Below are 144,179 nucleotides of genomic sequence, written 5' to 3' on the forward strand. Positions count from 1 at the left end.
TGACATTTACAGAACAATCTATCCAACAGCTATAGAATACACATTCTTCTCAACTAACATAGTACATTATCTAGGATAGATTATATACTAAGCCAAAAAAATGTCTTTTCAGAGTCAAGGAGACAAAGATTATATCAAGTATTTTCTGACCTCAATGGCATAAAATTAGAAATAAATAACAGAAGAAACTTCAGAAATTTTACAATATATAGAAATTAAACAACATTCTACTGAAAACCCATAGTTCAATAAAGAAATTAAAAGAGAAATTCAAAAGTTTCTTGAGACAAACACAGATGAAAATACAATATACCAACCAAACTTATAGAGTACAGCAAAAAAAAAATTGTAAGAGGAAAGATATAGCAATAAACACCTATATCAAAAAAGTAGAAAGATCACAAATAAAATGTTTAGCATCATTACTCAAGGAACCACAAAAATAAAAGCAGATTAAATACAAAATTAATAAAAGAAAAGAAATTGTAAAGATCAGAGAACAAAGACTAAAAAGCAGTACAAATATTAATAAGAGTTAGTTTAAAAAAAAAACAAAATTGAAAAAACCTTTAGTTAGAAGACCAAAAAAACAGAAATGACTCAAATGGAATCAAGGAAGAAAAAGGTAACATTAAAATTCTTACCACAGAAATACAAAAAATCATAATAGAATATTATGAACAATTACTGTCCAAAAAATTGGAAAACCTAGAAGAAATGGATAAATTCCTGGACACATACAACCTACCATGATGGACTTATGAAAAAATAGAAAATGCAAATCTGAAGAAACCACCAAGTCCAACATTACGCTGCTATAAAAATTAGACAAGGATACAAGAAGAAAACATAAATGCAAAAATTCTCAAAATAAATATGAGTAAAATGAATTCAACAACACATTAAAAAGATCATTCGCTTATTATCAAGTGAGATTTATTCCAGAAATGTAAGGTCAGCTTAACATATGCAAATTAACAAATGTGATACATCACATTAACAGAATGAAGGATAAAAACTTACAATCATGTCAACAGAAGCGGAGAAAGCACTTTTCAAAATTCAACATTCTTTCATAACAAACATCTCAACAAATTAGGTATAGAAACTATATACCTCAACACAACAAAGATCATATATGAGAAAACCTCAGGTAATATTATATGAAATGGTAAAAAGTTATAAACCTTTCCTCTAAGTTCTGAAACAAGACAAGGATGCCTACTTTCATCAGCTCTATTCAACACAAATACCAGAAATCATAGACAGAAAAATTAGGCCAGAGGAAGAAATAAAGGGCATCCAAGCTGGAAAGGAATAAATCAAATTATTCTCTCTCTCTCTATTTTTTTTTGCAGATGATATAATCTTATATTTAGAAGCGCCCAAAGATTCCACAAAAATTTCTTAGCTAATAAACTTATTCAGTGAAATTGCAGGATACAAATCAACACACAACATCAGTAGAATTTTTATAAATGAACAGTGATCAATCTAGAAAAAAAATGAAAAAAAATCCAATAATTACAAAAGAAAAAAGATACCTAGAAATAAATTTAACCAAGGAAGTGAAAGATCTCTACATGAAAACTGTAGAACATTGATGAAAGAAACTGAAGAGGAAACACATAGTAAAAAAAATCCCCTGTTTATGAATTAGAAGTATTAATATTGTTAAAATGTCCATACCAGCCAAAGTGATTTATATGTTCAATACCATGTCTGTCAACTACTAATGACATTCCTCACAGAAATATATTTTTTAAACTCTTAAAATGCATATGGAACTAAAAAAGACCCTGAATAATCAAAATAATCTTGTATTGCTGTTTCTTTAAAAAAAGACAAACATACAAAAACAAAGCTTGAAGCATTGCACTACCTGATTTCAAAATATACTACAAAACTATGGTAACCAAACAGCATGGTGTCAATGTAGAAACAGACTCACAGATCAACAGAACAAAATAGCCCAGAAATAAATCCACATATCTACTACCAACTGACTTTTATTTTTCAAATTGTAAATGTATTTTATTTTGTAAGCAACAATCAAAATATATTGTACTACTGTTTTTTTTCAAATATTAAATGGGATATTAACAAAATGTGTCCACTTTTATGAATTATTGTATAACTTTAGAATCTGCAAAGACCCTAACTAAAGAAACAAAAGTAATTGCATAGGTGAGACTGAAGGTTACAGTGCTACAAATGATGCAAAATGTCTTACATTTAACCAAATACATCTTCAGAGATCCCTTAATTTTGAGCATTAGGAACAACAGAGAAAGGTATACTGAAAGCATCACTAATAAATTTTTTGTTGCTTCACTTAAACACAACAGTATTCAACATATCTGCTAAACAATATTTGAAGTCCACTTGTTCCTCCAAGTGACTAAATCCACTTGTTCCTCCAAGTGACATTAGTGTTCTGCTAGCCAACACTCTATTGCCAGCTGTTTAGGTGTCATTTCATCTTCTTCATCTACAGCCTTTTTGTAATTCTTGGCCAATTCCAGCACCTATTTTAATACTAAATCATTGTATTTACAATGTTCATTGTAATCCCGAAGTGTCAAACCTTCCATTCAACTCTTCTTATGCAAATTTAGCAACATCTTCTATTCCAGTTTACTTTTCTGATAGTTAACAGTAATAGAGTAATAATATCTGTTTCATCCATCAATTAATGCCTGGATAGATGGCTTGTTTAAGTGACTCATATTTGAAGTTGTTAGTCTCGGTTCATGTACCAAGACCATCATATTAGCATTGATCAACCTGAAGGCATCACTGACAACCTTCCCTTTTACATTCTGAATGGAATCCACAACCACCGTCAAAGCTCCCTCTGACAAGCCTTCAAAACTCGGTTGAGTACTGATATCCACCCCAGAAACCCCAGCAACCAAGCCAAGTGACTGTGATGCCAACCAGTAACCATCTCAAGCTTTCCTGTCTGATTCAATATATACACCGTTTTAGCTTGGAACATTAGGTCAAATGCCTCCACACTGACACCTGTGGCATAGCCAACATGTCAATCACTCTGATTGTATAATAATCAACAAATTCTCCAAGCTTCAGACCCGTAACTTCCATTGGAACTCCAGCATCTCCGTGCTTTAACATTTTTAACAGTGCCAGGGAAGAAATATGGACTTTTTCTGCTGTTTCCACTGCAGGAGCATCTATAGGTGGCCACAACCCAGTCCAGGCATATGTTCTCTGAGTCTAAGAAGTCTGCCTATACTTCTGGTCAGTAACTACAATTATTAAGGCATTCAGCTTCAATTTCTTGTTTGACAAATTTCTTTCTTTCTTTTTTTTTTTTTTTTTTCTGAGACGGAGTCTTGCTCTGTCGCCCAGGCTGGAGTGCAGTTGCGTGATCTCGGCTCACTGCAAGCTCCGCCTCCCGGGTTCACGCCATTCTCCTGCCTCAGCCTCCCGAGTAGCTGGGACTACAGGCGCCCGCCACCACGCCCACCTAATTTTTTGTATTTTTAGTAGAGACAGGGTTTCACCGTTTTAGCGAGGATGGTCTCGATCTCTTGACCTCGTGATCCGCCCACCTTGGCCTCCGAAAGTGCTGGGATTACAGGCGTGAGCCACCACTCCTGGCCGACAAATTTCTTCTTAACGAAAGCTCTTGCTAATTCTGGCAGGTGTAATTTTCCCGTGTGATGTGACTCTCCGGAAGGCCAACAGGTGAGCAATGCCGCAATCCGGACCTTTGTCTTGCCTCTGCGGTGTAGCGAAGACAGAGGCAGCAGCTGCAGTGGCTCAGACTTAACCTGGTTCTTGTTCCACAAACCAGAGATGAATCAGCCCAATTCCATTCAAAAGAGTTGCCTAGGTCTCCTTGATTTTTTATATATCATATCAATAAATATCATATAAGCAAATCAACATGTCTTCTCAGAATACTCTGTCTACATTCTAGCTTTTCATTGGACTCTGGGCAGATTATTTAGATTATCTTTAATGGTTTAATATTTTAAGTAAAAAATTTTTAAATATATTTTTATTCAGAATTTTTATTGTTTTTTACTAGAAGGTTTTATGCAAATAACCTGACATGACTTACAACTAGAAATTGCTTTAAAAGTAATACTATGACAGAATTTATTATATTTGCATCTTAATATCACAAAGGTAATTTCAAATGGAAACTTTCAGATCTTACTTATTCTTTCTTATATGATCATAATAATGTATTATTTGGATTATTAGTGTATATTTAATTGGTGGAGTATTAATGGAGAAACTCCAAACTATTTGGAAAGGTTTAGCAATCTAAGTAATTTAAGTAAACAGAAAATAAAAAAAACAAACTTGTAGAATATATAGAACATTAATTAGAAAATTACGTATTAGCATTATGATAAAGGTGTACCACAATGGCCAGCCCCCCACCCCCGCCAAAAAAAATCACTGTTAATTGTAAACGTAACAGAAATGTTTAAAGGGGAACTTTTATATAACCAGTAAATATTCTCATTACGTAGTCAGAAATTTCGAACAACATTTTACAATTTCTCTAGAGATAACTTTTCTATAATCGTTTGATATCCTTTTTACATACTCAAAATAATTTCCCTGAACATATCAGGAATCACAAGTTAAACACTTTTAGTCAGTAAAAAATCCTTCTCACATTAGGCTAAAGGCACAAAGGAACTGTAATGTAAGGGTGAAGATAAACCAGATCTGAAATTCCATCTACCACATCACAAAGAACAGGAAGAATAAATATTGTGGCTCAGAATTGCACGGCTGTCCTGAGGTGCTATAACTAAAACCTGATCATATGCCTAAAACTAAAGGAAATAAAACAAATAAGCAACAACAAAAATTACAAAAAAATCCACAGGATGTAAATTTAGTTTAAAAAATTAGCTTGAATATTTCTGCAAGGACCAAGAAACTATACAATGTTACCAAATAGATTTGAAAAAAGAATCAAATATGTGCTCTAAAAAATGCAATAGCCAATATTAAAAACATAATGTATGGATTGACTAGTAGATAAAGAACACTTAAGAAAGAATCCGTGATGATAAATCAAAACAATCTTCCGGAATTCAGAAAAGACAATAGAAAGATGGGAGAAAAAACATGGAGGAAGAGGTGATTAAATGATTGGAGGAGACCAAGACAGGGTCAGAAGCAATACTGAAAATGCTTGATGAAAATGAGGTGCATCTAACTGGGGAGACAGCAGAACAATAATGACAAAGAAAACCTTAATAAGAGCCAGAGATAAAAAGACATGTTCACTTTCATGTAATGATAGAATAGCAATATTAATAGAAGCTGGAAAATAATAGAAAAATATTTTTATTATCTTACGAGGACTTCCAGTGTAGAATTTTATACCCAGGGAAAAGAGTCTTTTGAGAAATAACAAGTTAAAGACAATTTCTAGCCAACATAATTAAAGAATTTGATAACAGAATAACTTTATTAAAAGAAGATTTCAAGAAAGCACTTTAAGAAGAAGGAATGCCCTACAAAGGACATGAATGCATCATTTTTTATGGCTACATAGTATTCCATGGTGTGTATGTGCCACATTTTCTTAATCCAGTCTATTGTTGTTGGACATTTGGGTTGGTTCCAAGTCTTTGCTATTGTGAATAGTGCCACAATAAACATATATGTACATGTGTCTTTATAGCAGCATAATTTATAATCCTTTGGGTATATACCCAGTAATGGGATGGCTGGGTCAAATAACAATTAAAAAAAAAGAAGAAGAAGAAGGAATGCAATCCCAAATAGAAGATATACTAAACATACAGAAAGAAATATTCAAGAAAAGGCTAAATCTATGATTAAAACTTAACATTCATCAGGGGTATTGCCCAAAGTTTTGTTTTTTGTTATGCTCTTTCTTTGTTTTGGTATCAGGATGATACTGACTTCATAGAATGAGTTAGGGAGAATTCTCTCCTTCTCAATCCTTTAGAATAGTTTCAGTAGGATTGATACCAATTATTTTTTCAATGTCTGGTAGAATTTGGTTGTAAATCTACCTCGCCCTGGGCTTTTTGTGTTGGCGGTTTTTTTAAAAAAAATTACTGATTCAATGTTCATGCTTGTTATTGGTGTGTTTAGGATTTCTGTTTCTTCCTGATTCAAGCAAGGAAGGTTGTATGAAATTTGTCCATTTCCTGGCCGGGCGTGGTGGCTCACGCCTGTAATCCCAGCACTTTGGGAGCCCGAGGCAGGCAGATCACGAGGTCAGGAGATCGAGACCATCTTAGCTAACACGGTGAAACCCTGTCGCTACTAAAAACACGAACAATTAGCTGGGCGCGATGGCGGGCGCGATGGCGGGCGCCTGTGGTCTCAGCTACTCGGGAGGCTGAGGCAGGAGAATCACTTGAACCCAGGATGCAGAGCTTGCAGTGAGCTGAGATCGCGCCACTGCACTCCAGCCTGGGCGACAGAGCGAGACTCCATCTAAAATAAATTTGTCCATTTCCTTTAGATTTTCTAGTTTGTGTGTGTAGAGGTATTCATAGTAGTCTCGAATGATCTTTTGTATTTCTGTGGTGTTAGTTGTAATGTTTCCGTTTTCATTTCTAATTGAGCTTATCAAACAAATTTTTAAAAGAAGATGTCATGTACAATAGCATCTGAAATATCATGTACCTAAATTCACTCTAAGATATGCAATGCATTGCCTTGTATTGAAAATATGAATGTAATTAAAATAAAATGAATGAAACTCTACTGAGGCATTATAGGTTATCTAAAATATAATAAATAAAAAGATTTACAAATTCGGCTAGGCATGGTGGTTCATGCCTGTAATCCCAGCACTTTGGGAGGCCCAGGTGGGCGGATTGCCTGAGGTCAGGAGTTCGTAACCAGTCTGGCCAACATGGTGAAACCCTGTCTCTATTAAAATACAAAAAAAAAAAAAAAAAAATAGCAGAACGCGGTGGCATGAACCTGTAATCCCAGCTACTCTGGAGGCTGAGGCAGGAGAATTGCTTGAATCAGGGAGGTGGAGCTTGCAGTGAGCCGAGATTGCGCCACTGCACTCCAGCCTGGAATACAGAGTGAGGCTCCATCTCCAAAAACAAACAAACAAAACAAAAACAAAAACAAACAAACAAAAAAGATTTATGAATCATAGATTACAGGACTCAATATGGTGAGTGTTAGCTCTTCTAAAATTTATTTATAGATTCAGTGTAATTACAATAACTTGTCAAGTCAGGTTTATGTCAAAGTGCAAAGGGACACAACCCAGACACATTTGAAGATGTAGAATAAACAGGTTATGTGCCATCCTATATTACAAGAATTGTGTTAAAACTATAGTATTTGAGATGATTTGCCATTGGTTCGGATATTTAAAAAGATACTAATGGCACAAGAAAGGAGCTAACATGGAACCACATAATTAATGAGAACTTTGCTAATGAGATGTATGGCACTGGCAGTTACTAAGAAAAGGACAGAGAAGCTTTTCTATTAATATTGATGAGGTATTTGTCTATGCTTATTTGTCTGTTAAATAAGATCTGATGTTCATACCAAAACACAAAACTCAAGTCCAGGCAGACTGTAGAGGTAAGGTGAAAGAAAAGCTATAAAATAAAAAGAGAATATAGGAGAATATCTTCATCACTATTCCATAGGAAATAATTTCTTTAAGGAAAACAAGAGCAGAAGTTATCACAAGTGATAATAAATTCAGCCACATCAAAACTAAAAAGTTAATTTTATCAAAGAACATCCTAGAGTAAAAAGTAGTCAATTCACAATATTCTACATACGTATATAAATATATACGTATGTGTGCATATTGATGTAATGACAGACTAGAATTCATTATATAAAGAATATAAAGAAATCAATAAGAATAAGACAGATACTTTAATAGAGAAAGTGGGCAAAGGACATGTACAGCATTTCAAAAGCAAGAGGTAAAAATGGCCAAAGGCTGTACTGAAAGGAGGCCAAACACAGTAAATGAGGCATTATGTAGAAAGGAAAATGGTTAGAATTTTAGGAGACTGAATTTTATTTTAGAGAATCTGTAGAAAATAAACTTCTGCATAAGAAATTAGGCACAATTTCAAAAAGATGATAAATGTCATAAATTATATCCACATCCAGAAAAAAATACATACATGATACGCTTAAGATTTTTGTCCCCACTCAAATCTCATTTTGAATTTTAATCTCTAGGTGTTGAAGGAGCGACCTGGTCGGGGGTGACTGGATCATGGGAGCGGTTTCCCCCATGCTGTTCTCATGACAGTGAGTGAGTTCTCGAGATCTGATGGTTTTATAAGACAATTTTCCCTGCCCTTTCTCACTCTTTCACCTGCCACCATGTAAGAAGTACCTTTCCCTTCTGCCATGATTGTCAGTTTCCTGAGGCCTACCCATCCATGTGGAACTGTGAGTCATTTAAACCTCTTTCCTTTATAAATTACCCAGTCTTGTACCAATACAGTGTTTGTGTGTGTGTGTTTGTATGAACTAACTACGTGACACACAAATTGTATACTATTTTTTCCTACATGTTTTGGCTACATGCTTTTGATAGACTCTTCATATGACATGGATTATGAAATATTTTTCTGTAGGTTATAAAGATGATTCTATGTTTTCTGTGGCATTATTGATAAGCATTTTAGTTGATAGTTTGAAACCGTTTCTTTCAGTTTCATAATTGTCATTGATAATATTACATCCTAATTGAGAGATCTCTATTAAGTTTGTTTGATACATCAGCTATAAGTCTAGACGAGATCTTAAATGCACTTGTTGAGGAACATTTTCTTCTACCAGTTGCTCGTTGATGTCCTCAGGGTAGCGTACTATAAAATATTTTCTAATGTCAATATTCCAAGTCAAATTAGCAAGATAGTTATTTTTTCTCAATGTTTATATGATTCAATATTTTTATTAATTATTTAATCAAGTAACCAAAAGACTTATTACTTCTACTGAGAATTCAACTCTTTTATTTATTTGAATGTACTTGTTAAATTAAAGATGGTCTCAAAGCTATCTCTTAATGAATCATCACTTTTGGTATAATCTGTACAAAAATTGGTGTTACAATGTGCTTTTTGATATCAGAAAAATATATACATATTGATTTAAACACCCATATTCATTATTTTATTGTTTCGTTTATATTCAACATTCTATTATTTCTGTTTTTAATCTTCAGTTAACTTATTTTTCTGAAATTATTCTTTATGCACTTTAAAACACATGTAACACCTACTGTCAGCTGTTTAGTACATGCACATGGTAAAACCTTTGACCCAGTGTCCTCATGATGACCCAGCATCTACATGATGTGGTATGGGGTAAATCAGTACAAAATATTCTTGGAAGTCATTTCTTACACATAGACTGCTAGCAATCACCTAATCCATACATAACAGTGATGGTCATCAACATGAAGCATTTCCATTGAGCATGGAAACTCAAACTTCATTGGCTTCAAAAAATATCTGCCCCAAAGGAAGTAAAATAAAACCACAATAAGATACACCAAATTTGCAATAATTAAATTTTCGTAGCAAAGGAAATTCTCATACACTATTGGGAGTGCAAGCTAGTAAAAAAAAAAAAAAAAGTAGAGAATGAAATTTCATTGCTTAGTGATCCTGAAGATAATCTCTTGACTTAATGAGACAGTCAGGTGGGAAGGGCTCCCTGGCAGAGCCTCCAAATGACCTGTGCATTGAGAGGAGTGCACACTGGGGTGGAGCCACAGAAGTTCACTCTGTTCTCAGCCGGGAGGAGCCTGGCCCTTTCTCTCCCTGGGTGGAACCTGCAATTCAATCTGTGAGGCCAGAAGCCCATGTGCAGGAAGCACACTTTCTTGCTTCGCTAAGAGTGTCTGTTTCCCCTTTTCTTCTTTTTCACCCAGTAAAACCCTGCCCTAGATCACCCTTCAAATCATCTGCGAGCTTACATTTTGGTGGCCCTGTGACAAGGACCCTGTCTTTAGCTGAACTAAGGAAAAGTCCCGCAACATTGTGACTCAGTAATTCCAAATTTTAAGCCTCATGATAACTAAATATATGGTCAGCAAAATACTCATAAAATAATGTTTTTGGAAACATTGCTTGTAAAATCAACACAAAAAGTCATATATATAATCTGCCAAATGCCTGTCCACACTGAATAAATAAATTGTGAAATAGTACATAGAGGAAAATAATGAACTAAATCTACATACAACAGCATGGATAAGGCCCACAAACTAATGTCGAGCAAAAGGAGCAAGTTGAAATTGCCTACACATAGTGATTCCATTTAAGCACATCTCGAAAGCAAGCAAAGCGAACTTGTATTGGTTAGGAATGCATTTACAGATATAAACATGAAGAAAACAAAAAATTTAGTACCACATTTTATTTCAGGATTGTAATTTCCTTGATTGGATTTGAGGGAGGGGTTTATGATTAGATAAAGGCATATTGGGTGAGGAGATTCCAGGGTTCTGGCAATGTTCTATTTCTTTATCTAGATGGAAATTGGTGTTTGCTTTACGGATATCAGTTTAAATTTACATACATATTTAATGTACTTTTTGGTAAGTATATTTCACATTAAAAGTAACGTAAAAATACACTCTGGGTATATGTTGATCCTATCAACTGCTTTCTTGACCTTGTCCAGATATTTTTCATCTCACCAGCCCTTTGTTTAATAGGAACCCAAAAATTAATATACTCAAATTTCAACTGCTATTTCTCTCGATATACTGTCCTTCCCCCAGCCTGCCCTATCTCAGTTAAAGACAATAATAATTCAGATCTCTGGCTCAAGTATACAGAGTCATCTGTGATTATTCTCTTTTATTCATAGGGCACTTTCAATGTGCGAGAAAATCCTTTTGGCTTTGCCTTAAAAATCTATCCTGAATCTGACCACCACCTGTCATCTCACTGTTAACTTCCCTAAGTCACTCTCACTTACCCTTTTGTGGTAGCATTCTTTCCAGAGAGTAGAAACAGTGTATTTGTATTTCTTCATTCACTTCTTTAAATATTCCTTCATCTTCTCACTCTCCTTCATACTTCTTCTCTTGAAGACACCACATCTCTTTAGCCCTCGCAAAACTTCACTGTTCTCTCTCTCTTACTTTTTCTACTGCTGGCTTAGTGAAAGAACAGGTGCCCTTCTTAATATTTACACTGAATCTAAATCACTCTACTCCCTTTTCTTCTAAAAAACAAAACAAAACAAAACAAAACACTCAGTTTTGAATTGACAGGAGACTCTGCCAGTCAGTACTCCACATTTATTTAAATATCGAGGTTCATTAAAATTCTGACTCCTGGATGTCTGGGACTTTCTCCAACTAACACTGTGCAGATTCTTGGTGGTTTCACCGTTCTTCACAACCCAGCCCTACTTCATTTCCCCCACTTCCCTTCTTAATGGTTTAAATCTTATGGTCAGGTATTACAGTCTCTTTCCTACAATGTTAGCTCCTGTCTAGTCTTCATCCATTCACAGAATTTCAATTCTGGTTAAATCTAGTTCAAATCTTAGTGTTCCACATGATCATCTGAATGGATCTGAAGAAAAACTCACGGTGATTGTAAATGATTTTATCTTAAGCTCACACTAACTACCATCAAGTGGTCTCTTCATTCTGACTCCATTGTCCTGATCTACTATAGTTTCCAGCCTTTCAGATGATTATTTAATTATTGCTTTCTTTTCAGTCCCCCAGAACCTCCTCTCAGTATCTTCACTATTAGTCATTGACCTTATTCCTTACTTCAGTGAGAAAATAGAAGCAATAAGAAGGTAACCATGATACCTCTTCCATACATATAGCCACCAATATGAATCTGGATCTATAAAATCTATATTCTTTCTGTTCCTATGGATGAATTGTTCTTGCTCCTAATTAAGTACTTTTTTCATATATTACTTGTAAACTTCAATATCCACTTTTGTAAAGTGTCTTTTTAAGTATATTGACCATATTTATTATATTTTTTTCTTGATGTATAGACATGCTTTATACATTTTGTATATAAACTTTGTCTTTTTAGTCTTTCTGACGTATCTATTGAACTTCACGGTCTTTTTGAATAGACAGGGTTTCTTAAATTTGATGTAAAAGTAATATCTAGAGTCTCATAAGTTATGATCCATACTTTATGTATCCTATTTTAGAAATTGTTGTTGTTTTGCCTTTTATAGGTAGTTCTACAATCCACCTCAAATTAAATTTGGGGAATGTGTGAGGTCAGTCTAAGTTTTATATTTCCCCCATACAATATCTGGTTGCCTCAGTATCTTTTTTCTTTTCTTTTCTTTTCTCTCTCTTTCTCTCCTTTGATTGCTATTTTTACTGTTCTGCAAAGGCATCTACATCGTTATATGTCTACTTAGGTACAGGTCTGTTTCTAGTCTCTTTATTCTGTTTCATTGGCCTAGTTGTCTAACTTGTGCCAATGCCATTTTGTCTTAATTAGTGTAGCCTTATGAGAAATCTTTATATTTGATAGAACAAATTCTTCCTCCTCAATCTTCTTCATGAATGTCTTGGCTGTTCTTGTCACTTTACACTCCCATATTGTTCTAGATCCACTCTCTATCTTTGATCATGCTGCTCTTTGTCTTGAGAAACTGATTTCTACGGAATACAACAAAAGCTCCGGTGCTGTTTAACTTCTGGTTGGGTTTAACCAGTTGGAGGGGCAGCAGAGTAGAATGTAGCAGAGCAGAACATAGGTAGTAAGTGAGATTTGGGTCCTTTTTTCCCATGTTTAGTGATTTGGCTGCCTCCGCCTGCTTATGGCCTCACTTCCAATATACAACTGTCTTATATAATTGCCCTCTCAGGCATTCGGTAAGTTTCTTCCCTTTGCCCTTTCAGGAAAGCTTATTGGCGATGTAACCACAGCAACAACATCTAACACAAAAGTCACAGCCTCAGCTTTATATCTGGTACTAGAAACACATAACTAAATTGATTAACATTTAAATGTTATCATGTTTTGCCCTTCAGGATAGTCAATCCTTTCAAAATTGACTATCTTCATCCATTCATTCATTGAAGGCTGTCTGCTTTTTCCTTATGATTCATGCTTTTTGTGCTCTTGTTTAAAAGAATTTTATTGTTTTGCTTTTTAAATTTAGACATACAGTCTACCTAAAATTGATTTGGGGAATGATATGGGGTAGGAATCAGTTTTTATTTGTTTTATATTATACCTAATGGTTCCAACACCATTTACTGAAACGATTGTCCTTTTTTTCTGCTTTTAATTCCATATGTCTCATACCTTGTTTACACATGCCTATATTTATTACCCTAGGTGAAACAGAAAATCATAGAGGAATTTTGGCTATTTATAAATAGGTGATGTGAAGTTTCAGGACAAGCCGAAAGATATAGAAGCAGGACCTATATGAGCAAACAGGCAAAAAAAAAATTAAATTAAGGACTTGTAAGTATGTCCATAACATAGGTGTCTGGTGCCAATTATTTCAAAATGAGGTTGAAGTAGAAAAGATTGTTTGGGATTTCATTTGCAGGGTCCTAATCAAACCAATCTATACTTTACTATAGACCAGTATAACCCACTGGGTTTCTTTTTTGATCTCATAAACCCACGTGTATGTATGCAAATATGTATATTTATTGTCTTTACCCTCTTTAATACCATTTTATTTTTATTTGCATTGATATGTTTAGGTCTTACTTGAAATTTTATTGTAAAGTCCATTGTTGGACAAATGGTATAGGTCAATCAATAATGTAAAAATAATTTTTTAAAGTATTCAGATTTTATTCCAAAGTTTCTAGATCCTTGATAATTATTCTACAGTGGAAAAAAATGCAGTTTGTAGGAAATAAATCAACATTTCAACCACTGAGATTTAGTTTCAAGGTAAAACAGCTTAGCAGTGTAATCATCTGTCTACCCAATGTCTACAGTGTAACGGGCTGGCTGTTTTGTTTACATGGTTATTCCTGAAATGTTAAATTTGATTAAAATGAATTCTCCCTCTGGGTGCCCTTGCCTGCCGTAAAACAGGTACACTGACAATGATTAGAAAGTCAAATTCTATAAATAAATTTAGAGTTACTAAAAAAATACTGGACACAGTGAACATTTTATTTTTCAATATGTATTTTGCTGGTGGCATATCTACTTATTTGAAAAGATCCATGTTTCTCTAAACCAGGCAAACATTTCATATCTAATCCTTTAAGATTCCCTTTAAATAAATGTTCTTAGGCACTTAACAAATAAAGAATATAGATCTTTGCAGAAACCAAAAGAACATTAAGATGTTGAAAAGTAATACTTCCAAGCTCAGCAAGAAACTAGAGCTCAAGAATATCAGAGTGGAACCATTCTATTTCTTTCTTATTCTGTGTGTGTGTGTGTGTGTGTGTGTGTGTGTGTGTCATAGTGGCTCCCTTAGAAATGTATTCAACATTATAAAACAGAAACATTAACAAAAAATTCTGATTAATTAAAAAGTAATCTGCCACTTAATTTCACTGAAACATTGTTGAAAATGAATTGTCTTTTCTGCAGGGTAAAACTTAATAATACTTAAAATTATTGTAGCTGTTGAGCCTGTTGAGGCTATAAACACATTGCCAATGCCTGACTACAAAAGGGTTATAAAGTTTACTTTCCAAAATTAGGTATGTGTGTATTGTATTTTTCCAATAATCTTGTTTAGACTTTCCAAATTCTGTGCTTTCATTAACAAGGTGAGGATCAGGTGGGAAGATCTGTCAATCTCTAGATGTTTTAGTTGCTTCAGTTTAACATTAACTTTTCAAAGCTTCCAGCACCCCAATCGAAGACTTCCTTTTTCCTAAAGAAAACAAAGTGACCTTGTGAAAAGAGCATAAACTTTAAATGAGATAAATACAATTTCTGCATATTATAACTTTACACATGACCTTAGCAAGTCACTTAATATTTCTGAGTCACAGTATGATCATGTGTGAAATGGAGATTATAATACTGAGTTTATAATATTTAACATATGTATAATACTAATATTTGAGCATTCTACCCAGTATATAATATTAATATTTTTGTTTTACTGATGAGTGTCAACTGTAGTACATTATGCCCAAGAAACCAAGAAATAGGTTTGTACTGGCACAGGATGCATTGATAAGAAGAGAATAAAAACTTGTTTAGTAGATTGTCAGAAAAGTGAACCACATGTAATGCCTGACTCTTAAGCAGCTGCCTGTCCAAGGTCTATCTGCAAGAAAGGGAAAGAATTTGCCACTAAAACCATTCCAAACTTTCATTTGTTCATTGTTTACACATTCAACAAATGTATGAATGTTTCTTAAGATTCAGGTCTTGGCAACAGTGAATAAGGCAGAATTCAGATAGTCCTCATCATGGAGGTGACGCAGAGAAATACTCTATCCATTTATTATCCATAAAATTATATGTAATGCACAATGGTGGCTATGCCTCTGTTCATTAATTAAACTTGTTAATATAATTTTGAGAAGATAATTATTTTAGATTAAAGTATTTTTGTTTTTGTTTTTTTTATCATCACAAAGTCAATAATAACTACATACGTTACTAGAAAACGTCCAGAAAACTCATCCTCAATGCAAATCTGGGCATGCTATTGAGCACAGGAGCATATATGCCTTGTGAAAACCAAATATTAACAAGCATAGGTGTGCTTTTCTTTTAACTATAAAGAAATAATGAGAAATGCAGTCATTTTATAAACCCATTATAAGCTTTGGAAACTTGAAGGAAACTGGGGACTAAGATGAATTTTTTGCTAATCTGTGAAAAACAAGGGGATCTCCCCAACTCACACATGCACTCTTCTCAGATGCTGATGTCAGAAAATACACCTCCGTATGTTTAAAATACATTGCAGGCTTCATTTGTACAATGTGAGACAAGAGCTTGCCCATTTGTTTCTGAGCAGGTGACACAAACATTGTTCTTGTATTGTGATAGTTGGCTGTATTTTCAGATATTTTAGCTGGGAAGTTTCACAAATACCATAATAATGATCTTAACTACTAGTTAATAACTCATTAATGTCTCTTTTTCTCATTTTCCATTCAAATTAGATATTATTGGACTTAAATTAAAGTTGAGGTAATTCATCTATTTCTAAGGCTGCCACTTCAATTTTATTATAATTATCCTGTAAATAGGATCATTATATGTCCTAGCTTCCTTGGGACAGTTCAGTTTTGCTCTTGTCCAGGTATTTTAACTGGTTTAGTATTTGTTTCATCATCTTTCACTTTTAAAAGCTCCATGTCTTAAACCATATGGGCCATATTTGGATCATATGATCACGTTATGACAATGAAGCATAATTCAAACTACAAATTCTTGGACCTAAGGTATTAATTAAATCATGTAACAGAATGTGTTATCTAACTGACTTCTTAAAATAAGGGTTCTGTAGGTGAGACTATGCATAGACTTGAATTTGCAGGGCAAAAGAGATTGACTTTCCCTTGAGGAAAGGCTGCAGGGTTACATGAATTGAACAGCAAGGCATAATCTTGTAAAGATTAGAAATTAAGTCTCCTGACTTTGCAATAACAAGTTGCATGACCTTTACTTCTCTGAGCTTTGTTCTTTCATTTGTAAAATGTAAAATCCCAATTACTGAATGGCAGATGTGCTGGCCACTTTAAAACATCATTTGTTTTAATTCTCAAAACAGCCTGTTATACCAAATGCTAGTATCCCCATTTTACATATTAAGAAACAGGCTTACACAACTCTCCCTACAGTGACACATCAATACGTGGCAGGGCCGGTTTTCAAACTCAGTTCTTCCTGATTACTAAGTCCATGTTCTTTCCACAATGTATCAGTTGCCATTCAAAAATGAAAATGCATTATACCAAAGCTTATCTCTATTATGTATGTGATGCCAGTTACTGATCTATGTTCTTTGCAGGATACACTGATGACTGTGTCAGTGATGTTGCTTGTCCCCTCACTAGTTAGGGAAGTAAGGTGTTAGCAAATAAACGGAAATAAGGTAGCTACAGAAGAGCTTTACAAACACAAAAGGTGAGATGCCAAAAAAAAAAAAAAAGAAGAAGCCTTGCATTCAGAAGTCCAATATGCAATTCACATGTAAGAAAGATCTTTATGTGGTTTTTGATTGTTTTTGTTTTTTGTAAAATTTACTTTGCTAAGTCCTGTCAAACAGTTTCTGTGTGGAAATTGTTTTCAAATGTATATCCTTTGATGCAAGGAAGAGCTGCACATACTTTCATAATGTCAAGTCTGTGAAATGGTAGGTTATAGTAGACTATGATTATTATATTTCTTATTCAATGTATACAGATTTTATAAATAAATATATTTTTTATAAAGGACATCTAAAATAAGACTTTTTTTCTAATAAATGTAAATATATTTTTCTCTCCAAGAAAGAGACAACAAATAATTTTTGTTTCATTTTCTTGGTTTTGTTTGTTTTCTGGATAGAGGGTCATGACTATACTATTGATTGTAAAATTCAATTTTGTAAATCTGTGGATTCAAATTAATTATAAATGTTGTACAGAAGTACTATTTTAGGAGGTAACAGAAGATAAAACCAAACTTAGTACTACTTAAATTTCCAATTCTGAGTATTCCAATATTTTTCACAAGTACTCACAAGTCCAGAAAGCAGAATTTTGTGGGATGAGTAGAAGCTTTGAATTCAGACAGAAATGGTTGTAGATCCCAACTAAGGATTATGGATTTTAGTAACTGCCAAACTACTATAATCTATAATAATACAGTATGTTACATGCGAAATATAGATAAAATATCTATTTAATTTTAAGAAATAGACGATCTGTGACCATAGGACACGTATACTTAGTAAACCTTGTGATTGCCATGTTAAGGAAGCTGGGTTATGCTGCAGAAACAAACAGCCGTGGCATTTTAGTTTTTTGAAGCAACAAAGGGTTATTTCGTATTCATGTACCACACCCTCTGAAAATAACCAGGGTTCTCTGTTCTATGCTGTCTTTATTCTACAACCTAGGATCCTGGGGCAGTCCCTCTCTGGAACATTGCCTGTCTCCATGGAAAAAAGAGAGCGAAATGGTGATCCTTGTCAACAATTAGTGTTGAAATACTGTGGTCCTTCTGCTGACATTACATGGGCAAAACTTGGAAAGAATGTGGAAGTGCATCCACCTTTGTTCTTTTGGCTTAGGATTGACTTGGCTAGCCATATGTAGAAAGCTGAAACTGGATCCCTTCCTTACACCATATGCAAAAATCAATTCAAGATGGATTAAAGACTTAAATGTTAGACCTAAAACCATAAAAACCCTAGAAGAAAACCTAGGCATTACCATTCAGGACATAGGCATGGGCAAGGACTTCATGTCTAAAACACCAAAAGCAATGGCAACAAAAACCAAAATTGACAAATGGGATCTAATTAAACTCAAGAGCTTCTGCACAGCAAAAGAAACTACCATCAGAGTGAACAGGCAACCTACAAAATGGGAGAAAATTTTCGCAACCTACTCATCTGACAAAGGGCTAATATCAAGAATCTACAAAGAACTCCAACAAATTTACAAGAAAAAAACAAACAACCCCATCAAAAAGTGGGCAAAGGACATGAACAGACACTTCTCAAAAGAAGACATTTATGCAGCCAAAAAACACATGAAAAAATGCTCACCATCACTGGCCATCAGAGAAATGCAAATCAAAACCACAATGAGATACCATCTCACACCAGTTAGAATGGCAATCATTCAAAAGTCAGGAAACAACAGGTGCTGGAGAGGATGTGGAGAAATAGGAACACTTTTACACTGTTGGTGGGACTGTAAACTAGTTCAACCCTTGTGGAAGTCAGTGTGGCGATTCCTCAGGGATCTAGAACTAGAAATTCCATTCGACCCAGCCATCCCATTACTGGGTATATACCCAAAGGACTATAAATCATGCTGCTATAAAGACACATGCACACGTATGTTTATTGCCGCATTATTCACAATAGCAAAGACTTGGAACCAACCCAAATGTCCAACAATGATAGACTGGATTAAGAAAATGTGGCACATATACACCATGGAATACTATGCAGCCATAAAAAATGATGAGTTCACGTCCTTTGTAGGGACATGGATGAAATTGGAAATCATCATTCTCAGTAAACTATCGCAAGAACAAAAAACCAAACACCGCATATTCTCACTCATAGGTGGGAATTGAACAATGAGAACACATGGACACAGGAAGGGGAACATCACACTTCGGGGACTGTTGTGGGGTGGGGGGAGGGGGGAGGGATAGCATTGGGAGATACACCTAATGCTAGATGACGAGTTGGTGGGTGCAGCGCTCCAGCATGGCACATGTATACTTATGTAACTTACCTGCACATTGCGCACATGTACCATAAAACCTAAAGTATAATAATAATAATAATAAAAGAAAAAAAAAAAAAAAGAATGTGGAAGTGCAGTCTTATCACGTGCCTCAGAAAGGCAGAACTGGAGTCCTTGAAGAGTTGTCAATATTTTTACATCTTTCCTAGCCATCTCCTGATTTCAGGAATCACAGTAAGATAATCTCAGAGCCTTATAAGCACAAACTACAACTACCAGAAAGGAAGAATAAGATGTTATCACTACCATTTCCTTATCAGCAGCAAGCCAACATTGTGTGAAGTTGCACTACTTTAAGTCAGTGTATAATTCATGTTAAAGAGAGACATTTGTTTTTGTGATTCAACATAATATGAACTAGCAATAAATGCTATTATTTACATGGCCCTGGTAGAGTACATTTTCTGCACGCATCTGAAGTTGTTTTTTGATTATCAAAATTAAAAAGTTCTGTGTTCTTGGGAGCACAGCATTGAGGAAGTCAAAACTCAATTCACAGACCGAGAGAAAATATATAAAATTCATTTATGTGATAGGCAATTTAAATCCAGAGTATATAAAGAACACTTACACTCCCAAAATATAAAAATGTATCACCTAATTTTAAAATGGGCATAGGATTGCCATACATAAACAACCAATAAGCACATGAAATGATTTTCAACAGGATCAGTCACTAACAAAGTGCAAATCAAAACCACAGTGAGATACTACTTCAGACCCAGTAAATGGCTACACTAATAAATAGAAAATAATGTGTTGACAAGATATGGAAAAATTGTAAGTCTTATCATTTTCTAGTGGATAAGTAAAATGATATATTCACATTGGGAAATAGTTTGACATTCTTCTAAACTGTTCAACAGAGTTGCAATGAGACTCAGAAATTTCACTCCTAGGTATCTACCCAAGAGAGTGAAAACATAAGTTCACACAAAGATGTGTAAGTGAATTTCATAGCATTATTCAAAACTGACAAAATGTGGCTGGGTGTGGTGGCTCACGCCTGTAATCCCAGCACTTTGGGAGGCTGAGGCGGGCGGATCACAAGGTCAGGAGTTTGACCAGCCTGGCCAACATGGTGAAACTCTGTCTCTACTAAAAATACAAAAATTAGCCAGACGTGGTGGCAGGCACCTGTAATCCCAGCTACTTGACAGGCTGAGGCAGGGAAATCACTTAAACCTGGGAGGCAGAGGTTGCATTGGGCTGAGATCGTGCCACTGCACTCCAGCCTGGGTGACAGAGCGAGACTCCATCTCCAAAAATACAAATAAAAAAATTTAAAAAAAAATAGAAAAAATGTGAAGACAACCGAAATGTCCATTAACCAATAAATGTATAAACAAAATGTCATACGTTCAGACCTAGAATATCGTTAAGCCATAAACAAGAACTGATACATTTTATAACATGTATACACTTCAAAAACATGACAATAAGTGAAATAACTAGTCATAATAGGTCAAGTATTGTGTGATTCAATTTTTATGAAATGTACACAATAGACCAATCTATAGAGATGGAAAGTTATTTAATGATTGCATAAAGGTGGGGTTCAGAGTGGAGAATGGAGAGTAACTGCAAATGGGTGTGATATTACTTTTGTAGTGATGAAAATGTTCTAAAATTAGATTGTACTGATGTTGGCATAAATCTATAAATATGCTATAATCCATTGAATTTTATACTTAAAATTTTAATAGGAAAATTATATATATACATATATATACACACACACACACATATATATAAAATATTTCAATAAAGCTGTTAAATCCAAAGAGATTTGAGGGGGGATGTTGAGGGAGAATTTTTCTTCATTTGTTGTTGCTGTTGTTGTTGAGACAGGGTCTCACTCTGTCACCCAGGCTACAGTGGAGTGGTACAATCATGGCTCACTGCAACCTCTGCCTCCCAGGCTCAAGTGATCCTCTCACCTCACCCTCCTGAGCAGCTGGGACTACAGGTGTGCACCATCACATCCGGCTGATTTTATATATATATATATATATATATATATATATATATATATATATATATATATATAAGAAATGGGGCCTTGCTATGTTGCCCAACATAGCTATGTTGCTATGTTGAACTCCTGGGCTCAAGCAATCTGCCCGCCCAGGTGTGAGCCACCACACCCAACCACAGGTCTTTTTTTCTATCATTTATTAGAAAAACTATTCATTCAATATCTATGTTACTGAGTTCCCAATACTATTATGCAGATCTTCTTTACTCTAATTATTTCTGTTTAAAAACTATAATTTAAAAGCCATAAATAAAACAACTTCTATCTGAATTTGATGATCCAAAATAATCTGATAGAAAAGAAACAGCTTAAATGAAATCTGAATTTATCTACAGAATATTATCAGCTTGCTTTCTGAATGTTAACATATTACTATTGAATTAGTTCACTCTTCATTAGCATGTTAATCAGAAGCAATATAAAAGTGTGAATTGAAATCCCTGAGGAATTCAAGAATCTGCCTTCAATATTTATGGGCAACTGCTGTGAATTTCAGAATCCTAGAAATAAGAACAGAACTTAATTCCTCTTTAATCAGTCCGTAGTCTTATTTTGAACCATCTTTGAGAAAATTAGTTTTAGTTTTTCCCCTACCAATCAATGACAATATAAAATTCCCTGAAAACTGGTCAATTCTGATAAAAAAGTAGAGGCAGTCCCTTTAAATGTAGACTATTTTGAGGATATAACACCTATTTTGACAGCCATCTAAACAGAAAACTCACACTTGGGGTCACATAAGATAAGGAACATGGCTGTGCTTAAAAACAATACTCTGGACGTTTCATTGTATTATCTTCATTTACCATTTTTTAAATCTCAAATTTAACCAAAAATCATTAATGTTTTTCTTTGTCTTATAGATGCTATTTACTCTGTCAAAGAGTACTGGAAAATCACTTAAATTTACTTTGACCTATACCTTCTATATGTAGCTTTTATTTTTTTAATATTTATTTTTAAATTTTAGTTTTTAAATTGCCTCCCAGTAAAGCTTTTTTGTAAATCAAAAAAGTAAGACTTTGATGAATTTCAACACACTCATAGATTCATGTAGCCCCATGACAATCAGAAACCAAAACAGTACCATCAGTCTAAAAAACTCCTTCTTATAATCCCTTAATAGTTATGTCTTCCACTCTTAACTTTCAAAAACATACTGATCTTTTTTCCATCACTCTAGTATTGTCTTTTTGAGAAAATCATATGATGGAAAGGATACAGCATGTAACTTTTGAAAGTAACTCTCATTCATCATAATGTCCCTGAAGTTCAACTAAGTTGCTGTATATCTCAATACTGTAGTTCATTCTTATTCTTATTCTATTCCTCAGTATTCCATTGTATAGATGCAATCCAGTTTACCATTGAGAGCCATGTCGGTTATTTCTAGTTTGGTACGAGTATGAATAGAGTTACTGTAAGCATTCATGTACAGGTTTTTGTGTGAATGTAAGCCACCATTTCTCTTGGGTAAATACCCAAGAGTGGGTTTGTTGAGTTATATGGTAAATGTATGTCAAATATTATAAAAAACTTCACCTGTTTCTAGACTGGCTGTAACATTTTTCATTCTCACCAGGAAATGACGGTTCCAATTAATTTTCATCATTTCTTCATCCTTTCCAGTGTTGGCACTATCAGTACTTTTCTTTTTCTCCTCCTCACTCTCTTCTACCTCCTTCACCATTATTATTATTATTATTATTATTATTATTATTATTATTATTATTTGAGATGGAGTCTTACTCTGTCACCCAGGCTGGAGTGCAATAGTACGATCTCAGCTCACTGCAACCTCCGCCTCCGGTGTTCAAGTGGTCTTCCTCGCTCGGCCTCCCGAGTAGCTGGGATTACAAGTGCCTGCCAGCACACCCAGCTAACTTTTGTATTTATAGTAGAGACAGGGTTTCATCATGTTTGGCAGGCTGGTCTTGAACTCCTGACCTCAGGTGATTCACCTGCCTTGGCCGTCCAAAGTGCTGGGATTACAGGTGTGAGCCACGGTGACTGGCCCTCCTTCACCATTTTAATAGATTGTATATAAGCTAATTGCCATACATTGAACTATATATCAGGATGCATTTTATTAGATTTACCACAAGCCTGGCTCCTTTTCGTAGCCTCAATTTCTGTATGTATCAAATGGAAATTGAGATGCTTTTTCTATTTCCTATAGAGTTGTTTTGTGGAGACAAATTTGTTACAAAATTTGTGGAAAAGGATAAAGTATACATATAAAATATTTGTTGACAATTTATAATCATTTTTTGATAACTGCTAATTGTTATTTCAAGGTAGGTAGAGTATTAATGATAAACCATTAAGTGCATCCAATGAGGTTATGTGCCCTCGTGGGGATGGATAGAGAAAGTTTTAACAAGATTTATCATATTTTACCACATTTTTATTTAATCCAGAATGAATAAATATTCTTAACATGTTACAGACTCTAAATGTGGAAGTGTCAGATATAGCTGTGAAGGGTCTGCAAGTTTTAGAAACTGCAAATGAAACTAACAAATCTATTTAAACAGTAAACAGACAAGGAAGAATTGCATCTTAAGAGATCAGAGCTGTCTCATGTATGCATATTGCCAGCATTGTTTCATAAGCTTTAAAATAAATATGTACACATTTTTGTAAAAATATAACTGTGATTATTCTTTTTCTTTCCACAAGGAAAATTTTTAAGTAAAGGGCTGATAGATATAATAATCATGAACTCCACAGTTTATTATCTTTTGAGGTGGTAATAAAGAAAAACTCAAGCACACAATGTTGCCGTTTTGGCCTGTATAGCAAGTTCCAAATTGTAATAGATGAAATAAAAGCATTAAAAATATTATACTCTACAAATAAGCCTTTAAGAGTCAACTAGTAAAACTTGTTCTGCATATAAATATTTCATGGAGGGCAATGGACTATGTCTACTAAATATTTTACTTTGTTTTACTTAGATACTGCCTTTCTTTTATGTTTCTGTAGCTTTGTCATTCACAGAAAAAAAAAGTTGTTACAATAAGTTTTTCACTTTCCAAAGTAGCTTACAAAATCTACTGCCACTTCAAACTGGATACCACATTGTTATCTATCTTGCCATTTATCTCATTAAAAAGCTCATTTTCATATTCTGTCAGAAATAATGGCCATCTTAATTATAAAATTTCTAAATTTTGATTAAAATATTAAAGTTTATTTCTTTATCTTAGTCATCCCACTGTCCTTTAATATTCATGTATTTATTATTTTCTTATGGTCAAAATCTTTTATACTCAAAACCCAGTAAATGATAACAGGGGAATAGAATGGCATTTCTAATAGAAGTTATTAATTATTGCAGATGCAGTTACTGCCAGTATTCTGTGAGCAAGATTTCCATCTCAGATTGTCTATCTAATATCATCTATCAGGTACCTATGCTGCTTTTTTCTTTAAAAATATGGACTTAGAGTTAGAAGATATGGTTTGAGCACTGGCTCTGAAACTTATGAACTGCTAAACACTGGTCCAACACAGGAATTCACTAAACTTAACCATGCATAATAATTATAATTAAAAACATTAGCAGCATATAGTACACAGAGGTGTTATGGGGATGAAAATTATGTAATGCACATCAAAATCTGTTATGAAATATAAATTTTTTGAAAATGTGGATGTTAAGTATTAATATAACATTATTGAAGAAAAGTCTATTATAATTTTCAGTTTCCCACTAATTCCTACCTATCTTTACTTAAGTTCAAAATTAATATTTGTGAAACACATATTAGGAGTCTAGTATTTTGTCATGTCTTCAGTAAGTGATATGAGACTCTTTTGTTGGATTTGTTCAAAGTCTAGGTTTTTAGGATTTGATGGTGGTGGTAGAAAAAGACAAGCTGCTGAAGGAGAGGGAAAGCCAATAAGAGACACATGAAACAAATAAGAATAAGTCATCAAACACTTATGCTATTTAGATAATTATAAGAATCGTACCGTGAGAACATTTATTTCTAATCAGACATATGCTCTATGTCCCCATCTCTGAAACCCTTGGTGTGTACAAGCTGTGGGTCTGACTACCGCTAACATGTTAAAAGCATTCATTTCTTTGTTATTCCTTTTTTCCAAATTTGTCTGATCCAGGAAATTTTTTAAATTGTTAATAATTTCAAACTCCTCAGGTCTCCAAAACATCCTCTTTGTTTATACAACTGGCAGGGAATACAAACACTATGGAAAGTTAATATAAAATTGAATGAGCAATATCTCAATGAATGAAGAGGTTGGGATTGCAAGATTTAAAATCTCCTAACTCAGGATGTCAGAAAAAGTGATAGAATTGGGAGGTCAGTAAACTAGGCAGCAAATCTAGCCCAGTGCTACTGAGCAATATGATTTATCAACCTCGGCAATAGCCTATGCTGCTTGCCTAAAAATAATCCATGCATTTGTAATGAATGGAGAGGAGAAAACAATAAACATGCAAATGCACTAACACTTTTTAGAAATACATTTTACATTTTTCAGTAGAAGAATGGGGGAAGTTAGAACAGGGAGACAAAACCAAAGTTTAACATTCTCTAGGATGGAAAAAAGAAAACTTGAAAATTTATATAAGGTAGTCTGGAAGTATTTCCTAAAATTATTAGTCTCAGGATAACAAATATATCCTACATTATAATCAGCCATTGATTTTTTTTTATTTTTTATATTATAAATTTCAGACAATATCAGTTCCCTCACTCGTAAATGTTTTCTAAATATCTAAGAAAATATGATAAGAATGGCTAATATATTTACCCTATAAAACTTATCCAAATTCAAAAACTTCAATATCTAAAGTGGCACATTCAAGAAACAAAATGCTTACAAAATAAAAAATATATCTCCTTGGTAAAGTTATGGAACATGTGGAGTGTTACTGACAATTAAAAAACAATAATTTTGATATGTTATCATCCACTAATCCAAACAAGCCTTTTAGAAAAATGTTTTAAAAATAGATGTAAGGGAAGTGATACCAGCAAAATGGCAGACTAGAAGCACGAAGCTCCCCAAGACTTGGAGCACTAAGCTGCCCTTCCTTCCCTGAATAAACTACCAGAAACTAACTGAACCATCTTTGTAAGAGGTCTGGAAAATAGCCAAAGGTTTATATCATCCAAGTAAATTTTCAATCAAGACAAAGCTGTTTACAAAACAGTCATAAAGTGTTGTGGTATTTTTACTCACCCTTGCTGTACATCCTGCTCAGTGTGGCAGCAATTTTAGTCATGAGCAGTAGCAGCTGGCTACTATTTCCCCCTTGAATCAGAGGAAACAGAACAGGTCTTATTTGCAAATGATTGTGTAAATGTGTTCTAATCAGGCTGGAGGATATCTAAAGTACTGAAGCAAAATGATGATCTCTGTTTGCCTAACTCAACCAGGAAAAACAGCAGGCACTGTTCACAAAAGCTACAAGGTGATACAGATGCTGGGGACAAATGATTCCAGGTGGAGATGTATGCCATAGGACATCTTAGGCATAGAGGAGAAACTAGAATCAAACTCTTTTGGAAATTTAGACATTAAAAAGCAGCCACATAAACTACTGAGAACTTAAACTTTCACCTTTTGTTGAATCCTAGGCCCAGATAAAACCTATCTAAGTGTTGTTGGAGTGCCCCAGCACAGAATGAGAATGGTTGCTGTTCTTTATTTTTCTAGGTTTATTTTTTGTTTTGTTTTAACTCTTAGGATTCCTGAAAACCTCTGATCGAACACTAGCTGAACATGAGCTACAAGAAGAGAGGCTTCAGATACCACATTCAACAAGTCATAGTCTTTGCAAAAGGAAGTTTGGAAAAGTCTCAGAACAAAAGAAATACTACAGTCTTTTATAAAAAAAAAATATATATATACAGACATGCATGCATGCATACATACATAAAACCTTTACAAAAGAGGAGAATATGATTTCCAGAATTACTACATTGTAATGCTTAAATGCTCAAGTTTCAAGAGAGTTTGTAAGTCGTACAAAGAGGAGAAAAGCATAGCTAACACAATGGAACAAAATAAGTAAATACAAACCACTCTTAACAATGCCCAGATATTAAAGTTAATAGACAAATATTTTAAGTTATTTGTCTTGAATATTGTAAAAGAGTTATGGGAAAAATATATGCAAAGAACTAAGAAAATCAGAAAAATAATATATGAACAACATGAGAATAGAACAAAGAGGTAGAAATTAGGAAAAGAAATCATAAGGAAAATCTGAACCAGAAAAATATAACAATTGAAGTGAAATATTCACTAGAGGGTTTAATGAAAAATTTAAACAGGCAGAAGAAAAGAATAGTGAACCTGAAGAAAGAAAAAATTAAGTAATGAGTATGAGTTTAAAAAAAAGAGAAATGACTGAAGAAACAAGAACAAAGCCTACAAGACTTGTGGGATGCCATTAAGCAGGCTAGCTACACACTTAAGAAATCTTGAAAAGAGAAGGTATTGAAAGACTATTTTAGGAAATAATAGCTAAAACTTCTGAAATTTGAAGAAAGACATGAATCTGCAAATATGAGAAACTCATCAAACTTCAAGGAGGATAAAGAGAGAGTCAACACTGGGATGTATTTAATCAACCTATTATAAAAAGCCAAAGGCAAAGAGAATCCTGAAAGTAACAAGAGAGGAGCAACTCACTCATAAGAGGAATCATTAGATTATCAGCAAATTTCTCAACAACCTTAGAAGCCAGAAGGCAGTGCAATTATATATTTAAAGTGCTAGAGAAAATAAAAAAATTGTATCTGGCAAAGATGTCCTTCAAAAATGAGGAAAACATTAAGACATCTCTAGAAAATAAAAGCTGAGAGAGTTTGCCACTGCTAGATTTAACCTACAGGAATGACTAAAGGAATTCCTCTAAGTTGAAATGTGGGAATTGCAGACAGTAATTTGAATTCATCCACAAAGTTATTTGGTAAATGTAAATACATGGCAAATATTAAACCAAATATCGTAATTTTTCTTTTTAATTCAACTTAAAACTTTCTATGTAATTTAACATATAAACATATAAAAACAATTATAAATCTATGCTATTGGGCATAAATGTATAAAGATATAATTTTTGACATAAAGATATAAAAAGAGATATAAATATATAGGAGTAGAATTTTTGTATATAATTGGAGTTAAGTTGTGATTGATTAAAAATACATTCTTATAACTTATTTAATCTCTATGTTAATCAGAAAAATTCTATAGAATATACAAAACAAAAAAGGTAAACAAAATGTGTCACTCTAAAATCTCAACTAAATACAAAAGCAGATATAATGAAGGAAATTAGGAGCAAAAAAACCTAAAGAATATACAGAAAACAAATAACAAATGGCAGAACTAAATTCTTCTTTATTGGTAAGTACATTAAATGGAAATGGATTAAACTCTTCAGTTATAAGACAGAGGTGTGCAGTATTAATAAAAACACAAAGTCCAGCTGTATACTACCTTCTATGAGTGTCTCGCTTTAGTATTAAACAGACAAATAGATTGAAAGTGAAAATATGAGAAAACATATTTCATGCAAATAGTAATCAAAATGTATTTCATGCAAATCAGGGACGGCTATACTATAATAATTTCAGACAAAATGGACTTTAACTAAAAACTGTTACAAAACAGTTTTAAAAAGCACATTATATATTAATAGGAGAGTCAATTAACCAGGAAGACATAACAATTATAAACATATACTTACCACATATAAGAGTCCCAAAGTATACGAAATAAATGTTACTATAATTGAAAGGAGAAATAGAAGTAACAATAGCTGGAAACTTCAAATCTTCAATTTCAATAATGAATGGAACATCTAGAAAGATTTACAATAGAAGACTTAGACAACACTTTAAAGTAACTGGGCCTAACACAGATATATAGAAAACTGGACCCAGTACCAGCAGAACACATATTTTTCTCAAGTAAATATAAAACATTCCTCAGAATAGACTATGTTTAAGCCACAGGACAAGTCTTCATAAATTTATAAATATTAAAAACATGTAAAGTATTGTTTCAATCACAGTGGGATGGAACTAAAAATAAATAATAGAAAAAAACTGAAAAATACACAAATAAATGGAAATTAAAAAACACAAACAACCAACGAGTCAAAAAAGAAATCACAAGTACAATTAGGAAGTACCATAGGGAAAATAAAAATAAAAACATGACATACCAAAACTTATGGAATGCAGGGAAAGCAGTGCTAAGAGGAAAAGATATAGCTGTAAAAATGTACATTAAAAAAAATGTCAAATCAAGAATCTAACTGCACCTTAAAGAACTAGATAAAGAACAAATTAAAACTAAACTAGCATAAGGAAGGAAATAATAAATATTCGTACAGAGATAAATAGACTAGAAAGACAATACATTCAATCAGATAAAGCCAAAATTTGTTTACTGGAAAAGATCACTAACAAATCATTAGTTAGATTGTTTAGAGTAAAAAAGGGAGATTCAAATTAATAAATCAAACATAAAATTTGGGATATTACTTCAGACTTTACATAAATAAATTAATACTATGAACAACTGTATGCTAACAATTTGGATAACCTAGATGAAATGAACAGCTTTATAGAAACACACTCCCTCCCAAGACTGAATTATGATTAGTAGAAAACCTGAATAGACCTTTAATTAGTAAGTAGATTGAAACAATCATTGAAAATCTCCCAAAAAAGAAAGCCCTCCACCAGATGCTTCAATGGTAAATGTTACCAAACACATAAAAGAACTAACGACAATGCTTCTTAAGCACTCAAAAAATTGAAGAAGAGGAAATTCTTCCTAACTTATTTGCTGAGACCAACATTACCCTATACCACAATCAGAAAGAATTGCTAAAAGTAGAAAAAACTACAGATCACTATCCTCTGTGAGTACTGGTACAAAAATCTTCAAGAAAATACTGGCAAATTTGACAACATACTAAAAGGATTGTATACCATGAGCAAGTGGAATTTATTCTCGGATTGTAAGAAAGTTTTAAGATATGAAAATTAATTGATATAATAAACCACATTATTAGAACAAAGGGAAAATGATTATCTCTGTAGAGGCAAAAAATGTGTTCTGAAAAATTCAACACCCTTTCATGATATAAATATCGATACACTAAAAGCAAGTTAACTACTCACTATGATAAAGTCAATACATGAAAAACCCACAGCTAATATCATAGTAAATGCTGAGAGATGAAAGATCTCCCCCATTATGATCAGGAGCAAGACAAGGGTGCACACATTTCCCACTTCTACTCAGCATAGCACTGAAAAGTCTTAGAAATAGCAGTGAGGCAAGAAAAAGAGATAAAATATATCCATATTGGAAAAGAAGATGTCAAAATATTCCTGTTCACAGATGACATAATCTTATATATAAAAAACTCTAAAAAATATGTACACACACATTTATTAGAATTAATAAATAAATTCCCCAAAGTTATGAGACACAGAATCAATACACAAAAATCAGTTGTGTTTCTACACACTAACAAGAAGCTATCAAAAAGAAAATAAAGAAAAAAGTACTTACAATAAAATCAAAAAGAATGATAGGCATAAGAAAAGTGGCAAAAGAATTGCACACTGAAAACTACAAAAGTTTACTGAAAGAATTCTCAGAAGACATAAATAAATGGAGACAAATTTCATGTTTATGGATTGGAAGACTTTATACTGACAATATAACAATCCCATCCAAAGCTTTCTACAGTTCAATGCAATCTCTATCAAAACCACAATGGTGCTTTAGCAGAAATAGAAAAATAATCCTAAAATGTATTTGGAATCTCAAGCAAACCCTTATAGCAAAAACAATTTTGAAAAGGAAGGATCAAGATGGAGGACCCATGCTTCTCAACTTTAAAACCTATTTAAAAGCTATAGTAATCAAAACAATATAGTACTATCATAACAGCAGACATTTTGACCAATTAAACAGAAAAGAAAGCCACAAAATAAACGTTTGCATAAATGGTCAAAAGATTTTGAACAATGGTTCGAAGACTATTGAAAGAAGAAAGGGTAGTCATTCTAACAGATAGAGCTAGGAAAACTAGATATCCATATGAAAAAGAATGAAGGTTAACTCATTTTATACCATATAAAAAATTAACACATACAAACAAAGACATGAAAGTACAACTAAAACGACAAAAGTCTTATTCCAAAATTGACCACATAGTTGGAAATAAAGCTCTCCTCAGCAAATGTAAAAGAACAGAAATTATAACAAACTGTATCTTAGACCACAGTGCAATCAAACTAGAACTCAGGATTAAGAAACTCACTCAAAACTGCTCAACTACATGGAAACTGAACAACCTGCTCCTGAATGACTACTGGGTACATAACGAAATGAAGGCAGAAATAAAGATGTTCTTTGAAACCAACGAGAACCAAGACACAACATACCAGAATCTCTGGGACATATTCAAAGCAGTGTGTGGAGGGAAATTTATAGCGCTAAATGCCCACAAGAGAAAGCTAGAAAGATCCAAAATTGACACCCTAACATCACAATTAAAAGAACTAGAAAAGCAAGAGCAAACACATTCAAAAACTAGCAGAAGGCAAGAAATAACTAAAATCAGAGCAGAACTGAAGGAAATAGAGGCACAAAAAAACCTTCAAAAAATTAATGAATCCTTTTTTTTTATTTTATTTTATTTTATTTTATTTTTTTCTTTTTTTTTCTTTTATTATTATTATTATTATTATTATACTTTAGGTTTTATGGTACATGTGCACAATGTGCAGGTAAGTTACATATGTATACATGTGCCATGCTGGTGCGCTGCACCCACCACCTCGTCATCTAGCATTAGGTATATCTCCCAATGCTATCCCTCCCCCCTCCCCCCACCCCACAACAGTCCCCGAAGTGTGATGTTCCCCTTCCTGTGTCCGTGTGTTCTCATTGTTCAATTCCCACCTATGAGTGAGAATATCCGATGTTTGGTTTTTTGTTCTTGCGATAGTTTACCGAGAATGATGATTTCCAATTTCATCCATGTCCCTACAAAGGACATGAACTCATCATTTTTTATGGCTGCATAGTATTCCATGGTGTATATGTGCCACATTTTCTTAATCCAGTCTATCATTGTTGGACATTTGGGTTGGTTCCAAGTCTTTGCTATTGTGAATAGTGCTGCAATAAACATACATGTACATGTGTCTTTATAGCAGCATGATTTATAATCCTTTGGGTATATACCCAGTAATGGGATGGCTGGGTCGAATGGAATTTCTAGTTCTAGATCCCTGAGGAATCGCCACACTGACTTCCACAAGGGTTGAACTAGTTTACAGTCCCACCAACAGTGTAAAAGTGTTCCTATTTCTCCACATCCTCTCCAGCACCTGTTGTTTCCTGACTTTTCAATGATTGCCATTCTAACTGGTGTGAGATGGTATCTCATTGTGGTTTTGATTTGCATTTCTCTGATGGCCAGTGATGGTGAGCATTTTTTCATGTGTTTTTTGGCTGCATAAATGTCTTCTTTTGAGAAGTGTCTGTTCACGTCCTTCGCCCACTTTTTGATGGGGTTGTTTGTTTTTTTCTTGTAAATTTGTTTGAGTTCATTGTAGATTCTGGATATTAGCCCTTTGTCAGATGAGTAGGTTGCGAAAATGTTCTCCCATTTTGTAGGTTGCCTGTTCACTCTGATGGTAGTTTCCTTTGCTGTGCAGAAGCTCTTTAGTTTAATTAGATCCCATTTGTCAATTTTGGCTTTTGTTGCCATTGCTTTTGGTGTTTTAGACATGAAGTCCTTGCCCATGCCTATGTCCTGAATGGTAATGCCTAGGTTTTCTTCTAGGGTTTTTATGGTTTTAGGTCTAACATTTAATTCTTTAATCCATCTTGAATTGATTTTTGTATAAGGTGTAAGGAAGGGATCCAGTTTCAGCTTTCTACATATGGCTAGCCAGTTTTCCCAAAAAAAAAAAAAAAAAATTAATGAATCCAGGAGCTGGTTTTTTGAAAGGATCAACAAAATTGATAGACTGCTAGCAAGACTAATAAAGAAAAAAGAGAGAAGAATCAAATGGACACAATAAAAAATGATGAAGGGGATATCACCACCGATCCCACAGAAATACAAACTACCATCAGAGAATACTACAAACACCACTATGCAAATAAACTAGAAAATCTAGAAGAAATGGATAAATTTCTCCACACATACACCCTCCCAAGACTAAACCAGGAAGAAGTTGAATCTCTGAATAGACCAATAACAGGCTCCGAAACTGTGGCAATAATCAATAGCTTACCAATCAAAAAGAGTCCAGGACCAGATGGATTCACAGCCGAATTCTACCAGAGGTACAAGGAGGAACTGGTACCTTTACTTCTGAAACTATTCCAATCAATAGAAAAAGAGGGAATCCTCCCTAACTCATTTTATGAGGCCAGCATCACCCTGATACCAAAGCCGGGCAGAGACACAACAAAAAAAGAGAATTTTAGACCAATATCCTTGATGAACATTGATGCAAAAATCCTCAATAAAATACTGGCAAACCGAATCCAGCAGCACATCAAAAAGCTTATCCACCATGATCAAGTGGGCTTCATCCCTGGGATGCAAGGCTGGTTCAATATACACAAATCAATAAATGTAATCCAGCATATAAACAGAACCAAAGACAAAAACCACATGATTGTCTCAATAGATGCAGAAAAGACCTTTGACAAAATTCAACAACACTTCATGCTAAAAACTCTCAATAAATTAGGTATTGATGGGACGTATCTCAAAATAATAAGAGCTATCTATGACAAACCCACAGCCAGTATCATACTGAATGGGCAAAAACTGGAAGCATTCCCTTTGAAAACTGGCACAAGACAGGGATGCCCTCTCTCACCACTCCTATTCAACATAGTGTTGGAAGTTCTGGCGAGGGCAATTAGGCAGGAGAAGGAAATAAACAGGATTCAGTTAGGAAAAGAGGAAGTCAAATTGTCCCTGTTTGCAGATGACATGATTGTATATCTAGAAAACCCCATTGTCTCAGCCCAAAATCTCCTTAAGCTGATAAGCAACTTCAGCAAAGTCTCAGGATACAAAATCAATGTGCAAAAATCACAAGCATTCTTATACACCAATAACAGACAAACAGAGAGCCAAATCATTAGTGGACTCCCATTCACAATTGCTTCAAAGAGAATAAAATACTTAGGAATCCAACTTACAAGGGATGTGAAGGACCTCTTCAAGGGGAACTACAAACCACTGCTCAAGGAAATAAAAGAGGATACAAACAAATGGAAGAACATTACATGCTCATGGGTAGGTAGAATCAATATCGTGAAAATGGCCATACTGCCCAAGATAATTTATAGATTCAATGCCATCCCCACCAAGCTACCAATGACTTTCTTCACAGAATTGGAAAAAAACTACTTTAAAGTTCATATGGAACCAAAAAAGAGCCCACATCGCCAAGTCAATCCTAAGCCAAAAGAACAAAGCTGGAGGCATCACGCTACCTGACTTCAAACTATACTACAAGGCTGCAGTAACCAAAACAGGATGGTACTTGTACCAAAACACAGATATAGACCAATGGAACAGAACAGAGCCCTCAGAAATAACGCCACATATCTACAACTATCTGATCTTTGACAAACCTGAGAAAAACAAGCAATGGGGAAAGGATTCCCTATTTAATAAATGGTGCTGGGAAAACTGGCTAGCCATATGGAGAAAGTTGAAACTGGATCCCTTCCTTACACCTTATACAAAAATTAATTCAAGATGGATTAAAGACTTAAACGTTAGACTTAAAACCATAAAAACCCTAGAAGAAAACCTAGGCATTACCATTCAGGACATAGGCATGGGCAAGGACTTCATGTCTAAAACACCAAAAGCAATGGCAACAAAAGCCAAAATTGACAAATGGGATCTAATTAAACTAAAGAGCTTCTGCAGAGCAAAATAAACTACCATCAGAGTGAACAGGCAACCTACAAAATGGGAGAAAATTTTTGCAACCCATTCATCTGACATAGGGCTAATATCCAGAATCTACAATGAACGCAAACAAATTTACAAGAAAAAAAGAAAGAACCCCATCAAAAAGTGGGCAAAGGATACGAACAGACACTTCTCAAAAGAAGACATTTATGCAGCCAAAAGACACATGAAAAAATGCTCATCCTCACTGGCCATCAGAGAAATGCAAATTAAAACCACAGTGAGATACCATCTCACACCAGTTAGAATGGCAATCATTCAAAAGTCAGGAAACAACGGGTGCTGGAGAGGATGTGGAGAAATAGGAACACTTTTACACTGTTGGTGGGACTGTAAAGTAGTTCAACCATTGTGGAAGTCAGTGTGGCGATTCCTCAGGGATCTAGAACTAGAAATACCATTAGACCCAGCCATCCCATTACTGGGTATATACCCAAAGGACTATAAATCATGCTGCTATAAGGACACATGTACATGTATGTTTATTGCAGCACTATTCACAATAGCAAAGACTTTGAACCAACCCAAATGTCCAACAATGATAGACTGGATTAAGAAAACGTGGCATATATACACCATGGAATACTATGCAGCCATAAAAAATGATGAGTTCATGTCCTTTGTAGGGACATGGATGAAATTGGAAATCATCATTCTCAGTAAAGTATCGCAAGGACAAAAAACCAAACACCGCATGTTCTTACTCATAGATGGGAATTGAACAATGAGAACACATGGACACAGGAAGGGGAACATCACACTCTGGGGACTGTTGTGGGGTGGGGGGAGGGGAGAGGGATAGCATTCGGAGATATACCTAATGCTAAATGACGAGTTAATGGGTGCAGCACACCAGCATGGCACACGTATACATATGTAACTAACCTGCATGTTGTGCACATGTACCCTAAAACTTAAACTATAATAATAATAATAATAATAATAATAATAAAAAGAAAACTTGGTAAAAGCTAGGTGTCATTGGAATAACGGATGATTTATTGGGTAAACACCAAACTCACAGGCAACAAAAAGAAAAGTAGATAAACTGGACTTCATTAAAATTATTATTTTTTTTTGCCAAAAGACACTATCAGAAGAATTAAAAAATCCACAAAATGAGAAAATATTTTCACATTATAGATTTAGTAAGGGATAATATACAAAATATATAAAGGGTCTCTACAACACAACAACCACAAACAGAACCAGCAAATCAAAAATGAGCAGTGGGTTTGAATAGATATTTCTCCAAGTAAAATGTATATGGCTAATAAGCACATGAAAAGACGTCCAATACCTTGAATCATTAAAAAAATGCAAATCAAAACCAAATTGAGGTACCATTTTAAAAACATTAGGATAACTACTATTTAAAAAAAAAAGTGTTAGCAAAAATTGTGGAAAAACTGACCTTCTTGTTTTCTTTATTGTGGGAATTTAAACTGGTGCAACTGCTTTGAAAAACAGCTTCGTGATTCCTCAAAGATTTTAACATAAGATTATCACATGATCCAGCAATTTCATTTCTCAGTGTATACACAAAAATTGAAAACAAATACTCAAACAGATACTTGTACACCAATGTTCACATCAGTATTATTCACAATAGCCCACAGGTAGAAACAACCTAAATATCTATCAACAGTTAAATAGATAAGCAAAGTGGTATCTTAGATACAATAGAATATTATTTAGCCTTAAAAAGGAATGAAATTCTAGTACATTCTACAACATGGATAAACTTGGATAGATGTATTCATAGACTTATTTGTTTGAATTTCTATGAGGCATGAACATCAGGTATTGTATGCTGGCTTGATTCATATCCTAGGGACAAAGAAATTCTATTTTCAAAGAAACAGAGTAACATTTCAAATAAGTAAATGTTAATGGTGATCCTTAAATAGTTACTAAATGGAAGAGTCAGGAATGCTTAGGTCCTCCATTAGTGCCTATCATTATCCTGGAGTTTATGTGTTATGCACCCATGTTCTTATCTAGGAACAAACAAATTGTTTAGCTAGTGAGTCATGGAGTCTGTCTCCTTAGCCACAATGAAACTAAATACCTTTTCACATTACCTTTCTAGCACTGGCTTCCAGGAAGTTTAGAACAAAATATCTTTAAAAGCTCTGTGACTCTTTATGACTTGCATGCCAACATTTTACTTTCATCATGTTGTGTTCAAATTGGTGTTTTAAATTTATGTATTTGTTCTAGAATATATTTTTAGTATTTATATATTTTATTGATTGTGTCTTTTAAAAATCAGGCTCAAATCTTGTATAAAAGATAAATAAAAAGATGAATAGCCATACATAATTCTAAAATCCCCAATACAAAATTGCTTAATGATTTAATCCTATGATGCTTTGAGTGGTATTAAAATTTTCCTCTCTTGTCTACTTGATTAACAATTCTGTGAATAAGCAATATTTCTCTAGAACAGAAACAATAGGATCATTTTGAAGATCTTTATTTATTTTGAAGATTCTCTAAAACAAAAACAATAGAATCATAATTTGCTTTTGATTTCACAGAAGTATTTATTTTCTTTTGGAAGCAGTCACTTGCAAACAAGCAAACTTTAGTTTCACTAGAGGTTTCTATCCAAACAACAGAATGAAGAATAGGTTATTTATTCCAGTAGTCTCTTGGGAAGCTTGACACAGTGATCTTGTTGTATTTGGGGTTGTGATGGTTGGTTTTATGTGTCAAATCAGCTGGACCACAGTGGCCAGAACATTATTCTGAATGTTTCCATGAGCATGTTCTGGATGAGATTAACATTTAAATTGATAGACTGAGTAAAGCAGATCACCCTCTATGATGTGGATGGGCCTCATCCCATCAGTAGAAGGCCTTAACAGAATGAAGACTGATTTCATCAGGGGAAGAAGACATTCTGCCAAAAGAAGGCCTTTGGACCTGAACTGCAACATTGATTTTTCCCTGGGTTTGCAGCCTGCTTCCGTATCCTGCAGAATTTGAAGGCTCATAATTGCATGAATCAATTCCCTAAAATAAATCTCCCTCATATCTTACACACTATTGGTTCTCTTTCTTTGGAAGACTCTAATAAATAAAATAGTTACATCTAATTCTATTACTTTAGCCTTATCCTTGATTTTTTTCCATTGTGTATATCTTCCTCTACAAAAAAAAAAAAAAAAAAAATACATTTTGCTGTTACTCTAATCTTAGATTACTGGCCTTCAAAATGTGCCTTAGTCTTATTTCCTTCTGCCCTGCCCCTACATTTATTTTCCATGTGCTATTCTCTGTAGCACTACAAACACTACCTCTTTCTCCTGTCTTATCAACCAGCCACTGCTTTCAATCAAGCAGTGTTGAGTTGTATTGAGTTGAGTGTTGAGTTGTCACTGGAATTCATGGACTGATTATACAGCAGTCATCTTGGGCTGAATCTAAACCATAGATGTGTTTTGTTTTCCTTAACCATTTTAGTCTGCAAAATAATTTTATACTTGGATTAATTACTAACTTAAAATCAGGAAAATTTACATTAAATAAAGATTTCTAACTTCCCTTGAAAAATGAGAGTCTGGTAATAGAGGGCCCTCATGGCATCACTTAGCCTGGGCTGAGTGGAGGTGTCTTCTATATGTGGAGTACTCACTTTCCAGATTATCTGACCCCATCATGTTTTCCTTATTTTAGACAATCTGCGAAGATTAGTTAGGTTACCTGCCCCCACTCCCCCGACCCCGTGAACATTTTATTTTAGGGCATGCCTCAGCAACTGCCTCTGAGGGGTCCTTAAGTTAAATTACTCATAATTACTAAACTAAGACATGTATGATATCACTGCAATATACCTGTTTTTTTTTTTCCAAAGGAAAAGGAACAGCACTCAAAGTTCTAATTCCTGCTACATTTTTGTACAAGCATACACTTGAACATACACACATATACACCTCAACAGTCTCATTACTTTATAGTTCCACTGCATTTAATTTTATGCTGTTCAGGCAGTTGCACGTGTCAGATTATTGCATGTTCTCCTGCTTTCTGAGAATTATAGTATTAGCCTTGGTCTGTGGTGATAAGTTGTACAATGCATTCAATTAGAATGCATTTCTTTAATTCATTTCTCTATGCATTTATTGTCCTGGCTCTAGCAATTTCAGTCTATCTGCCTTTTGGTAAGAACATTTGTTTATTGTGCTGCTACTAGCAATTACTGCACAGTTGGAAACTTCTCACCTCGAACACTGCATGGCTTCCGCCTCATGTTCTGTGAATAAATCAGTAGACTGGGCCCCTTGAATCAACCGGCTAGATAGCCATGCTTTATTTGGGTTAAAGTTCTATTTCTCAGTACTTACTTCAACTTATAATTTCAGTTAACAATAAAAAATCCGATAGGATTGTTAAAGTACATATTTCTTTAAAGTGTATTGTATTAGAGAAGTTTCACTGACACCTTCAGCTTTCCTTTGTGTTGCCTGACTATTTTCTGTTGTTTCTCTTGTTATTTTTATGTCTTTACAGAGATGCTGAGTTGATGGCCCTTGAATCTCATTAATTAAAGATACTGAATATTATCCCCTGAACATTTTGAGAGGGAAAACTAGATACTGCCACTGCTTGTAGGTGAGGACAATAACAATAAATGCCATTAAATCATTCCAGGAAAAATTGAATTAGCCCTGCAATGTTGTCATTAAAAGATATGGCTGGATGCAGTGGCTCATGCCTATAATTCCAGGACTTTGGGAGGCTGAGGTGGGAGTATCGCTTGACCTCAGGGTTCATGACCAGCCTTGGCAACATAGTAAGACCTCACCTCTGCAAATTAAAAAAAAAAAAAAAATAGCTGGGCATAGTGGCAGGCAGGTGTGATTTCAGCTACTCGGGGGCTGAGGCAGGAGGATCTCTTTAGTCCAGGTAGTTGAGGCTGCAGTGAGCCATGACTGCACCACTGCACTCCAGCCTGGGCAACAGAGTGAGACCTTATCTCAAAAAATAAAATAAAATAAAAATAAGGAAAATATGTTATGAGTATGCATTGAATTTTGTAGAAGATTGTTTTCTGTATTGTAAAAAAAAAAAGTGTTATCTTCTTGATTTTCAGGATTTCTTTTTCTAGTATAACTACAATTTAATAAGCTTCTCTTACACCTAATGCTTGTGAGATTTGAGAGTTATTTTGTATCCAGGCTTCATTTTAATTTCTAAGGGTATTCAACTCATTTTAGCACCTGAGAACGTGTCTTATTTTGGAAATATGTACCTAAATTGGACAGTATATTGGACTGTCCAAATCATAAAAAAGTAATGAGATTGCTAAGGTGTATGTATCTGTGTGTTTGTGTACGTGTACCCATAAAAAAACACAATAAAGTTTAAACTCCCATAGCACGATGTGCTAGGGTTCTATTGCTATGATTGCTAAAATGAAGTGGTTTGAAACAGCATTCATTATCTCACATTTTCTGTATACCTATAATCTTGATGTAGCTGAGCTGTGACCCTCTGCTTCAGGGTCCAACAGACTGTGAGCAAGATGTCAGCAGGAGCTGTGGTTTCATCTCAAGGCCTGATTTGAGAATGACTTTATTCAGGCTTACTCATGTGGCCTGATGATGTTTCTTGTGAGCCATTGGGCTGAGGACCTTATTTTTTTCACCGTTAACCAAAGGCTGCCTTCAGATCCTTGCCAGTGGGCCTCTCTGTAGAGCAGTTAGCATCATAAGAACTAGCAAACTAGATGACCAGAGAAAGTGTTCCAGACAGAAATCAGTCTTTTATAAAACAATCTTAAAAGCAACATTCCATCACTTTTGTCTTATTCTATTTTCTTCATTTTGAACATTTTATTTTATTTTAATTGACAAAAATTGCATATATTTGTGAGGTACAAGGTGATATTTTGATACATGTATACATTGTGAAATGATCAAATTAGATAATTAGTATATCCATTTTCTTAATTGCTTATTATTTCCTTGTGGTGAGAACATTTCAGTCTTCTCTTTTAGCTATTGATTTATGTACAAAACACTTCAAAAATGCTAATTTGTGCTATAGTCTATAATGATTACATTTTCTCTTTTTTTCCTTTATCTTAAAATAAATATAAAAGCCAAAACTATCTCATACCTGCCTTTTACTTCAATAAAATGTCTTTTCCTCCCCCTTTCCCCAATACATCTTTGAGTTTGCCATTTCCCCAACCAGGTCTCTGTTCTTCCTTGAAGAGGCAGCATCTTGTGAAGAATAAAGGACTGTGAGTCCAGGATGCCTGCTCTGCTTCACAGCAGCTGTGTGAGCTTGGTCTTAGTTTTTTCATCTCTACAATGATGACAAGTACTATCCACATTCTGGTGCTGTGAAAATTGGTGAGATAAGTCATACAAAATATCTATATTCATCCTTAGTGCCTGGCAAACAGTAGTAATCTCCCTTATTCATCTTTTAAGTTCCATATTCCAAAGGCTTTCCTGATTTCCTTAGCCTGCAATTCTCCCTCTTCTGAGCACACAGAATGTTTTCCAACTGCATCTCAGATTTGGCCTGCACTTTATATTTTTTTGAATGTTTCTAAGCCTTTTTTGTGTATAATTCTTACATATAAATCCCTAAAGGGCTTATTTTATTTGTCTTTATATATCTCTCTGTATCCCATCCTTGAAGGATCACTTACACCAACTTATATAAAATGGATTTACTTTTTTGTCCCTCTTCACAGATAAATGGATATATAAATACATAGAAAATAGGCTAATGGATAGATTATAGGTACATACTTAGGTAGTTTATTATATGTATGGGTAATGTTGGCTATGTGCAAGGCACTGTTAAAATACTTAAATTTATATAGTGTGTCTGTTATTTGTTTCTCATTGTCTGAGGGGTTAGACAGAAATTAACTAATTCATCCTAAAAGATAATGGCAGCCAATTTTTAAGATGAAATGAAATTTCCCCTCTGAAAATGATACGACTAAACTCAAAGAATGCATATAGAGCACTGAGAGAGGTGTTTTCTATGTAATTTTCACAGCATTGCAAAGAAGTTATTACTTATCATCTTTTGCAGATGGATGGAATCATGGATTGAAGAGGGATAAACGTCAGCTCTTCTCCCACGATTTCATACCTCTACTCTCCCATCAGAATGATCAGGCCTGAGCCAGGTGAGTGATTGCAAAGAGGAAGCTGACGTCTTGCAGGGTTAGGCAGGAGCGAGAAGGAACGCATGGGTGAAGGACTCTGAGCCGCTCACAGTTGGCTTGTAGCACCTGTGGAGATCACAGGTGAGACAGGTTCCTGGATATTCTATGTCATGTGATCCAACTTACCAGCATGGGCTTGGTATCAGAATAAAAATTATGTATTTGGTTCAAGTGGTTCACATATAATAACTTTTATTTATCTAATGCAGGATTATCATTAGAACCAGGCATAGCCACAGTTGAAGCAAGACAAATGTTCACAAGGATTAAATTAACATGTGGGTAGCGAGACAGGTGAAACCTATAATACTCTAAGAATTCAAATGATGAAAATTTCAAAAGCTGACAAACACAGTGGGGAAGTATTGTTTTATAGGAGCCCTTGGCAAAGCCCTTCCATCACACCCCATGAATACTATTTGTTGAATTTATATATAACGAAAGGCCAAGAAAACCTTCTGGTTTTGTTTATGTGTGTATGTTTGGAGGAAAGCAAGGCAGTGAGAGGAAGATGAAACAAACAAACAAACCAAATAAACATAACAGGGTAAATCATATCACCATCTAGACTTAAATCTTTTTACATGTTTGATTTTTTACTTTTTTTTCAAATGTGATACTAATCTTTGTCACTTCGAAATGACTACAGTGATAGGTAGTTTTCAGGGTTATGAGTATTTAATGACATGGAATATGCAAAATGCCTTGCGCAGTATGGGGCACAGACCACATGTTCAGCAGGGATTTGCCCTCATCCCCTTTTTTCCTCATGTTCCTTTGTGTCCACCACATTAGTATCAAATAGCTGACCTTATTTATAACTGCTTAACTGACATAGAAACTAGACAAGCTCAGGGGAGTCATGGGTGGAAGCCTCTGGTTTGGTGGTGAAGTGGCGACAGTGTGATAAGAATTGGGCTCACAGCAACTCTAGTTAGGACACAAAGTGCCCCAGCTTCTTCAGAGTGTCAACCTCAGTGCTCTGGTTCCTCTGAAGAGGGAGAGGAAGGTGGTTGGAAGTAGTGAGGCTTTCTAGGGTCATTTGTTAAAATGACGTTTTACTGATGGCACAAATTGTTTTCACATCTTAGGTATACTGAAAAAGTGAAAACATAAATAAATCACATTTTTGATATCATGGTGCAAAACCAATGAAAGAACTAGAACTACTTTAAAAGTGAGGGGAAAAATGATGTAAAATTTACATTTAAATATGCTTATTGATTTTTCATTTGTATACAATTAGTTAACTGAAGAACAAAGATTTCTAAAGATCAGAAGACACCTTTGAAAAATGCAAAGTTCCATTTTTCTAATAATTGCAGTTTCTTAAAAAATTGGTAATTAATACAAGATTGGCTTAACATATTCTTAAAAGAGGCCTGGTGATTTCCAAAAATAATTTAGGAAAGAAAAAAAAAGCGTTGTATTTCTCTGTGTTGTTTTAAGCTGTTACATGGGATCATTTAGTCATATTTAACAAATCAACAGTGCTTAACTAAGGTAGATATTGCTTGAGTCTGGCTCTATTTCTACCACATTCAAGAAAGACTCTGTCTTCACCTTGCTTCCACGAACAGCTTGACTGAGATTTGAGTCTCGCGTTGCATCTTGTCAGTAATTCTATGTGCCTCAGCCATGTTGCCTGAATTGGAGAGACCAATGGTACCAATCTCATTTTCTTCCTCCTCTTTCTATTCTCAAAGGTGCTGGACATAAACTCAGTATCGGCTTCCTATGCTCTTTCAGTGCTTCTTAGATTTTAATTCATTTAGGAGGAGAATGGTTTGGAATGATCATAAGGGTGTTTTTATTTTTGTGGGCTTTTGTGTGGCAACCCCAATTCAGGGGCACAATTGTTATGAAGAGACAGTTAGAATTATCCAGGTAATTTTTTTTTTTCTGAGATGGAGTCTCGCTCTGTCACCCAGGCTGAAATGTAGTGGTGCCATCTGGGCTCACTGCAACCTCCACCTCCCGGGTTCAAGTGATTCTCCTGCTTCAGCCTCCTGAGTAGCTGGGACTACAGGCGCATGCCAACATGCCCAGCTAAATTTTTGAATTTTTTTTAGTAGAGACGGGTTTCACCGTGTTAGCCAGGATGGTCTGGATCTCCTGACCTCATGATCTGCCCACCTCGGCCTCCTAAAGTGCTGGGATTACAGGCATGAGCCACCATGCCTGGCCATCCAGGTAATTTTTTTCCTCTTGTAGGAAACTGAGACTACTTACATGTATTGAAGTCAGAGCAACATCAGTTAACTTATCATAGCTTCTTAAAATTAATATTTTGTAATGAAGAAACATGGATAATTGCAGTGAATAGTGACTTTAGAGCAAGTGATTTACCTCTTTTATCCTCAGTTTGTTCCCCTCCAAAATGGTAAAATTCGTGCCTACCTCAAAAAATCCTAACTGGAACCGACATGTGGCCTTCTATGCAAAAGGCAAAAAGGCACGAAGACACAGTACTTGATGGCCAGTAGTTGCTTAGTATATGTTGGTTTAATTCTTTTTCTCTGATGGCCTAAGAAATCCTGAACTTCATGCCAAGAGGAGAGTTTGGCTTGGGCAGGATGGCACAGATATCAAGTTAGCCTAGACAGAAAATCCAGGACAATCATAAAATAACAAAGAAGTACAGTTGTACATACATTCTTTAGATAATCAGAGATGTGTTAAATGGGTTAAAACAATAAAATTTTAGCTATCATTCAAGTTTATGTTTTTTGGTAGTAGTTTCTCTTGCTTTTTCAGCACTTTAGAGAACTTTGCTAATAAAACCACATACCTTTTTAACCAATCTTGAAACATGAAATCAATATTTTTCACTAATCCAAGGAAGCACATATTTGAAAACCACTGAATTAAGGAGTGTGGCCAGCTTTAAAAATATCCAGATGCTTGAAGCTATTCTGGATATCTTAGCTTTCATAGGATCAGACAGATTTCTTCCGCTGGCGAATTTCTCCATCCGAACCCTGTCTCAGTGGGCAAGCTTGAGAGATATTGTACATCACCAGCTGAGTCATATGATTTAGGGTCATCAATGAGGTTTTACCTAAAATAAAGAGGATGCTGTGCTCATGGGTTTTATTTGACTGGCGTAAGAGAAGTTTGAGAACATTTTTGACCATGATAGAAATCTTAACGCCAACAGCTCAGTCTCCAACTGTGACTATTTGAAGAACAGTGCATAGCACAAAGTAGGGTCCCTCAATAAACACTATTCTTAGTCACTGGAGTCAAAAGTCAAAGGAGATTGAGCTGCAGGAAAGAACTAAAGAGGATCCAGTGAGCTGTCCATAGCTTCCTTAGACACTTGTAGGCTCAGTGAAGGTAGCCTTTCCATCTTCAAAGCCAGCAATGGAGCATCTCCTTTAGGAAGACCTCAGTGCTGTCTAAGGGCTCATCTGGTTAGGTCACATCAATCTAAATTCTCCCTTTTTTGACATCAACTATGTAGTATAACATAACTTCATCATGGACATGACTCTTTAATTATATTCACAAACCCAGGAATAATACAGGGCACATACTTTATGGACTGGGAATCTTGAAAACTATCTTAGAATGCCCACTCCCAAGATGGGAGACCTGAGATTGCCTGCAGTCGACATTGTCATCCTCTTCTTCACAAGGTTGCTATTTAAAGGACTAGGAGTTAGAAACTGGATCTGGGAACTGTCTTAACACAAGTTACATGAAAGTGATTGACTTATTTTTTGAAGGCAAAACACTTCTTTTATTGATTAAGTTTTTTGGGAAAAACTTTCAACATAACAAAATTTTTTAGATTCCCAGATTATGCAAAGATAAAAATAAAATTAGTTCTCAAAGGCAACAGAGATGCTTGTGAACAAAGGAAAGGAGACAGCAAATCAAGGACTTGTTGTTGAAGCTATAGAAAACAAAGGCTGAAAGCAAACAAAGCAATTCCATAAAATTGAGTTACTTGTAGATACACAGAACAGAATTATACACACATATAAGATAGTAGTTGAGGAAGGTTAAAACACACAGAGACATACTTAAGGAGGAATGTGACCTCACTTTTTGATATCTAATTGCTGGCAGCTTTAAAGTCTCACCCTCTTCTTTTCCGCTTGTGCCCCACAATGGACAAGCTGATGAAAAAGGCTGGTGTTTCCTTCTTTGGTGCCAGTGGGTGGTTAAAACCATACAAGCTCCTGACTGCACCAGTGGACTGTCCCATACACTAAATGCAATGAACACCCAGGCCTTTCTTGCTCTCCCAAGATATTTCAGAACTGCTTGAGAGACCTGCCCTCCTCTCCTTAAGGCCTCAATTCTGTAAGTAAAACCTTTCTCATAGCCTCTTGGTGTGTGTGGTGTCATCAGGCTGAATGAACTTTGGGTGGGGCCCCTTCTTGCTCTTCCAGGATGACCATAACACATCCATGTGTACCTGACATTTATCTGATCAACTCCTAGTTCTAGCAAGAAACATTCTTCAGTTGAATCCCTGAAGTTCAAGATTGATTGGCTTCTTTCTGCCTGAAAATTTCTCCTTTCATCCCTGTTTCTTTTCTGGATTGTACAACATGAAGATTTTTTATCATATTTTAAAGTGCTGCTCAAGGAAATAAAATCAATAATACAGATTAACATTACATTCATAATACAGATTAAAATTACAGCATCATTTAAATCAGATTGATTAGGCAAAACATGAAATCCAGTAGGCATAAATATGGGCATATTCATGCAATACTAGTGGAGGTTTAAATTGTTACACGTGTTCTCAGACATGAATTAAAGCATGCATTAAAAACCGTAAAACTTCAAATCTACAGATATAAACAGAGGTAATAATTTTAAAAAATGCAGTTATTGAAAACTATGATATTGATTGATTAAACAATATATTTGCATAGTTATATATTTATTAACCAGTGGGTTAATGCGGTTGATGCTAGCAAAGAAAGAATAGGGAAGCTATATGTGTCTCTGGCCTCCCATTCAGACAGGAAACGTGATAGCGAATTGTATGTGTCCACTTGACTGAATCACAGGATGCCCAGGTATTTGCTAAAACATTATTTCTGGGTGTGTATGAGGGTTTCCAAGAGAGATTAGCATGTGAACTGGTGGATTCAGTAAAGCAGATTGCTGCTCCCATGTGATTCAGCATAATTCAATTCCTTGAAGGCCTGAATAGAACAAAAAAAGTGACGGAAGAATGAATTTGCTGTCTGCCTAACTGCTTCAACTAGGGCATCAATCTCCTGCCCTCAGTGTTTCTGAAGGGTTCTCAGACCTTCAAACATGGACTGGAATCTATATCATCAACTGTCTGACTTTCAGGCTTTTGAACTACATGAACAATTTTCCTGGGTTTCTAGAAAGCTTGCACACTACAGATTGTACAGATTGTGGGACTTCTCAGCCTCCATAATCATGTAAGCCAATTCCTTATAATAAATATCTCTGTGTGTGTGTGTGTGTGTGTGTGTGTGTGTATGTTTATGTGTTTTTGTTGGTTCTTTTTCTCTGGAGAACCATGATGAGTATGATATCTTTATTTGTTCTTCAAATACACATAAATAAAATTTTGAAATAAACATGTTATCAGAAAAAATCCTCTAGTAGTTAAATGCAAATATTGTAAAATGTATAAATCAGGTCAAACATTATCTTAATTAATGTATGGGAAATCTAAAAAAGATAAATTTTCATGGTCTGTTCCTGCATCTGAGAAGTGTACTTGACTAGAAGTACATAGACAGTATGCTGTATTATAGAGAAAAATTCAAATTTAGACTATATTATGTATATATTCTGTTGGTGGTGTTTTTTTGTTTTGTTTTTTGAGACGGAGTCTTGCTCTGTTGCCCAGGCTGGAGTGTGGTGGTACAATCTCAGCTCGCTGAAACCTCTGCCACCCAGGTTCAAGGGATTCTTCTGCCTCAGCCTCCTGAGTAGCTAGGATTACAGGCACCTGCCATCATGCTCATCTAAATTTTGTATTTTTGTAGAGATGGGGTTCACCATGTTGGTCAGTCTGGTCTTGAACTCCTGACCTCAGGTGATCTGCCTACCTCAGCTTCTCAAAGTGCTGGGATTACAGGTGTGAGCCACCGTGCCCGACCATGTATATGTTTTTATATGGACCACTTCTGTACAAAAAAGCTTCCACCATGATGGAAATATTTTGTATCTGAACTTTCCAATACAATAGGTACTGGCCACACACAATTCATGAGCACTAAAATGTGGCTGCAGTGACTAAGAAACTGAATTACTTTTATTTAATTTTACGAATTTTAATTTAGGTTCAAATTATCATATATGGCTAGTGACAACCATTTCATATGATACAGACCTGGAGTGCATGCAGTGTATATGTGTGTCTGTGTATGTTCCTTATATATTAGTTAACAAATACTACTGCCTACTATATCCCTATTCGATAAGTATTTATTTGAGCTGATGACTATAGCCACAGGGTCTGCCGGTTTTTGTTTCCTGGCACAACACCATAACTCAAGCAGAGCTACCTCCCTTTCTCTTGCTTGTGAGGCTATAATGCAAAACCTGTCTAGTTGTCAATGTCTTTACAAACATGACTCATGTGAATTACCCACATGTGCAGAAACTAGTTGAGATATAAGGCAACACCATCAGTACGCAGTTGTCGGCACCACAGGGCAGGGCACAGTGGGAAGAATTTCCTTATTTGGGTTAAACTATATGATGAATTAGGCTCAGGAGACTGGTGCCTGTATTTTTCATCGGTGCTCAAGATTAGAGAGAGTGATGAATATAGTGCAAGAAATTGTTTGTTTTATGCTTTGTCTATGATTTTATTGATAAAATAGGACAATCTCAACATATTCCTTACAGTTTGAGCACCCATGGTGGTCACTTTCTAAAGTTTCAAAAATTTAAAAAAATATATATAGCAAAAAGAGATGAAACTTTATTCATCAGTAGGTATTTACCAAATATCTCTTCTGCAGACAACTCAATATTAGACAATTTAGAAAATGTTAGGGTGGGCACGGTGGCTCACACCTGTAATCCCAGCACTTTGGGCATCCAAGACAGGTGGATCACCTCAAGTCAAGAGTTGGAGACCAGCCTGGCCAACATGGTGAAACCCCATCTCTACTAAAAGTACAAAAAATTAGCCAGGCATGGTGGCGGGCACCTGTAATCCCAGCTACTAGGGAGGCTGAGACAGGGCAATTGCTTGAACCGGGGATGGGGAGGTTGCAATGAGCCAAGATTGCACCATTGCACTCCAGCCTGGGCGACAAGAGTGAAATTAAGTCTCAAAAAAGAAAAGAAAATGTTGGAGACAGGAGACAACATAAAGATTATATACATATGAATTACACACATGCCACCTTTGTACACATAGGCGTATCTGCATATATATTTATTTCTATCTCTTCCTCTCTATGTTACTTTAAAGTAGAGATTTATTATTATTGGTATCTAACAAAAAGCTTTTCCCATTTGGTCAACAGGAAAAAATTGGCTAATTAAGAAAAGAAAGAAAACACAAATTTTACACACATTAAATTATCTCCGGTAAGCAGAATAATGTTCTCCCTGTGAATATGTTACCCTACCTGGCAAAAGGGATTTGTCATATGTGATTAAAGTGAAGACTTTGACATGAGGAGATTATCATGAATTATCCAGGAGGGGTCAATTTAATCTCTTCAATCCCTAAAAATAAAGAAACTCTTCTAGCTGTAGTAAGAGAAAACTGAGAGGGGAGGAAAAAGTCAAGCATTTGGTGGCTTTGAAGATGGAGGAAGGGAACCATGAGTCAAAGCATCCAGGTGGAAAAGGCAAGGAAACAAATGGATTGTCCTCTAGGGCCCTCAGAACAAAATGGACGCCTGCCAACAGACCTTTGTTCTCCATGATGGGAGACAATCGATGTGTATTGCCTTAAGCCACTAAATGTGTGGTAATTTGTTATAATGACAACAGGAAACAAATGTTACTCTGTTTTTCAAAGGTGAAATAAATCCTGTTATACCCTGTCCCTTACACAATATAATCCTAGAAAATTCATCCATTAGCATACATTCCTGTCCCCTAATCACCTCAAACAAATCTCAATTAATCCCTCCATTTGAACACCTCATGTTTGAGTCATGACTTTATTATTTTAACTTTGTTCTAAGTTTAGCAATATTTGTTTGTATGGCAGTTACCTCAGTTGAACTCATATCTGCCAGAGCAAACTGTCATCTCTAATTTTTTTTCTTACCATATAGCATAGTGCCTAGCACATAGAAAGTTTCCTAGTAATGGCCGGGTACAGGGGCTTATGTCTGTAATCCCAGCAGGCATAAGATTGAGACCATCCTGGCCAAAATGGTGAAACCATGCCTCTACTAAAAATACAAAAGTTAGCCGGGTGTGGTGGTGGGTGCCTGTAGTCCCAGCTACTCAGGAGGCTGAGGCAGGAGAATCACTTGAACCCAGGATGCAGAGGGTGCAGTGAGCCAAGATGGTGCCACTGCACTCCAGCCTGGGCGACAGAACTCCGTCTCAAAAAAAAAAAAAAAAAGGAAGAAAATTTCCTAGTAGTTAACTTTGTTAAAATTAACTATCTCATTATTTAAGATTGACAAAATTCAGAGGTTGTATATGAAATAATCTATGTATATTATTTAGTGATTTATAATTTTTTATTCTTGTCCACACAAATCTCTCTTTAAACTTTCTATAGCAGTTATTGTTTGTTTGTTTTGTTTAGTATTGATATCATTTGCAGCTGTTTATTTTCTTCTAATTGGTTCAAATAGTTGATTCTCCAGATGAAGAAACCAACATCCTGAAGATAATGGAGCACTTTACATCTCTTAAATTATTCCACTTAAATGTTCATAGATGAATAAATACATTTGTTTGAAGATTTCTAAATCCAAGTGAACATAATTCAAAGGTAGTTTCCTCCTTATCAAATCCAATTTAAAGGTATACAATAATTGGTATTTTTTAGAGGATTCCTCATCCTATTGAGCCAAGCTATTTGAGAAATAGCTATGATTTAGTGAACCATTGCATATCCAGTAATATAATGGCCCAATTATTTGTGGAAAGATGTTTGAAATATTAAATGATATTAAAAGAGGAAATCACTTAATAAATTACAAAGATTAGAGTAAAAACACAACTTACGATGATAGAGGGAAGTACAACATTTAAAACTAAAGAAAAATATGGCCTTTGTATTTATAGAGTATTATTATTTAGGGTGCTCCAAGTGGCTTGTAAGTCATAAGTAGGAGACACAGAAGTCTATTAAGATTTCAAAAAGAAAAAAAAAGTCATATAGATGCCAGCTTCCCATTATAGCTGCCAAAGAAATTGAAGAAACGTATTTGAGCGGCTGCCTCAACTTCTTAAAGAATGTGATCATCAGCCTCCTAATGAGTACTTGTAAATTATGCAGTGTTCTGCATTATTGATATAACATAGTCACTTTATTGGATTTTGATAACATGTCAAAACATCTTGAACCTCATCTATCCAAGGAACTCAATTCACTACTCTTTTACAGTTTATGCATCACTGGTTGATTTCATAAACATGACAATGTCCAAATGTTTGCATCACATTTAAGCCCCTCCACAGTCAGTCATGCACATATCTTCCCTGGGTTAGTATCCCTTACAAGAAAGGGATACTTGAGAAGGACGCGGGTTCAGAGGTTGCATTCAGGAAGGGGAGGCTCTCAGGTGCTAGATAAAGCAAGGCACTGTTTAGGGTGGTCCTTATATTGACAGTACCTTTGGGTATGCACTTGCCACACAAGATGTTTGAGTTCTGTGGGGGAGTTAGGATTGTTTTGCATCTTCTTTCTACAGCCAGTGAATATGCTCCTTCAGCATACAGACCATGCATTTGCATTATATTTTTTTAATCTTTGAGATTGCCTAAACAGCAACTTATATATTAAAAAAATCAATGAATACCTGTAAGGTGACTTATTTTGTTTGCCTATAGACATTATTCTCCATAGACAACTTTAAACAGCTATTGTAGTGAGATGGATTTGTTTCTATGTTCATCTCTTTCAGCATTTGTTTCATCCAGAGAAAGTGCATGGAAGATAAAAGCTCTGTGCCAGTGAATTGAAATAAAAGTTTGTCTTGGAGAAAATGATTTCTGATCACATTTAGTATGACCTAATTAAGAGCAGAGGATAATAAACTGATTTGTTTAATAGCATCTCACACAGCAACATGCTGGATAACCTTTGGCAATTGGTTTAACCTTGCTGGTTCTCACTTTTATAAAAAACACCTCTAATCCCAGCAGGGGTTAAAGGCTGGTGGACCATGAGGTCAGAAGTTCAAGACCAGCCTGGCCAAGGTGGTGAAATCCCGTCTCTACTAAAAATACAAAAATTATCTGGGCATGGTGGCAGGAGCCTGTAATCCCAACTACTCTGGAGGCTGAGGCAGAGAATTGCTCGAACCCGGGAGGCAGTGCTTGCAGTGAGCTGAGATCTCGCCATTGCACTCCAGCCTGGGCAAGAGAGCGAGACTCCGTCTCAAAAAAAAAAAAAAAAAACCTCAAGAAAAAGCTGAAAAGCAATTTGATGGCAGTAGCCAAAGGAAGCATCCATGGTGGCCATTGCCTGAAGAGGAAACATGCATCCACTCGCCTCAGGTTAATATCCCTTTGGCACTGTGTTCATATATAACCCCAGGGAAAAGAAAGTGCTGATTATTGTCTTGGAGTAGCTTAGAAGGGACAAGACAGTTTAAAAAGAAACAGCTGGAGTGTGATCTAATCTCCATGTTCCAATTTACTTATGTAGAAAACATGCATAAAAAATTAAACCATGCTGAACAATTTGTCTGCTCTCTGTTCCTGGCATTCCTCTGCTCTGTCAGAGCAGCAGTCCTGGCTTGAGAGAACCCAGGGATGCCTTTAAATAATAAATAGATTATTTGTAAAATACAGCTTTCATAAATTTAATATTAATTTGACTATATCATTATAATTACGTCTGAACGAGAAGCATGTCCTCAGGTTCAGGCCTCCTTTGTCGATGTCACTGGACCTTCTTAACCGTGACAGCGGGAATGGTACAGCTCTGCACCAGCTTTGGGGAGTGACATCAGATTAAATTCAGCACTCATGCATTTATGGATAAGCATAGAAAAGCAGGAAGGCATCCACAAGGAATTAATAATGCATCAGGAAGTTGCTGTGTAGTTCTTGGTCATGTGTAAATAATGTGAACTAGTGGTCCTGCATGGAACTTCCAATGTGTTCATAAAAGTATATTATATATTTCAATCTTTTTGTCCAAATTAGTTATCAGCAAAGGAATATTTACTCCACCAGTGTAATTTGCTAATAGTGATTTTTGTTGTTGATTTAATTAAGTGCTTACTATGAGTTCAAGACCGTGCTAAGACTATGAAGCCAAAAGACTACATGCTACTACAGGGCTAGGCGGGCTACTGTCAAATTTAAAAAGCAAAACCAGAAACCCAGAAAATAAGAATTGTTGGCTAGAATATGGAGAAATTGGAAGGCTTGTGTACTTTTGGTAAGAAGGCAAAATGGCATAGCTATTATGGAAAACAATATAGCAGTGCCACAAAATATTAAAAAGAGAATTATCATATTATCCAGCAATTCCACTTCTGGATATATATCCAAAAGCATTGAAGAAGAATATGGAAGAGCAATTTGCACATCCATATTCACTGAAGCACTATTCACAATAGCCAAAAGGTGGAAATAATCTGCGAATCCATCTACAGCTACATAGGTGAACAAAATATGTTACACACAATGGGATATTATTCAACCTTACAAAGAAGGGAAATTCTGACACATGCTTCAACATTGATGAACCTTGGGGACATTACATTAAATGCAGTAAGCCAAACACAAAAAGACAAATATTATCTGATTTCATTTATATGAGTTTTCTATAGTAGTTAAACTCATAGAAACAAAAGTCTGTGGGGAGGGGGAATTGGGGAGTTATCTAAATGTGTAAGGTTTTAGTTTTACAGGATGGAAAATTCTGAAGATTTGTTAAACAACAATGTGGATGTACCTAATGCTGTTGAATCTATACATGCATACATTATTAATATGGTAAATTTAGTTTTATGCACTTTTTATTCCAACAAAAGTTATTAAAGCCTATATAGGTAATTAAGTTCATATAAACACGACACAATTATGGAATTATGAATGAACACATAGTTAGACAATGAATGACCATGCATATAAGTGATATTTATAGAGCCAATACTTAGCTGGTATGTTCTGGGATAAGAGTAACAGCTGTTCTAATTGGTCAGCCATTCATTCTAGGCCATGGCCATCTAATCTGATTGGTTGCTGCCGACTCCTGTTTGAATACACAAATGGACAAACACACACATCAACTGTGCACACTCACTTATTTCCACCCCTACAGAGCTAGGGAGAAGAGGGACAAGGTGGCACAGGCAGAAACAGAGAAGCTTGATCATCTCCAGTACAGCAACAAGATTTGTATTCATACATTCTCTAGAAGAAATCTGCACATGGCATAGTGGATGAGTAAAAAATAGAGCCACCTGGTCTGCAAAAACCCAAAAGCATGAGGTGGCCAGATGCGGAGTTGAAATTCCACTGTCCCCCAAGAGGGAAAGAGGTAAGTCTTGGGAGTAAGGTGAAGATTTGGGACATTTAATAATAAGATGAACAGTCCTGTAATCCTAGCACTTTGGGAGGCCAAGACAGGCGGATCACCTGAGGTCAGGTGTTGGAGACCAGCCTGGCCAAAACGACGAAATCCCATCTCCACTAAAATTACAAAAATCAGCCAGATGTGATGGCAGGTGCCTGTAATCCCAGCTATTCGGAAGGCTGAGGCAGGAGAATCACTTGAACCCGGGAGATGGAGGCTGCATTGAGCCAAAATTGCACCATTGCACTCTAGCCTGGGCAACAAGAGAGAAACCATCTCAAAATAGCATAAAATAAAATAAAATAAGGCCCTGAAGAAGCTGAAATATATGAAGGAAATGGACAAGAGAAGGGCAGGGAGGTGGGCAGAAGTTAGTAGGGTAAATGAAAAGAGGGAGGGAGAATAAAGACAGGAGAGACAAAAGTGTGTGTTGAAGGGGAGAGATTGATTCAGCATACCCAGCTTCGTATGTAAGAAACAGATAAAGAGTTTGTTGTAATATGAAATTATGTTTGGCCACTGAAATTTCCTTGTATATTGTATTCCCCCCAAATGTTTAAAGAATTAGTCACATGGATGTTCTGATGATTAATTTCTGACAAAGTTCCCTCCTATTCCTATTTGCTGAATGTCTTTATCAGGAAAGTAAGTTGGGTTTTTTCAAATGTTATTTCTGCATCTATTGGGGTAATCATATTGTTTATCTTTTTTGTGTTAATATTGCGATACGTTGATTTTGAAATTTTAAACAAATCTTACATTCTTGAAATAAATCACACATGGTCATCATATCTTATCCCTAATAATATGATTGGATTTGATTTGCTAATTCTATGTTATTGTTTCTTTTTTTTCTATAATTTTTGCATCTATGTTCAGGAGGAATATTAGCCTCCATTTTTCTTTATCTGGTTTTGACAACAGGTTGATTCTATTCTCAGAGAATGAAAACGGAAACATTCTCTCCTCTCTAACTTTTTGGAACAGTTTTTATACAATCTATATTCTTTCTTTCTTAATTGTTGGCACACTTCACTAGTTTACTTTGTGGAAACAATTTTAAATATATATTTTGTGTCTTTAACAAATACAGGACTACTCAGTTTATCTATTTCTTCTTGAGTGAGTTTGGTAGTTTCGTCTTTAAAGGAATCTATTTTATTTTTTATATTTGTTTGCATAGAGTTGTTAATAAACTGCTCTATAATCTCTTTAACATCCTTTCTTTAGAATCTGTAGCAATGTCACCTTTTCATTCCTGTTATTGATCATTTGTGTCATCTCCCTATTTTGCGATTAGCTGGCTTCAAGGCTCATCAATTTTATTAATCTTCTCAAAGGCCTAGCTTTTTTTTCATTTATTTTCTCTACATGTTTTTGATATTTTGTTTCAATAATTTCCACTGTAATCTTTATTGTTTGTTTTCATCTACTTTCTTTTGGAATAATTAGGCTTCTTATGCTAGTTTCCAAGGTAGAAGCTGAGGACAATGACTCAAGACTGTTTTTTTTTTCCTAATATAAACATTTAGTGATGTATAATTCACCTGTGAATTACTTCTGTAGTGACCAGCAATTTTTGATATTTTGTACATTCATTTTTAATCAATTCAAAATACATTTTAATTTTCACTTAGTTTTTTTTTTGTCTTATATATATTTTACAATCTGTTATTTAGTTTCCTATACTTGGGGATTCTTCAGAAATCTTTTTTATGTATTTCTAATTTAATTTCATTGTGGTTAGAGAACATAATTTGTATGACTTTAATTTTTATAAAATTATTGAGAGTTGGGCTTTTTGTTTTAAAATATCCTGTATCTTAATAAATGTTTTATGTGCACTTGAGATGAATGTGTATTTTGCTATTCTTAGGTGGAGTGTTCCACAAAATTAAGTTAGGTCAAGTCACTCGATAGTATTGCTTAAGTATTCTATGTCACTGCTGGTGGTTTGACTACATATAAAATTCTAGGCAGACAGTTTACATTTCTTTTAGTACTTTAAAAATCTTCATTCATTATTGTCTCACTTTCATTGTCTGTGATGAGAAATTTGCACTTTTTCTTATGAATGTAATGTGTCTTTTTTCTTTAGTTTTTAATATTTTTTTCTTTTTTGTTAGTTTTGAGCAATATGATTGCAGTGTGCTTTGGTGTAGCTTCCTTCATGTGTTATATGCATGGGGTTCATTGAGATTTTTGGATATGTAGGTTAACAGTTTTGGTTAACTTTAGAAAAAAAAATACTCATTATATGTTCAAACCCTTTTTTTTTTCTTTCAACCCCTTTTGCTGTTCCATTCATGTATATTAAGCTGCTTAAAGTTATCCTACAGTTATGAAGCCTTAATTATTTTTAAAAATTCTTTTTCTCCTGCTGTGTTTCATTTTGTTTAGTTTCTATTATCATGTTTTCAAACTTATTAATCTTTCCTTCTGTAATTTTTAATCTTTATTCTCATACAGTATATTTTTCAACTTGGACATTAAAGTTTTTGTCTCCGTAAGTGTGTTTTGGTCTTTTTAATATTTTTCATATCTTTACTTAATGTTTTGAACACACAAAATGCAGAACTAATGCAGTAACTATTTTTGTGTTTTTTAATGCTGATTCTAACATCAGTCAGTCAGAGTTTTGATTGACTTTTTTTTCCACTTCAGCAGAGGTCATATTTTCTATCTTCTTCAATGCCTGATAATTTTGCATTTATGCCAGATATCATAAATTTTAGACAGTTGAATATTGGTGTCTTGATAATATTCTAGAGATTTGCTTCAGTATGCAATTCAGTTACGAGGTAATGGTTTGACCCTTCCAGGTTTTGATTTTAGGATATGTTAATTGGAGATTATCGCACTAGCACTGAACACTTTGCCCAATTTCCCATCATGTATGAGGCTTCCCATTTTTTTCTGTTGGAACAGGCACAATTCCCAGCCTTGTATGAGGACCAAGTACTATTTACACTAACACTTTTGGGTGCTTCTTTTCTCAAACATGGGTAGTTTCTTTGCATAAGTGCTTTTATCAGGACTGTGTTGAATACCTGAGGAGGACCCTCTGCAGATTTTTAGGACTCTGTGCAACTTCTTTTCTGGTCATATATCTTGCAAATGTTAGCTGCCTCAGTTTTCCCAGATATTCAGCTATCTTTCCTTAACCCAGGTAGACTACCTGGTTCTTTCTGGGTTCCTACCTCCCTATGCCATAGTACTGGATGGAATCTTAACCACTTGACCCAAGGTTAATAAATATGTATTGAAGCAAAGGAAGAGAGATTTTTTTTTCATATGCAACACACACACAAGTATGTTTTATCAGGTAGCAAGCTTTGCCATTTTTCTTCAGTTTTTAAAACTCTAATTTGTTAAAGTGTTTAGCTAATCCTTTAATAAGCAAATTTCTAAACCTACATTTTTCAAACATCTTATACTATAATCTGGCATTTAGAATCTATATATGAGCCAAGCTACCTGAGTTAATTAGGGAAGTGAGAAATAAAAGAAAAGTGATCGGACACGTGTATGACTACTCACAGATTATTGACTTAAAAATACACTAGCTCAAGTAAACGAAGAATTAAGCATTGTGAATGCTATTCTTTTTCAACATTCATTGTTAATTCTACAATAATATCAGCCTCTATGGGACTGATAATATTAGACCTCAACAAATATAATTATAACTATATCGTAATTGATAAAATAGAGAAATGAACAAAATGTCCTGGAAGAAAAGAAGTGGAAGTAACGGATTCTTCATGGGGCAAATGGACGTATAAAGCCTTCTGGAGAAAGTATCTTTTAATCAGGGCTTTAAAGAATGATTGGGCACTTACTAGGCAGAGAGAGTAAGCACAGACATTTCAGTCATAAATAAAATAAGCACAAAGTACAGAAAGTATGCCATGGTATACATTATGAAGTTCATTAAGATAAAGTTCGTCTTTGATTTTTCCCAATGGTAATTAAATATATGCAGTCACAATTCTCTTCAGCATCTAACCTTGAGTGATAGATGTTCTTTTGTCCATAATTCTCCTTATATATTTTTCACTTACAAGAATAATATCCCTGTAAGCAAGTCCTTTAAATAAAAACTAAATATTACATATTCTAAAAGGCATGAAGTTAGGCCTGGGCAGGTGGTTCATTAACACTCAATCTGGCACAGGCATAGCATATGGGCCTGACAGCAAAACAATATGATAACATTTCTGTAATTTCCATACTATTTAATGAATTATCTTAATATTTGCTTAGTACTTATATATGGCAGGTATTGTGCTAGGCCTGGTAATGCAAGACTTAACAAGGCATACTTGTGGCCTGCTTTCGTGGGGCTCCTGGAAAATATTGAGTAACTACTATATAGGTTATGTATAGGGACATGACAAAATATACAAGGTGATGGGGAACTTATTAAAGGAACTCCGAAGCATCCTATCCCAATGGTTAGGCACACATATGGTAGAACCATACAGCTTAGGTCTAAATTACAGCATTGTCAATTATTTAACCTCTCTGTGCCTCAGTTTCCAGAGACTGAGCCGAAATGTATATTCTAGGAATTAAATGGAAAAGAGATAATCCCAGATTAAACAACAACAGAAAAAAAAAATAGGGAAAGTGAATGAGGTAGGGAAGGAGGGAAATGAATACAAGATGATGTGGTACTGAGGTAGGCACACTTCTCAGGAAAGCACTGTTTTTTTCATCAGTCTATGACACTTTCATAGAGATAGTGCACTGAACCTCAGCATATGTGTAACAATTTCTCTGAGGGATGTCAGAGAAGAAATTTATCTGCCAGATCCATTCTATGTCTTATCTCCTATGGCCAGGTTTTACCACCATGAGGAGTTTAACAGCTTGAACTTCTAGTTTGTATCACCTGGACCCTTTAGAAAGAGCTAGAAAATTAAAGCCAATACCCTGGGCTGTGACACTTTCTCTGAGTCCAGAAGTAGTAGGAAGAGCCAAACTCCCATAGCAGCAGTCTCAGAGGTCTGAGTATGCAGGAACAATGAACATGGATATGCAGCAGCAGTAAAAGGAGAGTGAAGCTAGTAAACAAGTTGTAGATGCATGTGATAACTTTGAGTTCTGCAGCTGAGTATTAGAAATGTCCATGCTGGGAGATGGAGTTCAGTAGGAGATAGCTCGTGTAAGAGTAAGTCATTCCTTTACAGAAGAAATACATGTACTACGGCAAGAGGTTTTATGTATGGTGAGTTATTGGAACGGAATTAAATTATGTATGGCTATAGCACAGTACAAAGAAATCTGAAGAGTACAAAGAAATAATATTGGAAAGGTGAGGGTATATGAAAAAATAGCCAATGAGGCTAGGTGCAGTGGCTCACACCTGTAATCCCAGCATTTTTGGAGGCGAAGGCAGGAGAATAGCTTGAGGCTATGAGTTTGAGACCAGCCTGGATGACATGGTGAGACTCTGTCTTTGTGGAAAAAAAAAATAAGTTATATGGGCATCATGGCACACATCTGTTGTCTCCAGCTACTCAGGAGGCTTAGATGGGAGGATCACTTAGCCCAAGGAGGCTGAGACTGCACAGAGCTACATTCATGCCACTGCCCTCCAGCCTGGGTGAAAGAGTAAGACTCTGTCAAAAAAGAAAAACAAAGAAGAAGAAGGAGGAGGAGGAGCAGGAAGAAAAGAAAGAAAGAAAGAAAGAAAAAGAAAGAAAGAAAGAAAGAAAGAAAGAAAGAAAGAAAGAAAGAAAGAAAGAAAGAAAGAAAGAAATGGAGGAAACAAGAGAGAAAGAAAATAGCTAATAAATTACAATGAAGTAAAGTGAGTTATAATGAAGCTAAAAAGTGCTGCAAGGTAAAATAATTACCCAGAGATTCCAGGTGCAAAATACATTGTGAATACATACAGCAAGCTACCTAAGGCCACTGAATAAAAATTGAGAGAGATTCACTGGAGATTTTAGACTTTCAAAAACATCCCCGTATTTGGGAATTTAGAAAACCACATTCATACCATTCATACCCAAAGAAAGATGCATCCTCAGAAAAATCTGAGAAGATGATAAGCTTTCTCCTAGACTCAATAAAAGCTGAATAGTGTTAGGAGTGATCCAACACAGAGTCAATGTTCAAAAATTGGGAGAGGTTTTATGTTTGTTTTTTCTTCCTGATGTTCAAGGAAATTTCTGTCAAAACTTTAGCTGAACACAAGCTAAGGGACAGAGACTTCAACTATCACACATGACAAGGCATACACTTTCTGCACAAATATTTCAGGAAAGTCACTAAATAAACTGGCTACTATAAGATTCAACATTAAAAGCAAAACAAACAAACAAACAAACAAGCAGCACACTTGTTTCTCCATGCCTGTTACATAGAAGAACCCAGTTTCTAGAGGGGACAGAGAGTGATAGATGCCCAACTATATGTATGTTGTCTACAAAAGACTCAGTTTAGATCCAAAGACACATTTAGAGACAAAAGAAAAGATGAAGAATGATATGCTACACAAATATTAAACAAAAGAAAGTTGAGGTGGCTAAACTAATAATAAACTGGACTTTAAGTTGAAACTGTTGCAGGAGACAAAGAAAGGCCTTATATATTGATATAAAGTCCAATTCATCCAGAGGATATAACAACTATCAACATTGTTTATAAACAATGAGTGCATAATCTGGGAAGTAAACTGACAGAATTAAGGTTATTATTAGACAGTGATGCCGTAATAACTGGAGACTTTACTACACTACCTTAAATAATGATTAGACATGTAGACACAATACAAATTTTAAAATGAGGACTGAAAAATACTAAAAACAAAGTAGACCTAGCAGACATAAGAAGAGCACTTCATGCAACAACAGACAACATATCTTTCACAAGTCCACATTGATTATTCTCCTAAATAAACCATATATTAAGATTCAAAACATGTCTCAATCAATTTAAAAATATTGAAATCATCCAAGATATATTTGATGACTAGAATGGAATTAAGATAGAAATCAGTAAAAGATGAAAATAATTCACAAATATGTGTAAAATAAATAGCATAGCCTTAAACAACAAATGCATGAAGGGAGAAATCAGAGAAAAATTTAGAAAATATTCAGGCTTGATTGAAATAAAAATAGAATACATCAAAATATATGGTATATGAAGAAGGTAGCACTCAAGGAAATTTATAGCAGCAAACAGCTACATTGAAAAAAGAATGATTTAAAATCAATAAACCCACTTTACCTTCTAAGAAACTAGAAAAAGAATATACTATAATGAAACGTAGCATAAAGGAAGAAATAATAATGATTAGAGAGGAAATAAATAAAATACAGAATAGAAAAACAAGAGAGAGAATCAACAAAAGCCAAAGTTGTTTCTTTGAGAAAGATTAATGAAATTGATAAACCTTTAGCTATAATGACCAAAAAAAAAAAAAGAGAGAGACAGAGAGAGAAAGTAATTTAATCAGAAATGAAAGTAGCAAACATTAGTACTGACTTTAGAGATATAAAAAGAATTACACAAGGATACTTAAGGACAACTGTATACCAACAAATTTGTAAAACCAAATGAAATGGATAAATTTCTAGAAACACACAAAATTGCCTCAAATGACTCAATAAAAAGTTATTTTTGACTCAATGAAGAGATTGAATCAGTAATCAAAAGTCTTCCAAAAAGCCTCCCAAAAAAGAAAAGCCCAGGACCAGATGGTTTCATGGGTGAATTCTACCAAACATTTTGTTTTCTGTATTGTGATGCTTTAACATCTGGGGCCTTACTGATCCTGGAGGAATTGCCCCTCCCAGGGTTAGCTGGTTCCTTGAGATAGTAAGCAACTCACCTGCAAGCATGCTTTTCAAATACCAAACAACCAATACAGAACCCACACCTACCACTTCATTTTTCAGGCCCAAACATGTCAGACCACTATCCACCAGCCCTGATTACCCCATGGCCAGGTATCAGACAACTAGGAACAGTCCCTATGTCCCAGATTCCACTGAAATTATTCAAATTAGCAAGTCCTAAACCTGCTTACTTTGCTTTGCCCATTCGTTCTCATATAAAACACAAGAAAGTTTCTTGTCCATGGCTCCTGACCTTGCTCTGCCTCCTGATAGACCCTTGGTACCTGTCTGTGCATCCCTCTTCAGAACTGTAACATATTATCTTTTCAATGGAAAATATCTTCTGATCTGTTGACCTTACTCTACCTCAATTTTTTGTTACTACACTATATTTTAAAAAACAATTAAAGCAGAATAAATGGCAATACTTCTCAAACTTTTCTAAACAACAGCAGAGTAGGCCACAGTTCCTTAATCCTTTGATGAGTCAGAAACCAAAGATATCACGAGAAAGAATATTATAGATCAATATCCCTTATAAATATAAAAGTACAAATGTCTCTCTCCAAAGTAATATCAAACTTAATCCAACAGTATCTTGACAGAATTATACATCATGACCAGGTGGAATTTATTATCCCAGAGAACAACGATAGTTCAACACAGAACGTCATCAGTGTGATGCAACATTAATGGAAATAATGAAAAAAAAATTGTCATCTCAATTGACATAGACAACACTCAGAAAGCCATCAATATATTGGAACTTCCAAAATATGATGAAATACACTAATGTACTTTTTAAAAAATGCATTACTAACATCATATTCATTGGTCAAAGAATGCAGTCTCTACCCCTAAATCAGAAACAAGACAAGAATACCTGCTTCTGTCATTGCTCTTCAACATTATAATGGATGTTCTACCTAGAGCAGTTACAAGAAGAGAATAAAATACAAAAATCCAAATTGAAATGAAGTTCTCTATTCACAGTGGCAAATCCTATTTATAGAAAATCCTGACGAATCCACAAAAGAAGCTTCTAGAGCGATTGAATGAATTCAGCAAAGTTGAATATTATATAACCAACACATACAAATAAGTTGTATTTCCATACTCCCATAATGAACAATCTGAAAAACAAAATTAAAAAGCAATTTCATTTATAATAGCATATAATATAATAGAATAAAATATCTAAGAATACATTTAACCACAAAGTTAAATAGTTGTACAGCAAACAATGAAACATTGCTAAAAGAAATTTCAGAAGACCTAATATTAATTGAAGGAATTCAATTAATTCATAAGCTTAATTCCTGCTTAATTCATAAGCAGGAATACTTAATAGCATTAAGATGTCAAAACTAAAGTATCAATTTGTATATATATATTTAACATAATCCCTAAATTTCTAAATCCCAAAAGACTGTTTTTTGCATAAATCAAAAAGCTGATAGTTAAATTTACATAAAATTGCAAACCAAGTTTACATTATGGGTAAAAAATTTAAAAAATGGAACATATATTCAATAATATACTATTCAACCATAATAAGAAATGAAATTTGTATACATGCTAAAACATGGATAAATCTTAAAAACATTACGCTAAGATAAGCCACACAAAAAAGAACATACATAGTATGGTTTCACTTATGTAATAAATATCTAGAATAGGCAAACTGACAGAGACAAAAAGATTAGAAATTACCAAGTTCTGGAAGGACAGGACAGTGAGTACAGAGTTTTGCTTGGAGTGATAAAAACGCTTTGGAAATAGGGGAGGATGGATATACAGCATTGAGAATGTAATTAATGTATCTAAATTATTCTCTAAAAACTGGTTGAAATGGAAAATTTCATGTTTATATATACATAATGAAAAAATCTAACAAACAAGTCTGGGCTTAAACTTTTAATATTATTTGTTGCAATTTTCATATTAGATCATACAACCTCTCACTGAATTTATTAATTTAAAATTTGGAAATAACAATGTTCTTTTTGTAAAGTTATAAGACACAAAGTTGGCAAATTCCATAATATGTGCAAGATGCTTAGCAAAGCACCTTGGGCATATTATATGATCCACATATATCCCTTTATATCATTTTCTTTCCTTATAGTCTCACTTTTATCTTTTTTGCATTAATTGGTTAATTTGTTTTTATAAAATGACTCAAACTTCCAGTAGCTTTTTCATAAACTTTTTAAAGAATAGTTTTATATTTTTATAAAAGCTGTGAAGGGAGTTGTCATGTTACATAGTACATTTGCCACAATTAACAAACTAATATTGATTGATTAGTAAATTTTCATTTACATTTATGTAGTTTTTACTTAATATCCTTGTTCTGTTGCAGGATTGTATTGAGAATACTACATCCCATTTAGTCATCATGACTCCTTAGGTTTTCTTTGGCTGTAAAAGTTTCTCAGATGTCCCTCAGTTTTGATGACATTAATAGTTTTGAAGAGTAATGGTCAGGTATTTTACAGGATGCCCCTCTCGTGGAATTTGTCTGAATTTTTTTTTTTTTTTTTTTTTGTGACCGAATCTTGCTCTGTCCCCCAGGCTGGAGTGCAGTGGCACGATCTTGGCTCACTGCAACCTCCGCCTCCTGGGTTCAAGCAATTCTCCTGCCTCAGTCTCCCGAGTAGCTGGGACTACAGGCGCCCGCCATCACGCCCAAATAATTTTTTGTATTTTTAGTAGAGACGGGGTTTCACCATGTTGGCCAGGATGGTCTTGATCTCTTGACCTCGTGATCCGCCCTCCTTGGCCTCCCAAAGTGCTGGGATTACAGACGTGAGCCACTGTGCCCAGTCTGTCTGATTTTTTTTTTAAATGATTAAAATAGGGTTTGGGGTTTTGGAGAGGAAAAACACAGTGCTATTTTCACCACATTCTAATAAAGGCTCATACTATTGACATGACATTATGATTAATATTGAACTTGATCACCTAGTTGAGGTAGTGTTTGTCAGATTTATTCGTGATAAAGTTACTCTTTCTCCTCATTTCCATAGCCTTTAGAAGGAAGTCACTATAGGCCAGGAGCAGTGGCTCATTCCTGTAATCCCAGCACTTTGTGAAGCCGAGGCCGGCAGATCACGAGGTAAGAAGATCAAGACCGACGTCCTGGCTAACACGGTGAAACCCTGTCTCTACTAAAAATACAGAAAATTAGCCCGGCGTGGTGGCGGGCGCCTGTAATCCCAGCTACTCGGGAGGCTGAGGCAGGAGAATGGTGTGAACCCAGGAGGCAGAGCTTGCAGTGAGCCGAGATTGCACCACAGCAAACAAACAAACAAACAAACAACAAACAAACAAAAAAAGAAGGAAGTCACTATGTGCAGCCTACACTTACGGGGTTGGGAGTTGGGCTCCATCTTTTGAAGAACAGAGTACCTACATAAATTATACTGAGTGCTATATGGAAGATTTGTCTATTTTCCCTCATTTATTAATTTACTCAACCATTTATGTCAATATGGAGTCATAAACCTTTATTTTATACTGTGTCATAATCCGATAGTGATTTGTATTATTCATTGCTTTAATTTATATAGCTTTGGCCATTGGAAGCTCTTTTAATTGGCTTCTGTATCCCTTTGACAAAGTTCCATAATCATGGTTTCTTTGAACACTTTCTTACTTCCTGGTATTGCAAGATGCTCCAAGCTCATCTTGTTTATTCATGGCCTCAGCCCTAGAATCATCTGTTTCTCCAAAGTATTCTGGATCTTGTTTTACTGCAGAATGATGTTAGGAACCAAGATCCGGACACTAGCTATGCTTATTGCTACTGGGGTGTCTTTTCTTCTAGGCTCTCAGCTAATAGAGGGAGAATATATATAGCATGTAATAATGCACATTATCTATAAACATATATTTCTATGTATATTAGTATGTTTCTATAATAAGCTGAACATGTTTATATTGTCACCAACCCTAATTAATTAGCATATAGATCATTCTAGTCTTCTCCCCTTGCTTACTGTAATCTGCTCCGACAGCAAGAATACAGGCTCCTGCCATCTGCTATCTGTTATATATTTTTCACTTCTTGTACAAATGTATTTTGGTTTTATAATTGTTAACACATGTCTTTGTATAAAACACCTTTAATAACTACAGCAGTACTTAGGTACAGTTCTTTGTCTTTAATATTACAAATTTTACTCCATTTCTAAGATATTTTAATCAACACCTTTTCCCGTCAAATACAGTCACATACATTTGTAACAGTCTTTATTCTATCTTTAGATTTCTCAAACTCTTAAATTGTTGTTCTTAACCTGGGTACATTGGATTTCAGTCTTTTTGCTGTAAAATTCTGTGAGTTTTGACAAATGCCTAGTGTCATGTATACATCATTTGAGTATCACACGGAATAATTTTACCATCCTAAAATATTGTCTGTGTTTCACCTAGCTAAACCTTCTTCATTGCCAAATGCGTGTACTGATCTGTTTACTTTCTCTACAGTTTTGGCATTTATAGAATGTCATGTAAATGGAATTATATACATCATATAGACTTTACAGACTGGATTCTTTCACATAGCAATACGCACTTAAAATTCATCCATGTATTTGCATCGCTTAACGGCACATTCTTTTTTTCATCACTGTATTCACTGTATTCCATTGTATAGGTATACCACAGTTTATCTGCTCAACCACTGAATGGCATTTTCATTGTTTCCAGTTTTTGTCTATTACAAATTATATTGCTATAAACATTCATGTGTAGATTTTTGTGTGAACAAATGTTTCAAATCATTTGAGTGCATTCCTAGGAGCATGGTTGCTGGTTTTTAAGGTAAAATTACATTTAACTTTGTGAGAAACTCTAAAAGTTTCTTCCAAAGGACTGTACTAGTTTGCACATTCAATGGCAATGAGGGAGAGTAACTCACTATCAATGAGTAAGAATTACTCATACTTCTCATTTTTGCCAGCAATTTGAAGTATCAGGGATTTTTTTTGTCATTATTTTTTTACTTTAGCCATTCTAATAGGTTTTTAGAGGTATCTATTTGTTGTTTCAATTTGAATTTTCTAGTGAAAAATGATGCTGTTCATATTTTCATATTCTTAGTTTAAATCTAAATATCTTCTTTGGTGAGCTTTTTGTTCAGATATTTTGTCTGTTTAAAGTGACATTTTAAAATATCTATTATTGAGTTCCAAGATTTCTATGTTTTAGATACGAGTTTTATTTATCATATATGTCTTTTGCAAATATTTTCTCCCAGTCTGTGCTTTGTTTTAATTCTGTTAATAGTGTCTTTCACAGAACAGAAATTTGTCATTTTAATCAATTTCAAACTGTCTTTTTTTCTCTCTCTTTCTTTTATGGATTTTGTGCTTTTGTTCTTGTCTCTATAAATGTATCAACAAACCTGAGGACACATTTGATTTCTTTTCTATTTTTTTCTAGAAATTTTATAGCTTTGGATTTTACCTACAAGTCCACGATCAATCTTTGAGTTGATTTTTTATTCAGGTATAAGTTCTGGGTCTGAGTTCATTGTTTTTGCATGTAAGCTTCCAAATGTTCCATAACAATTTGTTAAAAAGTCTAACCTTTTCTGTTCAGTTGTCTTGTGACTTTGTAAAAATTTATTTTACTACATTTGTGTGAGTTTAATTTCTAGGCTTTTCATTCTGTTCCATTAATCTATGTGTCTAACATTTTACTAATGCCACATTTTCTGGATTACTGTGCTTTATAATAAGTCTTGAAATAAGGTGGTGTGATTCTTCCAATGCTGTTGTTCTCCTTTGGTATTGTGTTGAGTATTGTAGATGTTTTATATTTCTATATAACTTATAAAATCCAGTTTGTCAACATACAAAAAAAGCCTTGCTGCAATTATGAGTGAGATTGCATTGAATCTATAGATCAAGTTAAGAAGAATTAATATTTTAACAATATTGTGTCTTCTCATCTATGAGAACAAAATATTTCTTCATTTCTTTAAATCATCTTTGATCTTCCATCAGCATTCTGTTGTTTTCAGTATATTAGATGTTAGATAAATAAATAGATAGAGATAGATAGATAGATAGATAGGTAGATTTATCTCAAGGTACTTTCATTTTTGGTACTATAGTAAATAGTATTTCTAAAAATTCCAATTCCAAAAATTTATTCCTGGTATACAGGAAAGCAATTAATTTTTATATTTGATCTTACATTCTGTGACACTGGTATAATACCTACGACTTCTACGAGGATTTTGTAGATTTTGGGGGGTTGCTACATAGATAATCATGTCATATTCAAATAAAGACTCGAAATAGATTTTGAATTTTTAAACTTTAAATTCTTGATATTTTTACATTTTTGCTTTATGTGAGGATGTAGTATTGTCAGTAGTATTAGCAGCAATGATAATAACAATAGTCAGAACATATAATACTTACTAGGTTCTAGCACTATGCAAAATGCTCTTTATATGTCACTTTTTCATCGAATTTCTTCCATTCTCTGATCTGTGCAGTAATTATTGTGATATATAATCAAGTATCAGGCTGGAAGAAGACAATGTATGTTACCACTTGCAAGTGAAAAAATATTTGCATTTTTGTCTAAGAATTATTCTGAAAAAAAGTCCAATTATTAAACCTCCACAATCCTTCAGTTCTCAAATATGGGTGCTAAATATTAACTCATTTTAATTAATATATATTTTATTCATTCAATAGCCATTTTCCATTCCAACTATTTTTCACGCTTATTAAGATATACATTATTTTCTATTTCCAAACACAGGTTGGTTACCAGTTATAAATACAGACATTTTTTTTTTTTGAGATGGAGTTTCGCTCTTGTTGCCCAGGCTGGAGTGCAATGGCACGATCTCAGCTCACTGCAACCTCAGCCTCCGGGGTTCAAGCAATTCTCCTGTCTCAGCCTCTGGAGTTGCTAGGATTACAGGCATGTGCCATCACCCCCAGCTAATTTTATATTTTTAGTAGAGACAGGGTTTCTCCATGTTGGTCAGGCTGGTCTCCAACTCCCAACTTCAGGTGATCTGCCCACCTTGGCCTCCCAAAGTGCTGGGATTACGGTCATAAGCCACCGTGCCTGGCCAAATGTGGACATTCTCAACGTTTTTATTCTAGCCTGGCTTGACCAAGGTACTTTAACTTCTTGTCAACATAAATGGTTTGAAACTTTAGAAAATTAAAAACCTGTTTTTTATAAATAAGCTAAATTATACCTGTTGCTCTCTAAACAGAAAAGCACAAGGGACATGACCTTAAAAGTATTTAAGAATACATACAAAATGCTTATTGTGTGTGCTGCTGAACTTACAAGTGATAAGTGGGAAATGCCATTTAAAGCAATGGTGCTAAAGAAAATTGTTAATTAAAAGTAAATTCGGACCCAAGAAGCACTTTTCCACAAAATTATGACTGAAGAATCACACTTCTAAGTTTGTTCCTTAGTATGTAAACTATCTTCCTGAATAGATTTCCGGGCTTCAAGAAAGTGTGGCTTTTCATTTTGCAGTTATGAAAAGTATACTAATACTATGCCCATTAAACACAGGGATTCCTTAAATATTGATTTTCTGGTTGTCAAGGGAGGACACAATAAAGTCACCAGCAACTATTTATAACTGGTATAAATCTCATTCCACTAACTCAGATATACAAGGAATATAGCTTTCTTTATTTATCTATATAACACAATTTTATTTTTATATTCAGCTATTATTCTACCAGGGTAGCAGAAATCCAGTTATAATTAACTTAGTGTACCCTCATTTCTCATTTATTTCATTTCTTACGTTTCTGAACTCTGGTAATCTTAAGTAGTGCCAAGGTAGTAGGTGTGGTGATTGGGGCACATTTGGTGTTGACATCTGCTGAGAATAGTTTTAAAATTCCATCCTGTTTGTCTTCCATTATTATTCTACATAGGCTATTGTTGAGTTATTGAACTTCACCTCTGCAATCCCTTTGGGTCCAGGAGTCTTACTCTGATAATAATAGATTCTACATAGTCACATATTTGAAGAAGGAATTACAGAAATAGCAAACAGAAGAAAATCAACAAAGAAAATAAAAGTACAATATTATTAGTTTCATTGTCTTTTAAAACAGAACATGTAAATTAAAGAGAGGTGTTGGCCTTCTAAATTATAAGCTAATCATAGAAGATGAACTGTAAGGGGTCCTATGTATAAATTGGCTGGCTTTATGTTTTTGTTAGATAAAAGACAAAAAGTACATAAAGTGACATGACAAAGGCAAAAAAAAGCAAAACAAAAAAATTACCCTCTCTACATATATTTGCACACACACACACATATATACTTACACACACATATCATTCAACAGATATCTATTGATTACTCACTGGAAACTAGATCAGGGATACAAAGATGAATGATGCATGACTTTGTCCTCAGAGAGGGTGAGACATATGTTTATCAAATAGTGTAATGAGATTGGTTTGAAAAGACAGACAAGTCAGAGATTAAGAGAACATTATTAGTCAAATAGACCTGCATTCCAATTGGCACTATGTAATTTAAATATATATATAGATAGGTTGAATGTATATATTTAATACATAATATATAGATATATATCTATATAGATAAATATATATAGATAGATTTTATGTATGTATTTAATACATATATGCAAACACACACACATATTATATATATATATAAATAATTTTTTTGAGTCAGAATCTCACTCTGTTTCCCAGGTTGAAGTGCAGTGACATGATCATGGCTCACTGCAGCCTCAAACTCCTGGGCTCAAGGAATCCTCCTGCCTCAGCCTCCCAAGAAGCTGGGATTACAGGCATGCACAACCATACCCAGTCTAATATTGTTAGTATAAATACAGTCTGGAGATATTTATTAATTAAAACTATGTCTTATTGTTGACAAAGAGGCCAGCTAACAATAAAAACATAATTGACCTTAACATCCTCAATGAGACTGAGGCTTCCCCTTTTCAGAATTCTGACACTTTGTCCAGGCAGGGAGACTGGTTATGGAATACAGGGTCAAAGTTGCAGGATTCAGAACCCAAAAGAATCCACAAAGCAAAAGACTCTACTCTCCTTTGGAAGTTCCATTCTCCAACCCACATCATCTTGTATTTCTCCTTTGCAAATCCCATCTTCAAGGCAAGCCCCCATTTTACCACGGGGAGAATCTGTTCTTGAAATCACGAATTGTCTTAGCCATCATCGGGGCAATCTACTTTCACATGCTGCTGACTGCCTTCGCCAAGTGGGTACTGCTGATGCTCAGGAAGGCACAGACCAGTCTCTGAGGCGTGAGGATAAAGCTAGTGCTCCTTCTGATGCTGTTGGAGGAAGTGTGACTGCTTCCTGTGTGATATGGGTTATCACTTGCAAGTGGTAACATACATTGGCTTTTTCCAGCCTGATACTTGATTATATATCACAAAAATCTACTTTTGCTGACCAGCTGCTCCTCTTGTCCCAAACTTCTCTTACCCCCTTCAAACATGTTAAGGTGGTTTGGCCACAGAGTTGACAGAGTCAATTTTTGCTTGTCAGCCCTTGGGCTAACTGGCATGTGGAGATGAATATCTATTCATATCAGCATTCACAGCCTCTGCTCTCAGGCATCGTGAAACACAAGTACATCTCCTGATAACTCATGATCTTCCAGCCTTTCATGGAAGTTTAAAGTTTTGATGACAGTGAATTTTTATTAATTGATCTGTTTCTTCAACTGGTACATGATTGTATTTCTGTAGGTGATATAACTGATGAGGCATACATCTCTTCAAAATGGGTTTTAGAACAAAATAGGAGATTCATTCCACTTCAAAGATTGAATTGATGCTTTTAAGTATTTGAATGCAAGGCTGGTGCATGCTCATCATTTTGGAGGAGTGGGATATTTAGAACCGGAACATGCCTGAAGGTTAGAATTAATTCTGTGTACAGTAGATCCAGCTTCTTCTTCTTCCCAGGGTGAAGAGAGTGATTTTCACTTTGGTTGGAAGGAGGACATGAGTCAAGGAGGTGGATGGAGGTGAATGGCAATCAGCCTGTGTCCTGAGAAATGGAATGTCAGGCGATACTGGTATGGGGACTCTTTTCAGCTTGGCTGGATGAGCTTCAAAATGCTGCAGGTTCTCTGACTTATTTTTGTTTATCTTAGGTAATTTCTGAACTGATCCAAATTTTACTAGTGGTTTTAGAATCATTCTTTCACCTTTTTTTTCTAAGTATAGTGTCTGAATTTTTCATGGTCTTTTTATTTTTCTTCTAAGACTAGTCATGGCTGAGATACACATGGTGGGCTCCTCAAATTCATCATCCATATCTGCTTCCTCAAATTCATGTAGGAGTCTCACTGGCTATCAATCCAAGCAATCTCCAAGAGGGGTAAAACCGTCTCGATGCTGCTGTCCTCTCTTTCTTTCTCTTTCTAGGCAAGGGACACTAGAGGGTCATTTCTATTTTGTGTCATCTTCTGAGGGTGGCCTTTGGTTTTCATCTTTGGAGGGGGCCCATGTGATTTCTCACTGATCAAAGCAGAACTTCTCATCAGTCTTGCACTCATGAAGTACTTTTTCTTATGGAAAGGTTTTGCTTCTTGCTTTGACCCACAGCCCCTTCTTGGCTGACCCTTGATCTGTCCTAAAGGGCATTAGTGTGGCCTTTTCCAGGTTTCTGGTGTAGAACAATGGGTCCTCCTCCAGGAATCTCTAACAGTCCCCAGACAGCGGTTGAGGACTGATAGATGATGGGGTCTGAACATGGCCATAATCAGAAGATTCCTGGTCTGAAGATAAGCTGATGAAGGTTGATGAAACCGCATTCTTTCATTTCTCTTCTTCTGACTTTGAGATGCTTTGGAGATGCTTAATCTCTAAGAGTGTTCTGTGTTTTTTCTGTCTGTGGTCTCAGCTGTCTGACTGGAGGCTTTTCAGTTTTCATTTCCTCCTCCTTCTGAAGAGCAATCCTGTGACACTTTCTGGAGTTGCTCTTCTTCAAGTCCAGTTCATCAGGTTTACTGTTCCATTGCACAAGAACTTCTTCCACTGTCACACAGAATCTCTGGCAAAGCTCCTAAAATGCTTGTAATTTTCCCTGAAGCTATTCACTATTATCTCAACTCCAGTCTCCTTAAGGATGTCTACTATAATAGACAAGGTAGAGAGTTCTTTCAATTTTTTCTATAGCTTCTAAGGGTACAGGTTTGTGGCCATGGCACCTGCAGCTTCTCCACAACTTGGAGCACCAGCTCCACCACCACCACTGCACTGGTATGGCTGCCTCACGAGAACTGGGCTCCTGTCTCATCCTTGGGTGGTAGCTCTGCTCTCTATGTGTGCATCCTATGAGTGGCCTTTCTGGTGTGCAGTCCAAGACAGAGTGAAGTCCTATGTTAACCCTGACCTTATAAATCCTGACCTCCACCACCCATGCCCCTACTTTTCTCTGGAGTGAAGAGCCACACCCTAAGTTAGACCCATTGGTGGTCCACATAGGATCCCTAGGGTCAGCAGGAATGAATCAGTAGCAACCACTTTAGCTTGAGTGCTACACACTGATGGTCAGCTATTTTAATTTCAATGGCAACACAACTTGAGGAAATAAGTTATGTTGTACTCGTTATACTGATGAGGAAACTGAGGCTCAGAAAGCTCAAATTAACTTACATATGGTCACATAGAAAAAGCACAGATAAAATTTAAACATAGTATAGGTCCAAAGTGAGCACATGCCTCCAATAGGTGTAGAAATTGAAAGTGAGGGAGAAAAAAATTAGTCTAAAATCAAATAGCTTAGCCTCAGACAGTAAAAGTTCATGTGTCTAGTTTTCTTCCAAAGAAATGTCTGCTACATGGGCATCAAATAAATTATTCTTCAATGAATGAATGAATGGTCATTTGCTCTGATGACCTGTCCATCAGCAGTAGGTCTTGAGTCAGACCAATCTAAGACACTATCTTTTAGGACACTTACTTTCTTCCAAAAGGGCTAAATTAGGCTATAACTATTACTACTAATGATAACAAATAAATATTCTCAATTAAAAATTTCAGCATTGATTACATCTCATTTCATTAGATAAGACTAGATTACATCTTACACAAATCTCCAGCACTAGTGCTACACCTACTCTAACTTCTTGTCCGAAGCCAGAAAACTCTGTGGTGTATTTTCCTTGATATTTTTCTTTTAAATAGAATATTTTCATAGAGCAGTTTTAGGTTCATAACACACTTGAGAGGAAGATACTGGGTTATTCCTTATGTCCTTTTATCACACACATGCACACACTGCCCCACTATAAACATCCTGCACTAGAGTGGTACAATTGCGATGGTTGATGAACCTACATGTAACCCAAAGACGATAGTTTGCATTAGGGTTCACTTTGAGGATTGTACATTCTATGAGTTTTAATAAGTGTATAATGAAATATCTCTGCATCATAGTACAATTCAGAATAATTTCACTTCTCTAAAAGTCCTCTGTGCTTTGCTGATTTATCCTCTTCGAATAACACTATATTACTTCTTAGTTAGTGCAACTGTCCAATTTTCCCCTCCTGTCACTTGTATCACTGTTGTCATTTACTCCACTTTTATACATACATTATGCACACATTTTGGACACACATTCCACTTTTTTACATACATACCACAAATATACATATATTTGTTTTTATAAAAGTGGTGAAAGAAAGGTGAAAGATTGTATTCACCTTCACTTATTTCTTCTCCAGTGCTCTTCTTTTCTTTATGTGGGCCTGAGTTTCTAATCTACTTCAATTTACTTTTTTTCTGAGGAGCTATTTTTTGTGTAACACTTCATGCAAGGCAAGTCTACAGAAAACAAATTCCCTCAATGCTTATTTGTCTAAGAAAGTCCTTGATTGTCCACTTTTAATGGATAATTTTGCAGGATACAGAATTCTAGGTAGTTGGGATTTCCTTCTCCACACTTTAAATATTTCACTTCACTCTCTTTTGCTTGCATGGTTTCTGAAAAAGAGATGAATATAATGCTAAAGTTTACTCTTCTTTAGGTAGGTGTTTTTTGTCTGTGTCTTGTTTCAAGATTTGTTTTCTTATCTTTTATATTCTGTTGTTGGAATATACTATGACCAGGTATACGCTTTTGTTTGTTTGTATTTTGCATTTATCCTGCTTGGTGTTCTCTGAGCTTCCTGAATGTGTGGCTTGGTGTCTGACATTGATTTAGAGAAATGTTCTGTCATTATTGCTTCAAAAATTTATTAGGTTCCTCTCTTTCCTCTTTTTCTTTCTTTCTTTTTTTTTTTTTTTTAATAGTACATGCATATTACATCTTTTGTAGCTGGCCCACAGTTCTAGAATAGTCTGATGTAATGTTTATTTTTCAATCTTTTTTCTTTACTTTTCATTTTTGAAAATTTTTAATGGCCTATCTTAAAGTTTAGAGATCATTTCTTTAGCCATGTCCAATCTACTAATAGACTCATTCATTCTTCATTTCTGTCACACTGTTTTTGATCTCTAGTACTCCTCGGATTTTTCTTAGAATTGCCATCTCTCTGCTTACATTACTCACTTGTTCTTGCATACTGTCTACTTATTCCATTGATTCCTTAGCATATTAATCATAGTTATTTTAAATTCATTGTCTGATAATCCCAACATGTCTGCCATAGCTGAGTTTGGTCCTGAAGCTTGCTTTGTCTCTTCAAACTGGCTCCTGTTTTCCATTTTCCTATAATATGTCTTGCAATTTTTTTTGAAAGCTGGACATGATGTACTGTGTCAAAGGAATTCTGGCAAATATGCTTTCAGTAATATAGTGGTGAGGTTTGTGGGGAGGTACTGTGATTAGGTATTAGTTATATAGTGATCCTATGCCCCCTTGGCTGTTAACTTTACAAATGCGTTTCCTTTTATTTTGTTCTTCAAAGCCTTTGGTGGGACAGGATGGCTGGAGGAGCTGAAGTTGGGTATTGTTCTTTCCCACAGGCTGTTTGGCTTTCTTTGCTTTTCTTTTCTTTCTTTATTTTTTTTTTAACATCCCAGTAGGGAAGGCATTAGTAAAATAGTTTCTTTTGAGGGAAAGCCTTATTAAGAATAGAATGCTCTGGTGTATTTCAAACTGGACACTTTTTCCTTATCCCTTCTGGAAACATATGGGAATTTTTCTCTGATTTCACTATGACAACCTAGCAGAACTCCGGTAAGTAAAAATTATAAAATGTGGCCTCCCACACCCCCATCTGCAGAGTCATTAACTCACAGACTTGTCCACATCAGGCCTCCGGCAATTTGTCAATTACAGTTTAAGTTTTCCTACTCCAGTACTACCTCAGCAGTCAGATACTTCCTCACTGTCTACTATCTTTGATCCATTTGTGTTTAATTTCATTGAGAGTCCTCGCATAACATGCAAGTTATTTGCATTAGGGAATTTAGGTCAGTTTATCTCATGTCTGTGTGTTACCTCGACAAAGACACTAAAACACTGCTTAGATGACTAGGGAAGACATCAAAGAACAGTTCCTCAGAGTTGACCCCATGTTAGCCCTGAGCCAGAAGGGTGCATGGCCTGCTCAGTACAAAATCCAGAAAGACTAGGATATGTGTGCTTGGTGATAGTAGGAATGGGTGTTACGGAAAGGAGGGAGGAAACACTGAAGTAATTTATTAAAATTCTAGAAAGTGAGGCTAGGTCCAAAATGTGGAGGAAGCTGGGTAAGCAAAGCAATGGGAAGCTGTCAAGGTTTCACTGCCTACTCACCACCCCATTTAAGCAACAGAACAGGATAAGAGTCCATATTTTCCAATGATAAAACTAAGATTCTTTCAACTATACTGTATTGCCTCAAAAATGGTTGCATTTTGCTTTTATCTCATTTTAATGGCAACAGCACTGCCTGTAAGAACTGCCCATTTGTGTGAATGAGTGATATTTTCAGCTCCGGTCAGTACATTGGGTTGTATTTATATATGTGAGAGCCTAACTTTTCTAGTGTCCTGGGCTTCCCACAAGTGAGTTCACATTCAGAAGGCTCTGATGTTGTACCCAGGCAAGTTAGAGAAAACACCACACTTTGAGATGAATTAAGAGTCCTTTATTAGCCGGCGACCGAGAGATGGCTAACGCTCAAAATTCTCTCGGCCCGGAGAAGGGGCTAGATTTTCTTTTATACTTTGGTTTAGAAACGGGAGGGGGGTCTAGTTAAAACAATTTTACAGAAATAACGTAGGCAAAAAGTTAAAAGGAAAAATGGTTACAGGAAAGTAAACAGTTCCAGGTGCAGGGGCTTTAAGACTATTACAAGGTGATAGACTCGGGGCTTTGGGTGTTATCAATCAGACGAATTCCTAGGAATTGCGGATATAGCTTGCCACAGTATCTTATCAGTTAATTGCATTCTTGATGTGCTGGGAGTCAGCTTGCACAAGTTAAGTCCTTGGGGAAGGGGCTGCCAGTGAAAGAGCCAAGATGGAGTCTGTCTGGCTCTCTTAGCTAAGGGAGAGTCAATTCAGGTGGAAACAAGCCTAAAAACAGGGTTAGTAAAAACAAGGTTGGGCATTACATTCCCCACTTGTGTTTTTGGGGAATCAAATTGTTGATTCCTCAGTTATAACAAGGGGGTTATATTGAGTCTTAAGATACATAAATTTGACAGAAGCTATGCGTTGTTTTACAAAATTAAGAAACCAACTTAATATACAAGGCCCAACAATTAGACTTAATAGTAGGATGAGGAGGGGTCTGGCCAACTCAGTGATTAGAGTAGTTAGCCATGGGTTCCAGTTGAACATGCTTTGATACCAGGGGATGTTATTTTTTTATTTTTGTTGGCGCCTATGTAGATTTTCTCGCACCTTTTGGAGTGTATATTTTATGACTAAGAATGGTGGAGGAACAGTTAAATCAACTTTGTCAGGGTGTTTCTGGAACATAGGGTCACCTAGATCAGTTAAAGGCCTGATTGGCTTAGGTGGGCTCCATGAGACCAAAATTTTCTTTCGGATGGTGAAGATAGTTCCAACATCAAATCCTGAGATATAAAGTCTCAATCCCAATCCCCATGACATGCTGTAATACCATTGAGCTGAATTAGGGTCATGGACAGTTATAGTAAGAGGATTACAATTCTTTTTAGTACATGATTTAGGATGAGAAGCACGAGTTATGGAATGAAGATCTGGTTGATTCCCCAGAGTAGGTGGCTAAATTTACACATGTCCAAGCAGGGCAGAAAAACTGATAAGTATCTCGACAGCTAGCGTCAGGGTGATTTCCAGGACAGAGGTAAAAGTTAACATTTTGGAGTCCTTTTTCTGCACCTTTGGAGCTTCCATATCCAGTTTGGCTCCCAGAGCGTCCAAATCCTGCTGCAAATCGACACTTTCTGCTTCTGGGACCGGCAGATTGTGTTGCTCTTCGTGGGTACGGCCTGGCTCTGGGAACAGTAAACATAAATCAACTGCAAAGGAGACTTCCTTGGAGGTACCAGCCCTCCAAGTGGTGTTTGCAAATACATGTTCTGTTGTGAAAGAGGTGAGGAGAAAGGAATAGGAAGGCACAGAGGACATAACAGGGAAAAACAAACAAGTGAGGTAGATAAAAGGAATTAATCTAATGGCTTCACCGGACTTAGGCGCAGTTTAAAGGGGCCTGACCCAGGCCTGGGGACCCATGTTTTTAGTTGGGCTCTGTTGGCCTTTTTGATGCAGGAGTGATGAATCTAAGCAGGAATGCCATCCACCTTCAGAGCCATTGGAGTTGAGAGGATGACGGTGTGAGGTCTTTTCTAGGCAGGAGTGAGTTCTTTTCTCTGGACCTTTTTAACAAACACCAGGTCACCTGGCTGGAACGAATGGCAGGGCCCCATCTGTTCATGAATTGGATTGGGATGGGCTTCTCGAACAAGTGGCAGAACGATATCTTCTACCTGTTGGAGAGACTGTAGCTACTGCAATAAATTAGTTTGTGATATTTCTGCCAAATGGACATCTCGTAGCTTAGGCAAGATAGGCAGCGCCCGCCTACACATGATTTCAAAAGGTGAGAACCTAGCCTAGTAAGGGGTATATCTTACTCTCAGTAGGGCTCAAAGAAGGAGACTTACCCAATTTTCACCCATTTTTAAGATTAATTTTGTAAGAGTGTTTTTTAGGGTGTGGTTCATGTGTTCTACCTACCCAGAGCTCTGGGGCCGATAGGCACAATGGAGCTTCCATTGAATGTTCAAAGCCTTACTGACCGACTGAGCTATGGATGAGGTGAAGGCAGGTCCATTATCAGACCCTATGGCAGCAGGCAGCCTGTGTCGAGGGATGATTGTATTGAGTAAAAACTTAACTACCATGCTGGCAGTTTCGTTTTTGGTAGCAAATGCCTCAGTTCATCCGGAGAAGGTGTCTACTAGTACTAGAAGGTATCTATACCCAGCCCAGTGTGGTTTTACTTCTGTAAAGTCAATTTTCCACTTTTCTCCTGGTGAGTTTTCTCAGAGACGGTGGCCTGGGCTGGGTTTAGGACCTTGCTTGGCATTTACCTGGGCGCAGGTTGTGCACCAGAGAGCTGCTTGATCTGTTTTTGATAGCCTTTTCTGCTGAGGTGAGTAGTCCACGCTCCTGGTAGATGGCTCCATGTACATGCATAGTAGCAAAGGCATACCTGCTGTCAGTGTAAACGTTAATACGTTTATCTTTACCCCATCGGAGAGCCTGAGTGAGGGCGATCAATTCAGCTTTTTGTGCTGAGGTGTTTGCTGGTAAAGCCTGAGCCCACAACACATCTGTCTCCGTGGTAACAGCTGCACCAGCCTTTTGTACTCCCTGCTCGAGAAAGCTGCTACCATCTGTGAATACAGTGGCATCCACCTTCTCTAGGGGCACATCATGAAGGTCAGGTCAGCCAGTTTTGGTAGTTTCTAACAGTTTCTGACAGTCATGGATAGTAGCTGGATTTAAAGACCTTGTGGGAGAGAAAGTCAAATGAGGCTGGTCTAACAGTAAACTGATACTGTAGGATGCGAGCATTTGACATCCATTCACCAGAAGCACTTTGAATTAAAGCGTCTACGGCATGAGGAGCCATAAGAGTTAAATTTTGGCCCAGAGTCAACTTATCAGCCTCTTGGACTAGGCTTGCTGTAGCCGCTACAGCTCACAGACAACTCGGCCATCCGGAGGCCACAGGATCCAGTCTCTTAGATAAATAGGCCACTGGGCACCTCCAGGGTCTTAAAGTCCGGAGTCTCAAGCCCTTTTAGCAACACCCTGTCTTTCATGGACAAACAGGTGAAACGACTTTGAGATATTAGGGAGGGCTAAAGCAGGGGCTTCAGTTAATGCCTTTTTTAGGTTTTGAGAAGTCTGTTCTTCTGTGTCTGTCCAAATTAATGGGCCATTTCATCCTGTACCTCTTGGGTAGTCACCATTAATATTTTTGTTTGTCTTTTGAATGTTTTATCAGCGGCCTTTTTAGCTGCCTGTGTTGCTTGTTTGTTTTTTAAACTCTCGATTATCAAAAACATTTTAGGCTATTTCTGAAAGCTGACTGATATTCATTCCAGCAAATCCCTCCAGTTTTTGGAGTTTTCTTTTAATATCTGGGGCTGCCTGAGCCACAAATGCCAAATTAAGAGCATGGCTATTTTTGGGGGCCGCCGGGTCAAAAGGGGTGTAAATCCGATTGGAGGTGCTCTAAAAATGCTCCTGGTGACTCATCGGGCTCCTGGACGACTTCCGTCGCCTTAGACAAGTTTATGAGTTTCCGAGCGGCTCCCTTAATACCCACGAGGAGATACCGGTGAAAACCGTCCAACGCTCTCCCTCCACTTGAGGAATTTAGGTCCCAATTGGACCGAGTAGAGGGAAAAGCCTCCTCTAAGAGGTCTCTAGCTTCCTCCTCCAGCCTATTGGCTGATGCAAGGAAGTGCTTTCTGGCCTCTCTTCGGATACGCTCCCTCTCCTCCAAGGTAAAGAGAGTTAAAAGGAGCTGTTGGCAGTCATCCCAGGTGTGTCATGGGTCCGGAGTACGGACTCCATCAGTGAGGTCAAAGCCTAGGGCCTTTCAGAGAAAGGAGGATTATGGGCTTTCCAATTATACAAGTCAGAAGTAGAAAAAGGGACATAAACCAGGAAGGAGGCTGAGCGCTCGTCACCTGGAGGGACTTGTGCCTCTTTTAGTGGTAGTAGAGGGGCTACTTCCTCCCGCCACGGTCGCAGTCAGGAGGCAATGGGTGGCGAGCCTACAGGAGATGTCGTCGAGGAAACATGAGACGACCCTAAGGGAGGAGGCTGGTTGTAATGCGGTGGGACTGGGTGAGGGAGACTCTCCTATTCTTCAGAGGGGGGCAATACAGGGGGAGCTGAACCGGCTGAGGGTTGAGGCGAAAACGTGGCCTGGCTCAGGAAGACTTTGGAGGTTGAATTGTGAATGGTGCATGAACAGATCCATGGAGGAGGATTACTAATCAAACTTAACCATTCATCTATGTAGGGAAACTGATCAGGGTGGCTGGGCGCTTTGGTAACAATCCACCACATGGCTTGAACAATTATAGGATTCAACAACCCTTCAGAGGGCCACGCAACTCCAAACTTTGGCCATTCTACTTCACAGAGTGTCCGGAGCTTGCCTTTCTTAAAGCAGACTCCATAATCCTCTGAGAAACCAAGAGAAAAATTTTTTAGCATACACTGGAGAGGGCTCCAACCCTTACAGGGCTGGGAGAAAGTGTTTCCCATTTTTTGTTAGTATTATTATTATTTAAAGGCAATTCAGCAAAGTCTTAAGCAGAGCTATCAGATCCAACACGGGCAGAGAAACTCTTTCCCTTGAGGGGCTGGAGTGTCGGAAAAACAGAATTAACATGATCAGAAAGAACACAAAAACCACAACAGCTAATACCATTTGCCACATTGCTGTAGCTTTAAGATTGAGGGAGGGGAACTAGGGGCCAGCCCGAGGTCTTCCAGGCCCGTTCGATCTAGGCGTTCTCCCTCTTCATCTTCCTCTAGACCTTTATCCTAAATATTTTTGATGTCTCCACGATTCAAAGGCAAACAGTTCAAATTTAGCTTTTTCCTTTATGGGTTCAAGGAGTGAGAGCAGAGCCAAGTCTTGGAGACGCTGAACTTGCTGTCGCACTGGAAAACAAGATGTGTGGGATAGGGGGGCAGGGACGAGGGGAAAAAGGACCACTCGGATTGTCCTTAAGATGAGAGAGTAGCCACAGGGGAACAGAATAGGAGTCTAAACGAAGTAAAGCACAACGGCAGTATGTTTCCCTACACAAGGTCCTATTTAAGGGCATAGGAAAAGTTACAGAATGACAAAAAAGGTGAGCAAGAAGGTCTGCAGGGTGGCTGTTTTGAACCCACCACCAGTTCAGTTTAGAAGAGGACCAATCACTAGGACGTGGGGTATGACAATCTAAATACCTGCAACCTTCATGGTGCCAGAAATTCCAATCAGGTGAATGTTTTCCACACTCTTTTCTATAACAACACCTTACTTGTATGTTTTCCACACTCTTTTCTATAACAACACCTTACTTGTTTATGACAGAAAAGACAAGACTGTGGTGGCCAGTCTAGACGATTGATGAGAAATTTAACCTCTTGTGACAAAAAATCAGCACTGAGGACCCTGAAGAAATTTTTACCCAGATGTTGTGGACAATATCGACGTCCTGGCATGTCACACTTTGACAACTATTAAACAAGGCAACAGACACCGAACAAAACAATAAACATAAAACAAACAATTGACCCTAGGGCATGTAAACAATTATGACAGTTTTCCTGTTTTACCTTCTTTATTAGACCAACAAGGGAAGGGGGTCCTGTGATGGGATCATTCAGATGCCTGCCTGGCCGCTCCCCCGAGGGGACTTGGGCTCCTCTTAGCATTGGCAGGCCTGTATAAACCCCCGGCTCAGATTAAGCTATGTCTGATGCTGCCTTAAGCCTTATGAGGTCACCACGGAACCGCAGGTGGAGCCCACTCGAACTCCGTAGCTTTCGCCATGGAGCTACAAACTGGAAGACAAACGCAAGCCTTTGTCTTCCCACATTCACACACCATTCACAGAGTTTATAACAGCTTTTTTTTTTTTTCTTTCCTGGAGATTCTCAAAGGAACTTGAACAAGAGAAAGATGAGAGATAGAAGAGAGAGAGAGAGAGAGACAGAGACCGGTCTGCCAGAAACCAAGCGTCCTGGGTCTTAAGCTAATTCCAAGGGAGGGTCCTCATCAGGACCACTTCCTACCCAAACCAAGACACAAAGGAGCCTACCAGAAAACCAAGGCTCAAGCCACTAGTGTCCTAGATAAACGGGCTGACTCAAAAGAGGGACACCCTCATCAGGGCCGCTTCCCTCTTGCCAGAACCAGAACAAAGTCAAATCTGACCTACCTGACCCCAGGGTGAGAAGCTGAGGACTCAGATGTTGAATTTTAGGGCACTGACACGGTAATCAATCCGCTCTCCTCTGGAAGATGGTCAATCTTCGGGGACCTGAAAATTGTTTCCTCAGGTGGCGCCCCCGCTCCGAGCCGGCCGTCCTTCCGGGGGAGTCCGGAGCAAAACTAGCTCTTGCCCGGTGGCGTTAATATCTCGCTGGGGCCTCCATTATGTTGTACCCAGGCAAGTTAGAGAAAACACCACACTTTGAGACGAATTAAGAGTCCTTCGTTAGCCGGCGACCGAGAGACGGCTAATGCTCAAAATTCTCTTGGCCCCAAAGAAGGGGCTAGATTTTCTTTTATACTTTGATTTAGAAATGGGAGGGGGGTCTAGTTAAAACAATTTTACAGAAATAAAGTAGGCAAAAAGTTAAAAGGATAAATGGTTACAGGAAAGTAAAGAGTTCCAGGTGCAGGGGCTTTAAGACTATTACAAGGTGATAGACTCAGGGCTTTGGGCATTATCAATCAGACGAATTCCTGGGAATTGCGGATATAGCTTGCCACAGTATCTTATCAGTTAATTGCATTCTTGGATGTTCTGGGAGTCAGCTTGCACAAGTTAAATCCTTGAGGAAGGGGCTGCCAGTGAAAGAGCCAAGATGGAGTCTGTCTGTCTCCCTTGGCTAGGGGAGAGTCAATTCAGGTGGAAACAAGCCTAAAAACAGGGTTAGTAAAAACAAAGTTGGGCATTACAGTGAAATACCAAATAGATCCAGGCAAAGGCTTGGCTCACAAATGGGATTGGATTATGTTTGTAATAATTAGTAGCGTTAGTGCATCATGTATGGCTAATAGAAAAATTTGGAATAAACTCTTGGAATAAATGGTATGTACATTAAGAGAATTACATCCAGAAATAAAATCCCAGCACCACCAATTACCAGTTCTAAGCAACAACAAAAACAAAAACAAACAAATAGACGAAAAAAAAATCATGAAAGTGATATGCTCCTCGAGTCTACTAAAATGAATAAAATGATAATACTTATCTTCACTTCCCAGAGCCTTTAGTTAGTGATAAGTAAGATATATACCAGGAACCAGATTTTTTTACAATTTCAAATCTGAAAATGAATAAAAATAGCATTTGCCTTTCAACTAGCTGCAGACTTTGAGTGAAAAAGCCTTTCCAACAATTTAGCTTCCCAACATATTTCTTCATCATAACCAAAACTCCCTCAAGGGCAGGTGCCCTATGCTGCCATCTCTGTGTGTGGCACAGTTCAGAGCACCAATGAAGTGCTCAGCAAACATTTTCAGTCTAAAATAAATTGAACTTAAACTAAGATACAGAGACAGGGACGATATAATATTGATAATTTATTTAATGAAAGCAAATGGAGTTAATTATTTCTGATGTGTGGACCAATAGTGCCAGAGAGAAGGAAAAGAAAAAGTTCTAGTAAAATTAATCTAACAAGCCAAAGCATATTTATTTATTAGGAGTATTTGGTGTCATTCTTCCAACAAGCTCCAGATGCTGTGCATGAAATTTTTAAAGCATGAAATATTCAAAAATAGCACTGAAATGGTTGGGGAAAAATGTTGGGAAAAAAATTAGTGATGCTTGAGAAAAGTTAGGAAGAGCAAGACACAGCAACTTTTAAAAATTGACTTTACACCGAGAACTCTAAGGCACATGGAAAATTTTATGAACATATCTATAACTCTGTAAATTGCTGTAAAGTTAACAGCTACTTTATGTAACTACCTCCATAAAGGGAAAGAGCATTGCCCAAACACCCAGTGGCCTCTGAGCACCACTTTAGGGTAGCAACCCTCTTCATGCATGGAGGTAAGCTAATTACGCCAGGTACAGAAAAAACTTTTTTGCTTTGTTTGATAGGCTTACCATCTTTTGAATCATCCACAAATAAAACTATTTAGCTTTGCATGTTCTTTATTGTTATATAAATTGAATCATACTGAGTATATTTATATATTTTTGATATAGTAATATTTGAAAATATCATTATAGATTTATGATGTATTTTATCTTTAAAAATTAATAAATATATTTATTAGCTCTGTTCAATGACAAGGCCTGAAAATAACGACCAAGCCAGTAACAACAAGCACCGCTTGAGACAGATAAAATAATATTCTACCCAAATGAACCAAAAGGCTTCTTGAAGAAATAAATGGCCAATCTCTGGTCTAGAGTAAGAAACATACTAGGTAAGTTTGAAATGACTTGTTACATTTGAAACGTGGATGCCATCAAGCACTATGGAAAGGAAAAACATATGCAGGTCTTAGCGATTAGAAGGAGGTTGTTACTATAAGTGAACTCAGCAATCAATAACTCAGCAATCAATAAATGATTGATGCATAAGTGGATGCAAGGTCAGACAGATGAGTGGTTGAATTCATATATACTCAGTTAAATGGCATTCGAATCTGCCTTTGAGCCTGTTTCTCCCATGCAGGTTTTAAGGTCCAGTTGAGTTTTTTCTATGCAATGTTTTGAGTGGCAGCTGTCAGTTCCATTCATGTAATTAGAGCAACAGACACATGAAAAGTGAAAAATTAAAAAATAATAATAAATAAAATTACAGAAGAAAGCATGTTCTTCGTATTTCCTAATGGCTATTTGGGAAATTTTGGTCATTCGTTGTTGTTTTGCTTCATAAACAATTATAATTCTTTATGTCTGATAATATAATTTCTTGGTAAAAATTTTCAATGGCTCTGCATTACCCACCGAATATAATTCAAGCTCCTTGTATAGTTCTAATTCTCTGGTTTCTTCCTCCCTTTGCTGCTTTATCTTTCTCTTTTCACTTCACTGGCAGCAATTTGATAGCACTTTGTTAGTTTCCTGGGTATGCTGTGCTATTTCTCTTTTGAATGGCTTTACTGGGAATAGTGTCCCTTGCACTTAAGCGCTGCCCTTTGCCTCTGTTGATTAACTCCTAAGACATCTTTAACAAGCAAGACTCACTTCTGCAGTAAACTTTCTCTGGTACTTTGGTTACTGATACTTGACACAAAAGATGGCATGTGTATTTCTAGGGCCTAGCAAAGGGCCAGAAGTAGGGCGAGTATTTAACCACTGTTTACTTGTTACATTTTGTAGTTAATGGTACATAGCTTTTCCCCACCCCTTTTTTCTTATTTTCAATCAAAACAGGAAAACTTTTATTACTTCAATCAGTTTTGGTTGACTGTAAGATAATTTTACTTAAACTATTTATATATCACATACAATTATTCATAGAGTCCACATATCTATATTTAAAATATATTTAAAATCTAATTCAGATAGCTTTTTATAATGATTGTATCTATGAAGGCCAGTGTCTCTAATTAAGACAGAAAAGTCTCATTTACAAGAGCGGAACTGTAAACAAGCACATGGATTAGTATTAGGCTAATATTTGGCCACTATTTTTATACATGAGCGTACGGTGAATCTTTAACCAGAAAAGGCACATTTATATGCAACCATTTAGATAATCACCAGAAAACTTTACACTAAATAGTTGTTTTGTGTAGCACAAGATGAAGTAACTGGCTTGAAAATGAGTCTAGAAATGAAGTAAATTAAGCACATTTTTGGGCATCCTGTAGAAATGGCTTGTAATGATTTTTTCCTTGCCTTTAATTTCATACCTTTTTAAGCCCAGTAGGAAATCTCAGTTGAACTAAGTTCTTTTTTTCCTCTGGTAAAATTTATTATAATTGTTTTTATTGAAATTTGTTTTACCTCCTGAAGTTCTGAGATACTGGCCATGTGTATCAATCAAAATTTTATTGCATTATCTTGTAACCTTTTAAAATAATTGATCAGACAATAAAAATAAAAATGGACATTAATTATGTTGAGGAAAGTTTTACTTCCTTTTCGACTTGATAGGTTTTTCTTCCTCAAATGCTTTGAAATTGCTAGGAACAATTTGATGATACCAATAATAAATTTGGGGAACTAAGTTGAGTAGATATAAAATGACAAACTTAACTGCATTTATATTAAAGCACTTTTCTGCTCATCAGAACAACATGAGAAATTTAATAAGTAAACCAGTAAGTTATACCCAGATGTACTGTGTTCTACAACTGAAATAGATATTTGATGATATTTTCACCAACGTTTTATTCCAATCTCTAAGAAAAATGCTTTAGAAAAATTACTTGACTACATTCAAAAGATGTTCATTAAAATATAATACATTTTGAAAGCTATAAACCATGAATTATATGTTACCTTGTATTCTGTGCCCTTTTTAATTTCTTTTACATATTTATTAATATACATTTTTCTTTTCTTAACTGTTTTTTACAACATTTCCATTTATAGTACAAAAGAGGGTATAATCTGATTCATCCAGGAAGGTTTTAATTGTCTAGGTTTTCTCATTAATTCTTGGCTATCCTGAAAGTAAAATTAACCTTTATAATTAATTTTATACTTTATTTAAAAATTTTAAAAGAAGATGGCAATTTATTTATGCATTGGAGAATTTTATGCTAAAATCAGATGTCTGGGAGTTTGACATATTTGGGTAACCAGTGGGACATTTTTTGTGCTTAAAATTTCCTGTTTATAATATTAAAATTTATTATGTCAGGCATGGTGGCTCATGCCTGTAATCCCAGCACTTTGGGAGGCTGAGGCAGGCGGATCACCTGAGGTAACAGTTTGAGACCAGCCTGGCCAACATGGTGAAACCCTGTCTCTACTAAAAATACAAAAAAAATAGCCTGGCATGGTGGCAGCCACCTGTATTCCCAGCTATTCGAGAGGCGGGGGCAGGAGAATTGCTTGAACCCGAGAGGTGGAGGTTGCAGTAAGCCAAGATTGCACCACTGCACTCCAGCCTGGGGGACAAGAGTGAAACTCCATCTCAAAAAAAAAAAAATTATTAATATATCTTAGAGTTTCATCATTATGAGGTTATTTGGACAATTCTATCCTTCATCAACTTTCGAGTATGATTTCTGGTAATATTACAAAACACTCTCTATAGGATCTTATTCTTCTTGACTGCTGGAAATCCGGTTTTCCACAACACCAGGTATTTCTGGGTACATGCTGAAGATGACCATAAATGAAATCTAAGTACTGCTTACACCTTGACCATCCATCTCGTTCTGGAGACTGATCTTTTTTTCTCTTGGGATTCTTTGGAAGTCTTTGGTTTGCTTTGTATGATTACCTCTAGATGTTCCTAAATTGCCCTCAGTGCATGTTTATTTTATATATTATTTTCAAGCTTGGATAGATATTTGGCTAATTCACCACAATATCAGCTGAGATCAAGTTGTACCATTTGATAAAGACTCAGTGAGAATGGGAAGGAAGTAAAACCCACACATAGCTTATAAATAAATTTGACATCTTTAGGATCAAAAGGCTCAGGCATGACATTAAATATGTAGTTAATTTTACAGCAACCTCCATTCAACTTCCAAGATTAAAGTTGTGGAGAACCTACTGTAAGCCAGGCAGTGTCGTGGTTGCTGGGATTATATTAGTAAGCAAACAGATAAAAATCCATTCTCTTACAAAGCTTACATTCTACTGGGAAAATAGAAAAAATATGATAGAATTAATATACTTTTTTAAATTGTCAGGTAGAACATCATCAGTACTATCAAAACTATAACGGGTTCAGGTAGTTTTAGAGTTTCTAGGCACAGTCTTATTTTAAATGGAATGCTCGTTGTTGGACTCACTGAGACATTACATTTGAGTAAAGACAGGAAGCATTGAGAGAATTCACTGTGTAGATAAATTTGGACAAGAATGGAGGAAACAGGCAATGCAAAGACTTTGAGGTAAGATGTTGCCGTTTTTTTCTTCTAAATTGTGCTAAAATATACATAGCATGAAATTGGTCCTTTTAACAATTTTTAAGTCTATATTAACATGAAGTACATTCATGTTGTGCAAACATCATCACCATCTATTTTCAGAACATTTTGTTTTCATTTTATCAAACTGTACTTATTAACAATAACTCACCTTTATCCCCTTCCTCCAGTGCTTGGCAGCCACAATTCTATTTTTCATCTGTATAAACTTGAGTATTAGGTACCTCGTATAAGTGAAATCATACAGTGTATGTCTTTTAATGATTGCCTTATTTCATTATCATGATGTCTTCAAGGTTTATCCATGTTGTAACATGTGCCAGAATGTACTTCCTTTTTAATGTGGAATAATGTTCCATTGTATGTATTTACTACATTTTATTTATCCATTCATCTGTCAATGGACACTTAGGTTGCTTCCAACTTTCACCTATTACTAGTAATGCTTCTATGAAACAGTCAGACAAATACACATGTGGGATGCTGTTTTCAATTATTTTTACATATACTCAGAAGGTGTCAGGCTGGATCATGTGGTAATTTTACTTTTAATTTTTTGATGAACCACGACAGTGTTTTTTAAAGCAGCTGCCCCATTGTACATTCTGACCAGCAGTACACAAAAGTTTAAATTTTGACACATCTTCATTAACATTTTCTGTTTTTTTTTTATTCTTAAAGATGTTATTTTTAGAGCAATTTTAGGTTCAGAAGAAAATTAAGTGGAAGGTACAATATTTCTCATATATCCCTAGGCACACACAGGTATCGCCTCCTTCATTATCAATATCTCTTGCCACAGTGGTACATTTGTTGCAACTGATTAACCCATATTGACACATCAAAATCACCCAAAATCCATAATTTATACATTAGATTTCACTCCTGGTATAGGATAGGTCTGTTTGTAATCAACAGCTTAAAAAAAATCTGAGAATGTCAATTTCTCTTCATTTGGAAGGACATTTTTGCTAAATATAAAATTCTCTGCTGACACCATTTTTGTTTGTTTGCTTGTTTTCTTTCAGCAGTTTAAATATATTATCCCATTGCCTTGTGATCTGCAACATGTCTGTTGAGAAATCTGCTCATTATCTTATTGAGGATAAGTTACTTCTTTGCTTCTTTCAGGATTCTCTTTGTCTTTTGCTTTCAACTGTCTGATAATAATGAGTCTTACAGTGTGTCTCCTTGATTTTATCCTAGAACTTGAGCTTCTTGTATTTGTATATTTATTTATTTCCCTAAATTTGGGAAGTATTTGGCCATTATTACTTTCAGTAAGCTTTCCCACCCCTTCTCTTACACTTCTTCTTCTAGAATTTCCATAAAATGTATACTGGTCTTCTTGGTGGTGTCCCATAATGTTTTAGGGTCTGTACACTTTTCTTTATTGTTTTTTTTTTCTTTCACCTCTCAGGTTTGACAATTTCAAATGACCTGTCTTTAAATTCCCTAATTATTTAATCTGCTGGTTTAAATCTGCTGTTGAACCCATGTGGTTAAAAATGTCAATTCAGTTATTACATTTTTCAGTTCAGGAATTTCTGTTTGATACTTTAAAAATAATTTCTGTTTGTTGATATGCTCATTTTGTTCCTATATATTTTTTCCTGATTTCTTTTAGTTATTTATTTGTTTTTCTTTTGCTTTTTGAACATATTTAAGACAGTTATTTTAAAGTCTTTTCTGGTAAGCCTAAAGTTGGTGTTTCTCCAGAAACATTTTCTGAAGATGTATTTATATATCTGTTCCCTTAAGTGGATCATATTTTTCCTTTTTTGTGTGTGTGCCTTGTAAATTTTTTTTTTTAATTCGGTGTCTTAGTCTATTTTGTGCTCTTATAATACCATAGATTGGGTAATTTGTAATGAACACAATTTTTTGGCTTACAGTTCTGGAGGCTGGAAAGTTTAATATCAAGGTGCTGCCAACTTATGAGGACTTCCTTGCTGTGACACCACAATGCAGAAACCACAAGGGCAAAGGAAGACTCCACTCCTGAAGGCCCCTTTATTAAGGCACTGAATCCTTAATGAATACTCCATGAAGGAGTAGCCCTCATGACTCAGTGGCCTCTTAAAGGCTCTATCTCTCAATACTGTTTTATTGGCAATTAAATTTTAACATGAGTTTTGGAGGGGACAAATATTCAAACCATAGTACTAGGCATTTGAAGAGACATTTACCTTTCTCCATGTTTTCAGACCAGCTCTTGCATGGGAAGACATTTTCTAATCAACCAGCATGGAGTCTTAAGCTCTTTTCCGGGCATGTGTCTTTCCTGGAAGTGTGTGTGTCTGTTTTCTGATTTGTTTGTGTTTTGTTTTTTTTCAATTCCCTGGTATAAACAGTTGCTTTTCAATATCTTAACATCCTTAACAGTCAATTCAAGATATTGAATAACAGTTCAATATCTTAACTTCCCTAATAGTCTCACCCCTGCCCCCTGCTTCTTCTTACTGCCCCCTGCTTCTTCTTACTGCCCACTGCTTCTTCTTACTGCCTTACTATTGTATTATATTTCTCTGCCTGAAATATCTTGTTCCCAAGCATCTGCAAGTCTGTAGTCCATTTTCACAACCTGGACCCATTGCTTCTCCTGGCTTTTAGCCTTTTGAGATCTGTGTTAGGTGACACAGAGACAAATCCCTTAGTCAGCCTTTACACAAGGTGGAAATTGCAAATTTGATCGGCTCAGCTTTCTGTGGTTCATTGATGGGGAGTGGGGCCAGCTTGTCAGTCCCCTAAAACTGTGACACATTGTGCTAGGGAGGAGAGGAAACAAGGGTGAGTCAAATCACAGTGACATTACTTACAAGTTTTTTAGCTGACTTTTTTTTTTTTTTTTTTGAGTGGTATACTCTTGGATGCTGTAGATATTTGACTAATTTTCAGTGAAAGAATTGAAGTTATTTTAGTCAGTTTCTAGTTATTTAGTGTCTCCATAGAATAACAAGAGCCTACAGACCGGATGTACAATGTGAGTAAAGGAAAGGAAACTGGACGGCTCCAAGTCTATTGGACTGAGCCATTGGAAGGATTAGTTGTCACTGATCCCAAGTAAGTTTTAAGGGAAAAGAACATCAGGAACTGTTTTAGATGAGTTATTCCCATTTTGTGGGTGGTTAGTGCCTTTTGAAAATAGCCATATTCTAGGAATTCAACTATCTTTACGTTTCTAAGAGAAAAGGTTTTTCTTCGTCTAATCTAAGTCTGGCTTCCCCATTTCTCACCTCACTTCCAAAATTAAGCATCATTTCAGTATATTTATGCTGGAAGTATTTTTTTTCTTTCCCCAGGGAAAACCTCATCAACAAGTCATGTCCTCCCACACTGATTAAATATAACAATGACATCAAAATATTATAGTTTGACATTATTACTTCCATAAATAATATCGTGTGTAGGACATTAACATTCCCATCCAAGTTAAATTTTGGCAAACTCTTTAAAGCTACTTGTCATAATCCTCACATGTCTTTCATGGCCTTTTCCAGCCATTTTCATCTCCGCTTCTCATTTCCCGGGAGTAACTGCTCAAACAAGAACATGAAAATATCTCAAGATCCTACAACAGTGTGTTGGTCACAGTGCATGCTATGTATACCTATCAGACAAAAGAAAATCTCAAGCAAGTAGAACAAGACTTAGCTGTGATAGCTAAAACATTTATAAAGTCATGCTTCCTACCAAACCTATCTGGACTCATCAACAGCACACATCCAGTGTTATTTCACATGTCTTCCCGAAGAAAAATGAGATTAGTACTTGTTTGACATATATTTTTGTTGTTGCTGTTACTGAAAGATTTATTTCAATCATGGCCCAATCTCAGATTAAGGAAAATTACTCAAAGTTTAAATTTAACTTATATTGCTTACTACATAGAAACTGTTTAAAACCCTTGGGTGCTGTCTTTTTACTCACCATAATCTACCAGAGTGTATTTACATTTAAACTCAGGGGTTAGTTTCAGGCCAATTACTTTTTAAATAATAATTAGCAACATTATTTGGAAAGTTCATAACACATTTTTGGTAAATAAAAAGTACTTGCATAATATAAAGGTAAATATTACAATTATATTTTTGTTTTCAAATAAGAGGTTTGTTTGCAGTTTCACCTTCTTTTAATTTGATGAAATAAGAATTGGAAGGTGTCCTTTCATCTTTAGTAGAAAGTGAGGATTTCCGTGTACTCTTGGGGGGAAGGTTTAACCCTAGAAACTATTTCCAGGTTATCGATTTTAAATAAAAGGAGTGTGTGGCCAAGGATCCTATAACAAGCTCTGGAAAATTAAGCAAACAACTAGCCCTGGTTGATGAGTTTACATGAAAAAGACTATGACCAAGAAGGTCAGCAGTAGAGGGAACAGCTAGCGAATGGAGGGGCGGTCGTCTCTCCATCAGCTAAACAACAGAGTGCAGCTAGGAAAGGATGGCAAATCAGAAAATCCATAAAAACTGATGAAATGGGACAGGGGAGAAGGACAGGTGTAAATGGCAGCAAGTTAGACAGGAGAGAGAGAAATGCAGAGCTCAAGTCATGGCGGATTTCTGAACCAGAGTTTCCTTCATAGTCTGCGTCTGGGTGAGGGGAGGCTTATAAGCAAGGGGGAGACAGGGAGAACCATGCGGTTCCCAAGAAGATGGAAGGCCCAGACCCTGGGAAACTCCTAAGGCCACAAACAGACTCTTCAATTTGTTTGTGACTGACTTCCCTCAGGCCTCGACATTTCAATTCTTACTTTTTATAGAACTGTTTTTAACATTGTTTTTCTATGACTAAAGTGTATAAAATACTTGGTAAAATAATTTGTAAGACAGATCTTGCACAAAATAAAACGTCAAATTTGGCAATATTACTATCACATAGAAAGTGAATGGATGGAAAATATTGTAAACCATGTATTTTTATGGTGTGTCTATTTAAATGCTTAGATTTAATCTCCAAATGGAGTAAAGTTAAGCCATTCACTTTGATTTACATTTGATTAATGGTCTTCAGTCCTTCATTTAGAGAGTATGTTACCATTGATCTGACAAAGTATTTGTGCTATTTAAGCATTTTGTGGGGAAAAACAAGACAATTTAGTAGGATATGTTACAACCACCTCTCAAATTGCTTGCCAAATTGTCTTACTCACACAGAAAGGTTTGAAATGAAAGAAACTGTGAAGCCTGAGCTAAACAAAGATAAGTGAATAGTCTCGCACGTAATATGAATCACACAAAAGCAGTAGATTTGTTATTGCTGTTCTCTTTTATGGTATGTTTAAATATATTTATACATCTCTTAATCAGTGTTCTCTTTTCCATTTTTAATGCTTTCCAATTCCTGCAGTGATTAGGCAGCACCATATCTTCTGCATGATTTTATGTCATGTAATTTTGAGTGTTTTGCATAAATGCTTGGTGAGTTTTTGAAAAAATAAATACATTATAATATTAATGATGTAATTCTCATTTGCAATTCTGTGTTTTTCAAAATAATGCTTTTTGGTAAAGGTCCTTTATAGGCTTAAGCAAATTTTAAAAGCTTTTAATTTGCGTGTAATGTACTTTGATTTTTAAAGAATTTGGATGTCTATTTTCAATGCTATTTTAAAAACTTTTTTTCCAGTCTACTTAAGATTTTATTATTATTCTCACAATAGAATTGTAGTGGACATTTAATTTCTTGCATAATTATACCCATGCCAATAATACTTGTCATATATTTAACACTTTATAGTATAGTCATGTGATGCATAATGACATTTTGGCCAAGGAGAAATCACATATATCATGGTAGTATTGTAAAATTATAAAACCTTACGTTTCTTGTCCCTTTTATATGTTTAGTTATGTTTAAATACACAAATACTTAAACATTTTGTTACAATTGTCTATTCAGTGCAGTAATATGCTGTACAGGTTTGTAGCCTAGGGGCAATAGCTTATACCACACAGCCTAGGTGTGTAGTAGGCTATACCACCTAGATTTGTGTAAGTACACTCTATTTACGTTTGCACAATGATGAAATCATCTAATGACGCACTTCATCATAATGCATTCCTGTTGTTAAGTGATGCATAACTGTATATAAAAATATTTTCATATAGTCTATTATGTCCTTTAATCCATACCAAATATGAGTCAAGAAGATTGTGGCATGTTGATATTTACATCATTTTCTAATATAGAAAGCTCTCTCTCTTTATATATGTGTGTGTATTTTTTTATATTTTTATATATTTTTAAAGAATATATAATAAATACATGTCTATATGCACACACGATTTTTAATTAATAGGAAAAATGAATAAAAATAGACATATATACAAATACACACAATTCATATCTTAATATCTTGCATAATGGCAGCAAAATCATGTTTCAATTAATTGTGTACCTGCAATTTTTTTCTAGACTAAACTTGGATAGCTTAAGAAATTTCGAGGTATTATTTAGCTCTCTTTTTCTGCCACCAGAAGACAATATTTAAACTCTCCCTTCACTCTTTTCAAATTCAAATAGCTTATTATTCATTTTTAAAATTAGTGTTTTGTTTTTGTTCTTATTGGATGTTGGGCAACTTAATATCTTTACTCAGATGGAAACATATTTATCAATAATGAAGAAAGTCCATTAGCAACCATATCTGGGATGTTCAGTTTTTTGGCTGTTTCTTTAGGCTTTTATAGGTCACTTATTTGTTTTCCTCAATTAGATTTAAGAAGAAGAGCCATTATCTGCTAGACTCTCCAATATTGATTTGGCATGTGTGTCACTCAGAATTCTTTGTATTTCAATTGATAGAAAAAATGAACAAAAATATACATAAGCAAAATGTAAGATTTTTTTTTTCAGAAAAACATCTGAATGGTAGACGTCATGACTGGTTGATTCAAATGCCCAAAATATGTAAACAAGAGTCTAATTTCTCTCTCTGTGTCTCTTGGTCTAATCTTATTTGTGCTGATTTTACTTTTAGATAATTTCTTTCCTTTTATTTTAGATAAAATCTCCTGGCAGAGAAAAAGGACAGTCGTTCCATACCATATGTCTTCTCAGCTTCAAAATCAACAACAACAACAACAACAAAAAACCCAAAAACTTCCATCAACAGCAGAAGTCAAATAAAACTTTCAAACTTGACTCTTATTGGCCCCAAAGAGAGCATATGATCATTCTTGATCAATTGCAATTATCCAAAGTATGGAATATATTGATTGACTTATGCCAATTAAACCCTATCCCTGAAGATTGAAGGACGATCTGCCTACTCTAACTGGGCTTGAGAGAAAAAGATGTTGTCACCTTGTTTTGCCAGGTTACAAAAGTAACAGATCCTCCTTATAATCATATAATTATTTCTTTTCTTTGATGAATTATTTGACATTAATAAAATATTAATTTTGGGATACACACTTTCAAAGAAAAATATATTGAAAGATTAACTCAAAGAAAATATACCAGCTAGAATACAACAATGCTACAGATGGTTAACATTCATGCTTCCTCTTCTGTGACATGAAGTTGCACCCTGGGAAGAAGATTCTCAGTCACAAGATTAATTTTCCATCTCTCCCCTTGAATACAGGTTTGACTCTGTAACTAGGTCTCACCAAAGAAATAGCTCAAGATATGTATATAGTATAGCCTTGAAATTGACCCAATAGTCCCATAGACAGTTTTTTTGGATAAACATAGAAATTGACCCTTCTGGTCTTAAAGCTTGAAACTTACATTTGTTTTATCTTGGTTTCTTCCTCAGGAAAACAACCTTCTGGCCTCTCAAAAAAAAAAAAAGTATAAAATAACTGAAACTGACCAGATCACCACATGCCAGATCCCTCATTCATCATGATTACTTCCTTACCCCTTCCTAGTTCCTGTTTTCTTACACATTGTTACAATTCTTCTCTGCTATATAAACCTTTAATTTTAATTGGTCAGGGAGATGGATTTGAGACTTACCGCCTATCTCCTTGGCTGCAGCATGCTATTAAAGTTTTCCTCCTTGGCAATAATCCTTGTCTCAGTAATTGGCTTTCCGTGCAGCAAGCAACAGAACCTAGACCAAACCCCTACTGTTTCAGTAACAATCTTGGGGTTTTAAAAAAGAGTAGGTGCTCTCTCTACACTCTCTTTTTTTTTTTTAACTTCCATCTGCATGTGGAGATCTCTGAGACAAATAAAATATTCCACAGCCATGGAATAGAGGTAACTGGAGTCCCTGAATTACCATATGGAGGTAAGTCACCCCCTACTCAGAAACACCTGTAATGAACTGTTGCATAAAGGACAAATAAACTTCTAAAATTTGGGGGGTTAATTATTGAGTACCTGCTGGTACTTTAATTAATACAAAATCAAATAAAAATGGAATAATTTCTATACCAGTTATTTCTAAGTATCACTGTTCATTCTACTATTAACACATTACTAAAAGATGAGCAGATAGACATGAGTAGTTTTTATAATATTAATTTTTTGAGATGGCAATGAATCTGCTTTTTAAAACTAATTCCCTGAAAAACAAAAATGTGACTGTTATTTTACCATTCGGTCCATTATAAATAGAAATTATAATTTAAATTAATTATCCCACCTACACACCAGCAATTTAAAATTGTCTTATCTCCCTTTAAAGAAATTTCCAGATGGATAGCAGAGTCCTTGAAGTGAACAGGATTTGGATATGTGCAGGGAATTGTGAGTGGTTATGATTCAGACCATCTCAAGTCAAAAATATGATAGTTTTGATCAATGAAACAGGAAAGTTGGCAGGGGTTAAGTAATGAAGGATGTTAAAGGCCAACTTAAGAAATTTAGATATACACTGAAGAGAGTAGAGACACAAAGATTTTAGGCAAAGAAATCAGGGTTATGTTTTAGAAAGTTTACTATTCACTTCCAGTCAAAAGAATTAAGTAAGACTTGTCTTTCTGAAACCAAATCAAAACAGAAAGAACAAGAAACAGTAAATGTCATCTATAAAAAATGAAAAATTGTCCAACTGCAAACCTTAATCTATGAAATTCTGCCAGTTGTAGTGAACATAGGCTAAGTAAGGAAGCTGAGAACAAACCTGTGCTAAAGAGGGATTGACCACAAAGATTTCCAAAAGGTAGTGCTCTTATTAGAATTTCTTTGTTAAGATCAACATGTTCTAGGTGAGTGGACAAATTTCGAAAGCATTCGGAACTCCTATTGAGGCTGCAGAGTAGCGTGGAAGGACTGGCTGAATAAAGAAATAGACGGACACTGTATTTTTTGTAAAAATACAATTTTAGAATGAAGGATGGCAATCATTTCTTCAGTTGAATTCCTTATTTTAGCTAAAAAGAAGTAAACATAAAATGGCCTCCAAAGGATCTGTGACATAAAAGGCATCATTTCTTCTCAAGTGATTTCCTGCTGGCCCGCAGAAAACCAAAGCTCACAGAATTGACTCTTGGTCTCAAGGGTTCAGAAACAATGGAACATCTATTATTCTATGAACTCAGTTCATTCCCTTGGCCTCTCTCCTTCACTATCATCAAATGAGTGAGACATAAAAGACATTCCCAAATGCATAATAAACAGAAATGTATCAGTATGGGAGCCATGAAACGATAGTGCAAACAAGGTGGATGAGCAGATAGACCACCAGAAATGAACCAGAAAATCATTATATAATAAAGTCAAAGCACAAAATCCAGCTGTAAGCAAAAGAATTGTTTCAAAAGAGACAAAAATCCCGGTTAGGGGACAGTTTAAATAATCCAGATCTATCACCAATCAGGATGTCAGCAGTAAATAAGGATAGAACAACACAGGCCACCGTTGCCTTTGTTTTTCAAGTATTGTGTGCACAGGACTTGAGCTCTTATTTGCCATACACTAAGGCTCAGTTTTCTGAAGGGTAAAATAAGAGTAAAGAAACTTAGTCTTTTATTTGGGTGGCTAAAGTAAAATGTAATTATTACTAGGCAGTTAAAAGTATAAACCAGGCTGGGCATGGTGGCTCATGTCTGCAATCCCAGCATTTTGGGAGGCCGAGGTGGGTAGATCACCTGAGGTCAGGAGTTCAAGACCAGCCTGGCCAACATGGCAAAACCCCGTCTCTACTAAAAATACAAGAATTACCTGGGCGTGGTGGCACATACATGTAATCCCAGCTACTCTGGAGGCTGAGGGAGGAGAATTGCTCCAACCCAGGAGGCAGAGGTTGCAGCGAGCCAAGATCACACCACTGCACTCCAGTCTGGGTGACAGAGTGAGACTCCATTTAAAAAAAAAAAAAAAGTATAAACCAAGAAAATGTCGGATTTTTGTAAATATATCCAATTCTGTTATATGATTGTCTTACTTAGGACAGGAAGAATTAAAAGATAACCATGGTTTATCCTTATTCTGATATGGTTTGACTCTGTGTCCCCACCCAAATTTCATCTTGTAGCTCCCATAATTCCCACGTGTTGTAGGAGGGACCCTGTGGGAGATGATTGAATCATGGGGGCAGGTCTTTTCCATGCTATTCTCCTGATAACAAATGGGTCTCACAAGATCTGATGGGTTAAAAAGGGAGAATTTCCTGCACAAACACTTTTCTGTTGTCTGCCTCCATTGAGACGTGCCTTTCACCTTCCATCATGATCGTAAGGCCTTCCCAGTCACATGGAACAATAACTCCAATTAAACATCTTTCTTTTGTAAATTGTCTAGTCTTAAGTATATCTTTATCAGTAGCGTGAAAACAGACTAATACATATGCCCTGCTTATATATTTAAGCCTATATGTCTTTCAATAACAAAAAAAATCTGTGCTTTTCTTAGGACCAATTCCTCTGTGATTTGAATAATTTAATGTCCCATAATGTTTGGTCTATAATTTTCTTTTTTTCTGGGTTTTTTTTTTTTTTTTTTTTTGAGAGAGTGTCTCACTCAGTCACCCAGGCTGGAGTGCAGTGGCAGGAACACAGCTCACTGCAGCCTTGACCTCATGGGCTCGAGGGATCCTCCCACTTCAGCCTCCAAATTAGCTGGAACCACAGGCACATGCCACCATGCCCAGCTAAATTTTTGAATTTTTTGTAGAAATGCATAATTTTCTGTGTCTTAAAAAGAGAAAAAAAGAGAACTTTCCCATATTATTTAGTGTTGACAATTTTGCCTTTCTACAAATCTATAGCTTCTTGGGTGGTCCAGTTATATTTCCTTTATATGATACTTGTTGGGCCTGTGAGGTCTGGAGCAGTATCTTGTATTAAACTTGTTATTATGTCTCCAGAAAAATAAAGGAACTTGCACTTTAAGTGAAATAAATAGGGACTATAAACAGTTTGCATTATTTCAGGTAAGGTGTTATCATCAATTGAGTTCATGGCAAATGTATGTTTTTCAGATTTTAAAAAATTATTTAGTTTTTATTTTGTTAATACCAATAGGGAAGTTATTGTAGAGCTCTTTTCTATAAGTTTAGTATGGCCATGCCAACTGCCCTGCCTCTAGTGATTCAGGGGCTGCCCAGTTACACCATGGTAAATTTCAAAACTCCAGAAATGGTAGAAAAGATCTTCTGTGATTGAATTCAGTTTTACTGAATGAGAATTATCTTTGGCCAATTCTCACTCTGATGTTTCTGTTTTAGGAGTACAGAACTCCTTATAATATAAGGTACTTCAAAGGAAGTACTTCCAAGGAAGGACAATACCACCTGTCCCCTCCTTTGATTTGCTTTATCTGGCCTGCTGATGCTATTTCTCATCTCTCTTTTGTCTGCATAACTCTATCACATATTTTAAGGCTTCTTCCAGACATCCATACCTCCAATAAGCCTGCCTTGACAGAATGTCTTGCCATTCAACCATCCACTCCACTACCCCTCCTTCACTCCACTTCACACACACACACTACACATTTCTGCACAATAGAAGTCCAGCTGGGTTCAGCTGTGTTCAGTGTTTCTGTCCCTATTCTGTGGTCCTCTCCTACCCTATTTATATCTGTATCAGTAAATTTACCACATTGTATCATATATTTTTATTTGTGTCTTTGCTTCTTTGTCCACATTGAGTCAATTAAGGAAAGTGACTATACTGTTTTCATCTTTGAATCCCTAAATTAAAAAAAAAAATAGGTCATGCTGTTTAAAAGAAATGTATTGTTAAGGGCTAAAAGCACACATATGGCTGGATGCTGTGGCTGCCATCTATAAACTCACACTTTGGAAGGATCACTTGAGGACCGAAGTTCAAGACCAGCCTTGGCAACATAGTGAGACCTCATCCTTATAAAAAAAATTAAAATTAGGGAGGTACAGTGGCCTAATTTTAAGTGGAATAAATAAGTGGCAGGTATAGTGGACCTATAGTCCCAGCTACTTGGGAAGCTGAGGTGGGAGGATCACTTAAGCTCAGGAGTTCAAGGATGCCATGAGCTAGGATCACACCACCGCACTCCAGCCTGGGCAACAGAGTGAGACACTGTCTCTAAAACAAAAACAAAAACAAAAATGAGCAACCATGATGAAAAAGTACAGACAAATCAGTAAATGAGCAAGGAAAGGAATGAATAATAGAATGGGTTTACTATAATGAGAAATCCTGTGATTCTCTCTGTGGTTGTGGGAAACAGGGAGGGAATAAATATCTTTGCTATTATTGGCAAAAGTTGCCACATTCCCAGTATTCTTGAGTCATTTGAACAACGTTAATTACCAAATTTTATGATGAGTTCATCAATATGTTGCTTGCTCTCAGTATTCAATACATATACCAGCAAGTCCCTGAATCATCCATGTGTTTATGTTTTTTAAGTAGCATATACTAGCAATAACGGTCTTGCAGGAGATATTTCTTTAGGATAAATGGCCAGCTGATGTTAAGGGGAGTCTGCTACTTGAAACCATCAATACCACCCAGGAGGTTATTTGTCTCCCCACAAGTCCTGCAGAACAACTATCATTGTTTAAATGCATTGCATTTTAAATAATTGAGTTTTAATTTCCATAGAATTCAGTAAAAAAAAAAAAAAAATAGATCAATATAACTACACAGAGCCAAGGCAATAGGAATTGGTTGCAAGCACTTCATAATTCCGTGTTTTCCCTTGGCTTACTCTCAGCAAAAGGAGCTATTTTCTAGTGAATAGACTGGTTATGCGTGTATTCAAGGTTGAAAATATTTCCGTTTTGTTTTGTTTGGTTAAGGATGATGCTTAGCTCTAGTTGACCAGCTATGACTTAAGATTGGTTGTCAGTATCTATGGTTAGAAGACTATTGAAGATTAAAGGATGAGTGTTTGGATTATGGACATCTGCTCTGCTCACTGCTAGCCTAAGGACTTTGAGGTAGTTATTTGATGGCTCACTCCTCTTCCTCCCTTACTCCCTTCATTTCTTCTTTTTTTCCTACCTTCTGTCAACAAAAAGAGTCAAACTCTGTAAAATATTTTAAGAGATTTATTCTGAGCCAAATATGAGAGACCATGGCCCATGACACAGCCCTCAGGAAGTCCTGAGAACGTGTGTCCCAGGTAGTCAGAGTGCAGTTTGGTTTCATATATTTTAGGGAGGCATGAGACAGCAATCAAATACATTTAAGAAATACATTAGTTTGGTTCACACAGGCTGGACAACTCAAAGCCGGGGGGCTTCCAGACTGTAGGTCAATGTAAACATTTTCTGATTGACAATTGGTTGAGTTTCTCTAAAGACCTGGGATCAATAGAAAGGAAATGTTCGGGTTAAGATAAAAGATTGTGGAGACCCAGGAGGTTCTTTCAAAGTCTTATACTGGCTGCCCAGCTCTTAGAGACAGTAGAAGACAAATGTTTCCTATTCAAATATTTAAAAGGTGCTAGACTCCCACTTAAATCTCTTCAGGATTGGGAGGGCCTGGAAGAAAAATATCTAGCTATGCCAATAGAGATTCTTTACAGACGCATATGTCCCCCTACAAAGAACAGCTTTTCAGGACCATTTCAAAATATGGCAAAGAAACATGCTTTTGGGATAAAATACTTTTACTTTCTTCTTTGTCATACCCAAGAATGTATGTATAACATACATGTTATACCAGAGTCAGACTGGAAAATAAGTCATGATATATAGGGTTAAATAAAACCCATCTGATGAGAATTTATGGTTTGTAAGGCATGACTCCCCAGACCCTTTAGATAGGAATTTGGGCAATATAAAAAAAATCAGAGTTTAGTCCTCACTTCCTTGCTTCTTTCCTTTATCGAAAATACGTTGTTGAGCTTCAATATGTACTGGCATTGGAGCACTGGGATTCTAAAGTCAAATAACATATGGTTTCTGCTTTTTAATAGCTTATTAGAAAATGGGATAATCCCATTACCTTACAGAATTTATTGATAATATGGTAAAACATCTGGCCAAGAGGAAGTGCTCACAAGTGGTAGCTATTTGTCCTTCTTGTTCTCTCTCTGTCCGTCTTTCTGGAGGGGAGAATTTGGCTATTTGTTACTCCCGTAGTTTTTCAATATCTTTCATGCCTGGAAAGAGAAAAAAAAAATTATTCATACTGTCAATGTGTTATGGGTGGGTCTTTGTTCTTAAGAGTCCCCAAGATGTGGCAGCTGCTCCCAAGATGGCAGCAAGCTTTTTGTTGTCTGACCTGGGGTTCTTGGCCTAATGGATTCCAAGGAACAGAACCCTGGGCCATCCGGTGAGTGTTATAGCTCTATTAGAAGCTGTGGGTCACAGAAGAGAACCATGGAACCCAGCCACTAGTGTTCAGCTCGATTAGGAAAAACCCAGGCACTTAGCCGTGCATGAACAATGGTAAGCCTTTAGCCCAATCAGGAGTGGCAATGGGTGCCTCACTGGATCAGGAGCATAGCGGACACCCTGCCAGATCTGGAGGGGTGGAAGTCAGCGGCAGGTCTGTGATGGCGGCAAACAGCTGTGGTGGACGGTGAGCAAAAACTCAGCTGGAGCCATAACAAACATGGACCAGAAGAGTATGCACTTGCAAGATTTAATAGAGTGAAAACAGAGCTCCCATATCATGGGAGGGGACCCAAAGGGGGTTGCCGCTCCCTGCTTGAATATCTGGGTTTATATCCTGATGATTGTCCCTCCCCTTGTGCTCTCAGGCAATAGATGATTTGACTATTTCTTTACCTCCTGCTTTAGCCTAATTTGTATTTTAGTAAGCCCTCTTTACTACCTGATTGGTCGGGTGTGAGCTGAGTTACAAGCTCCATGTTTAAAGGTAGGTGCAGTCACCTTCCCCAGCTAGGCTTAGGAATTCTTACTTGGCCTAGGAAATCCAGCTAGTCCTGTCCCTCAAATGTCTCTGCTAATTAGCATTTTGGTGGAGAAAAATGATTTATTGGTTAAAGAGAAAGTGGTACCTGAGTTTAACATAATACTTTGGTATCAAAGCCCAACTCCCTTATTAGGTCAAGACATTTTAACTAAATTATCTTCTTCCCTGACTATTCCTGGGCTACAGCCACACCTCATTGCTGCCCTTTTCCCCAGTTCAAAGCCTTCTTCGCATCCTCCCCTTGTATCTTCCTACCTTAACCCACAAGTATGGGATACCTATACTCCCTCCTTGGTGACTGATCATGCATCCCTTATCATCCCATTAAAACCTAATCATCCTTACCCCACTCAATGCCAGTATCCCATCCCACAACAGACCTCAAACAGACTAAAGCCTGTTATCACTCGCTACTACAGCATGGGCTTCCAAAGCCTATAAACTCTCCTTACAATTTCCCCATTTTACCTGTCCAAAAACTGGACAATCTTACAGGTTGGTTCAGGATCTGCACCTTATCAATCAAATTTTTTTGCCTATCTACCCTGTGGTGCCCAACCTGTACACTCTTTTGTCTTCAATACCTCCCTTCATGACTCACTATTCTGTTCTTGAACTTAAACACACTTTTTTCACTATTCCCCTGCACCCCTCATCCCAGCCTTTCTTTGCTTTTACCTGGACTGACCCTGACACCCATCAGCCTCAGTAACTTTCCTGAGCTGTACTGCCATAAGGCTTCAGGGACAGCCCCCATTACCTTCAGCCAAGCCCTTTCTCATGATTTACTTTTTTTTCAGTCCATCTGCTTCTCACCTTATTTAATATTTTGACGACCTTCTACTTTACAGCCCCTCCTACAAATCTTCCCAAAAAGACACCTTCCTACTCCTCCAACATCTATTCTCAAAAGGACGTTGCACATACCCCTCCAAAGCCCAAATTTCTTCCTCATCTGTTACCTGTCTCGACATAATTCTTCATAAAAACACACATGCTCTCCCTGCTGATCCTGTCTGCCTAATCTCCCAAACCCCAACCCCTTCTACAAAGCAACAACTCATTTCCTTCCTAGGCATGGTTAAGTACTTTTGCCTTTGGATACCTGGTTTTGCCATCCTGACTAAACCACTGTATAAACTCACAAAAGGAAACCTAGCTGACCCCATAGATCCTAGATCCTTTCCCCACTCCTCTTTCTCTTCCTTAAAAACAGCCCTAGAAGCTGCTCCCACACTAGCTCTCCCTAACTCATCCCAACCCTTTTCATTACACACAGCCGAAGTGCAGGGCTTTATGGTTGGAATTCTTACACAAGAGCTGGGACTGCACCCTGTAGCCTTTCTGCCAAACAACTTGATCTTACTGTTTTAGGCTGGCCTCCACATTATTCCTGATACCACGTCTGACCCCCATGACTGTATCTCTCTGATCCACCAGACATTCACTCCATTTCCCCATATTTCCTTCTTTCCTATTCCTCACCCTGATCGCACTTGGTTTATTGATGGCAGTCCCACCAGGCCTAATCGCCACTCACCAGCAAAGGCAGGCTATGCTATAGTATCTTCCATATCTATCATTAAAGCTACTGCTCTGCCCCACTCCACTACTTCTCAGCAAGCCAAACTCATTGCCTTGACTTGAGCCTTCACTCCTGCAAAAGGACTGCTTGTCAATATTTATACTGATTTTAAATATGCCTTCCATATCCTGCACCACCATGCTGTTACATGGGCTGAAAGAGGTTTCCTCACTATGAAAATGTCCCCCATCATTAATGCCTCTTTAATGAAAACTCTTCTCAAGGCTGCTTTGCCTCCAAAGGAAGCTGGAGTCATTCACTGCCAAGGCCATCAAAGGGCCTCAAACCCCACGGCTCAAGGCAACGCTTATGCTAATAAGACAGGAATGTCAGGCCTCTGAGCCCAAGCCTGCGCATATACATCTGGATGGCCTGAAGCAACTGAAGAATCACAAAAGAAGTGAAAATGGCCGATTCCTGCCTTAAGTGATGACATTGTCTTGTGAAATTCCTTCTCCTGGACAATAAGTCTTGGAAACTCCCCACTGAGCACCTTGTGACCCCTGCCCCTGTCCGCCAGAGAACAACCCCTTTGACTAATTTTCCACAAGATCCATTAAATGATTTCAACAGGGCCTCGATATTTACTTTTACACAAAAGTAACGTTAAGTCTAATAAAATTTTAGTTGGGATTTTTCTTTAATAGCAACATTTAGAAAACAGATGATAACTTAGCTGCATAATACTAAAACAGAGAAAGCAGGTAGTCTTTTGATGGGTGGGAGGTGGTCAGATTTTAGACTGTGGTAGTCAAGGTGCAGAATTTGTGTCATGTGGATATTAGGTAATTGGACAGATACTCAAGTTCCATAAAATGTGAGATTACATCTGTGGATGAGAAAATAATTGCTGTGAGTTAAACTTTCTGATTTTGAAGATGCTTGAAAGCAGAATGAAAGCCACTAAAGTCAATTCTAAAGTGATTTAAGATATATGAAATTCCAGCTCCCTCTTTCTGCCCAATAATCTTTGCAGGCAGCAAGAATGCACAGTTTCAAGCTGTAAAGAAGAGCAGCGTTCAAGGATTTGTTGTTACTTGGCAAAAAAAGGTATATTTTCTTGTCATTACCATTTTCCTTAGAACAGAATAGATCAGAAATACACACACTTTTTTTTTCTCCTTTTTCATAAGAAGCCTGCTCCTTCCTATACGTGTGTTTGTGTGGGCTGATTCCTCAATCTGGAATCCTCTGGTATTTTCCTTTCCAAATTTATCATTCTAAGCCGTATATCATCATTACTTGAGGCTGCCTCTTCTCTTTTATTTCTTGTCTTTCTGTGATTTCTTCTTCTTTTGACTTCAACATTATTTGGGAAGTCTATTCTACTGCTTTATGAACTTATTCATTAACCACTTTGAATTGTCAACTGCATAGAAATAATGAAGAGGGCATATAATTTAAAATCAGGAGATATTTGGTACATTATGATTCTACCTCACATTAGCTATTTGAGCCTAAGTTTTTTACTGTGGTCTGAATGCTCCTCAAAATTTACATGTTGACATGTAATAGCTATAATGTAATAGCGATAATGATAGTATTAAGAAGTGGAGTTGGCCAGGCGTGGTGGCTCACACCTGTAATCCCAGTACTTTGGGAGGCCGAGGTGGGCAGATCACAAGGTCCGGAGTTCAAGACCAACCTGGCCAATATCGTGAAACCCCTTCTCTACTAAAAATACAAAAATTAGCCAGGCATGGTGGCAGGCACCTGTAGTCCCAGCTACTTGGGAGGCTGAGGCAGAAGAATCACTTGAACCTGGGAGGCGGAGGTTGCAGTGAGCCGAGATTGCACCACTGCACTCCAGCCTGTGCGACAGAGTGAGACTCTGTCTCAGAAAAAAAAAAAAAGAAGTGGAGTCTTTAGGAGGTGATTAAGTTTAAGTCAGGAGGGTAGTATTGATGGTGGATGGGATTAAGGCCCTGCTAAAAGGGCTTGAGGAAGTGGATTCATTCACTTCAGTCCCTACTGCCGCGTGAGCACATGGTGTTCATCCTTTTGGAGGATGCAGCAACAAGGAGCCATCTTAGAAGCAGAAAGAATAGCCCTCGCCAGACCCCAAACCTGCTGGTGACTTAGGTTGGACTTCCCAGCCTCCAGAACCCTAAGGAAGTGAATTTTGTCCATTTTGGGGGCTGTTAACAATACCACACTCCAGTATTTTGTTACAGCAGCACAAATGGAGTAAAACAACAGATTAAACATATATTATCCATAAGAAGTGAGACAGTGTTTAATTTATGTGTTTCATGGGTTTATTTTTCATTTTACATATGTGTAATTTTTGAGAGAAAGAAGTTTCTTTTAGCCATTTACAATGAAACTATAGTTCTGAGTTAGAATTGAATACTCAATAAATATTTGCATAATTTACTTAACTATGCCAACCTCTATGTAAAATTACAAATATTTCTTTGTACAACTTCATACCACCTCATCTATCAATCAGAAGGCCAGAAAATGAGACCCATGTCTATCTGAAATGTACCAAACTCAAAATCTTTCTCTCTTTTACAGGTAATAGTGGCTGGAAGATTCTGGGTCCTGCCCTTAGCCTCCCTCCTAACATTAGAATGCAAAGGAAATGGGTCTCAGCTGTACAAATTGCTTTGAATAACAAATTGCATTCATATGCATATACCCAGTAAGGGCTTTTAGATGATAATGGCATTGATATCACACACATACACACACACATACACACATACACACACACACACATACACACACACATACACACATACACACACAAATGATTGAGTCAAAACTGGGAGGATCCAGTTTATGAAGTAAAACCAGAAGAATCAACATGTTCACCATGACCTAGCAATAGCTGGGGGGAACTGTCCTTAAGCATTCTTATTCCATTTCATTTCTGCGTGTATCTTGTACTTGTCATAACAGCCCCAGGCAAGTTACAATAAAGAGAGCAACATATGGCATTTGAAGAGTGTCAACAACAAGGAGAGAGCATGATTTACAGGGGCTCTATCAGGGGAAGTGAGGGAGCAAATAATCGTGCTAAGATGAGGAAATTGGTTCCAGTAGATAGTTAAGTCCTATTTCTGTGTTCTGTGAAGTTTATCTTTCCCTCATTATTTTGCCATCTTCTCATTTTTCTGCTTTTTTTCTTTATTGTTGAACAGACTGACCATTGAAACAGGTCGTGAGTATTGCCCAAGAATATAGCTGACATTTTTGTAACTTCCAGCTAGAAGGATTTTGATGGCCTATAAAAAGCACAGACTCAGTTTAAGGTCTATTGGGGTATTTCTAATTCATGACCAAAAGGAGAGAAACAAGTTATAAATGATCAAGTCTAGTTAAGTAAACGATTTGGTGTTTGGTAGAAAAATAAAATATAAAGTTTGGCTCACTTTTTAATACATTTAGATCCATCTTTTTTCAACGTTTACTCATAATAATTGGGAAATATTGATAGTGATTGTGTAATCATAGTAGAACCCTAAAACCAATTTAGACAACTATTGCTTTGCTGTATATTGAGGCAGTGTCCTCATTCGACATGTTTCAAGAGCACACTTTTTGTTTTAGGAAAATTAAAAGTTTGAAAATAAACCCAAATTTTTGGAATTATTTAAAAAAAATATTAGTAGTAATTTCTCAGAGCTCCAGAGGAAACAAGGCTGCATCTAAAGAAATTAATAGGAATTGTGCTAGAAAAAGGAGTTTCAGGCTAAGAGTGTTGGTGAAAATCACCTTGCTCTATATCTCTTTTTTTGAGACAGAGCCTTGCTCTGTCAGCCAGACTGGAGTGCATTGGCATGATCTTGGCTCACTGTAACCTCTGCCTCCTGGGTTCAAGCAAGCACATCCAGCTAATTTTTTGTATTTTTAGTAGAGACAGGGTTTCACCATGTAGGCCAGGCTGGTCTCGAACTCCTGACCTCAAATGGTCTGCCCTCTTGACCTCCCACAGTGCCGGGATTGCAGGTGTGAGCCAATGTGCCCAACCTGTTCTATGTCTCTTTGGAGATGTTTGCTTAAGAGTGAGAAGTCTCCAACACCTGAATAGGTTTATTATAGGAAAGAGAAATGGCTGTGATCATGCAATCCTCTTTGAGAGTGTGTTACTGGAACATACAGATCTGTGACAGTTTTCCTTTTATAAAATGCAGATAAATTGTTCAACTTCAGAGGTTTTAAAGATATTTAGAATAACAATGGCTATGTGATCTTACACTAAGTCAGTAAATTCTGTGAGCCTTACCTGCCTCATTTGTAAAATGGGCACGAAAACATTTAATCCATAAAAGTGTTTGGGGGAATGATTATGACAATATATTAAGATCTTTGCAACATTTTCTAGACTGTGGATGATAATTAATTATTTGCCATTATTATACTGTTATTATTATCTTCCTCATTGTCATCAATGAATCTAATGATGCATATATAAAGTGCCTGGCACATCTGGATTGTTGAAGTAAAATACTTATTCTTGTTTCCAAGAGTAGCAGCTGTCCTTTAGCGTATTCTTGGTGCCAATCTGACCCCTTGCATGTAATCTTCAATGTAGCCTCTATTTGCATTTGTAAACCCGTTTGCTAAACCTGTGCTATTTACTAGAGCCCCTTGGATATGCTAACATAAGCCTTCTTAGTAGCTCAAGTCCACATCCAGATGTTGCTTATAGAATTCCAGAACATAAACATAGCAGGACTACATGACTGCAACTCTTCACCATGATCTTTTGTCTAATGTTACGAAGATTTACCCCACCTTTGTCCAGATCTGCTTTCATAAACAATCCAAAAACACCTATTCATGCCAGGCACTGAGACAGCTGCTGCACTTGTAAAGGTAAATAAAATCTGATTGCTGCTCTTCAGGAGACAGACAAATACAACAAGCTACATGCTAAGTGCATGGTTAGGAATTAGACAGAATTATGAAAGTACAATGAGCGAATTAACTGCCTCTGCGGGTGGGAACTGTGCGGATTAAAAAAGGAGCTGATATTTTATCCAGGTTTAGAAACAAGCATAATATATCAACTGTGAAAAAAAAAAGGAGAAAAGGAAATTTGAACAGAAGGAACAACATGAGCCAAAGCTAGGAGATACCAGTGTGGATAGCATATTTGGGGAAGAGTAAGTGATTCAGAGTGGTCTAATATAGGGTGTCTGGGGGTGGGGCTGGAAAGAGTGGCACAGATGATGCCAGAAAAATAATTTGGGGCCAATTTTGAGCAGTTTTACATGACATACTCAGGAGTATTACTTTATTGTAGGCAGTGGTCAGTCATTGCACTTTTTTTAGTAGCAGGGTGATGCAATTCAAACATGTCTGAGAAAGAAAATATTGTAGTGCTGGGGACGAAGCAGTGATATTAGGGCAACTAAACCACCTGCAAAGCTTCAACATCAGATAGAAGATGACAGTGTTAAGTGAGAAAGTGACAGAGGAAACAATATTCCGATTCTAAAGATGTTTTGAAGTTAGAGCCTCTAGTTCTGGGTGACTGGTGGTACCTAAGAGGTTAAGTAAAAGTAGGACTTTAAGATGATTCGAGGTTTTCACTGCTGAAGACATTTCTGGCCCTAAGTTTTGAAATTAAACCACATCCTGAATATATAATTTCTTTTTGTTTTAATGAAGAAAAAAACAATGTTATTTCTGATGCGTTTCTTGGCCAGAACAGCAATGAGTCAGTGTATATAATACAATTCAGATAAAGGGCTTGTCTATTTAAAACCTCTTGCAAACTAAAAGACTTCAACAAGATTAACATTTTAACTGACAGTACAGAGTCTAGTAAGTCAAAATTTAGGGCTGATTTGTTGGCTGAAAACTACTGTAACCAATAATAAATGTTCCTACAAAAAAACAGCCATGAATATACAGGATCTAAATATGCATGAGGTCATTTTGTTTCAAGAGTCATAACTCAGGCTTGCATCTAAATTCTTCACAGAGATTATCTTCCATTTGTAAAAGCTTGTGGGACACAGCTGAAATCGTCCAGTTCTATTCAGAACCAATGAATATTTTATATTGGTTCATCTCCAAGTTGTAAAAGATTTACATCTTAAGAACATTAAAATTAACTTAAGAGATTAATGCACAAGGAAAAAAGTAGCTTCACTTTGAAGTTAAAATCATGAGGAAGGCCACGTTCTAGATTCACAATTTTCCACTAAAGGGGTAGCCCTGTCTATGGTGACTCTGCTATTGTATCATCTTCGGGTCACACATCAACAGAATTTTATTGTATTTATTTAAATAATTAGTCTGTCAATTGTTTCTTTGATGAAATAACTATTTCAAAAAAGTACTCTGTGGCAGAAATGATGAGGTCCTAGACAAAAATAACTCATTCTCTATAATTAAAAAGGACCTGGAGAGGAGGAAATCTCTAGACATTGAATTCAAATGTTGGTGTGTATTCCAAAGAGTGCTTTCTTTCTTTCTTTGAAATATCAGCGTCAATAATACAGTGAAAAGCTCAATGACAATTGTCTTAAAAGCAAAATTGTTCGAATTTCCTGGTGAATTCGAATCTGTGGTTGCTCAAAGGAAGATTTTATTTTAGAATTTCAAATAACTGGACCAGGTTGAGAATCACTTGGAAAAGTGCAGTCCATCTAAATGCTTTTAGTGAAGTGGAAATAACACATGAGAGCAACATTTATCTCAGTAGCAATTTCAAAGTTCCATCTAGAGTCAGGAGACTTTTAATCATGATAATGAGTGAATGACGCACAGAAGCTCTCAAAAGATTTGAAGTCAACTCTGGATGTGACTTTGAACAAGTTGTTTTCACTTTATGAATTCAGTTTCCTCATCTGAAAAAAAAATGGTTATAATATTTACTGAGCCAGCAGGCAGAATAAGTGTGATTATTTACATACAAAGCACAGAGTAGTGTCTTCATTGATAATACATGTAGAGTTCAAAGCAGTTCAACAACAGTGAAATATTTGGATTGATTTCAGGAATGAGTGCATTCTCTTTGTAGATCTGAATGTTAGTGTGCATACAAGTGTTCACCTCTGAGTGTGTGTGTGTGACAGAGGTGAAAAAAATAAAAAGAGAATAAGAGAGAAGGAGAAAGAGAGTATAGGCACATGAAAGTCTTCTTGGTAGAGAAAACGATGAGCTGTCCATGGTCAAGAAGGAAAGAAGGGTGAGCTGGCTTTTCCTTCCTGGGCCAGCACGTTAGCTTCTCTCAGGTTCAAGCTTCCTGATGTTCATGGTGAAAATCAGTGATAAAAGCGATATTTCTATGTCCATTCTACTCTGCAGCCTGCTGAGCCGAGCCAGGGAATAGGGTTATATGTGTTCTTCCTACCCCATGAGATGACTGTGTCTTTTGGTTCTTGTGACTGCAGAGTAAATTCTACCATGAATTTATACCCTGGTACACTTCCAACTACTACATTCTAGGACAAAAATCCATGTCAGGATCACCTTCAAATTTCAAATTAATAATAATTTGAATACTAATAATAATTTAAATACTAATAAAAGAGAGACCAACCCCCTCATATCCACTAACGTAGAGGTCCCAACTGAATAGGAGGATGATCTCAGTCCCCCACCTTCCCTGGAATTCAGGGAGGCACCAGAGTGACAGCTGGCTTCTTCCCACCTGCTGCCCCTCACCATGCTGACTCAGCCCAGGTCTGCATTTCTGCCTTGGATCTTGCTTGTCCCCATAGGCTGCTATAGAGAGAGGAAGCCCATCAAGTCTGCACCAAGGATATGTTGCTAGATCCTCTCAAGCTTCAGGCCTTGATGGGAGATGGAAGTAGAGACGGAGGTCAGGAAAAAAGTTCTACTGTGTTCTCTGCTGGGGATGGGACAGTTTTGACACATTTTTTTTTCTCTTGTTCCAAGAAGAATTTACTTTTTCCAGTCTTTTATATTTTGAGTATCTTCTCAAATTCTTTCTTTCACCAAGGAGCTCAAAACCAATCTACATCTTAAAAGCAAAAACCTTTAAGAGGTAGATGCTAATATCTACCTCACCAGCTTTCTATAAAGATGAACTGTGATACTTTATGGGATAATTCTGAAACAGTGCATGGCACAGAATGTATATTCAATAAACGAGAGCTACATCACCATCACTGCTACTAGGGTTGTCGTTGAGACTAGAAAACATATTTGTGTTTTGTTATTTTATTTTTTTCTATGAGAAACTAAACATAGCCAAGAATCCTACGGAGGGACTTTATCTGTGACTGCCTGGGGATGTTCCTAAGGCATCTGGAGAGGCTTTTTAGTGTTACGGTCTCATCTTCCAAGATTTTCTCTTGTAAGTCATTTTCAGGATTACATTTCTGAAAAGAAGGTAGGATGACGTGTTAGAAATGTGCTTTGAAGAAGTGAGAATCTTCACAGTGAATGATTAAGATTTCTTGAGAATGTGAGATAAGAGAATAGTTGCAGAGGAGTTGTTAGGTTAATGATATCCTGTCTTTTGCACATGGAATAAGCATAGTTCGCCTACCTTAAATTGGCTTTTTATGTCAAATGTCAGAAAAATGTTAAATTTCACTCAGTGTTTGATCTCTATCAGGAGCCTCATGTCAATGTTAAATTCAAGGCCATGGTTACACTAAAATCTCAGCTCAGGCACTTCATAAACTTGTTTTCCATCAAACAGAATATAATTTCCTTTTATTTTTCTTATTTTTTTTGTCTGTTTTTGGGAAAATTACTTTACTCTGTCAGCATCAAGGAGTGATAAAAACAATGGGCCTGACTATTTGGTTGTAAACAGATCTTATCCACATTCATGGTCATGACTATTTTTCTATTTGTCCTAAATGTTCCTTAGCACAGTGATTCTCAAGATGTAGTCTCCATGCACTGTAAATGTGTGTGAGAATCCTCTAGAAGGCTTGTTAAAATAGAGGTTACTGGACATGGATCTTGGAATGTTTGATTTGATAGGTCCAGGGTGGTGGCCCAGAATTTTCATTTTGAGTATCTTCCCAATTAATGCTTATGCTGTTGTTTCATGGTAACATGTTGAAAACCACTATTCTGGAGGATGTCTTTCTTACTGTGGACTTCTGCAAACAAGATAATGAGTCCAGATTTCCTTTACTGAGAGATAATACATTCCATACTGGAGTTTGGATGCATACTTCCTATGTCTCACTAAATTGCTTTGGCAAACCATGTGCTTTGAACTTGCTTTTCAAACTGGGGAATAAAAGGTCAGTAAACCTCTCTTGTAAATGAGTGGATATTAAATGTTTTAGGCTTTGCAGTTCACATACAATCTCTGTAGCAAATATGTGACTCAGTTATCATGGCATGAAAATGGCCATTGACAGTGTATAAACAAATGGGTATAATTGTATTCCAATAACACTTTTGTACAGATACTGACATTTGAATTTCACATAAATCTTGCATGTTATGGAACATTGTAATTCTTTTGATTTTGTTCAAACATGTAAATACACACATATGTATGTTAAAATCTCAACTCTTAAGGCATAGAAAAACAAGAGGACAGGGTCAGGTTTGACCCACAAATCTTACCTTGCTTACCCCTAGGACAGATTCTTATATGCAATGCATTAAATGATTAATAAGATGTATTTGTGTTACCAGCAAAACAGATGTTAGCCAAGAAGGTGATTTTTTTCCACACAGCACAAACTTCCAAGGACAAAATTATTGGCTTCGGAATCACCTGAGAAGATTATTATATTTATAAATTTTCTCTTTGCTACCAGCCCCAACCCAGGTTCTGACTTGTTAGGGCTGGGAGGAGTTGGAACATCTATTTTATAAATAAACAAAGAAAAACCTAAAAGCATGCATGATTATAACAGTCAGTGGGTTTTGGGAGTCACTAGCCTTGTAGTATCCAGCACAGTCTTGGACAGACTAGATAATTGATGAATATTAGACATCAGCAAAGTGCATTCTCATAAATATTCTAAATTATCAATTAGTGTCAACATTCCAGTTTTTATATAAAATTTTGATTAAATTCATTACTTTGTTCTCAAGAATCCTTTATTTTCATCTATTTAACTTAACATTTTTAAAAGATATTGCATATTTTTTCTATTACTTCCCCAAATGACTGCATCATCTTTGTATGTACATCTCAGTGTAAACTTAAAGCTCCCCCAAAATTTGTCTTCTCAGTCATTTTGTTGGACAGTGATGAAACATTTTACATTTTTAGTCAATTTTTTTGCTAGGACTCCATGTTAGAATGTCTCATAACATAAAGACAAGAAGAAAAAATAAAGTGGATTTTGTTAATGTATACCTAGCCTGGGAAACAGGAATGCTGCAGGTGGAGCTGATTGAGCAAGCAACTGCTCACATCTTAATAGAATTAAACTTAATCTACCTATTGACTTTTAATCTCCAATTAAAAGTAAGCTGCTGAAAATAGATTTATAAATAATGCCAAGCTAAATTATGTATTCAACAATGTCTGTGACATTTGTGGCAAATATAGACACGAGTTAACCTGACCCCATGCTTTGAGTCATGCTGTTTGTACCAATAGAAACAGCTCTGCTGAGTTGTTTCCTCTAAGCTGCAAAAGATAGGTAGACCGAAGAAAAGTGAGGCATTAAGACGCATGTCCTTGAGGGAATGCATTAATTAATGATGGCAAAGCAATTTTACCCCAAAGCACTGCATTATTGTTAAAAGTGTCATTATAATTGAATTACTTGTTATATGGGGTAGGAAAAAGCTCACTCTGAATGTACAATGATCATTTTCTGATGCTTCCAACAGTGTCAGCAATCCTGGAATTTTTAAAAACTAAATTTCTTATTCCAAAGAAGTTCCAAAATCCACCAAGAGGATGATTTAGCAGTGGCAATTCTAATTTCATTTGGCAGACTTGAATCATAGAAATAGTTGTGATCTGGGTATTTGGAGTACAGTCTCAGCCACTTGATAGCCATAAGCATTGGTCCTTTTTTATACCATAATTTTTTCATACAAAAGATTGAGCTAATCCATCTGCTCTTCCTACCTATAGGGATTAGTTGAGAATGAAATAAAATCTAAGAGTTTTAAAATTACTATTACGGTAACTCTTCCTCAGCAAAGTTTACATGAGCTGGATCTCTTTTGGACCTGCGTGCCAGATTTGAAATGAAGCATCCTTGCTGAGGAGAGGTAAAAGATAGAGGCTAAGAGCCAAACCCCTCACATAAAGCTAAAATGTGGCCAAGTCAGGCAAACCACAGTTAGTTGTTTTTATCCATAGGAAGGCAGAGGCCCAAAGCTGGGGTACAAAACTTGTCCATGGCCATGTCAGACAGCATAAGGGCACAGAGTGTCAGAAAAACAAAATTCTGAAAAAAAAAGAGAAAAGTGCAGTGCTCATTTTCTTGCATTTATATTAAAGAGCATCTACTGCACTGCACCCACGTACTTCTGCTTTGCTAATCGTGTGTGGCAGCCCCCTTATGCTGCCATCTCGCTCCCCTTTGTAATGTGCATCATTAACCACTTCCTCAGATGTACAAACATGAAGCCTCACATATTCTTCCTTATTATTGCTCTTGTTGTTTCTTGGTAGTTAGTTTTTATTTTATTTTTTTTCATAGTGACTTTTGGTCAGTTAAGCTGCAAGGGTTGGCAGCAAAGGGAGTGAAATCTTATCAGACCAAAATCTATTTATTCCCCTTCTCTGATGTATGGTTCATCACATCTCTCCATTTATATGTTTATGTACATTTCTATCTTTTGACATAATTGCATTTTGCTGAATTTATCTAAGATATTCTTCCAATTCTAAGAGGATCATATGCTCTCAAAACTTCATTTGCATGTTAAAGAAGTGATTTTGTTGTTGTTCTTCACTTAAAAGGAATTCTTGGCTTTCCTTTGACTTTAGAATCAATTACATTAGGGTTTAAATCTTCACATAGCTTATTATTTGCATTATAGTATTGGACAAGTTCCATATTTTTCTGGGTTCCAGTTTTCTTTCTTGTAGGATGAAAATAAGACTACAACTTCATGGATCTAAGACAAAAATAAAATTACCTATATTTTAAAGCACCAAACATAGTACCTTGGCATAAATAAAATATTCAAATTAGAAAAAATTGAAATATGAACAAAGGCTACTGGTTGTTGACTGCATTTGCTTGTCAAGCATCCTGGTCTTCTTAGTCTCAATCAAAATGACTCTAGATTATTGCCTACTCCATTTATACTGCCTCATATTATCACCACAAAGAAGGAGCTCCTATAGGAGTAGAGGATAAAATCGGGTTCTCAAATTAGGTCTTTCCCCCTTTCCTTGTTGTTGCATTAACACAGAGCAAGTGTGTTTAACTCTCTCAGCCAAGAAGGGCTCAGAGAAACCATTGTAACAACTCCAAAGGTAGATAAAGAATTAGCAGAGTTTTCTGGGCATGAGCTGGCTCCAGGAGAGTGGGGAGGGCAGAGAGAGTTATTGAAGATTCCTAGCTGCTTAGTGAGATTTGCCACACTAGAAAATAACATTTAAATATTGCATCTGGCACCCACACATTAATAAAGACAGTGCAGAAGCCTAGAGTCTTTTGTCTTTATCATGAAAGAGAATAATGAAAAAATGTCCCATTTACCACTCTTATTTAATATTTTTATACTAAATAGAGGTTCTTGTTAATACAAAAATGCAAAGAAAAGATATAAATGACATATATATTGGTACAACAACAAAACTGCCACTATTAGCAAACAGTAAGATTGTGTATGTAGGATATCCCATGAAATCTTACAAAGACATTCTTCAAACTCAGATGTGAGTTTAGCAATATATCACAGGATTCAAAGTCAATAGAGAAAAAAGCTATTGTAATTTTTATATACTTGCAATAAGCAATTAGAAATTTAAAAAGAAATAGTACTACTTTTAATAGATTCAGAAGTACTACTTTCTCTTTTTTTTTGAGCCAGAGTCTCACTCTGTTGCCCAGACTGAAGTGCTGTGGCCCGATATCAGCTTACTGCAACCTCCACCTCCCAGGTTCAAGCGGTTCTCCTGCCTCAGTCTCCTGAGTCGCTGGGATTACAGGCGAGCGCCACCATGCCCGGCTAAGTTTTGTATTTTTAGTAGAGATGGGGTTTCACCATCTTGGCCAGGCTGGTCTCGAATGCCTGACCTCGTGATCCGGCCGCCTCAGCCTCCCAAAGTGCTGGGATTACAGGCTTGAGCCACCGTGCCTGGCAGAAATACTACTTTCTTAATTTAAGCTGAAATTTATACTTAGCTACAAATCTGAAAAGAGTTCAAATGCTTTATGCCAAAAGCCACAAAAGAATTCAAACAAGACCTGAATAATTGGAGGACATACTATGTTCATGTGTTGATAGACTCAAACTTTTAAAGCTGTCAACTTTGCCTAAATGCACCTATAGATTTAATACAATACCTATCAGAATTGTGGAAGAATTTGTTGTAAATATAGACAAGCTGTTTCTAAAATTTACATGTAAAGGTAAAGCAAATAGAATAGCTAAGACAATTTTGAAAAAGAAGTATAATGTTGGAGCAATTATAACACATAATTTTAAGGCTTACTATAGAAGTACAGCAGTCAAAACGTTATGGTATTTGCAAAAAGATAGGCATACAAATTGAGAAACTGAACAAAGAACTTTAGAAAAAGTCTGTGCAAATATGGCCAATTGACTTTGACAGAGGTGCAAAAACAAGTCAGGGGACCTATGGAGTATTTTAACAAATGGAGTTGTAATAATTAAACATCCGTATGAAAAAATGTTAAAAAAAAAAAAACCTGATGCAGTTGTCAAACTTCATGTAAATACTAACTCTAAATTTACCACTGATATAAAAAGTAAAAAGCATAAAATAAACTGGAGAAATCCTTTGAGGTATGGGTTTAGGTAAAGAGGCATAACACCAAAGCAAGACATACAAAATATAATTAGTACTTCATTATATTAACATGTTTTCTCTATAAAACACACTCTTCAGAAAAGGAAAGAATAATCTATGAACTAAAAAAATACTTGCAATTCACACACCTGATAAAAAACTTGTATCCGTAATATATAAAGAACTCTCAAAATTAAATTAAGAAAACAAAACACAACTTTAAAAAAATGAGCAAAATATTTGAATAAAAATTTCACCAAGTATATTAGTTCATTCTCACACTGCTATAAAGGATACTACCCGAGAGTGGGTAATTTGTAAAGAAAGGATGTTTAATTAACTCAAAGTTCTGCATGGTGGGGAGGCCTCAGGAAACTTACAATCATGGCAGAAGGTGAAGGGGAAGCAAGGCGTATCTTACATGGTGGTAGGAGAGAGAGAGAGAGAAGGGGAAAGCTCTATACAGTTATCAAGCAACCAGAACTCATGAGAACGTACTCACCATCATGAGGACAGCAAGGGGGAAATCCACCCCCATGATCCAATCACCTCCCACCAGACCCCTTCATCGACACGTGGGGATTACAATGCCAGATGAGATTTGGGTGGGGACACAGAGCCAGCCTATGTCACCAAGAGAGTATATGGATAAACAAATAACATGAAAATATGTTTAGCATCATTAGACACTAAGGTAATTCAAATTATAACCATAATTAGATATCTCTATCCACCTATTAGTGTCTTAAAACACACACAACATCAACTAATGGCTAGAAAAGTTCATAAATTACTAGTGGGAACACAAAATGGTAAATACATCTTAGAAAATAGCTTTACTGGCTCTTGTAATATCTATATTAAATTTAGAACATGTATTAGTTATCTCTTAACACATAGCAAATCACTACAAATTCATTTGCTTGAAATAATACACATTATCTCACAGTGTCTATGGGTCAAGGGCACAGGGATAGTTTAGTTGTATCTTTTGCTTAGGGTCACAAGGATACAACCAAGGTGTCCCCCAGGCTTTATTCTTACCTGGTGGGTTGATTGGGGATAAATTCATCCCAAGCTTACTCAGGTTTCCTTATAGCTCTAGGTCTGAGAGGCCTGGCTTCTTGCCTGTCGTCAGTAGAGTCTTCCCACAGCTGCTGCATTCTGCTGGTCAGTTCCTTACCAGGTGGGCTTTCATGATATGGCTTCCTACTTTGTCAAGTCATCAAGGAGAGTCTTATGATTACAGGAATGACACAGCATCTTTGTCATATTCTGTTGGTTACAAGCAAATCAGAGGTCCTTCCCACACTCTAGGGGATTACAAAGTAGTGAACACCGAAAGACAGAGATTGTTGAGGCCCACCTTCACTCCCTTCATGATAGTGAAGTTCCCTTCATGAACTCCACAGTTCACTCCCTTCATGATAGTGTCTAGTAATTCCACTACTGAACATGTATGTAACAGCAGAAGTCAGAAAACTTTATAGTCTCTAGTAAATAATGTAAATTTCAGGTTTTGAGGATCACAGGGCCTTATTGCAACTGCTCAGCTGTAGTTCAAAGACAGCCATAGATAATATGTAAACAAATCAGTATGGCTGCATTCCCATAAAGTATATTTACAAATCATGCAGTGGACTGTGTTTGGTCTGTAAGCCTTAGTTTGCTTATTCCTGCACCAGAGAAAGGAATATTTATGTTCACAGAAGTATCTGTGTATGAAGTATATAGCAATTTTATTCATAATCACCAAGAGTGGAAACAACCCATTATCCTTCAAAAGATGAGTGAATAAACAAACCAAGGTACATCCATAGGATGGAATATTACTCCCTAATAAAAAGGAACAAACTCTTGATATGCAGAACAACTTGGATGAATCTCAAAGACATTTTCAATGGCATTATACTGAGTCAAAGAAGCCTGTCTCAAAGCTTATATACTGTATGATGTCATTTATGATTCTCAAGAAGTCAAGTTACAGTGAAAGAGAGCACATCAGTATTGCCAGTGTTGGTGTGATGGAGAAAAGGAATAACATGCAAGGTTTTATGGTGATAGAACTACTCTGTATCCTGATTATAACTGTGCTACATGAACTTGTTAACATTTCTAGAACAGTATATCGAGAAGAGACCAACTTTACATTTTCTCTTTTAATTTAAAAATCTCAGCATTTTTACCCTGTTCTAAATAAAAATTTTCAAAGCTGTATGCTGGGTCTGGGGTCAGGGGTTTGCATAAAGATCTTTGGGGCTGAGTAGAATTCTTAATTTTTATTCTGAAGAAAGATGGGAGGAAAGTAGCAGGTATTTAAGATTAAGGTGTCATATTAAAGTCCATATTATTAAGGAAGCTAATATCTTTTCATTCATCTTGCAAACGTCATTTATAATACTTATTCTAGTAGTTTGGCTTCCTTCTATAAGACTTTAGCCTAACGTTTTTCTTCTATTTTAAAACATAATTATTTTAAGTACCTAAAGTCATCAACTCATAGAAGCAAATAATAGAATGGTGATTACCAAGGACCAGCAGTAGAGCAAAATGGAAACTTATTGTTCAATTGGTTTAAAGTATTAGTTATGCAAGATGACTTCATTCTAGAGACTTGCTGTAGAGCACAGTTCCTGTAGCCAAAAATACTGTATTATGCACTAAAATTTGTTGAGAGGGCAATATCATATTAAGGGTTCTTACTACAACACTAAACTAAACTAAACGAAATTAAACAAGCAAATATACCAAACCCAAAGGGACATAAGGAAGCTTTTGAAGGTGATGGATACACATATTATCCTGATTATGGTAATGGTTTTGTAGGTGTATGCATATGTCCAAACTTATCAAAATATATAAATTAAACATAAGCAGTTTATTGCCTATGAATTATGCCTCAATAGAGCTATTTAAAAAATGAATTTACTGATACTCTCAGAGAATCGCCTTTAAGATTGTTAACTCCCTAAGACACCATGGCCCAGTTCAATCACTACTTTGTGATGACAAGTCTTTACATATATAAGACTTCAGGTATCCAGTCTCTGAAAGAAAGAGTTGAATTACATAACTTCTTAAGATCTGTTTATTAAGAAAATCTGATATTCCAATATGGCAAGGACATTAGTGTACGACAATCTAAATGTAAATAGTTCTGGTTTCAACATTTCTTGGTGGTTTCTGCTCAAGGAGTTTCCAGAACATAAACACTACTGCAATGAGCATGAAGTGTAAGGAATGATTATTTTATATTTCATCATTCATTCATTCATTCATTCATACATTTTTTGTTTATCGCACTGTCTAGAACTGTTGAGCACGTTCATAATCATGCTTCCTTCCATTTTTTGTACTCAGAAAACATTAAAGTACTTTCTCCCTTCACTTAAGAAGCCAAGTATTGAGCTATGGCTGTTGATTAAAACTCTAATGGTTCTTCAAATATTCAACAAATATTTACTGAGCTATCGCTGTGTGCCAGGCACTGAGCTAGGTACTGAGGCTGCAATACAAGCAACACAAATGTGCATCTACTGCTGTGAAGCTCATAGCAAAAAAATGGGCAACTTTTATAAAATAATCACAAAATACCAGCCTGGGTGAAATAGTAAAATTCCATCTCTAAAAAAAAATAACAATAATAGTAGCTGAATATGGTGGAGCACACATGTGGTTTCAGCTATTCAGGATGCTGAGTCGCAAGGATGTCTTGAGCCCAGGTCCAGGCTGCAGTGAGCTATGATCACACCATTGCACTCCAGGCTGGGTGACAGAGTGCGACCCTGTCTCTAAAAATTAATAAATAAATAAATAACACAAAATAATAAAATAAACACAGAATAAAGATATATTTGAGACTGTTGCAAATTCTCAGAAGGGAAACAGAGTATTCTTTGAAATGTATAAATTTCCCGAAGTTCATAATTATCCACGAGAAATAATGGAAGACATTTCAATTTCTTTTTGGCTATGGAGAAAGTTCAGCCATGTGGAGATTCAGAGCTTGCTAATGGTATCACACAAGTGAAGCCAAGGCTTCCCTGATTCTGTGCCCTTCTACCTTGCCATATCACCGTGACCAATTTTGAAGGAAGAGACATTGAACTTTTACCCACCTAATTATTTGAACGTTTTGGAATCACTGCAGTGTATCAATGAGTCAATGTCAAATTTGTCAAGCTGTCAGGAACATTAAACAAAAATTGTCAGGCAAAAAGGTGATTCAGGCAGTTGAATCCCACATGTGTGGAATGTGTATTTTCAGAGAATCCAGAGAGACAGAGTAGAAAAAAAAAAAAAGTGCCCCTTTACAAAACGTAGAAATTCTACTCATGCTTTCAGGAAACAAACAAACAATAACAAAAAAAAAATCACCTTCTTCAAATCAATTCGGTTTACTTTTGTTATTAGAGAGCATTTAGCAAGTTCCAACATTTCAAGCCAGATGGTATTCCTCAAGGATGTAAGAGAGAAGATTTCTAACTGTAATGTGAACAAATATTAGTAATTTTAATCATCATTATATATGTCTTTTTCTTCCTAACCGAGGAGTTAAGTACAATAATGACATATATAATTAATGTCAGTCTTAATTCTCTAATCTTAAGATGTTTATTCACTGCAAAATCACATTTGTCTACAGATGATTATCTTTTCTCCTAAGCTAGCCTCAAGAATAAGCTGCTCTAATTGAATATGCACATATTCAGGTTTCTTTTTTTATACTTTGGAAGTCATCAATTTGCATGTGTCACAAAGCTTCCTGCATCATTACAATAACTGGATCTTCAGAAGAGTAAGCACATGCTTTCTCTTCAAAAATTGGTGTCTGAGCTTTACCAAGACATTTAGTATCCACAGTTCACCTGGAGAGCTGTGAAGACAGGCTGTAGAAAGGTTGACCAATAGACTATGCATACATACATACTAGGATATGCATCTTCCTCAGTAGGACACACAGGTCATTAAATTGCAAAACTTCCCACAGTCACAGCTACTACTTCCCTGTCACGGACTGAGGATGTGGTGGAGGAAGAAGCTCTCCCTACTGAGCTGCCACAGTGTGTCATTTACTGTAGCGGGTACTGAGGAATAAAATAAAATTAAGATATTAATAATCACAGCCACAACCAAACCATTCACAGTTTCCACACAATCAGTGGGAAATACAAATATAGCAAAAGACAATTGTGATGCAATGAGGAATGTGATGTTACAGGGTCCGGCAGACAGCAGAGGCCTGACTAATTCAGACTTGTTGGAGACAGTAGCCAAAGAAACCTCCAGAAGGACACACTTGAAGTCAGTTCAGAAAAAAAATATGTTTAAGGGCATAACCATTTCTATAGAGCATAGGATGTGAAGTGAGTAGAATCAGAAGATAAAAGGCCGTTAGTGACTCTATTGTAAAGGAACTTGCTTGCATTCAGTAAGCAACATAAAATCATTCAGGAATTTTCAGCAAGGAAATGACATGGTCACATGTCTCTGTCATCCTAATACTGACTGTTTTTGAGAGCAGCTACCACAGTCTCACAGCCTTACAGTGTATATAGGTGATGGCCGTCACCTTATACACTGTCAAAGAGGATAAAAACATGTGAATGTAATCAAATCATATTAGGGAGGGTGGAATCATGTGCCCTCAAAGGGATCTCAAAGATGTTTTCCAGATTCCAGGCTTGAAAGAGAGGCCAAAACAAGAACATATAAGGATATATATGCGAAGAGGTTTGTTGGGGAAATGATGATTTCTGCTGTAGATATATTGTTTGTGATTTATTTGGAACAGGTAATCACAGTTATTTGGAAGATCAAAATTTATTGCCTCCCTAAAGGTTCAAATACAGTCATTTATTGGGTTGAATTTCAACATATGAATTTTGTGGGGACACAATTCAGTCCATAACAACCCTGAATGCAAAATTTAGGTTCAAGGACTCAATTTCAATCAGTAAGATACAATGAGAATTTCAATGGACTTCTGGAAAAGAAATTTTTTCCCTTTACTTCTTTACTTTAACCTAGATTTAGCATCAAAAAAATATTGGCAACTATTTTGGCACACACGGGATGAGATTGTCTCCCAGTGAAGTAGATTTTAGGGAAGTGAAACCAAGGACTGGAGAAAGGAAAAAAATGATGTTGGAAAAACATCTGGGTTCTGGAGCAAATTGCACCGAAAACACACCGTAATATTTTAACTCCATGAATATGTAATTTCTATTTTGACCTTCAGAAGTCTGGGTTACATTTCCTGTCACTTATAAATAAAAAATTCAGAGACAACCAGCATTGGAGTACGGAGTCAAAGGAATTTTCTCTGCTTCTCCTAGGATGCACAATCACTCCTTTTCTTTCTGCACAACGACTTCATTATTCTCTCTCTGCAGACCAGCTAATTGTCTCTTTGATGCACATGTTTGCAAATGGACTTCATATTTCCAGAGATACAGTAACTCACTGCTCCAACACCCTTAACCAGCTGACCAAAACTTAAGAGTCCTAATTCCAAGTGTTCTAGATATAAAAGCTTGGTAGGCATCATTAACTCAAAGTCCCCGGTCTTGGAAGCTGTGATGTTATAAGAGGTCGCCCTCTGGAGGATGAGCACAGTTTCTACAGCATCTTGAACAGGTGGAAAAAAAAAACCAAACCCTAAACACGTGAAACGCAATTGTGTTGATTATCAGCTCCTCATCTATCAAATGAGAGTGGATTTATATTGGACTTCTCTTGAGCTCTAACCTTGCATGTTGCTCTAGTTGCTTATAGGTAACTGAAATCATTTAGTCTGGTTTTTTTTTGTTTTTTATTTTTGTTTGTTTTTGTTTTTTTGTTTGTTTGTTTAGACGGAGTCTTACTCTATCACCCAGGCTGGAGTGCAGTGGTGTGATCTCCACTCACTGCAATGTTTGCCTCCCAGATTCCTGCCTCAGCCTCCCGAGTAGCTGGGATTACAAGTACGCGCCACCACACCTGGCTAATTTTTATATTTTTAGTAGAGACGGGGTTTCACCATGTTGGCCAGGCTGGTCTTGAACTCCTGACCTCAAGTGCTCAACCCACCTTGGCCTCCCAAAGTGCTGGGATTACAGGTCTGAGGCATCTCGCCTGGACACTTATATGTCTTTTACTATCAGAATTCCAATCTGCAGATATACAGGAAAGCTATCACAATTAGAATTTCTAAATGTTGAGTTTCTATAAATGTCAAGAGGTATAGCATACAAACTCTATTTTGTTTTTTTAATGAGAACTACAAAAATAGTTTCTTCTTCAAGTTTTTAAGTAGAGGTTTTGCTTTCCGAATTATTATAGATTCCCTTAAGATTAGAAAAAAAGAGAAAACTGAATCACAGAGTTGGGAGAAAAAGAAAATTCATAACACATTAAAAAAAAAAAGCCTTATTTGAATCAGTACCCAGAAAATATTGTGTAAGAATAGTCAGTAGGTGCCAATGTGTTTACATTTAGGGATATGAGCATGTGATGAGTGCCACATCACCTGCAGTGAGAGAAAACAAGTGTGAAATGAGATCTCCAAGTTGAAGATCTCATTAAGGAGAATGAGGCAAAGTGAAGGCCCGCAGCCCGCAGTCGCCAGACATGAATTTCTCAGATATTACAAAATTATACAAATAGGTAGTTCTGGTTCTTGGTCATGAGATCCCAGGAGCAAAGTAGGAAATTGAAGCTTTCAGCTATATCCATACAACTTCTCCAAAGGAAGTAGATGATTAATTTCCTTTATACTAATGTTCCTGATGGCAGCCACTCTTGTCATGGGTGAGTGTGTCCATGGGCGAACATATGAATAAGCATAGGCAGTCTTTGGCTCTGATATATTCCACATTAATCTACCCATAGAAATCTAGCCCGGTACCACTACCATTTAACTGAGACATTCACTTTTTTAAGAAGTTAAGGTAAATATTTTATTGTTATAAAAAATAAACCTTTTTTTAAATAAACTAAAAAAATCCTCTTTACAACCCTAATTCCTGTGTTTAATTCTAAAATATAAACTCATCTATATTTTTATATAATCTGTAAGAAAATTTTCTTACATACACTTACATATGAGTGTTTTTTCATTTTATTTTTCTGTTTGCTTACACTTTTCACTTAATATTTCTTGAAAACATATAAATTCTTACTGTTTTTAATGGCTTCATCATACCTATCTTAAAATTAATTCACTATTCTTTATTAAGTTTTAGGTTATTTCCAGTTTTATTTGTGTTATTTCTTGAATTTTCGTTTGTTTGTAATTGCTATTACTGGTGATGCCTGAAAAATACATCCTGATAATACAAATTTTTCCATCATGTGAAAATATGCATTCAGGACAATTTCTTAGAAATAGAATTGTAGCTATTGATGGGTAATGCTAGATTGCCTTTCATTGAATCTGTATATAATATACACTAACAGTGTAAAATGTGCCTGTATCCACACCCTGTTATAGACTGAACTGTTAAATTTGCTTTGTTATTTAGATCTCCTTCATGCTTCCTTACATTTTATACTTGATACACCATAGAAGGAGATAGTTAAGCTTATTAATCATTATAGAGTTGTATTTTGACTATATTTTCTTTAAATTGAGTTTTTATTTATACATTTTAATGCCTATTAAAATGTATAAACAAAAATATATGAGGAATGATGTGTAGCATTTAGATATTTAATATTCATAATATGATTTTATATACTAAATCAGTGGCCAACAATATTTTTTTGTAAAGGGTCAGATAGTAAATATGTTTGGCTCTTTGGTCCATATGGTATCTGTAACAACTGCCTGATACTGTCCTTTTATCAAAAGGCATAATCGTGTAATTGTATTCTCTCTATATAATTATCTTGCCTTAGTTTCTATTATATTTGAAGTATTTTTGTTTACATTATGGCTTATTTTCACTTTTAAATTTTGTAATATTTTGATACTTTTGGAGGATTTATAATCTTCCTTTTAGCTGATTATTGTATAACTTTTAAGAATGTGCTTAAACATATATATATGTGTGGGTGTATATATATATATATATTTTTTTTTTTTTTTTTTTGAGACAGAGTCTCACTCTGTTGCCCAGGCTGGAGTGTAATGGCACAATCAAACGCTCACTGCATCCCTGACATCCTGGGCTCAGGTGATCCTTCCACCTCAGCCCCCCAAGTAATTGAGACTACAGGCATGTGCCACCATGACCAGCTAATTTTCATATTTTCTGCAAAGTTGGGGGATCTCACTATATTGTCAAGGCTAGTGATCCTCCCTCCTTGGCATCACAAACTACTAAGATTATGGCATAAGCTACTGTTCCTTCCAATAAGCATCATTTGATTTGTTTTTTTTTAAGCAGTATTATTAACTGTGGAATAAAAAATGCATAGATAAGCAAATTTATATTAGGTCTATCTTTTAAAATAGAAATTATATTTTATAATCCTGGTTACCACAAGTTTTTATTTTGCTTCAATTATATGTTTAAATCTATTTAATTTTTAAAACACTTCTCCATAATTTTCTAGATTTCAAAAAAAAGCTATTTTTAGGAAAGAATAATGGTTACTTTATTTTCTGGACTCTTCTATTTTTGCATCATTCTTGCACATGTGGACAATGCTCATCGTCTCTTTGTATCTGAACAACAACGTTCCAGTTATCAAATTTTTGTCTCACACTTTTTTCCATGAATTGTTTGCAGACTTTTTTCCACTGTTTTCTACAGTTAGTTATTGCTGGACAGGATACAACTAACCTGAATTGTTTCTTCCTCTAAATTATTCGATATATACATTTTTTGCCTGGATTAACAAAAAGTGTTGTTTTTTTTTTTTTTTTTTAATAAAGTTCTGTAGCCTCAAATGGATACATTGTAGGTTAACTGTTCTCATCAAATTTTCCTAAATATGGTACATGTTTCAATATACAGATTCAGATATTCTTTTTTTCAAGAAGTTTTCTTCTGCTATATTTTTCATAGTTCTATGTTCTATTTGTTGCATTCTTCTAGTTTAGGGATAAAAAATATGTTGGATTAGAATCTTTTTAAATTTCTGTCATTCTTTCCCTTGTTATTTGGAACACTGCCTTTTTCAATTTATTTTTCTAGATGTTATCAACTTTGTTTAATATCTACAATTCTGTTTTCAGCAATGACTTTCTCTTTTAGTTTGTGTGGTGGATATTCACACCAGTGCTGTGATTTTTTAAATTTAATTATTTGCTGAATTGCATCAACTGCTATTTACATCTGCCTTTATATTGCTATATTATTAAACTTTATTTTTAAATGTTAAAGTTTCCTTAATGTATTTGATATCATATAGAAATGTGTCTTTGACATCTACTTTATGATGTGATTTTTCTATTATTCTATATTTATTTTATATTTTTAACTCATTTCTTTCTCTTTTTCTGAAATTTGTAGCCATAGACTTCATTCTGATTCTCCTAGGATTCTTAGTCATCTTTGAATGACACATGTGTTTTCTAGGATAGCTATTTTCTGAAGAATATTTTAGGGAAGAACTAGGGGTATAAGCTGGAGGCAGGCAGCTTGAACTGTTCTATGTTGTTTCACTTTCTCATGGATTCCGATATGTAGTCTATTGCAGAGGCCATGTGCCCAGTTTTCTTCACCTCGTTCAGATAATATGTCTCAATGGCTAATTGTGCAAGCCTGTATGACACAGTGTGTTTGTGTATGCTGGTGTTTTGCTTACGTTTCCTCATGTTAGTGAGATCAGTAGTCATTTAACTCTCTTTTACTCATTATCTATGCGGCCCAAATACAGGACACTTCCATTTGATGCCTCATTTAGGCTGGTCTAGTGTCTCTCTGAGATATATGATGTGGTTAGAGGCATTTTTGTCTCTCTCACACCTCTAGACTTAGGCATCCGAAGTAAGGAACTTTGTTGGGCCTTTCAGAATAATCTTCTTCATGTTCAAGACTCCCAACATGCTGCGCAGTATTTTTTAAAGTAAGAGGCTATTCATAATATGTTTGTCATTTCACTATTATTGTACAGAAGTGCAAAAGCATTCCTCATATTTCATCTTATGAAATTTTTCAGTGTCAGTTAAGATTATTCCACATCCATCTGCAGGGGTTGGTTGAGTGGGGTTGAAGGTCATTTGGTTTTAGGAGAAAAACAAGTTAAGATGTGTTCCTGGACTCTACCATACTAACTAGCTGCTCCTTATAAGTCAAATGCCTGCATATGAAATATGGGAGTTGCTGGGCCATCAGAGCTTTAGAGAGGGCTTTTAAATTAAGAAAAAAAAAGAGCACCAAGCGTGATTATAAGCTCCCATTTTTACATTTGTAAACATAACCTCCCTCCTTGCACCTGCCGGCAGCAAAAGTTGGAGTAGTACTTTTGGTGAAAGTCCTGGAGTACAGCACTTGGTTTATATCACTCTTATAATACTCTGACCACTTTAATTGCAATTTTTCCTACGTTATGCAATTTTTCTTCTTTGGATTGAATTATTTGAAGGTAGAGATTTTTTAAATTTGTCTTGATTTTGTCAGTACGTAGAACACCTAGCATTGAGAAGATGTTTAATACTTGTTGCCTGAAATAATGAATAATTGAGTATAAAGGTGTTATTGCACAGACAAAATAAAGTTTATTTAGAGCACATGTTTGTCAAAAGTGGATCCAATCAATATAAAATCTCTTAAGTGAAACTTTATTTGATTTAGTTTTCTTACAATATATCCCACAGCTGTCTCCTTTGATGCTTCCCCCTTTTCCCCACAATACCCCAATATTGATGTGCCTAAAATTTTAGTCATTGTTTCTCTTCTAATTTTTAACTACACTCACACCTTAAATGATCTCATTTGGCCCCGTGGCTTTAAATACTATTATATATATGGACTTCCAATTTATATATTCACCCTAGACCACTTTCATGAACTTCAGGCTGTATACCTACCTTCCTATGCAATGTTTCCATTTGCATGTGCAAATCATATCTCAAACTGAACATTCTGAAAACCTAATCCCTAATTCACATTGGCCCTCATGCATCCATCAACTTGCTCCTTCTGGAGCTTTTCCCATCTCAGTTCATAGCAGCCTTTCGCTTACCCAGGCTGAATGCTGAACTTTTTTGTTACTACTCTCTTTCTCTCATTCCAAAAGTCCAATTCTTTAGGAAATTCTACTTACTTTCAAAATATATCTCGATTCTTATTACTTCTCACTGTTTCTATTGCTGTATATAAGACATTGAATCTTAATACATCTTCCTGTTTCTATGCTAGTTTCTCTCAAGTGTCTTCTCAAGCTAGCAGCCAAAAAGATCCTGTTAAAGGTTAGATAATATCTTTCAACTTCAAAACCCTCCAATGGCTGCCAGTATCTCTCACTGCTGTGAGTCTGTAACCTCTGATGAGAGAACATGTATGTTTTTGTAGGGAGAGAGGGAGGAGTAATATGTAAATATCCCTAATCTACAGGTGACTGCAGATTTTGTTTCAAGACGGGGAGAAGTAGCAATATGTGGCCCCTAAACCGTGGACTTACAAAAGTTGGGGAACATGGGCTTTGAGATCAGAAACATTGGGCATGTAGTCTAGCACTGTCACATTCCAACTGCAAGATCTTCAGAAAATTACTTAATATGGCAATAATATCTCACAAGGATTAAAGGAGACAAGATGATGTCATCTGATTAAAGTAAATATTCTAATTCTTCAATAAACGTTTAGTCCTCATCAAGTACTTTTGAATAGTCGTCAAATACAGGAAACCCTATGTTTATAAAACAGATGCAGTATTTTCATTGGGAAATCATCTTGAAGCTAACCTGAATCAATGAGTCAAAGAGAAAGAGAAGTGATTCTCAGGAATTGATTCTTTCTGGGTTTATCATTCTCTGTTATGTATAAGCAGATTAAGTAGAGATTTAGGTGGACATATATTAACCACATCACATGGTATTGTCTTGAAAAAGGCACAGACAGAGAAAAACAAAGTCCCTCTAACCCAGATGACTTTGATTTAGAGAATAGCTTTAAAAAAATGAAGGAAAGTTACCTAATCTTTCTACAAAAATTACATTTTTATCTATGACCCTTGTGTTCTTCATTTTCTCTTCCTATTTTTACCCATGGCTTTAAGCTCTCCCATTTTTGAATATGATTAATCATCAGTGGGAAAACAGAATTTTATTTCAGACAATTGGCAGGATGAAGCTATCTGAAATTATGAATCATTTCCAAACTTCTAGTGTGAAGATCACATATACATGTTTTATTTGGTGGGATTTATATAACAGTTTTCCTCTTAAGAGCTTAAAAGAGCTGAGCAGTTATATTCTATGTTCCTGTCACTGTCCTTTGTGCCTCCAAATGCCCTCTCTGAATTTATTTTGTAGACAAATTCCATTCAGGGCTGGATATCTCTTTAGATGCATAGGTGCATATGGCAGAAAGAAGCTTCTTTAAATAACTTCGTCTGAATGTGTGCTTACAAAATTATTTTTATGTTGAACTCTTCCATTCACTGAAAAAAGAAACTACTAATGATGAACCATTCTGAATGCAAGCTTCCATTTACTTTACAGTACTGGATTTCTCTATGGGCCTACAGGCATGTATGGCAAAATAAATAAGGAGACAGATAAGTGAAATAGGTCATAAGGATCCGTAATTAATTTCTCAATTTCTTCATTGTATCTGTAATCGATTTCTCAATTTCTTCATTGCACATGCTTTCTGGAAGTATTTCAGAATTATGAAAAAAGGCAAAATACTTGAGTAAATAAAATGTTCTAGCTAATAATTAGCATGTTCCAGCCTTATTTATATGACAGTATCTGCTAAATGAGCCTTATTGCTTCAGGCATAATAGGCTCCACACTATTCTCACTATATACCAAACTCATTACCTCTTTGTCCTTTGCTCAGCATGGCTCCCTCTTGCCAACCTTTCCTATACATACCTCCTTAATTCCTCAAAAACTCATTGACTGCAAACTCCTCTCTACTTCCATTGCACTTACAACTGGTCCAGATATTACATGAATTGGACAGAGGTTCATCACCTCAAGAACTTGAAATTATGCCAATATGGTTATTAGTTAGGAAATTTATTTGGCTATTTGTAGCAAAGGGCAAAGCATCAATAACTTAAAAGGATAGAAGCTTATTTCTCTCTTTATCAAATCAGCCCAGACTAAACAGCATAGGGCTAATATTGAAAATCCTTGTGGTAGGATTACAGAATTCTTCAAATTTATTTTTTTGACAGTCTCACTATGTGACTTAAATCCTCTAGAGGAATGTGAATGTTCTCTCTCCTGTCACGCCATGTTTAGCCCACCTAATATTGCATTGTATAACTCTTTCCTCAGATGTTACTTATAAAGTTCTTCCATAGAAATATTGGTAAGATTTTTAATATATGGCCCACTGCAAAATATGGTCAACTGCACAATATATGTTTATTTAATATACGGTCAAGCTGCACAAAAGTTGTTATCTGGATGGTCATTTGTATAGCTGGAATTTAGGGTTTTGAATATATAAAGAAATGTGGTAAACAGATATTGAAGTACCAAATACCATTCATCTTCCTTTAAATGTAATCTTCCACTAGAGAGCGAATGTTTTGGTGTCTTTTATGCAATATGCCAGCGTGTTTTGCAGTTCTGTTTCTGTTTATTGTGAATTTTTTGGTTGGCATGTTAGTCTTAAACATTGGTCTCATGAGATTTGTTAGCATGACCTGGCATCTAAAAATCCCATCAGACAGGGGTGTTGACAAATATAAGTTCCAGAGCCTGGAGGGCTGCAGTCCAGCAGATGGTAGATATCACCATGGGAACTGCCATCTCACAGGGTGTCTTGGTACCCAACCGGCGTCTATCCTTTTTTCGCCAATATGTATCTGCAAAGCCATGTGCCAAGATATCTTATTTCAATTTATAAATTCCCTCTCTCACAGACATTTGGACAGTCAGTCACAGTCTACTGAAACCAAGGGCATATCTCCTGTTGGGAAACAGAATCCTGGTTTGTCATTTAATCTGCAGAGTTGGCTCAATTCTCCAGAGTTTCTTGAACTCCACACTAGGTCATTTTAATAGCAAATAAGTTTTCGCCTTTATTCCTGAAGTTCAAAAATCTATTTTGTTACATTTCTCCCTCAATATACCTGTGCTGTACCACAAGAGCAATTGTTATGTACATGTGATGAATTGACCTTTATTGCTTATATAAATTTTAAAACTAAAAGAGGTGAAGTATATGTCTCCTCATTTCAAATATGAACTTCTTTATGAAAGACTGTGGCTTGTCTTTCATAAACTGGGATGTTGTCATTTATCAATTAGTGCTTATAATTTGAATATTTGTATTTTATAGTTTATGCTCAGGTCATCATACAATAATATATTTATAATGTAGTAAATGTCAAAGATAGTAACTATGTTATCTGTTTCAGTCTTGAGAAAGATCCTGCAATCTGTCCATCAGCACCTTAAATATACAGATGAAGATGCTGCTGAAGCAAAGACATAATGATATGCTCAAGTTCATTTTCAGAGTTCTTCGAGGAGCCTTCTGATTAAGGTCTGTGTAACTGTAAAGGCTATGCTTGAAACTACTGCACTCTTCTGCCTCTTTGATCCGACAAATAAAAAACATGGTTCACCTTAGATGTATGGATTTATTTCTGAGTTTTCTATTCTATTTCATCGGCCCAATGTGTCTGTTTTTCTGCCAGTACCATGATGTTTTGGTTACTATATCTGTATAGCATTATTTGAAGACAGGTAATGTGGATCCACCAGTTTTGTTCTTTTTTCTCAGGATATCTTTTAATAGTCTTGGTCTTCTGTGACTCCATATATATTTCAAGATTGCTTTTTTCTATTTTTTAAAAGAATGCCATTGGAATTTTGATAGCAATTTCACTGAATGTGTAGAATGCTTTGGATAGTATAGACATTATAATGATACTGATTCTTTCAATCATGAACATGGAATATTGTTTCATTTCTGTGTCCTCTTCAGTTTCTTTCATCAGTGTTTTACAGTTTTCTTTGTGGAGATCTTTCACTTCTTTGGTTAATTCCTAGGTATCTTATTTGTGACTTGTAAATGGGATTACTTTTTTATTTCTTTTTCAGATTGTTCACCATTGGCATATAGAAATCCTACTGATTTTTTATGTTGTTTTTTATTTTTTTTAAATTTTCATAGGTTTTGGGGGAACAGGTGGCATTTGGTTACATAAGTAAGTTCTTTGGTGGTGATTTGTGAGGTTTTGGTGCACCCAACACCCGCGAAGTATACACCAAACTCAATTTGAATGTTTTTCTGTGTTAATTTTGAACCTTGCAACTTTACTGAATTCATCAGTGTAGTAGTTATTTGATAGTTTCTTTAGGTTTTCACAAATACAAGTTATCATTTTCAAACAAGGATAATTTGACTTCTTCATTTCCAATTTGGATGTCCTTTATTTCTTTCGGTTGTCCAATTGCTCTAGCTAAGATTTTCAGTATTATGTTGAAATATAACAATGTAACAGTAGTAGTGAAAGTGAGCCACCTTGTTCTGTTTCAAATCTAAGAGGAAAAACTTTCATTTTCTTCCCCATTCAGTAAAATACTCACTGTGGGTTTGTCATATATGGCTTTTTTAAGTTGAGGTATGCTTTTTGTATAACCAGTTTTTTGAGGGCTTTCATGATGAAGGGATGTTGAGCTTTATCCAATGATTTTTCAGCATTAATTGAAATTATCATATGGTTTTTGTCCTTCATTTTGTTGATATGATATATCATACTGGTTGATTTGGTTATGTTCAACTATCCTTGCATCCCTGGAGTAAATCCCACTTGGTCATGATGAATTATCTCTTTCTCATTGAATTTGGTTTGTTAGTATTTTGTTGAGAATTTTTGCATCAATATTCATCAGAGATATTGACCTGTATTTTTCTTTTTTTGATGTGTCCTTGTCTGTTTTTCGTATCAGGGTAATACTGGCCTCATAAAGTGGGTTTGGTAGTATTCCCTCTTCTATTTTTTGGAAGAGTTTCAGTAAGATTGGTATTTATTCTTTAAATGTTTGGTAGAATTCAGCAGTAAAGTCATCAGGTTCCAGCCTTTTTCTTACTGGAAGACTTTTTATTGTGGTTTCTATATTGTTACCTTTTATTCATCTCTTCAGGTTTTGAATTTCTTCATGGTTTAATCTTGGTAGGTTGCATGTGCCTAGGAATTTGTCCATTTCTTTTAGATTTTTCCAACTTATTGGAATATAGTTGCTCATACTATACACTAATGATCCTTTGAATTTCTGCATGACGATTTCTGCAGTTTTAATGTCTCATTTTTTATCTTTGATTCTATTTGTTTTGGTATTCTCTCTTTTTTTCCTTAGATTGGATAAAGGTTTGCCAATTTTGTTTAGCTTTTTAAAAAACTAAATTTTTCCTTCATTGATCTTTTGTATTTTTTCTCCTTTTCAAATATATTCATTTCTGCTCTAATCTTTAATTTTTTGGTAATAAGTCTTAGATCAATTTACTCTTGTTTTTCTAGCTCTTTAAGATGCATCATTAGATTGTTTATTTGAAGTTTTTCATTTATGACATAGGCACTTGTAGCTTTAACTTTCCCATTTAGTACTACAATCACTGGATCCCATAGGTTTTGGGACATTGTGTTTTCATTATTCATTTATTACAGGAAATTTTTCAATTTTCTTATTAATATTTTTATTGACTCACTGGTCACTCAAGAGCATATTATTTAATTTCCACATGTTTATATCCTTTCCAAAATTCCTCATCATTGATTTTTAGTTTTATTCCATAAGGTCTGAGAAAATGCTCGATATTTCAACTTTCTAAAATGTTATAAGACTTGTTTTGTGACCTAATAAATGACTTCTTGAAAATGATCCATGTGCTGGGGAGAAAAATGTGTATTCTGTAGCTTCTCAATGAAATGCTCTGTAAATATATATTAGGTCCATTGTTTTTTGCGGGAAGTCAGGGACCCCGAACGGAGGGACTAGCTGGGGCCAAGAGAGAAGAACATAAATTGTGAAGATTTCATGGACATTTATCAGTTCCCAAAATTAATACTTTTATAGTTTTTTACACCTGTCTTTACTGCAATCTCCAAACATAAATTGTGAAGATTTCATGGATATTTATTACTTCCCCAATCAATACTTTTGTAATTTCTTATGCCTGTCTTTACTTTATTCTCTTAATCACATTATCTTCTTAAGCTGAAAATGTACGTGACCTCAGGACCACTATTGTTCAAATGGATTGTAAAACGTGTGTTTGAATAATATGAAATCAGTGCACCCTGAAAAAGAACAGAATAACAGCGATTTTCAGGGAACAAAGGAAGATAACCACAAGGTCCGACTGCCTGCAGGCTCGGGCAGAATAGAGTCATATTTTTCTTCTAGCAGAAAGCCTATAGATGGACGTGCGAGTAGGAGAAATATCGCTGAATTCTTTTCCCAGCAAGGAGTAACCCTGGGGAAGGAATGCATTCCTGGGGGTAGGTCTATAGATGGCCACTCTGGGAGTGTCTGTCTTAGGTGGTTGAGATAGGGACTGAAATATGCCCTAGTCTCCTGCGGTACCCTCAGGCTTACTAGGATTGGGAAATTCCAACCTGGTAAATTCTAGTCAGACCAGTTGTCTGCTCTGGAACCCTGTTTCCTGTTAAGATGTTTATCAAGACAATGCATGCACAGCAGGACATAGACCCTCATCAGTAATTCTAATTTTGCCTTGCCTTGTGATCTTTATTGCCCTTTGAAGCATGTGATCCTTGTGACCTACTCCCTGTTTGTACAACCCCTCCCCTTTTAAAATCCCTGATAAAAACTTGCTGGTTTTGCAGCTTGGAGTCATCTTCACAGTCCAACCAATATGTGATGACAACCCCGGAGGCCCAGCTGTAAAATTTCTCCTTTGTACTCTTTCTCTTTATTTTGCAGACTGGCTGACACTTAGGGAAAATAGAAAGAATCTACATTGAAACATTGGGGGCTGGTTTCCCTGATAATTGTTCTAGAGTGTAGATTAAGTCTGATGTTTCTTTGTTGATTTTCTGTCTGGGAAATATGTCCAATGCTGAATGTAATAAATAGTCTCCAACTATTATTGTATTTGGTCTATCTCTTTCTTTAAGTCTAATAATATTTGCTCTATATACCTGAGTGCTCCAGGTTTGGGTGCATATATTTACAATTATTATATCATATGGCTAAAATGACCCCTTTATCATTATATAATAACCTTTTTGTCTCTTCTTATAGTTTTTGTGTTGAAATATATTTCTCTGATGTAATTATAGCTACTATTGCTCTATTTAAGTCTCTATTGGCATGAAATATCTTTTTCTATCTTTTCATTTTCAGTTTATGTGTATCTTTATAGGTGAAGTATGTTTCTTCCAGGCAATGAATCATTGGGTCTTGTTTTTTCATTCATTCAGCCACTCTATGACTTTTGATGGAAGAGTTTAGTCCATTTACATTTAATGTTATTACTGATAAGTAAGGACTGACTCCTGCCCTTTTGTTATTTGCTTTCTGGTTGTCTTGTGATTTTCTCTTCCTTCTTTCCTTCCTTCCTAACTTCTGTTTAGTGAAGATGATTTTCTCTGGTGGTATGGTTTAATTTCTTTTGTTTTATTTTTTGTTTATCTGTTCAATGTTTTTTGATTTGAAGTTACAATGAGGTGTGCAAACACTATCTTATAGCCCGTTACTTTAAACTGATGAAAACTTAACACTGATTGCATAATAAACACTAAAAAAATAACTAATAAAAACCCTACCCACTAATTTCATCCTCCCACTTTTTAACTTTTTGTTGTTTCTTTTTATGTTTTATTGTACTGCTTATGTCTAGAAGAGTTGTTGTGGTTATTATTTTTTATTGGTTTATTATTTAGTCTTTTTACCTAAGTCAAGAGAAGCTTACACACCACAATCACAGTGTTACACTATTCTGTGTTATTCAGTGTGTTTACTATTATCAATGAGTTTTGTACCTCCAGTTGATTTCTTCTTGCTCATTGATGTCTTTTTCATTTAGATTGAATGACTCCCTTTAGCATTTCTTTGTCTGAAAAGTCAAAAGTACAGGTCTGGTGTTGATTAAATCCCTCAGCTTTTCTTTGTCTGAAAAAGTCTTTATTTTTTCATCATGTTTGAAGGATATTTTCATCAGATATACTATGCTAAGAGGTTTTTAAATCTCTTATTTAAGCACTTTAAATAGGTCATGCCACTTGCTTCTTGCCTGTAAGGTTTCCATTGAAAAATCTTTTGCCAGATATATTGGAATGCCATTGCGTGTTATTTGTTTCTTTTCTCTTTCTACTTCTAGGATTCTTTCTTTATCCTTCACCTTTTGAATTCTGATTATTAAATATCTTGAGGTAGTCTTCCTTGGATTAAATCTTGGTGTCCTATCTCCTTTTACTTGAATGTTGGTATCATTCTTTAGGTTTAGGAAGTTCTCTGATATTATCTTTTTGAATACATTTTCTACTCCTATCTCTCTACCTCCTCTTTAAGACCAATAAATCTTAGACTTGTGCTTTTAAGGCTGTTTTCTGGATCTCTAGGTAGTGCTTCATTGTTTTTGTTTTTTTGTTTTGAGATGGAATCTCGCCCTGTCTCCCAGGCTGCAGTGCAATGGCGCAATCTTGGCTCACTGCAAATTCTGCCTCCTAGGTTCAAACAATTCTCCTGCCTCAGCCTCCCGAGTAGCTGGGATTACAGGTGCCAGCCACCATGCCCAGCTAATATTTGTATTATTAGTAGAGAATTTGGCCAGGCTGGTCTCGAAATCCTGACCTCATGATTTGCCCACTTCAGCCTCTCACATTGTTTTTATTCTTTTTTTCTTTTGTCTCTTCCAACTGTGGTTTTTCAAATCGCCTGTCTTCACAATCACTAATTTTCTTCTGTGTGATAAATTATGCTATCAAGAGACTGTGATGCCTTCTTTAGCATGTCAGTTGCATGTTTCAGATCTAGAATTTCTGCTTGATTCTTTTTAATTATTTCAATCTTTTTGTTAAATTTGTCTAATAGAATTCTGAATTCCTTCTCTGTGTTATCTTCAATTTCTCTGCATTTCATTGAAACAACTATTTTGAATTCTCTCTCTGAAAATTCATATATCTCTGTTTCTCCAGGATTAGTTTCTGGTGCCTTATTTAGTTTATTTGGTAAGGCCATGTTTCCCTGGATGATGTTGATGCTGATAGATGTTCCTCAGTGTCTGCTCATTGAAGAGTTGGTTATTTATTGTAGACTTCACAGTTTTGCTTGTTTATGCCTTTTCTTCTTGGGAAGAATTTCCAAGTGTTTGAGGGAACTTGGACCCCAAAATCAATAATGCTGCAATTTCTTCAGACTCATAGATTTGCCAGCTTGGTGGTCTTAGATAAGATTGGGAAGATTTCTCTGTATTACCAGGCAGAAATTTTTCTTCTTTCCCTTACTTTCTGCTGATCATATGGAGGCTTTCTCTTTACTGGGCCATCTGGAACTGGAAATGTGATGATGTAAGCACCACTGTGGCAATCACAACTGGGACTGTGTTGTGTGAGATCTGAAACCAGCACAACACTGGGTCTTGCCCAAGATCCTTTTCTTTAAGATGGCAAGTTCCCCCAGGATCTAAGCATATCCAGAGATACTGTTTGAGTTGCAGGGATTGGAGTAAAAAATCTTAGCAATATACCTGATATTCTATTCCACTGTGGCTAAACTGGCACTCCAATCAGAATACAAAGTCCTTCCCACTTTCCTTCCCCCTTGCACAGGCAGAGGAGCCTCTCTGCTAGTGGCCACCATCACCACCAATCCACAGAGGGTTCTGCCAGGCTACTGCTGATGTTTGTTTAAAGACCAAAAGCTCTTCTGTCAGTATGTGGTGAACGCTGCCAGGCCTGGGACTCACTCTTCAGGGCAATGTGCTCTATTCTGGCCAAGGACAGGTCCAGAAATGCTATCCGAGAACCTAGGTCTGTACTTGCTTGAGGACCTCAAGGGCCTAATTGTTGCTCTAACCCACCATGATCGAACTGGTACCTAGGGTAGAAAACAAAGTCCACTTTACTTTTCCCTCTGCTTTTCTCAAACAGAAAAAAGTCTTTCACCATAGCCACTGCAGCTGGGAATGTGCAGTCACACCTGAAACTAGGTTGTCTCAAAGCCCAAGGCCCATAGCACACTCCCTGGGTATCATTGCTGGTTATCCAGGGCCTGAGTGCCATTTAGTCAGCAACTGATGAAACTTGCCAGAACTGGGTCATTCCCTTCAAGGCAATGGGTTCTCTTTTGGCCCAATGTGTGTCCAGAAATGTTGTCTAGGACCTGGAATGGGGGCCTTATGGCTCTTCTCAGTGCCCTGTCATACTGTGGCTGAGTTGATACCCAAGATGCAAGACAAAGCCTCTTTACTCTTTGCTCTCCTCTTCTTAAGCAGAAGGGAGGAGTCACTTTCATTGCTAAAAGCTTTGCTGCCCGAGTTTGGGGGAGAGATGGCACTAGCCCTCTCTTTGCCATGCCAGCTAGTATCTCCTTAGACCATATGCCACTCTAGTTCACTGGCTCTAAGCCTAGCCTAGCACTAGGAGTTGGCTAGGAGTTCCGGTCTTTGTGTCCCAAACTGCCTTTCAAGTTTACCTAATAGGACCCCAGAGCACTTTGGCCTGCAGTGGCAAGTTTTACCAAAAAATTCAAGCTCTGACTTCTGGGAGGGGCAATTCCTCTCATTATAGGGCTAGTCCATATACTTCCTTCAAGTTCAAGCTCTCTGACTGATCCCAGCACAGCATTTT

The 144,179-nt window shown here is 36.0% G+C and overlaps 2 long non-coding RNA genes and 1 pseudogene across 4 annotated transcripts; 1 reads left to right on the plus strand and 2 right to left on the minus strand.

The window, feature by feature from the left end:
- Positions 1–2,429: 2,429 nt before the first annotated feature.
- LOC100457031 (26S proteasome non-ATPase regulatory subunit 14-like) lies at positions 2,430–10,033 on the minus strand (annotated as a pseudogene).
- Positions 10,034–14,061: 4,028 nt separating this feature from the next.
- Positions 14,062–37,141, minus strand: LOC129057868 (uncharacterized). Its single transcript, XR_008522646.2, has 3 exons — positions 36,926–37,141; positions 29,209–29,322; positions 14,062–14,865 (listed from the first exon to the last, which is right to left on the minus strand). It is a non-coding gene; the product is annotated as an uncharacterized LOC129057868 (long non-coding RNA).
- Positions 37,142–37,231: 90 nt separating this feature from the next.
- Positions 37,232–98,471, plus strand: LOC129057869 (uncharacterized). Of its 3 annotated transcripts, XR_010135905.1 has the most exons (9): positions 37,232–37,314; positions 40,030–40,131; positions 41,719–41,879; positions 42,580–42,676; positions 48,044–48,138; positions 50,212–50,275; positions 55,164–55,382; positions 66,307–66,395; positions 97,578–98,471. It is a non-coding gene; the product is annotated as an uncharacterized LOC129057869 (long non-coding RNA). The 3 variants fall into 3 exon arrangements; XR_008522649.2 differs by lacking the exon at positions 97,578–98,471 and having other exon boundaries at positions 47,888–48,138; positions 66,307–66,685; XR_010135906.1 differs by lacking the exon at positions 97,578–98,471 and having other exon boundaries at positions 41,739–41,879; positions 66,307–66,679.
- The last annotated feature ends 45,708 nt before the right edge of the window (positions 98,472–144,179 follow it).

The sequence above is a fragment of the Pongo abelii genome, chromosome 11, assembly GCF_028885655.2.
Source record: "Pongo abelii isolate AG06213 chromosome 11, NHGRI_mPonAbe1-v2.0_pri, whole genome shotgun sequence".
In the NCBI taxonomy this organism is placed as follows: domain Eukaryota; kingdom Metazoa; phylum Chordata; class Mammalia; order Primates; family Hominidae; genus Pongo; species Pongo abelii.